This window comes from Cherax quadricarinatus, chromosome 48 (genome assembly GCF_038502225.1).
Source record: "Cherax quadricarinatus isolate ZL_2023a chromosome 48, ASM3850222v1, whole genome shotgun sequence".
In the NCBI taxonomy this organism is placed as follows: Eukaryota; Metazoa; Arthropoda; class Malacostraca; order Decapoda; family Parastacidae; genus Cherax; species Cherax quadricarinatus.
Window position 1 is genome coordinate 30,028,710 of NC_091339.1, and position 138,026 is coordinate 30,166,735.

General features: G+C 43.1%; 1 protein-coding gene across 1 annotated transcript; it reads left to right on the plus strand.

Moving 5' to 3' along the window:
- The first annotated feature begins 52,749 nt into the window (after positions 1–52,749).
- On the plus strand, positions 52,750–121,522 carry LOC128701174 (uncharacterized). The gene is made up of 4 exons (XM_070094804.1): positions 52,750–55,391; positions 69,423–69,598; positions 115,957–116,107; positions 121,327–121,522. Exons 1-4 carry the CDS (start codon positions 52,990–52,992, stop codon positions 121,520–121,522), a joined length of 2,925 nt encoding a protein of 974 aa, XP_069950905.1. The 5' UTR covers positions 52,750–52,989.
- The last annotated feature ends 16,504 nt before the right edge of the window (positions 121,523–138,026 follow it).

Genomic DNA, 138,026 nt, shown 5'->3' on the forward strand with positions numbered 1-138,026 from the left:
GTGACATAGTGTGGTGCCTCACCCAGTGTGCAGTGACATAGTGTGGTGCCTCACCCAGTGTGCAGTGACATAGTGTGGTTTGGTGCCAGTCACCCAGTGTGCAGTGACATAGTGTGGTGCCTCACCCAGTGTGCAGTGACATAGTGTGGTGCCTCACCCAGTGTGCAGTGACATAGTGTGGTGCCTCACCCAGTGTGCAGTGACATAGTGTGGTGCCTCACCCAGTGTGCAGTGACATAGTGTGGTGCCTCACCCAGTGTGCAGTGACATAGTGTGGTGCCTCACCCAGTGTGCAGTGACCAGTGGTGCCTCACCCAGTGTGACATAGTGTGGTGCCTCACCCAGTGTGCAGTGACATAGTGTGGTGCCTCACCCAGTGTGCAGTGACATAGTGTAGTGTGGTGCCTCACCAAGTGTGCAGTGACATAGTGTGGTGCCTCACCCAGTGTGCAGTGACATAGTGTGGTGCCTCACCCAGTGTGCAGTGACATAGTGTGGTGCCTCACCCAGTGTGCAGTGACATAGTGTGGTGCCTCACCCAGTGTGCAGTGACATAGTGTGGTGCCTCACCCAGTGTGCAGTGACATAGTGTGGTGCCTCACCCAGTGTGCAGTGACATAGTGTGGTGCCTCACCCAGTGTGCAGTGACATAGTGTGGTGCCTCACCCAGTGTGCAGTGACATAGTGTGGTGCCTCACCCAGTGTGCAGTGACATAGTGTTTTGCCTCACCCAGTGTGCAGTGACATAGTGTGGTGCCTCACACAGTGTGCAGTGACATAGTGTGGTGCCTCACCCAGTGTGCAGTGACATAGTGTGGTGCCTCACCCAGTGTGCAGTGACATAGTGTGGTGCCTCACCCAGTGTGCAGTGACATAGTGTGGTGCCTCACCCAGTGTGCAGTGACATAGTGTGGTGCCTCACCCAGTGTGCAGTGACATAGTGTGGTGCCTCACCCAGTGTGCAGTGACACAGTGTGGTGCCTCACCCAGTGTGCAGTGACACAGTGTGGTGCCTCACCCAGTGTGCAGTGACACAGTGTGGTGCCTCACCCAGTGTGCAGTGACACAGACTGGTACCTCACCCACTGTACAGTTACATAGTGTGGTGCCTCACCCAGTGTGCAGTGACACAGTGTGGTGCCTCACCCACTGTACAGTTACATAGTGTGGTGCCTCACCCAGTGTGCAGTGACACAGTGTGGTGCCTCACCCACTGTACAGTTACATAGCGTGGTGCCTCACCCAGTGTGCAGTGACACAGTGTGGTGCCTCACCCAGTGTGCAGTGACACAGACTGGTGCCTCACCCACTGTACAGTTACATAGTGTGGTGCCTCACCCACTGTACAGTTACATAGTGTGGTGCCTCACCCAGTGTGCAGTGACACAGACTGGTGCCTCACCCACTGTACAGTTACATAGTGTGGTGCCTCACCCAGTGTGCAGTGACACAGACTGGTGCCTCACCCACTGTACAGTTACATAGTGTGGTGCCTCACCCAGTGTGCAGTGACACAGACTGGTGCCTCACCCACTGTACAGTTACATAGTGTGGTGCCTCACCCAGTGTGCAGTGACACAGACTGGTGCCTCACCCACTGTACAGTTACATAGTGTGGTGCCTCACCCACTGTACAGTTACATAGTGTGGTGCCTCACCCACTGTACAGTTACATAGTGTGGTGCCTCACCCAGTGTGCAGTGACACAGACTGGTGCCTCACCCATTGTACAGTTACATAGTGTGGTGCCTCACCCAGTGTGCAGTGACACAGAATGGTGCCTCACCCACTGTATAGTTACATAGTGTGGTGCTTCACCCAGTGTGCAGTGACACAGACTGGTGCCTCACCCACTCTACAGTTACATAGTGTGGTGCCTCACCCAGTGTGCAGTGACACAGACTGGTGCCTCACCCACTGTACAGTTACATAGTGTGGTGCCTCACCCAGTGTGCAGTGACACAGACTGGTGCCTCACCCACTGTACAGTTACATAGTGTGGTGCCTCACCCAGTGTGCAGTGACACAGACTGGTGCCTCACCCATTGTACAGTTACATAGTGTGGTGCCTCACCCAGTGTGCAGTGACACAGACTGGTGCCTCACCCACTATACAGTTACATAGTGTGGTGCCTAACCCAGTGTGCAGCGACACAGACTGGTGCCTCACCCACTATACAGTTACATAGTGTGGTGCCTCACCCACTGTACAGTTACATAGTGTGGTGCCTCACCCAGTGTGCAGTGACACAGACTGGTGCCTCACCCACTGTACAGTTACATAGTGTGGTGCCTCACCCACTGTACAGTTACATAGTGTGGTGCCTCACCCAGTGTGCAGTGACACAGACTGGTGCTTCACCCACTGTACAGTTACATAGTGTGGTGCCTCACCCAGTGTGCAGTGACACAGACTGGTGCCTCACCCACTGTACAGTTACATAGTGTGGTGCCTCACCCAGTGTGCAGTGACACAGACTGGTGCCTCACCCACTGTACAGTTACATAGTGTGGTGCCTCACCCACTGTACAGTTACATAGTGTGGTGCCTCACCCAGTGTGCAGTGACACAGATTGGTGCCTCACCCACTGTACAGTTACATAGTGTGGTGCCTCGCCCACTGTACAGTTACATAGTGTGGTGCCTCACCCAGTGTGCAGTGACACAGACTGGTGCCTCACCCACTGTACAGTTACATAGTGTTGTGCCTCACCCAGTGTGCAGTGACACAGACTGGTGCCTCACCCACTGTACAGTTACATAGTGTGGTGCCTCACCCACTGTACAGTTACATAGTGTGGTGCCTCACCCAGTGTGCAGTGACACAGACTGGTGCCTCACCCACTGTACAGTTACATAGTGTGGTGCTTCACCCACTGTACAGTTACATAGTGTGGTGCCTCACCCAGTGTGCAGTGACACAGACTGGTGCCTCACCCACTGTACAGTTACATAGTGTGGTGCCTCACCCAGTGTGCAGTGACACAGACTGGTGCCTCACCCACTGTACAGTTACATAGTGTGGTGCCTCACCCAGTGTGCAGTGACACAGACTGGTGCCTCACCCACTGTACAGTTACATAGTGTGGTGCCTCACCCAGTGTGCAGTGACACAGACTGGTGCCTCACCCACTGTACAGTTACATAGTGTGGTGCCTCACCCAGTGTGCAGTGACACAGAGTGGTGCCTCACCCACTGTACAGTTGCATAGTGTGGTGCCTCACCCAGTGTGCAGTTTACCTGGAGTTTACCTGGAGAGAGTTCCGGGGGTCAACGCCCCCGCGGCCCGGTCTGTGACCAGGCCTCCTGGTGGATCAGAGCCTGATCAACCAGGCTGTTGCTGCTGGCTGCACGCAAACCAACGTACGAAGCACAGCCCGGCTGGTAACACAGTGTGTTGTCACAATCTGTGTGTAGTGACACAGTGTGGTTTCCCACCCAGTGTACATTGACACAGTGTGTTGTCCCACTCAATGTGCAGTGACACAGTGTGGTGCCTCACCCACTGTACAGTGATATAGTGTGGTGCCCCACTCAGTGTACAGTGACGCAGTGTGGTGTCCCACCCAGTGTACATTGACACAGTGTGTTGTCCCACCCAGTGTGCAATGACACAGTGTGGTGCCTCACCCAGTGTACAGTGACACAGTGTGTTGTCCCATCCAGTGTGCAGTGACACAGTGTGGTGCCTCACCCAGTGTACAGTGACACAGAGTGTTGCCCCGCCCAGTGTACAGTGACACAGTGTAGCGCCCAACCTAGTGTATAGTGACACAGTGTGGAGTCCCACCCAGAGTACAGTGAAAGAGTGTGGTGCTCAACCCAGTGTATAGTGACACAGTGTGGTGTCCCACCCAGAGTAAAATGACCCAGCGCAGTGCCCCACCCAGTGTCCAGTGACACAGTGTGGTGCCTCACCCAGTTTACAGTAACACAGTGTAGTGCCCCACCCAGTGTACAGTGACACAGTATAGTGCCTCACATAGTGTACAGTGATGCAGCGTAGGGCCTCACTCAGTGTTCAGTGACACAATGTGGCGCCTCAACAGTGTACAGTGACATAGTGTAGTGCCCCACCCAGTGTACAGTAACACAGTGTGGTGCCTCACCCAGTGTACAATTGCACAGTGTGGTGCCCCACCTGGTGTGCAGTGCCACAGTGTTGTGCCTCATTCAGTGTACAGTGACAGTGTGTCTTGTCCCACCCAGTGTGCAGTGACGCAGTGTGGTGTCCCACCCAGTGTACAGTGACACAGTGTGGTGCCCCACCCAGTGTACAGTGACACACTGTGGTATCCCACCCACTGTACAGTGACAGCGCAGTGCCCCACCAAGTGTGCAGTGACAAAGTGTGGTGTCCCACCCACTGTACAGTGACGCAGTGTAGTGCCCCACCCAGTGTGCAGTGACACAGTGTGGTGCCCCACCAAGCGTACATTGACGCAGACTGGTTCCCACCCAGTGTACAGTGATACAGTGTAATTCTCCACCCAGTGTACAGTGAAACAGTGTAGTGTCCCGCCCAGTGTACAGTGACACAGTGTGGTGCCTCACCCAGTGTACAGTAACACAGTGTAGTGACTCACCCAGTATGCAGTGACACAGTGTGGTGCCTCACCCAGTGTACAGTGACAGAGTATAGTTTCCACCCAGTGTACAGTGACAGTGTAGTGCCTCACTCAGTGTACAGTGACACAGTGTGTTGCATCACCCAGTGTACAGTGACAGAGTATAGTTTTCCACCCAGTGTACAGTGACACAGTGTAGTGCCTCACGCAGTGTACAGTGACAGAGCGTGGTGCCTCATTCAGTGCACTGTGTCACAGTGTAGTGCCCCCAGTGTACAGTGACACAGTGTAGTGCCTCACCCAGTTTACAGTGACACAGTGTGTTGCATCACCCAGTGTACAGAGACAGAGTATAGATTCACACCCAGTGTACAGAGACAGAGTATAGTTTCACACCCAGTGTGCAGTGACACAGCGCAGTGCCCCATCCAGTGTGCAGTAACACATTATCATTATAATCAAAAAGAAGCGCTAAACAACAAGGGCTATACAACGTGCAGTGACACACTGTTGTGCATCACCAAGAGAACAGTGACAGACCGTAGTGCCCCACCCAGTGTCCAGTGACACAGTGTGGTGCCTCACCCAGTTTACAGTAACACAGTGTAGTGCCCCACCCAGTGTACAGTGACACAGTATAGTGCCTCATATAGTGTACAGTGATACAGCGAAGGGCCTCACTCAGTGTTCAGTGACACAATGTGGCGCCTCACCAGTGTACAGTAACACAGTGTGGTACCTCACCCAGTGTACAGTTGCACAGTGTGGTGCCCCACTCAGTGTGCAGTGACAGTGTGTCTTGTCCCACCCAGTGTGCAGTGACACAGTGTGGTGCCCCACCCAGTGTACAGTGACACAGTGTGGTGCCCCACCCAGTGTACAGTGTCAAGGTGCAGTACCCCTGTGTACAATGACACAGTGTGGTGCCTCACCCAGTTTTCAGTGACATAGTGTGGTGCCTCACCCAGTGTACAGTGACAGAGTATAGTTTCCCACCTAGTGTACAGTGACAGTGTACATCCTCACCCAGTTTACAGTGACACAGTGTACATCCTCACCCAGTTTACAGTGACACAGTGTGGTGCCTAACCCAGTGTACAATAACACAGTGTGGTGCCTCACCCAGTGTATTGTGACACAGTGTTGGGCCTGAACCAATGTACAGTGACATAGTGTAGTGCCCCATCCAGTGTACAGTGACACAGTGTGGTGCTTCACCTAGTGTACAGTGACATAGTGTGGTGCCTCACGTAGTGTGCAGTGACACAGTGTAGTGCTTCACCCAGTATACAGTGACACAGTGTGGTGCCTCTCCCGGTGTACAGTGACACAGTGTGGTGCCTCACCCAGTGTGCAGTGACACAGTGTGGTGTCCCACCCAGTGTGCAGTGACACAGTGTAGTGCCTTACCCAGTTTACAGTGACACAGTGTGGTGCCTCACCCAGTGTACAGTGACACAGTGTAGTGCATTACCCAGTTTACAGTGACACAGTGTGGTGTCCCACCAAGTGTACAGTGACACAGTGTAGTGCCTTACCCAGTTTACAGTGACACAGTGTGGTGTCCCACCAAGTGCACAGTGACAAAATGTAGTGCCTTACCCAGTTTACAGTGACACAGTGTGGTGCCTCACCCAGTGTACAGTGACAGTGCGGTGCCTCACCCAGTTTACAGTGACACAGTGTGGTGTCCCACCAAGTGTACAGTGACACAGTGTAGTGCCTCACCCAGTGTACAGTGACAAAGTGTGGTGTCCCACCAAGTGTACAGTGACACAGTGTAGTGCCTTACCCAGTTTACAGTGACACAGTGTGGTGCCTCACCCAGTATACAGTGACACAGTGTAGTGCCTCACCCAGTGTACAGTGACACAGTGTAGTGCCTCACCCAGTGTGCAGTGACATAGTGTGGTGCCTCACGCAGTGTGCAGTCACACAGTGTAGTGCTTCACCCAGTATACAGTGACACAGTGTAGTACCTTACCCAGTTTACAGTAACATAGTGTGGTGCCTCACGCAGTGTGCAGTCACACTGTGTAGTGCTTCACCCAGTATACAGTGACACAGTGTAGTGCTTCACCCAGTATACAGTGACACAGTGTAGTGCTTCACCCAGTATACAGTCACACAGTGTAGTGCTTCACCCAGTATACAGTGACACAGTGTAGTGCTTCACCCAGTTTACAGTGACACAGTGTGGTGTCCCACCAAGTGTACAGTGACACAGTGTGGTGCCTCACCCAGTGTGCAGTGACACAGTGTGGTGCCTCACCCAGTGTGCAGTGACACAGTGTAGTGCCTCACCCAGTGTGCAGTGACACAGTGTAGTGCCTCACCCAGTGTACAGTGACACAGTGTAGTGCCTCACCCAGTGTACAGTGACACAGTGTGAGTGAACAAACATAAACAAGTTATGAGACAATGAACAATGTTGTCACATCACTGGGATACTCAACAAGGTAAGACTTATTAAACTTTAATCACTATTGTTGACTGTATTATGTGTAGTCACTCTAGGATAAAACTGGCCTGGTTTAACGTGTATCATTTACTTACAAGTTTCTATCCACATGTGTACCATTAAGTCTTCCTTCATGAGTGTATTAAAGAATGTGGGAAAGTAACATTAAGTCAATAATAGTGTTAGGCAGCAGGTGTGTGTGTACGTCTTTACGACGTAATATTTACCACACAAAATACTATTGACTATTTAGGCATTATAAACTGCCTTAACACTGACCGTTTTCTATACAAAACAGAGGTGTCTCTTAAGTGTATATACACACAAACACATACCATCTCTTGTGTGATTGTTTAATGATGTTCCAAGCTACGTGACGTGGGTCAAAGTGAGGAATGTGCCGTTTGAAGCAACGGAGCATGATGTGGTAACGGTTTTCCGAAATTATGGAAAGATCCACGCAGCGGAATTGGGAGTGTGGAAAGATAGACCGTATGTTGGGTTGCCTGAAGGTTCTTTTACACTGCAGATGACTACGGCAGCCGATTCCTTCGTATGTACAATTGGACAACTTCAGAACCCAGGTCTTCGTGTATTACGCGGGACAGAGGAAGACTTGCAGATTGTGTGGGTCTTTTGATCACATGGCGGCTCAATGCAACAAAAAGGCAGGACGGAGGGAACACATATCATCGCCGGTAATTCAACAGCAAGGCACAGCCGTGTCGGAGGAAGGTGCGGTCGCACGACAGGCACCTAACAGTTGGAGTGCAGAGGCCGACAAGGCAGAGGAGTAAATGGACGCATGTGTCACGTTACCCGTTGGTACGGAATCTGTACAAGCGTCGAAGAGAAAAGAAGATGACGGGTGTGCAGAGAAACAGAATGGATTACTGAAGGAGGTTTTAAACTCCTTTCTAAGTGAGGTGGAGGGCACTCTGGGGGAAGTGGGGAGTGGCCGCACGTCGGAGACATCACACGATGCTTTAGGGCCTGGGGAGACCTTGTGCACTAATGGAACGGTGCACACTGTTGTGGCAGAGGTGCACAGGGAGGGGATGGAAGATGAGGAAGTGTGTGGTGAAGGAGGTTCTCGCAAGAGAACGGCTGGGACATCGGAGATGGACGATGTCCTAACTCCAGGGCAGAGGTCGGGGAAAAAGCCGTGGAAAAAAGAGATGAGCCACGCGGAGAGTGGGGGGAAGGGTAAGGAGGAGATGAGCAGTTCAAATTACACTGGGGGGGGTTTGGTCAGGCAGGGTGCCAAACGAGGAACTATACAACGGTCAGGTATTGTGGGACACCTACCAAGGCGGAGGGAAAAGCCGTCACTATTACAGTAATTTCAAGGTTGTGACAATTAATGCAAATGGATTGAGGGCAGAAGTGAAAAGAGTGTGGATGGAATGGTTCTTAAGGAGGTATGACATAGGTGTGTGTTTTATACAAGAGCATAATTATAAGGTTGGTTGTAATTTCTTGCTGAAAGGATATCAGTTGTATGTAAGTGGGTCTATGAGATTGAAAGGCGGTGTGGCAGTGGCTGTAAGGGAGAACAGTCCCTTACGTATTTTGCGGTGGGAAGAGGGAGGGGGGAGGGTGGTGAGGGTGTACGGGGAGTGGGGAGAGACTAGAGTATGTTTTATAGGTGTTTATATGCCAGCGGAGGGCACTGTTAGAGTTAAAGAGAATTTCATACGAGAAGTTTTGATGTATCATTTCAGGGGTTTACCTTTATTCACTGTCATTGGGGGAGACTGGAACTGTGTCATAAGGGGGAGGGGATGTGGAGCCAAGGGGGGCGGGGTGTGTGTTAGGCACGCCATGCAATGTTTTGCAGGATGTGGGAGTTAGGGATGTTGGGGGGAGGGGTGAATGGAGAATAGAGTTTACGTTTGTCAGGAGGGGTTATTCGGCACGTTTAGATAGGATCTATACAACAGACGCGTTTTTTTTTATTAGAAACCTTACAAAAGTACAAAGGATGCATAATAATAGTACAGGAATACAAAAACATTCTTTTGTGCTGCTAGTACCAGGTTATTCCTGGCGGTAACAAGTATTATAACATCTTGTTATAGCAAACAATACACGCTAAGACAAACCTCACTAAAGTATAACAGTCATTAATAGTTGCCGCCACGCCATTGTACCCACAGCAAACACACCAAAATGAAACTTTACACAGTTTAACAATATAAAATGAATACCTGACATGTCCTATTACAACAAAAACATCATACAAATGTACATCACAAGATTACTAAAGTTGAAAATTTTCACACATGACTAAAACCATAACCACCTTTAACACACACAATATATGTACTACACATATCATGTTAGTAAAGTAAAAGACTCTAACCAAAGCTACCATATTATTATTATTATAATCAAGGGGGAAGCGCTAAACCCGTAGGATCATACAGCGCCTGGGGGGGGGATGTGGAAGGCATTCAGGCTTAATTTGGGGAACTGGAGCACAGATCCAATTCCCTAAATCAAGAGCCCCTCACCAACATCAAGGAACCTTCCTTGAGGGGACAAAGCTACCATAACAACTACAAAACAAGACAAACCCTAACATACCCGCTATGACAGGGTACAGAGTATTGGGTTATGTTACATTATATCCTAACCAATAGGAATTCGGAAGGAACGTATGATTCCTTATGCACAATAACCATAGAGAAACAGTATTTTAATATTATTAATATGTTAAACCCTCAAATACAATAATTCTGATACAGAAAACAGAACAACATACATGTAACATACAATAATAAAATAACCCAAAACAAGTTTTTATAACAAAACCTCGGCACATTAAAGGGTTTAAAACCAAACCCTATACCTAATTAAACCTCCCACATATGTATATAAACCTAAAATCTTGTCCACAAGACTTTTTGGTATAACCCCATAAAAACATGGTATAGACCCAAAACCTATACATACACTTAAATTTTTTCACATAGAACCTTCATCAGACAATAAAGTTAAACATAAGACAAGAGAAGTAATAAGGATAAGGCTGCTGTAATTTGCCAGTCCCAAAAGAACTGACACGTATCTCAGAAAATTTTTGGTTGAAACCAACTTGCCAATCTAATTACTTAAAAACGAGATTCTAAGGGCTCGGTATCCTGGCTATCAAGGAAATTTTAAACACAGTGAACATAACCATCAGGCTTAGAAAATTAACCCTGAAAACCACACTTATATCTCACTATGACAAACATTCTCCTGAAACATTGCGTACCATCCATATCTAATTCTCACTACCTTCCTCTTACACACTACATAAGCTCCAGAGAAAAACAAAAAAAAACCACCCCCCCTTTACATCCCCCAAAAGGAGACCACTCCATTGTTCATCCTCAGGGACCCCGACAAAGGGAACCCACAGTGAGGTTCCAATAACCTTCCGGGAAACTTTTTTCCCAGGACGCCCCATAAACCAGCATATTCCTACACTTCGTCCTATAGAATCTAGCTGCCAATGCTTTTATCCTCGTATTACCCCTTAATCCCCTCATTCCCCATGAGATATCCAGATAATCTACTATGATATACATTATAGCCCTTCCAACATCCCTAGGCACTCCCCTTACATCTAGTAGTAAAGCCCTTAAAAGCGGCAAACGACCCCCCCCAACAGTCTGATAACCCCACCCATCCATGATCTCACCCACTCCAAGGAGGTACAAAAGAAGACCACATGAAACGCCGTTTCAACATCACCACAAAACTGACAAAAAGCCTCTTCCACAAACCCCATACAACGTAACACCTCCTTGGAAGCCAGAATCCCCATGATAAAACGATACACTAATTCTCTTACTCTAGCCGGTATCCGAAGCTTACTAAAATCTTTCCAAATAACCCCCCAATCATACGTTGGATACACGGCTACCCCTTGCATAATTCCCTGACCTTTCACTACTCTCACCAACCTCTTCACTTTGATGTTATTCACCTGTTGCACTGTCAATAAAAATCTCAACATATCTTCACAAAACCTCAATTCCTTCCCACTCCACCATTTACGTGCCTCCTCCATAATTCTTCCTACTTTAGCTCCCCTCACACCCCCTTCCCTTACATACCTCCGCTTGATATATACAGCCATTACTCTCAGTCCTAAAGGCAACAAACCTAAACCCCGTCTTCGAACATCCGTCATAACTACCTCCTTACTTAACCATGCCCTCCCAAATCCCCACACAAACTTCAGCACCCTCCTCTGCATTTCCACAATATCTCGTACCTCTAATGGAAAAACCTCTGCCACACCCCATTCCTTGCTATAGACAAGTGAATTTACCACCACTACCCTCTGATGTAAAGCTAAGTCCCTCGCAATTAAACCTCCTAGTCTACTTAAAACCTTACCCGTGACAGACTCCGAATTTACCCTTCTGCATGCCTGCACTTTGCCATATACCATATCCCACAGACCCTGATTCTGTCAACCACTGTCCATCCTAACCCCATCCCCAAGCCCCCCCCCCTATCCAGTTACCGACCTCTAGTAACCTTGATTTCACCGTATTAACTCTCATTCTGGTATTCATACCAAACATCTGGATCACTCTACCCACCCTCCTTAACTCCTCCTTACCCCATAGCAAAACAGTAGTATCATCCACATACCCAATGATACCCCCTTTGCACCTCGATCTCCTGTTTGTCCATCACCCGCTCAACAGACTCATAAAAAGGATTCTGCACACACGCAAAGAGCAGCTGTGACATCGGACAGCCCTGCCTCACACCTCTCTCCATCGGTTCACTTTCACCCAACCTCCCATTGACCTGTACCCTCACCTCTGCCTCAGCATACAGGGTGTTCACCCACCTCACTACCCCCTCCCGAAACCCCAACCTCTCTAAGCAAACCCCTAAGAAATCTCTGTCCACGCAATCATATGCATTCACCCAATCTAAACCTAGTATTCCCCCTCCCATACATCTCTCTAGAAAATCCCTAATCAAACCATGTCCATCCCTCATCCTTCTCCCCGGAATTCCCAAATGCCCCCTATGTAACATTAAACTCAACACTTTCCTCATTCTGTTGACCAAAACCTTAGCAAAAATCTTGTAATCCGAGCACATTAACGTAATCGCACGGTAATCATTCAAAACTCGGCATTCCTTCTTTATGGGCACTAAAACCATGACACCCATTCTTTGCGATTTTCCCATCTTCCCACTATTTAATATACAATTCAAAACCCCCACCAGACAATGCCATACACTCCCCCAATGACACCTATAAAAATCGTTTGGTATGCCGTCTATGCCTGGGGTTTTACCCTGGCACAGCCCAAAAACTGCCTCCTCCACCTCCTCTACACTAATACTAACCTCGAGTCTGCCACTGTCCTGCTCACTTATAACCCTATTAAACTCTTCATCCCCAAAACGTCCCCCACCCACTCCCCCACCAACCCTCCTCCACTTCTCCCTAAACCAAAAATTTGCATACAAACTAATATTTTCTGTGGTGGATAGGACTTGACCCTCCTCAAAGCCTCCCCCCCCTGTACCTGCCTCAATATACGCCAAGGTGGTTTTCGCCTGCCGTTCCTTAAACCTTAATACAAAACCTGATGGCCTATCCTCCCTTAAAACATCCTCCAACCCCGCCCTAACTCGAATTGCCTCAAATTTTTCATTGTGAATTTCCGCCAACCAATTTCGCAAACGTTCCATGTCCTCACTCCGCCCCACCCGTTCCTCTGCATAACAGTCATTTAACTGACCCTCAAGATAATTTTGTAGACCATAGCTCCACCTCGCCATCTCCTTACCTTGTACTTTAAAAAAATTCGCGATTTCAACTTTAGCCTTCATTTCCCACCAATCCAGCAAATCCATTTCCATATTCCTAGTCTCCCAAAAGGATTTCCACCAATCTTCAAAACCTGAAGGGTCACCCTCGTCCTTAAACAGCCTCACATTTAATTTCCAGTATCCCGCATAAACTCTCACTATGCCATCTACCCTCAAATCTGCTATAACAGCACGATGATCAGAAAAACCCACATCGATAGTCCTCACCCTCTCCACACCTATGCCCTGCCTAACATAAATCCTATCTAACCGTGCCTCATATCCCCTACGAATAAAAGTGTGCTCCACTCCATATCCCCTACTTCCCACCACATCTACCACTCCAACATCTCGCAAAAACATCCCGCAGAACCCCCAAAACACAACCTGCCCCCCTCGGAACCACATCACCATTCCTAATGACACAATTCCAATCCCCACCAATCACTGTAAAAGCAGGTAAACCTCTCAAGTGATATACCAGAAACTCGCGTACAAAATCCACCTTCACTCTAGCGTTACTAGTTGCTGGCATGTACACACCTACAAAACTAACCTTCCTGGCCCCCCAAAACCCATCCACCCTGACAACCCTCCCACCCCCCCCTCTTCCCAACCCAGGATATGCAAAGGACTGGTCTCCTTTACCGCCACAGCCACACCTCCTTTCAACCTCAAAGCATCACTGGTAAACAACCTATAACCTTTCAACAACAAATCACATCCTAACCTATGGTTATGTTCCTGCAAAAAACAGACATCAATACTAAATCTCCTCAAAACCCACTCTAACCATACCCTCTTGACCTCGGTTTTAAGACCGTTTACATTGAAAGTTACACACCTGAATTTTACAAGAATGGCGGCTTACCCCTGTGCCGCTGAGGCTTACTTGGTCCTCCTTTCATAGGTCTCGGTCCTTATCTATCAATCCCTCGTTCCTGCCCTCCAACCCCTCCCTGTCCCTTCCCGCCGAACTTCCCATTGCCCCCCCCCTCCTCCCTGACTTGCCGTTGCTACCACAGCTGCCCACATCTTCTTCCCAGGCCTCTGCGCTGGTGTGAGGACTTCGTCCATGTCTGATGCTCCAGTTTATCTCTTGCAGGAGCTACCCTCTACACACATATCGTCTGCAACCACATCTTCTTGATGGACCTCCACCACCACATTGCTCTCCTTTCGAACCTCACTCAAGTCTTCCTTACCCCGCTTCTGTTCATCCATCACCTTGACATCACCTGACCTTACATCACCTTCCACACCATGCTCCGACTCTTCCAAAAAATCCTTCAGCACAGCCTCCAAAATCCCTTCCTGAGCTGAATCTGTAGTACCTAACGGTCTGACAGCGATATTCCCTCCTCCCCCGTTTCCACTGGTAGTGTAACACACGTCTCCAAAACCACCTCTGCTCTGTCGACCTCCTCACTCCACAGGCCTTTACCCCGGCTTTCCACTTCACCCGTCATAACGTCCACGGCTTCTAATTGCGTATCCTCAGAAGCTATCTCTTGACGCCTAGGGCCCTGTCTCCTGGGGCATTGTGCCGCCATGTGCTCATAAGAGTCACATAAACGGCACGTCTTCCTCTGCCCCACACAGTGTACAAAAACCTGTGTTCTATGGCTATGCAAAGTGACATATGATGGTATCGGCCTCCTCAGGGTCATTTTCAGTGTGAAGGATCCTTCCGGCATCCCCTCGTAAGGGCTGTCCCTCCACATTCCCATGCTCGCCGAGTGTACAGACCCATAACCACTGAACACATCTTGCAGGCTGTATGCTGCTGCCTCAAAAGGTACATTCCTTACCTTCACCCAAGTAAAATACTTAGACACATCATGCAAGCATACTTCCACTGCCGAATTGATACTCATCCTCCTTTCTTGAAATTCGTCGACGATGGTAGAGTAGAAGTCAGCTCTCATGAACTTCACGAAGACCCTTGACATACCATTCAGTGCCACACCATACAGCTCTTCATTGGGTATGCCATAACAGTCCCTGATAATGCTTGGCAGGAGAACGTTCATCGTGGCGCTGCTTAAAGATCCTCTAACCAGCTCAACGCAGACAGTATTTATGCGTCGGTTCATTCGGTCCGCCATCTTGGTGCTAATGCTATGTTTTCCTCACCAGGTGGCGTGCAAGAGAAACTGTAGAAGCTTCCTCTCTCCCCGCAGGTCGAGAGACGAATGCAGACGCGGTTGGTGTGATGGGAGTGAGGACTTTGGACTTGGTGTTTTCTGATCATAGGGCGGTTATAGCAGATCTGGATTGGGAGGGCATGATTAGGATACAATCAGGTTTTTGGAAGTTGAATGCGAGACTTGTGAAGAGTGAGGAGGTGAGTGTGGAGTTTGGAGAATGGTGGCGAAATTTGTGGGGTACTAGCAATGGGGAGTCGAGTCTTTTGGACTGGTGGAAAAGTAGAGCCAAGCCAGGTATAGCGGATTTTTATAAAAGGGATGGGAGGAGGCGATGTGGAGGTATGGATTACAAAATTATTTAGAGTATCAGCTAAATGAGTGTTATGAGGAGGGGGAGGGAAGGCAGTACGGAAACATAGTGCAGCTCAGAGATAGGTTGGCAGAGATTCATAATGAAAGATTTGATGAGATAAGGGTAAGGGCAGGAATGGAGGCAGTGCTGTCGGGGATAAGCCTTTGGGTAGTGTTTTCGAAGTTTTAGGACTAGGAAAAAAGAGTCAACTATTTTAAACTTAGAGGTTAGTGAGGATTAAGGGGCAAAAGCTAAATACCACAGAGGGAATGAGTAATTTTGCTGATTATTGGTTCCAAAAAAAAGTGAAAGAAGGAGGAAGTAGGGAATGATTTTCATGAAGTTGTGGGGGGATGGGGGGCATGATTTAGGGACGTGTGGGGAGGAGATGGCTGGGATGGACGGAGTGATTTGTATGGACGAAGTGGAAGAGGCAGTGGGATAGATGGGATTTCGAATGATTTTTTATAGGGGTCAATGGAATCATATTAAGGACTGTCTAGTAAATGTAATGAATTGTATGTTAAGGGAAGGAAAGTTAGGAATGACATAGAGGACAGGTGTGGTTGTGTTGGTAAGGAAAAAGCAGGAGGGAAGAACATTGAGTGCGTACAGGGCTATATCTTCAATGTGTACAGACTATAAGATTTTTGCGAAGATACTGGGAAATAGGATGAAGAAGGTGGTAGGTGGGGTACTACATAAGGGACAGATGGGGATTCTGGGACAAAGCATGAGAGATGGGCATGGGCACATTAGGGAATTTTTGGAGGGTTGTAATGGTGTTTGTATTTTAGGTATTGACTGGGAGAATGCATATGATTAAGTGAATAGGGATTTTCTGGGGGCTAGTTTGAAACGTCTGGGTTTCGGTGACAGAATAGTAAAGTGGGTTGATATCCTGTATTCTGAGGTGGTGGTAAAGGTGCAAATAAATGGTAGGTTGGGTAGGATTGTGGAAATGGAGAAAGGTCTGAGACAAGGGTGTCCTTTGTCTCAAATTTTATTTGCTTGCATACAGCACCCGTTTTATGATATAGTTGAAGGAGGGGGGGAGTTCAAATGGTGAGGAGGCAGGAGTAAATGAGGTGGTAGGATATGTAGATGATACAACTGTACTGATCACTGGTGTGGAAGGATTGAGAACGATAGGAAGGGTGTTGGAGATGTTCGGGAGGGCGTCAGGAATGCGCGTAAACAGAGCGAAATCGTGCTTACTAGAAATAGGTTCTTGGGTGGGGGTGGATTGGGGTTGGAGTTTGGGTGGGAAGTGGCAGACCGGCTGAAAATTTGTGGAATTATATATATGGCTGATGAGCAGGAGGCTCGACGAGAGAGCTCGGAGTTGGTGGGAGAAAAGGTAGTGAACGGGATACGGAGCCTAAGGGTAGGGGATGTTACCTTAGTACAAAGAGTGATTGTCATCAATACATTGGTCTATAGTAAAGTGTGGAGTGTTGCTGTAGTGTATCCTTTAAGGGTGCAGGAGGTAAATGAGATACAGAGGCGGGTGTTACGTTATGTTTGGGGTTTTGGGAGGGCATGGCTCAATAAAGAGGTGGTAATGTCAAACATACGTAGAGGAGGAGTGGGACTTTTGGCGCTTGAGCCGAGAATAAAGGCACTGTATGCAAAACAGAGGTTTGTGAGGGAGGGGGCGAGGTGAGAGGGGTGAGAGTTGGAAGGGTGATGGAGGATGCGCAAAGGTGGTGGTGTGGAAAGGACTTACATGAATGTGAGAATATACTAAGATTGTTGTTAATGGTTGGACAGGTAACAAAACTTAGGGTCGGACGGTTGGTGGAGATGAGTGGGAAAACGGAAACCATGCAGAGGTTATCGGTGTACCCCTTGTATGATTGAGGAAAAATATGGAAAGATTTCAGAAAGCTTAGGTTAATGCCGAGGATGAGGAAGTTGGTTTATAGATTTATAATGGGAATTTTAGCTTTAAATACTGCATTGCGCATAATGGGATTGGTAAGGGAAGCGACCTGTGATCATTGTGATGAACCAGAAACAGCTTTTCACGCCGTTTATTTCATGGAGAATGAGGGACACTGGAGGGGATTAGAATTAGGGCAATTGCGGCAGGTATATATCGAACGGTCTGCAGGAATAAACTCATTTATGGGGAACAGTGGAAAACACTTTTTCTGGAGTCATACCGCAAAATTACAGTCAATGGACTCCTTATTTTGGCGTGCTAATTATAGGTAAGGGTCTGTTTTCTCTTTAAGAGAGGTCACTTTATTTTTTTTTTTGGGGGGGGGGGGGAGAGAGCTTGATGTAAGGTTTTCGAGGGAGATTGTGTGGATTAGAAGGGTATGTAAAGTGTGGTTGTGTTTGTCATGTATGTTGCGTGTGACAGGTTTTGTAAAGCCAGTTTTTGTATCACTTCAAGCTTTGTACTTAAAAAAGAGTTATTAAAGGAGAGTTCATGTGCAGTATCAGGTCTTAAGATGGGATACAGAAAGTGTTTTGGAATGTATGATTATACCAACTACATTGAGTTCATGTAGCGTGTACCATTCTAGTTAATTTTGTGTACTTCAGAGCATATATTAAGAAAAAAGTGTTGGTTTTAAGAATATTTTTTCGCATATTGCGTCTCACATAATTATAATTTTCCTCAGTGTCATGTGACACTCCATTACATATCTAGGTCAGTATTGTTAAATCTCGTATTCATATCGTCATGGTTTAGTCCTGTGTACTGTGAGACGTAAGTGGTATGATTATAGTTGGGCACCTTTGGGTGGTAGAGTTTTAGGGGATGGTCAGGGTAAGTGTTTAAAGGGGAACTAGTGTTTGCTAAATAAAGGTGACATACGGGGGTTGTGTTCGATGGTTTATAGGAAACTGTGTATTATATGTCTGTAAGGGTTATTGTCTAAGATAGCAGATATGTACTTTTGTATTTTGTTTTATGTATTGTAAATTATGTATTTAAACAGATATGATACAGGTCCGGCTATCAGCTTATATAGTAGTTATCATGAGTAATCAATGTAGGTCTTTAGAATCTGTTGTTAGTGGTAGGAGGACCTTTTGGGTCACAAAGCTCTTATCTCCATTGTCAGTTTTGGAGGTTGTACGGCCTAGGTTGCATGATCATGATCATGAAATATGATGTACTGTGTTTTATGTTTTATTGTTTGGATACCTGTTTGTTAAGGCAGATGTTTTTTCTGTGTTCAATTTTTATATTTAGTAATATGACGTTTTAAATAAAATATAAAAAAGTATGGTGATGTGGCAACAAAACTGTTAAAAAAGTATTGTACTAATTGAAGAATTTTTACTGAAAGAAAGGATATAGACAAACATTGTTTGCTAGGGAAGTGTAAACCTTTCAGATACTAACAGATCAACTGTGAAAGTGTGTATAGCCGATGTTAAGGGTACAAAATGTTTTGTAATAACATGATTCTGTTTTCATATCAAGTATCAGTATATTGGTTTTTGTTACAAACTAAGTTAAGGGGAAGAGGGTTGTGCCACACTTGTGTGGCGGCAAGGGTTTCTCATCCTGCACTTTGCGGGTTTTAATTAAGTGAGTGTTAGCAGAGTGTAGGGGTTTAGCGTTCTTTGGATGGGTGTGGTATAAATTATGTTGATATTGTAAATTGTGAAAGTTTTGACATTGGTTCATTTGTTGGGATTTTTTTTTTTAAGCTAGTGTGCATTTTTGTATTGTAAGTTTTTAAATAAAATATAAAATAAAAGTAGTTATTGTGTTATTACCACAGTAGTCCAGTATAGTAGTTACAGTGCTAGTTCCTCAGTGCTCTAGAATAGTAGCTTCTCTCCCTGTTCCTCAGTACACCAGTGTAGTAGTTACTGTGCTAGTACATCAGTAGTCTACTACAGTAGTCAAAGTTGAGCTGGAGCTGGAGGTATCAGGATTTCCTAGTGTATGTGTTTTGGGGGGTAGTCACATCAAGTGCCATGCCTAGGTAAGGTATGCTACGTTTTTTTATTTGTTGGCTGGGATGCCTCGCCTCTGTTTTATGTTGGTATAGGGACTGTTGGACCTAACGTTTTAGTGAATGTGGTGATGCCCTCCACTGTTTTGGTCATGTCTCTTGATCCAAGGTGTTTTGGTTCTCCTGGGCTCTTTTTAATTTTTCCGTTTTGGATCACCGCTGGGGTGACTCCAGGGTCCTTGGAATGACATGTAGGTGACGGCCTGGGAGGTCCACCTTTTGGGGGTCTTCAGTGATGACTCCAGGGTTTTACGGCCGCAGTCCCACCAACAAGATTTATGTGACTATCCACCCGTTGTTTTTGGGGCTTGATATTTTTCCCCCCTCCTGTGCTCTCCTGATTCTCGCAGAGGTGTGTCATGGGGAACCAGTTTTGTTTACTAAAAATTGTTGTGAGATGGGAGTGATGCATCAACGCCAGCGCCTGGCCAGCGCTGTGTTGTGATGGTGCCTTTTTCTAACACAGTTGTCTAAGAGCGTGACTGTGAGCTCGTTTGGCATAGAACTTGATCACTTTTATGTTCGGCGAGTTTCACGTGTCTGCAATCTAGTACCTCAGTTTGTTAATATTGCATATTTGTAGTACCAAAAGACCGTGATTGTATGGTGGACATTCCCCAGTTATCATTTTGCCCGTTGCCTCAGACCTTAAAGTGGGGTTTATTTTCTTTCTTTTTCCTTTTGCCTAGCGGTGTCCGTAGGGTCCCCGCTAGCAGAGTGAGACCTATGGTCTGGGGGTGGGGGTGTAATGCAGGGTTCTGCATGACATTGTAATGTACATATAGTGGAGAAGTGTGCCATAATAGTATGAATGTTATAATTGTAAATAATAATTTTATAATTCACAATGTGCATTTGGGGGCTCTGTAAAGTACTCTAAATGTAATTATAAAGAAATCCTGCTAGGTAGTTATTTTCCAACTGTGTTTGGGTACGCGGGGAAAGCGTGGCTGGGGAGGTCACGAGGAGTCAGCATGGTGTAGAGGCTGGCGTCGGAGATGCTGTATATTTAAGCTAAGTTTGTAGTTGTGCACTCATTTTGTTTAGCTAACCCAAGCCATAGGCTCTTCAATGGCTTACCTGTATGCCCACCTAGGCTTTGACATGGTTAGGGTGCTGTGGGATGAGTGAGGAAATAAAAAATGGGGTTGGTAGTGGAGTAGTGACGGCCTGGCCATGACTAGACCTAGTGGTTATGGTGGCTGGACCTCCAGCCAGCTGTTTCTTGTGTACCCTCATTTGGGCGTTTAGGATAGATGAAGGTATTTATAGAGTGTGTATATAGTGTTATGTTGAATAAATAGATATATTTTCCTAACTGGGATTTTTGCCTAACCCTCTGTTAACCAACCCATTGAAGTAACATACTGGTTTAGCGCATTCTGTTTTGACTGGGATAGCCCTGGGTGGCCTGTTTATGCTTGACATATGTGCAACTTTTACCTTTGCCCTTAGACAAGGCTCAAGCCCCCAGCTATCCCATCTTTTCTGCGTAACAGCAAGTACCTCAATAGTCCAGTACAGTAGTTACGTTGCTAATACCTCAGTAATCCAGAACAGTAGTTACTGTGGTAGTACCTCAGTAGTCCAGAATTGCAGACATTTTGTCAGTATATTAGAAGTTCATTAGTTACTGTGATAGTACCTCAGTAGTCCAGTATAGTAGTTACTGAATTAGTAACCAAGTAATCAATTAGAGTAGTTACTGTGCTAGTATGTCAGTAGTCCATTATACTAATTACTGTGCTAATAAGACAGTAGTCCAGTATAAGAGTTACTGGGCTAGTTCCATAGTACTCCAGTATAGTAGTTACTGTGCTAGTAAATCAGTATTTCAGTAAATTATTTACTGAGCTATTACCTCAGTAGACCAGTATAGTAGGGACTATGCCAGTACCTTAGTAGTCCAGAACAATAGTCACTGTTTAAGTACTTCAATAGTCAGTATATTACGGTGCTAGAACCTCAGTAGCCCAACATAGTAGTTAATGTGTTTGTACCTCAGAAGTCCAGTATAGTTATTATTGTGCTAGTACCTCACTTGTCTATTATAGAAGTCACTGTGCTAGTACCTCATTAATCTAGTACAGTAGTTACTGTACTAGTACCTCAGAAGTTCAACATAGTAGTCATTGTGAAAGTAACTCACTACTGCAGTATAGTGGTTACGGTGCTAGTACATCAACAGTTCAGTATAGTTGTTGCCGTGCTTGTACGTCCTAAGTCCAGTATAAACCATACCAGTGGCTAACGCGACGGTCTGGAGTTTTGAGACTCTCTAACCGCGGGATCAAACCCCACCCGTGGTATGGTTTGTTTGCAATCGTGCCATTACGATTTCGTGAGTCAAGTCCAGTGTTCCTGTGCTAGTACCTCAGTAATCCAGTATAGTAGTTAATATGCAAGTATCTTACTAGTCCAGTACAGAAGTTACTGTGCTAGTTTCTCAGTAGTCAAGTATAGTAGTTATTGAGCCAGTACCAAAGTAGTTCAGTATAGTGGTTACTGTGCTAGTACCACAGTAGTCCAGTATAGTAGTTCTTTGCTAATACCTTAGCAATCCAGTATAGTAGTTACTGTGTAAGTACCTCAGAAGTCCAGTATAGTACATACTGTGCTATTACCTCAGTACTCAAGAAGAGAAGTCACAGTGCTAGTACCACAATAGTCCAATGTAGTAATTACTCTGCTAGTACCTCAGTAGTCTAGTATAGTAGTTACTGTGCTAACAGTACAGTAATCCAAAATACTGGTCACTGCTAGGACCTCAAGAGTCCAGAATAGAAGTGACTGTGCTAGAACTTTTCAGAAGTCCCGCAAAGTAATAACTGTACTAGTATATTAGAAGGCAAGTATAGTAGTTACTGTGATAGTACCTCAGTTGTCCAGTATTGTAGTTACTGAGAAAGTACCTCAGTAGTCTACTAGAGTAGTTACTTTCCTAATACCACAGTAGCCAAGTAAAGTAGTTACTGTACCACAGTAGTGCAGTATAGTAGTTACTGTGTTATCACCACAGGAGTCCAGTATAATAGTTACTGTGCTATTACGTAAGTAGTCTAGTATAGTAGTTTCTGTGTTACTACCTAAGTAGTTCACTACTTAGGTAGTGTTAGTACCTCAGAAGTCCACATAAGCACTTACTGTGAAGGTACCTCAGTAATGCAGTACAGTAGTTACTGTGACAGTACCTCAGTTGTCCAGTATATTAGTTACTGTGCTAGTACCTCAGGAGTCTAGAATATTAGTTACTGTGCTAGTACCTCAGAAATCCAGAAAAGTAGTAACTGCATTAGTACCTCAGTAGTCCTGTACAGTAGTTTCTGTGCTATTACCTCAGTAGTACTGTATAGAAGTTATTGTGCTAGTATCCCAGTACTCCAATATAGTAGTCACGGCGCTAGTATCTCAGAAGTTCAATATAGTAGCTACTGTGCCAGTGTCTCATTAGTCCCATATAGTAGTTACTGTGCTAGTACTAAGTAATCCAGTAAATAATTTACTGTGCTAGTATCTCAGCAGTCCAGTACAGTTACTGTGCTAGTACCTCAGCAGTCCAGTATAGTAGTTACTGAGCTAGTTCTTCAATAGTCCAGTATAGTAGTCACAGTGCAAGTACCTCACTAGTCCAGCATAGTAGTTACTGTGTTAGTACGTCAGTAGTCCAGTATAGGAATCACTGCGCAAGTACCTCACTAGTCCAATTTAGAAGTTACTGTGCTAGTACCTCAATAGACTAAAATAGTAGTTACTGTGTTAGTGCCTCAGTTGTCTGGAACAGTAGTTTCTTTGCTAGCACCTCAGTAGTCCAGAATACTGGTCAATGCTTGCCCCTCAGCAGTCCAGTATGGTAGTCACTGTGCTAGCACCTCAGTAGTCCAGTACAGTAGTTACTGTGCTAGTACATCAGTAAGCCAGAATAGTAGTCTTTGTCCTAGTGCTTCAGAAGTCCCTTATAGTAATAACTGTACTATTACCTCAGTAGTCCAGTATAATAGTTTCTGTGGTAGTACCTCAGTAGTCCAGTATCGTAGTTACTTTGATAATACCTCAGTACTTTAGAATAGCAGTTACTGTGGTAATACCTCAGTACTCCAGTACATCAGGTACTGTGCTTCTACCTTAGAAGTCTAACATAGGAGTTACTGAGCTAGTACCTCAGTAGTCCAGTACAGTAATTATTGTGCCAGAACCTCAATAGTCCAGTACATTAGTTACTGAGCTTGTACTTAAGTAGTCAAATATATTAGAAACTTTGCTAGTAATTCAGAAGTCCAGTATTGTAGTTACTGTGCTAGTACTCCTAGTCTAGTATACTAGTAAATGCTAGTACCTCAGTATTCCAGTATAGCAGTCACTGTGCTAGAGTCTCAGTAGTCCGGAATAATAGTTACTATGCTAGTGCTTCAATAGTCCGGTATAACAGCTACTGTGCTAGTACCTCAGCAATCCAGAATAGCAATCACAGTGCTAGTACCTCAGTAGTCCAATATAGTAGTTACTGTGCTATTTCCTCAGTAGTCTTGTATAGTAGTTAATGAGCTAATACCTCAATAGTCTAGTACCGCATTTACTGTGCTAGTACCTCAGTCCAGTATCGAAGTTACTATGCTAGTACCTCAGTAGACCAGTAGTAGTCAATGTGTAAGTACATAAGTAGTTCAGTATAGTAGTCACTGTGCTAGTACCTCAGTAGTCCAGTACATCAGTCACTGTCGTTGTGCATCACTAGTATACTATATAGTTATTGTCCTAGTATCTCAGAAGTCCAGTATGCCAGTTACTGTGCAGGTACCTAAGTAATACAGTATAGTTATTATTGTGCTAGTACCTGAGCAGTCCAGTAAAGTAGTTATTGTGCGAGAACCTCAGTTGTCCAGTACTGTAGTGACTGTGCTGGCACCTCAGACGTCTAGTATAGTAGTTAGTGTGCTAGTACATAGGACGTCTATTATAATGGTTAATGTGCTAGTACCTCAATCTAGTATAGTATTTACTATGCTAGTAACTCAGTTATCCAGTATAGTATTTACTCTGGTAGTACCTTAGTTGTCCAGAATAGTCACTGCGCTATTACCTCAGAAGACCAGTATAGTAGTCACTGTGCAAGTATCTCAGTAGCCCAGAATAGGTGTTACTCTTTTGTACGTCAATAGTCCAGTATAGTAGTTACTGTGTTAGTACCCCAGTAATCCAGTACAGTAGTTACTGATCAAGCTAAACAATAGTCCAGTATAGTAGACACTGTGTTAGAATCTAATGTGGACTACCTCTGTAGTCCACATTAGTAGTTACTGTATTAGTATCTCGGTAGTCCAGTAGAGAAGTTACTGTGCTTGTACCTCAGCCTAGTATCGAAGTTCCTGTGCTAGTACCTCAATAGTCCAGCATTGTAGTCACTGTGGTAGTACCTCAGTAATCCAGTAGTAGTTACTATGCTAATAATTCAGTAGTCCAGTATAGTAGTCATTGGGTTAATATATTAGTAGTTCAGTATAGTACTGTGTTAGTACCTCAGTAGTCCAGTATAGTTACTGTGCTAGTACCTAAGAAGTCCAGTAGAGTAGTTACTGTGCTAGTATCACAGTAGTCCAATATAGTTGTTACTGTGATAATACCTCAGTAGTCTATTATAGTACTTACTGTGCTAGTATGAGAGTAGTCCAGTATAGGAGTTACTGAGCTAGTAAAACAGTAGTTCAGTAAAGTAGTTACTGTGCTAGTACCTGAGTAGTCCTGTATAGTAGTCTCTGTGCAAGTACCACACTAGTCCAGTATAGTAGTTATTGTTCTGCTACCTCTACTACCTTGTCTAGTATAGTAGTTACTGTGCAAATAACTCAGTATTCCAGTAAATTATTAATTGTGCCAGTACCTGAGTAGACCAGTATAGTAGATATTCAGCTAGTATATTAGAAGTACAGAACAGTAGTCACTATGTAATTACCTCGGCAGTTCAGTAGAGTAGTTACTGTACTACTACTTCGATAGTTCAGTATAGCAGTCACGGTGGTAGTGCCTCAGAAGTCCAATACAGTAGTTACTGTGCTAGTTCCTCATAAGTCGAGTAAAGTTATTGCTGTGCTAAGACCTCTCTTGTTTAGAATAGAAGTCACTGTGACAGTACCTCAGTAGTCCAGTACAGTAGTTACTGTGTTAGTACCTCAGCTGTCCGGTATGGTAGTCTCGGAGCTAGTACCTTAGTTGTCAAATATAGCAGTTAATGTGCTAGTTCCTCAGCAGTCTAGTACAGTAGTTACTGTGCTATTACCTCAGTAATCTAGTATAGTAGTTACTGTGCTAGTTGCTCGGATGTCCAGTATAATTACTGTGCTACTTACTCACTAGTCCAGTATAATAGTTACTGTACATATACCTCAGTAGTAGAGCATAGTAGTCGTTGGTGAAGTACCTCACTAGTCCAGTACAGTAGTTACAAAGCTAGTACGTAAATAGTCCCGTACAGTAATTACTGTGCTAGTACCACAGCAGTCTAGTATAATATTTGCTGTGCAAGTTCCACCGTAGTCAAGGTTAGAAGTTACTGCTTTAGTACTTCAGTAGTCCAGTATTGTAGTTACTGTGCTAGCATCACAGTAGTCCAGTACAGTTGATACTTTGCTAGTACCTCAGTAGTCCAGAACAGTAGCTTCTGTGCTAGCACCTAAGTAGTCCAGTACAGTTGTTACGGTGCTAGTGCCTAAGTAGTGTACTGTAGTAGTTTCTGTACTAATACCTCAGTAATCCACTAGAGTAGTTACTGTGTCAGTACCTCAGAAGTCCATTACAGCACTTTCTGTGCAAGTACCTCCGTAGTCCATTAGAGTAGTTACTGAGATAGTACCTTAGTTGTCCAGTGTAGTAATTACTGTGCTAGTACCTCACTAACCTATTATATTAGTCACTGTGTTAGTATCTCAGAAATCAAGGGAAAGTAGTTACTGAAACAGTACCTTAGAAGTTCTGTGCAGTAATTTCTGTTCTAGTTCTTCAGTAATCCAATATATTAGTTACTGTGCTAGTACCTCATTAGTCTAGTATAGTAATTACTGTGCTAGTACCTCAACAGTTTTGTATAGCAGTTACTGTGCTACTAACTCAGTAATCCAGTATAGTAGTTACTGTGCTAGTACCTCTACCTCTAGTCTACTATTGTAGTCATTGTGATAGTACCTCAGTGGTTCAATACACTGTGCTAGTACCTTAGCAGTCCAGTATAGTAGTTACTGTGCTAGTACTCCAGTGGTCCATTATAGTAGTCACAGTGCTAGTACCTCACTAGTACAGAATAGTAGTTACTGTGCTAGCACCACAGTAGTCCAGTACAGTAGTTACTGTACAGTACAGTAGTCCTGAGTCTTTGTGCTATTACTTCAGTAGTTTGTTATAGTAATAACTGTACTAATACCTCAGTAGTCAAGTATAGTAGTTACTGTGCTAGTACCTCAGAAGTCCAGTGTAATAGTTCCTGTGCAAGTACTTCAGTAGTACATTATAGTAGTTCAATATAGAAGTAACTTTGTAATACCTCAGTAGTGCAGACTAGTAGTTACTGTGCTAGTACCTCAGAACTCCAATATAGTAGTTACTGTCCTACTACCTCAGTATTCTAGTATAGCAGTTACTGAGCTGGTACCTGAGTAGTCCAGTGCAGAAGTTACTGTATTAGTGCCTCAGTATTCCGGTATAGTAGCCACTGTGCCAGTACCTCAGCACTCCGGTATGGTAGTCACAGTGCTAGAACTTCAGAAGTCCAATATATTAGTTACTGTGGTAGTTCTTCAGTTGTCTTGTATAGTAGTTACTGAGCTAGTACCTCAATAGTCTAGTACAGTATTTACTGTGCTAATACCTCAGTAGTCCTGTATAGTTGTTACTCTGCTATTACCTCATTTGTCCAGTATAGTAGTTACTGTGATAGTACATCAGTAGCTCAGCGTAGTATTCTCTGCTAGTATCTCAATAGTCAATTATAATAGTTACTGTGCTAGTTCATCAGTAGTCCATGAATAGTAGTTACTGTGTTAGTACCTCAGTAATCAAGTATAGTATTTGCTGTGCTAGTACCTCAGTACTCAAGTACAGAAATCACAGTGCTTGTACTTCAGTAGTCCAGTTCAGTAGTTACTGCGCTAATCTCTCAGTAGTTCAGTAAAGTAGCCAATGTGCTAGTACCTGTGTAGTCCTTTATATTAGATACTGTGCTAGTACCTCAGTAGTCCAGTGTAGTAGTTACTGTGCTAGTACCTCATTATCCCAATGTAGTAGTCACTGTGCTAGTACCCCATTAGTGCAAATTAGTAGTTACTATGATTGTACCTCATTACTCCCGAATAGTAGATTCTGTGCTTATACCTGAAGAGGATTTCTGGGGTCAACGCCCCCGCGGCCCGGTCTGAGACCAGGCCTCATGGTGGATCAAGATCTGATCAACCAGGCTGTTACTGCTGGCCGCACACTAGCTGACGTACAAACTACAGCTCGGTTTTTCAAGTACTGACTTTAGGTGCCTGTCCAGTGCCTTCTTGAAGACAGCCAGGGGTCTATTGGTAATCCCCCTTATGTATGCTGGGAGGCAACTGAACAGTCTCGGGCCGCAGACACTTACTGTGTTGTCTCTCAGTGTACTCGTGGCGCCCCTGCTTTTCATCGGGAAATGTTGCATCTCCTGCCGAATCTTTTGCTTTCATATGGAGTGATTTTCGAGTGCACGTTTGGTACAAATCCCTCCAGGACCTTCCAAGTGTATATTATCATGTATTATCTCTCGCCTGCTTTCGAGGGAATACAGATCAAGGACCTTCAACCGTTCCAAGTAATTTAGGTGCCTTATCGCACTTATGTGTGATGTGAAAGTTCTTTGTACACTCTCCATGTCTGCAATGTCGCCAGCCTTGAAGGGGGCCGTTAGTGTACAGCAGTATTCCAGCCTTGAGAGCACAAGAGATTTGAAGAGAATCATCATGGGCTTGGCGTCCCTAGTTTTGAAGGTTCTCATTAGCAATCCTATCATTTTTCTAGCAGATGAGGTAGATACATTGTTGTGGTCTTTGAAGGCGAAATCCTCTGACATTATCACTCCCAGGTCCTTCACATTACTTTACTTTTCCGCGCTATTGTATGGCTAGAATTTGTGGTATACCCTGACACATTTTTAATTTCATCAAGTTTTCCATATTTGAGTAGTTGAAATTTCTCCTCATTGAACTTCATATTGTTTTGAGTGGCCCACTCGAAGATTTGGTTGATGTCCGCTTGGAGTCTCGCGGTGTCTTCGATGGAGGTCACTGCCATGGTGATCCGGGTGTCATCCGCAAAGGAAGACACGGAGCTATGGCTTACATCTCTGTCTATGTCAGAAATGAGGATGAGGAATAGAATAGGAGCGAGTACTGTGCCTTGTGGAACAGAGCTTTTTACCGTGGCTGCCTGGGACTTTACTCTGTTAACTATTACTCTTTGTGTTCTATTTGTCAGGAAGTTGTAGATCCATCTACCAACTTTTGCCGTTATTCCTTTATCATACATTTTGTGTGCTATTACACCACGGTCACACTTGTCAAAAGCTTTAGCAAAGTCTGTGTATACTACATCTGTATTTTGTTTATCCTCTACAGCATCCATGACCTTGTCATAGTAGTCCAGTAGCTGGGACAGGCAGGAGCGACCTGCTCTAAACCCGTGTTGCCCTGGGTTGTGTAACTGATTGGTATCTAGGTAGATGGCTATCTTGCTTATTAAAACCCTCTCAAAGATTTTTATGATATGGGATGTTAGTGCTGTAGGTCTGTAGTTCTTTGCAATTGCTTTACTGCCACCTATGTGGAGTGGGGCTATGTCTGTTGTTTTTAGTGTGTGTGGGATGACCCCTGTGTCCATGCTCCCTCTCCATAAAATGCTGAAGGCACGCGATAGGGACTTCTTGCAGTTCTTGATGAACACGGAGTTCCACGAGTCTGGGCCTGGGGCAGAGTGCATGGGCCTGTCATTAATTGCCTCTTCAAAATCTTGTAGAGTTATAATAATATCCGAGAGTTTTGAGATGACCAAATTTTGGGTTTCGTTCATAAAGAATTCATTTGGATTGTCGGCCCTTAGAGCAGGCAGTGAATCTCTGAACACTGAGTCATATTGGGACTTTAGTATCTCACTCATTTCTTGGCTATCATCTGTGTATGTCCCAGTCTGCCTAAGCAGGGGCCCAATACTGGATGTTGTTTTTCCCTTAGATTTAGCATAAGAGAAGAAGTATTTTTTTTTTTAATTTCCTTTATGGAAATTGATTCTTGTCTCCTATAAGATTCCTTCAGCTTAAGTTCGATATTTGCAATTTCATTGACTGGTGCTTCCCTTTGTATTTCAGATACATTGACCCCACTTAGCAGCTCTGTGACTCGTCGCCTTCGCCTGTATAGTGAATGTGAGGGAAAAGTTCAATAGATAGGAGTAGCAATGGAGTATATAGTAACAATAGTTTCATTGCCGGCTACTTGTTAAGGTAGAGTAAGTCAACAAGCTCCCGCTATTCCCGCCTTTTTTCCTCTCCCCGAAAGTGATAGTTTGATTGCCGGCTACTTGTTAAGGTAGGGTAAGTCAAGCTCCCGCTATTCCCACCTTTATTCCCCCACCCCGAAAGTGATAGTTTGACTGCCGGCTGCTTGTTAAGGTAGGGTCAGTCTAGCTCCCGCTATCCCTTCCCCTCCTTCTTTCCCCCCCCCCCCCCCGAAAGGTGACGTGTGGGGCTCCGGTCTAAACAGTAATCACTAGACTCACAGCTCCCAGCACTACTGTAAGTACATTCCTGCCTTGTATTCTAGTGGATTTATTGGTTGAAAGCTTCACTTTTGACCAGTAATAAACTTAGTCCTTTCAGTTTTGCTCTAAGTTGACTGTTGTAATAATCACCACATCTTTTAGGTATTGTACTTATCATGGAGAGTGATTTCTTAAGCAGTGAGTAACCTGTCTATCTTTCCAGCTTGGATGACAGAGAGGGTCACCTGCCAATCAACGAGTAGAACTGATGGAGATGGACGAACGTCCTGAGACTTCCCCCTTTTTGGATTTAATTACCTGTGCACCTGTATGAAATTGCAGGACGTAACCCCTCATCATTGCAGCGGTAAAGAACCTGCTTTCCTGTCATCGGGATAGAATACTCAAGGCTATACTGTGAAGAACAAGCCAGTGGGTTGTAACCAACACCTGCGACCCCCCCCCATCATCGGCAACGGCTACGATTTCAACAAGCAGTGTCACCAACACCAGACACCCCAAGTTTTATATTAGCGTTGAATTCAGTTATCATTTATATTTTTCATTTTTCATTTTCTTTAATGTAGGATTAATATTTCATATTTAAGTGTTTTATATTTTATATTTTCTATATAATAAAGTGTTTATGTTTGTCTGTTATTATTTCTTTTTCTATTCATTAATTTTCCTGAGGAGGAGCCAGCTTTGGTAATACTGTCTGAAGTTGTTACAGAGCTGAGTAAGCCTTCACAGTGAACATCTCTCTCTTTCTAGTTTACATCTTTTTCTTTTTCTTAATGGAATGGGTCTTGAGCAGATCTCAAGAACCGCAGAATTAATTTTTTCAAGGCAGATGTTCGGGTCCATGTTGTTTAGGATATCTTACCAGCTTGTGTCATTTAGGACATGGTTTACTAGATCCCATTGTATGTTTTTATTATTGAAATTGAATTTTGTGAAGAGACCTTCATGACTGCTCACATTTTGCTGGTCTGGAGCCCTGTGCATTCATGTCTGTACCTCTATTATGTTGTGATCTGAGTGAATTGCCTTTGATACAGTCATAATACGTATCAGATCATCATTGTTAGTGAAGACGAGGTCCAGCATATTTTTTAGTCTTGTAGGCTGTACTATTTGCTGGTTTAAGGTGGATTTGTTGCTGAGATTTAATAGTTCATTTGTGTGTGAATTTTCATCTGAGCTGCCTCCCTAGGTGATCTCTGTTAAAACATTGTTTGCTATACTCCTCCATTTTAGGTGTCTCTGGTTGAAATCTCCTAGTAGTAAGATGTTTGGGGCAGGAGTTGGGAGATTTTCCAGACAGTGGTCAATTTTCACAAGCTGCTCTTGGAATTGCTGGGAAGTTGCATCTGGAGGCTTGTATACTACTGTGAGGGAAAAGTTCAATAGATAGGAGTAGCGAGGGAGTATATAGTAACAATAGTTTCATTGCCGGCTACTTGTTAAGGTAGGGTAAGTCAAGCTCCCACTATTCCCGCCTTTTTTCCCCAAACCCGAAAGTGATAGTTTGACTGCCGGCTGCTTGTTAAGGTAGGGTCAGTCTAGCTCCTGCTATCCCTTCCCATCCTTCTTCCCCCCCCCGAAAGGAGACGTGTGGGGCTCCGGTCCAAACAGTAATCACTAGACTCACAGCTCCCAGCTCTACTGTAAGTACATTCCTGCCTTGTATTCTAGTGGATTTATTGACTGAAAGCTTCACTTTTGACCAATAATAAACTTAGTCCTTTCAGTCTTGCTCTAAGTTGACTGTTGTAATAATCACCACATATTTTAGGTATTGTACTTACCATGGAGAGTGATTTCTTAAGCAGTGGGTAACCAGTCTATCTTTCCAGCTTGGATGACAGAGAGGGTCACCTGCCAATCAACGAGTAGAACTGATGGAGATGGACTAACGTCCTGAGACTTCCCCTTTTTGGATTTAATTACCTGTGCACCTGTATGAAATTGCAGGACGTAACCCCTCATCAACTAGCCAGTGGGTTGTAACCAACACCTGCGACCCCCCCCCCCATCATCGGCAACGGCTACGATTTCAACAAGCAGTGTCACCAACACCAGACACCCAAGTTTTATATTAGTGTTGAATTCAGTTATCATTTATATTTTTCATTTTTCCTTTTCTTTAATGTAGGATTAATATTTCATATTTAAGTGTTTTATATTTTATATTTTCTATATAATAAAGTGTTTATGTTTGTCTGTTATTATTTCTTTTTCTATTCATTAATTTTCCTGAGGAGGAGCCAGCCTTGGTAATACTGTCTGAAGTTATTTCAGGGCTGAGTAAGCCTTCACAACTACCACAATTACAGGGTTTTGGTTTTCGATCTTTACCGTCAAAACTTCAACTACATCATTTGAGGTGTTTAGTAGTACTGTGCAAATGAGCGACTCTGTGACATACAGGCCAATCATCCCTTGTTGGCTGTTTAGTCTGTCACATCGGAATAGGTTTTAACCTGGGATCCATATTTCGTTGTCCTAATGATCCTTTATGTGGGTCTCTGTGAATGCTACAAACATTGCATTTGACCCTGTGAGCAGTTCCTTGGTGTAAGGATTTTTGTTGTTTTTTGACAGCTTTATACCCTGTATGTTTGCAAAGTCAAATGTCGTATTGGTGGAATTTAGGGGGGTTTTATTTGCTGGCTCTAATATCTGTTGTTCTGGGGTAGATGCCAATGTCCGTGCCTCTGCTCCAGAAGTATTTTCAGGTGGTGTAGGATTATTGTTATTTCTTGCCAGGTTTTTTTCCCTTCTGGCCCTAAAAAACCTCTGTCCCTGGAGAGGTTGTGGCTTCTCTCTTTTGTTTCCCGTAATCTGGCTGGTCTGTGTCTTCTAGTGCCCTTTAGATAATGTGCCTGGCAGTATGCATTGTAACATTTTCTTTCATGGATTTATTAGTGACACATTTCTGGGTGAAATAAGTTGTAAGAAGGGAAGTTGCACTCTCCTGATGCCATGTGGGTGCGGCATTTTTTGGGATGGTTAAAAGTGTATGTCCCACCTGTTTTACCAGATATACCGTGCCTGCAGATACCCAAGGCTTAGTATTAACATAGATTGTACTTCTGTTTTCTAGGATTTATTGTAGCAGTGTTCACTGCTGGTGCATTTATTTTTCCTGTTTCCTCAGTATCTTTTACCCCTGTATGGACATCAGTGCTTCCACCAGGTTTTGCTGGTAGTGTGTCGATACTCATGCCTCATCCCATTTTGATCCATCTCCAGCAGTATCTCTATTTTGAGCCTCTGTGGACTGAATAAGGTTGTTTTCAGTGTCCTCCAGGACAACACTAGTACCCACACGAGCTCTGTCTTCTAAGACATCACTAGCACCCTCAGCAGCACTTTCCTCCAGGACAACACTAGCACCATCAACACTGTCCTCCAGGATGGCACTAGCCCCCTCAGAAGCACTGTCCAAGACAGCCCAGTCCCTACCACCCATCTTTTTTACCCAGCTGTCATACCATGCTGACATGTCTTTCAAGAAGGATGTTTTATTGGTGTTCTTGCCTTTTAATATAGATGTCATTTCCTCATACAGGTGTATCTCGTTTGGGCAGACCCAAAAACATCTCTCTGAGTTTATGTCAAGTGTGTTCACTAGTTTAAAATCCCTGCATATACTATGGGACTACTGACCACACAGATGACAAGCAATTCAGACCTGTCTTCGTCCCTTACCTCTTCTGCAGACTACACAGATCTTCATAGTAGTGTTCATCTTACAATACCGGACAATTCTATACTTGAACAATAGTGTTCTTTGAAGAATGTCGCACAACACTCTGTTGGATCGCAACACTCGTTGTTACACTGTTCATCAATAATTGTTCACACCATATCACTAAAGAAGCTGATCACACTTCTCTGTAAGTGTTTATCATGTTTTGTGAGACACTTTGTTCACACTAATGCACGGATCAGTGTTCTTTGTTGGTTATCCTGGCGTCAGTGTGACTCCCAGTAGGGTGAAAAGTCTCACATTGCAACAGCGTCCTACGCTGCTGCAATGCCCCTCGAACATAAAGGAAAAGCTGACCTAGTACTTTTTGCTTCCTTGCCAAACTTCCTCCATGAAGCAAAGCAGATTGCTTGATTCTTGCTGTCTTAAGCATAGACAACAATGTCCACTATCTTTACTATGGTAATAAAGTGGGAGCAGGATTTTCCTTAATTGTCCTGCTAAGGTAAGAGATGGACTGTCTCTTAAGCTACACTTTGCAACACTGGACTCTTGCAAGGAGCGGCGGTTGCTAGACCACGTCACATACTCGTACTGCATCTGGGATCAATTACTTGCTGTAGCAGTAAACAAGATGCTTTCCCCTTCTGAGAGGGCTGGGCCCCTCAGGGCTGAAAGGGGCTGAAGGTGGCTGATACCCCTCTCCTGGAGAAAATTTCTCCACATTATCACTTGTAATATTATCCATGTTACTGTCTAAAACTTGTAATATTATACATGTTGCAGTGTGACACTTGTAACATTATTGAAGGGACAGTCTGTCACTTGCAATATTGTACATGTTACAGTCTGACATTTGTAATAATATTGATGTTACAGTCTGACACTTGTAATATTATATATGTTACAATCTGTCAATTGTAATATTATACATGTTACAATCGGACGCTTGCAATATTATTATAGTTACAGTCTGTCACTTATAATTATATACATGTTACAGTCTACCACTTTTAATATTATATATGTTACAGTCTGTCACTTGCAATATCATTCGTGTTACAGTCACTATTAATAATATTCATGTAATATTATACACGTTATTATATACTCTAATATTATATACTTGTGATATTATATGCTTGTAATATTATAAATGTTTCATTCTGACACTTGTAATATTATACATGTTACAGTCTGACACTTGTAATATTATACACGTTACAGTCTGTCACTTAAAATTATATATATGTTACAGAGTAACACTTGTAATATTACACATGTTACAGTCTGTCACTTGTAATACTATGCATGTTACAGTCTGTCACTTTTAGTATTACATGTGTTACAGTCTGTCACTTGTAATACTGTACATGTTACAGTCAGACACTTGTAATATTATACATGTTACAGTCTCACACTTATAATATTAGTGATGTTACAGTCTGACACTTGTAATATTATATATGTTACGGTCTGACACTTGTAATATTATACATGTTGCAGTTTAACACTTGTAATATTATACATGTTACAATCGGACATGTTGTAAAATTATTTTAGTTACAGTCTGTCACTTAAAATTATGTACATGTTTCAGTCTAACACTTTTAATATTACATATGCTACAGTCTGTCACTTGTAATATTATACATATTACAGTCTGTCACTTGTATTATTGTATATGTTACAGTCTGACACTTGCAATATTATACATGCTGCAGTCTAACACTTGTAAAATTATACATGTTACAATCGAACACATGTAATATTATTTTAGTTACAGTCTGTCACTTAAAATTATATACATGTTTCAGTCTAACACTTTTAATATTATATATGCTACAGTCTGACATTTGTAATAATATTGATGTTACAGTCTGTCACTACTAATAATATTCATGTTACAGTCAAACACTTGTAATATTATACATGTTACAATCTGACACTTGTAATATTATACAAGTTACAGTCTGGCCCTTGTAATATTATACATGTTGCTTACTGTCACTTGTAATATTATACATGTTACTGTGAAGGCTTACTCAGCCCTGTAACAACTTCAGTCAGTATTACCAAGGTTGGCTCCTCCTCAGGAAAATTAATAAATAGAAAAAGAAATAATAACATACAATGATAAACACTTTATTATTTAGAAACAATAAAACATGAATGGGTATCCTAATTGAAAGAAAAATGAAAAATGAAATAAAAAAAATTACATTTGAACTCAATGCTAATATAGGTATATCGTGGTAATGGGGTGTCAGGTGTTGGTGACACTGTGAGTTGTTGAAATCGTAGCCGTTGCTGATGTGGGGGGGGGGGAGTAGGTGTTGGTGACCACCACCGACTCGTTCTTCACAGAGTGTAGCCGTGTATAATTACTTCAGATGACAGGAAAACAGGTTCATTACCACTGCTATGATGAGGGGTTAGGTCCTGTGTTGGCTTACATAACAGGTAAGTAGATTAAACATAGGACGTCTCAGGACGTTAGTCAGCCTCCTTCTATTCTTCTCGTTGGTTGGCAGGTGACCCTCTGTGTCATTTCAAGCTGTAAAGAGAGACAGATTACCCACTGCTTAAGAAACCACTCTCCATGATAAGTACAATACCTAAAAGATGTGGTGATTATTAAAACATTTAACAGATAAAGACTGAAAGGACTAAGTAATTATTGGTCAAAAGTGAAGCTTTCAACCAATAAGTCCACTAAAATATGATCAGGCGTGTACTTACAGTAGTGTTGGGAGCTGTGAGTCGAGTGATTTACTGTTTAACCAGAGCCCCACACGTCACCTTTCGGGGGGGGGGGGGGGAAGAAGGAGGGGAAGGGATAGCGGGAGCTAGACTGGCCCTACCTTAACAAGCAGCCGGCAATCAAACTATCACTTTCGGGGGGGGGGGGGAAAAAGGGGGGGGGAATAGCAGGAGCTGGACTTACCCTACCTTAACAAGTAGCCGGCAATGAAACTATTGTTACTGAACACTCCCTCGCTACTCCTACCTATTGTCATTCGCTGCCTGACCACTGTAGAGTGCGGTTGTGCTCTGCACCCCTCTGCTGTTTTCAGGCGAGCTACCTTGTACCAACATGGCGCTGAGTGTGAGGAGGCACGTAAATACCATTGGTATTGAGCTGCTTCGTGGGGTGATTTCACCCTCTTCAGCGCAGGTATTACTCCCAACAATCATTAGGGAGACCTATGGAATCCAGGACGATGAGGTGTATGGTGTAGCCCTGAATGGGGCTTACAGAATCTTCGTCAAACTGAATTCCACGTCCATGTACTAGTCTTTGGTGACGAGATTCCAAGACGTGAGTCTTGACGCTACTCCAGCTGTGAAGGTGCGTTTGATCGACGTATCTCGCCACTTTACGTGGGTTAAGATTCGTAATGTCCCATTTGAGGCAGATGAGTCTGACATCAGGAATGTTTTTGAGGCATATGGGACCGTACATCTGGCACAACAGGACAAGTGGACGGCAGGTGCTTACATGGGCCGTCTGTAGGAAACCTTTTCCCTGAAGATGACTCTGAGACATCCCATACCGTCTTACGTCGTGTTGGAGGACTTCAGGGGGGGAGGCGGGAATTTTTTCAGCGCTCTCAAGAAAAATTCGAAAAATTATGGAAATGAGTTATTCATACAGAAAAATAGCTTAACTCTTTGGCAATACAATGGTACAAGAATCAATGTTCTACAACGTTTCTACAAGAAATTATAGTCATTTACATCAGGTATGGTGGCGGCAAAGTAGGTAGCGCGTCCGTTCTCAACCCATGTATTTTTTGGAATTTTTTCCTTGTTTTTTATCGCTTTTTCTTTGCATTATTCTTTCTAATATAATAATTGATTTTTTGGCATCATATAAGAGTAGGTGGAGCTTATCAATAGACGTCTAGCCTATCGGGAAGCACCTAGGTACACTCGGCAGTGCTCCCTCTCCATACGGCGCCAGGTGAAATCACTTCATTATTACGCTTATATCAGCTTATGTATTAACTATACGGCTTATTTATCTATCAGAATTGATCTAATATGATATAATAATCACTATAAATAACAAACAAACATGTTATATACTCTAGACTGAATAAAATAGGCCATAATATAGCGAGAGTCCACCAGCAATATCTCGATATAAAAAAGCTACTCCTCGTCTCCATGTTGTATTGTTTGGTCTGTGAGTGAGAGAAAACGATGTTTTGAAGAGGATAACTGCAGTAGAACATCAGTTTACTAAGAAATACACCGAAACAAACACGATTTTCGCGAAAAAAGAAATTTTTTTTTTTGACGGTAGGCCGGCCGGCCTATATCTCGGAAGTAACTTATTCACTTATTTCGCTAACCTGCACCATTATTAATGATTGTATTGAAATGATTTTCACAGACAATATAAAACAAAGTGTGTTTTAAATTTTAATGATAGATTTTTTGGAATATCTCAAATATTTTTGATTTTGTGGGGGGTAAAAGGCAGATATTTTGGTGAATGCCAAAAATTCTGTCAAATGTATTTTTTTTACCATGATAATAAGATATATTAGATGAAATGGCAAAGTAAAAACCTCGTGCAAGTTGTATTCTAACAGTTGGGAATGTCGGAAGTGCCACTCGTAGTGCCAATTTGTCAGGGGATGCTTCCATATATCAAAATTATGTTAATATTTTTTTCCTATGTTGTTTGTTGGCCAATCATACTGAAACTTTGTCACATTAAACTATATATGCACCTCTAAAAGTACACCAAAAATAAAATAAATCGAAAAAAAAAAAAAAAATGTTCGCTTCCCTCCTTCAGAACGCAAGTTACGGTATCGTATGCCGGACAGAGACGTACGTGCAGAATATGTGGGGCGTACGACCGTATGGCGGCAGCATGTGTGAAGCTGAGGAGGGCGCCTGCACAAACTGGTGAAGCACCAGTTAACAGCGTGATAGCTGTTGTTGAGAGCCCCACGCGAAAGCAAGGGCTTGGGCGCTTGTGGAGTGAAGAGGTGGAGGATTCCAAAGAGGAGAATGGCGTGTGTGAGGTAAGCTGTGACGTAAAAGGATCTGTTACTAGGCAAGGGAAAAGTACAGAAGAGCAAGTGCAGGAGGAGGTGCAGGCTCTAGAGGAAGAGTTTCAGGAAGTGTTAAGGACATTGACACTGCCTGCAGAGGATGTTGTTCCTGAGCTGATGAGAGGCACAGCGTTGACTGTAGAGGAATGTAATTATAAAAACCATAGCAGGGTTGACGGGCCAACTAGTAAGAGTGAGTTGTCGCCATGTGCTGTGGAACGAGGCGTGGTGGAGGTTGAGGTACATCGTGAGGGAACCTCATTAGATAACATGGATGTGGAGGGCATCACGAGGAAGAGAGCGGCGGCGTCAGACTCAGATGATGTCCTGACGCCGGCGCAGAGGTCTGGGAGGAAGGAAGAGCACTGTCGAGGTAGTCACGATAAGAGGCATCGCAAAAAAGGGGGGGGGGTTGATGGTGTGAAGCCTTGTGCTGGCTCTGGGGCAGGAGGCCCTAGGATGATTGAAGAGAGGAGGAAGGGTTGGAAACTATAAAGAGGCCTTAGGTGTATGACTGTGAACGTAAATGGACTGTGTAATAGTGTGAAGAGGGAATGGTTTCGAATGTTTCTGTATAAATATAGGGTGGATGTAGTGTTCCTGCAAGAACACAATTTCAAGGAGGGAAGAGTGCTCGAGGTGGAGGGGTTTCGGGTCATGACTCTGCCATCTGTACGTCTGAAAGGTGGTGTGGGTATATTGATCAGGGAGGAGAGCCCATTTGTGTTGCTAAGAAGTGAGGGGGAAGGGGGGAAAGAGTATTGCGCATGGATGGGTGGTGGATGGGGCAGAGGGTATCCTTTGTAAGTGTGCATGCACCAGCAGAAAATGATGTGAGGGTAAAAAGGGATTTTGTATGTGAAGAACTAGTTTTCTTCTTATGTGGTTTACCTGTGGTGGCCGTCGTTGGTGGGGACTGGAACTGCATTATTAGGAGGGCTGACGTGGAACCAAAAGAGGCGGGGCACGTGTCGGCGGCCTTGCGAGATCTTTTGAGGGATATTCAGTTGCGGGATGCGGTTGGAGGAGGGGCGTGAGAGGTAGAGCACACTTTTGTAAGACGGGGTTACGCGGCTAGGTTATATAGGCTGTATGTATCTCAAGGGGTTTGGTTGACATTTTTCCGTACAATAGAAGTAGCTTATTTGGATCATCGGGCGGTAGTAGCAGAGGTGGGGTGGGAGTCACTAGCAGGTATATCTAGGGGTTATTGGAAGTTAAATACAAGTGTGTTAGGTGATGAGGAGGGGATAGAGGGATTTGCAACGCTGTGGGAGGGGTTACATGCAGAGGTAAATGGGGTAGAGGATGTGGTGATGTGGTGGGATGGTGTGGCTAAAGAACGGATTAAGCAATATTACGTAAAGGAAGGGAAACGTATCAGTTCTTTAAAATATGGGCTTGCCAACTATTTGGAGGATAGGTTACGGGGTTGTTATGCGAGGGGGACGGTGGCAGGCACTTATCCAATGGATGATATTATGGCAATTAAAGGGAGGCTGCGTGAGGTACAGGATGAGAGGTTCCAAGTGGTGCGAGTACAGGCGGGGGTGGAAGAGGTGTTATGGGGCGATAGACCTTCATCGTGCGTATTGCGTAGGCAGAAACAAAGACAGCAGGCAATGACTATTCCATGGTTGGAGGTTCATGAGTCGATAGGAGGGTACAGGGAGGGGCAGGTCATACAAGCTATGGAAGGAATGGGGGCGTTTGCTGATAAGTGGTATGAGAAGGACTGGCAACGAGAAGGGGTAGAGGATGGGGTTTTAGAACAGGTGTGTGGGAGTGTGGTATGTCAGTTGCGTAACAGTGATAGGGAAGCACTGGGTGGGGAAATAACTGAGGGGGAAATATGGAGGGCTTTAAGTGGAATGCAAAAGGGCAAAGCACCGGGAATTGATGGACTCCTGGCAGAGTTTTATCAGCAGCATTGGGAATTAATGAGGCATTTTTTGGTTAGGTTATTAAATTGCATGAAGGAGAGAGGTGAGCTGGGTGAGAAGCAGGCAATGACTGTCGTTGTATTGGTACCGAAGGGTAAGGGGCAGCATATGCTTCGGGATTACTGGGCGATCTCGTTGTTATGCGCAGATTACAAATTGTTTGTGAAGATTTTGGGAAATCGGGTCAAGTGTGTGGTGGGGCGGGTAGTATCAAAAACTCAGTTTGGTTTGCCAGGGAGGTCTATGGTGGAGGGGCATGGGTTACTTAGGGATTTCGTGGAGGCAAAAGGGGGGAGGGGGGGGAGGTTTGGTGGCGCTCGATTGGCAAGGGGCATACGATAGAGTGGATCAGAAAGCATTGAAAGCCATCCTCAGGGGTCAGGGGTTTGGGGAAGAAATAGTGGGTTGGGTTGAGGTGTTGTATGGAGGTGCAATGGCGAGGGTACAGATTAATGGTCGATTGGGTGGGAAGATTGTAATGGGTAGGGGACTTAGGCAGGGGTGTCTTATGTCACAATTATTGGTTGCGTGTGTACAGGACCCCTTTTATAGATTGGTGGAGCAGAGTATGTGTCACGTAGAGGGACCAGGGTGTGAGGTTGCGAGGGTTTGGCCAGTTTTAATTGGGTATGTGGATGATATAACTGTTCTGATCAGGGAGGGGATGTCAATGGACACATTAGATGGGGTAGTACGAATGTTCGCAGGGGAAACTGGTATGAGGGTAAATTCAGATAAATCCATGGTCATGGGGTTAGGAGCTTGGGCAGGAAGGGTTGATTGGGGTAGTGCAGTTGTGAGGAGGCAGGTGAATTCGTTAAAAATTTGCGGTCTTATTTATGCAGACGATCTAACTGTGGCACGCATGGAAAACTCGATTAGGATGGTAGAAAGGATTCAGGGACGCTTGGGTGCATTGCGACCTTATCATTTAACCCTTGTGCGGCGTGCCATTGTTATTAATATCTTACTGTATAGCAAAGTATGGCACGTGGCAGCCATGTTCCCATTAACTGGGACAGCAATAACGAACATACTTAGGAAGGTTTTTAAATTCTTGTAGGGTTCGAGCTGTGATTGGATTAAAAGGGACGTGGTAATGTTACCTGTAAGTCGGGGGAGGGGGGATTGCTGGACTTAAAGCGGAGGGTCAAATGTGTCTTCATTAAAAGGGAGATGATGAGGGAAAGTGTGGGTGGGGGATGGTTTGGCCAGGATCCATAACAGATTGCAACGGATGTATACAGGAGTTGAGTTGCATGAGTGTGAAACTGTTTTGAGGGTTATGGCGTGGGATCAAGAGCCAGCAAAGGTTAAAATAGGTAGGTTGTGTAGATTGTTAGCCGGGAGGGTTGTAGCACCTGTAGAGGGAATTTTCCCCATGTATGCATGGGGAAGTATATGGAATAGGTTGAGTAGGATGAGGTTGCGACCTCCTGTTCGGGATGTAATGTATCGTTTTCTGCACGGCATTTTACCGTCGGGTGTGGTTCTACAGGATAGACGAGTCGTTGACGGGGGGGAGTGCGGGACGTGTGGTGGGGAGGAGTCGGCTTTTCATGTAGTATATTTTTGTGACGGACTGAGGAGTGTCAAGGGGTGGTTAAATAGGGTGATAAATAGGATAGGAGGTCAAGGAATTTCTGTATTGAGAGCATTAAGTCTCGACGTGGGGGGTTGGGAGGAAAGTGTAATCAGAGCTGTGGGGTACATTATGGCAGAATATATATATATAGTGTGGGGATTGTGGGGGAAACGGGTTAGTGAGGTGAAGAGGAGGGTGTTAGCGGTAACGTTCTATAAAACGGTATGTAGAAATAAGGAAATTTATGGGAGGAGGTGGGTGAGGGATTTTTCAGAGGGATATAGGTAACTTACATTACAGGTTTTATTAGACTTGTAATATACGAGAGAGGGGAGGGTACGATTGGAAAGTGTTGCTGGGGTAGGGAAGTCATGGGTGAAAACAGGGTCGCCTCCCTGGTAATGGATGACAACAAATGTTTGTGTGTGTGTTGGATGAGTGATGCGTGAGTGAATAATGTATGGACCAAGGGTGCTAGCACCTGTGGAGCTGGCCAGTTTTTTGTGTCATGGACTATACACTATTCATATAGTACTCATGTTCCTTCAAGGTAGTAGTGAATGATGGATAAGGTATTCAAGGGGGGGGTTTGCCTACATCACTGTGCAGAGTGAGGGTAGGGCAGTATATTGATTGGAAGTGACGGACAGTTGCTTGTCCAGTGTGTTATAGTATTATGTGTAGATAATACACATATTATTGTATGTAGCAAGATGGGACTACACGCAAGTTGGACTTGGACTTGTACTATGAGAATTACTCTCTAACGTCTGATATGTGAAGGCTGATTGATCAACTGTGATCCATCCAAATTAGATTTATTATGGTGTTATCTATGTACATAGCAGTCTTAAGCCTTATTATTATGTTGTTATCTATGTACATAGCAGTCTTAAGTCATATTATTATGTTGTTATCTATGTACATAGCAGTCTTAAGTCATATTATTATGTTATCTATGTACATAGCAGTCTTAAGTCATGTGATGTGAGTTGTGTTTAGGTGCAGTTGTCACAAAAATTTTGTTTTATGTGTGTTAGGGAAGTATGTGGAATTTTTTGCGTGTAGCCGCTACATGGCTGGGGTTTATACTTTATACCTTTGTATTCTGTGATGTTTTTCATAATATAAAGTTTTATTTATATATTATGTTGCATGAATAGGGTTTACATGCTAAGATAAATGCACATAAGTTGCCTTTGGGAGTTGACATTTATTGTTGCTGTTGAAGATATTGGCCTTACCAGCTAAGATACAATTTATAAATTTAAATATGAACACTTAGCTGATAAAAGACAGCAAATCGTCTACACAGCCGCCCCTGCAGACGAGGTCTAGAAGATGTCGAAACCATCACAACATGGGCTGTCAAGAAATATAATTTGTAAGTTATAAATTACCCCTAGGGGGTGTTATGTCAGCATATTTCATACACTGGTGGCTGACGATGTACGTACTTGTTTGGACTCAAAAGTCCACACCTTACTGCCGACTATAGGTTGATTACAAACTCCTTGCGACTCAAGAACTGCGCAGTCCCCCGATCTACAAGAAATTCGTAACATACCTTGCTCTTGTAGCGTGAGCTATGGTGTTCTCAACACCTTCGACAGGTATCGGTGACTTGATAGAAGCTGAAGTGTCCTTGGATGTCCACGTCTTCCATTGTCTAGGAAACGCACACTGGTACACTATGTTCCACAAGATTTGTCTTTATTGTTCACAATGTATCACAAGAGAAGCTGATCACACTTCTCTTATGTTTATTGTATTTGAGACACTTTGTTCACACTAACGCACAGATCAGTGTTCTTTGCTAGTTATCCTGGCATCAGTGTCACTCTCCCTAGAGTCAAAGATAGTCTGCAAGACGCCACAGCACTCCATGCCGTCACTGCCCCTGATACACACAAAAAAAAAACGCTGACCTAGTACCTTGCATCCTTGTCACCTCCTCGATGAAGCAAAGCAGAATGTTTGTTTCTTGCTGTCTTAAGCATAGACAACAATGTACACTATCTTTACTATGGTAATAAAGTGGGAGCAGGATTTTCCTTAATTGTCCTGCTAAAGTAAGAATGTACTGTCTCTTATAAAAATACTCTTTGCAACACCGCTGCAAGGAGCAGAGGTCACTTGACTATGTGGCATAGCATCTGTGATCAATTACTCACTCTAGCAGTAAACAAGATGCTCGCCCCTTCTGAGAGGGCTTGGCCCCTCAGGGCTGAAAGGGGCTGAAGGGGCTGAAATGGCTGAAGGGGGCTGATACTCCCCTCCTGGAGAAAATTTCTCCACACTGGGGGGCGGCAGAGGTTCGCTGCAGGTGAACTATTCATCACTTAACATTAATTTGATTTTCTCACTCGCCACCACTGCTGCTTGTCTTTTCTGAACAGCTTTAGTCTGTGTGGTTTCTGGAGAATCACTAATTTTGTTTTCAACACTGTGTAATTCTAACGGCACTAGTTTATTTATTGTCCGCTTATTCACTACACCTTTGCTCAAAACATCAACTGTCCTGATGATTCCATTTGCATCAGGATATATGGTCACAATTTTTCCAAGTGGCCATTGGGACCTCGGACCATCATTGTCGATAATCACTATGTCACCAGGTCTTAAGGACTTATGATTTTCAGGAACACCAGCTCCATAGAAGTGTTCTCTCAATGAGGTGAGATAGTCTTCTCGCCAAATTTTCTCCCAACATTCAATCACTTTATTAAGGTGTTTGAATTTACTTCTGAGTTGCTCAGGTTCGAAATAAGTAGAATCCTCTATGATTTCTTTATCATTCATGGGAGGAACAAGTTCGAGCCTTCTGCCATGGAGTAAATGAGATGGACTTAACACTTCTAAATTGTCCAGATCATCGGTAACATAAGTTAGAGGTCTGTTGTTGACTCTATTTTCTATTTCAGTCACAACTGTACTGAATTCTTCTAAGTCTATTCTCTGACGATGAAGAGTCTTCCTTAAACAACGTTTTACAATGCCGATCATTCTTTCATAAAATCCGCCGTGCCATGGAGATTTAGGAGGAATGTATCTCCAACGACAACTGCGTTGATTCAGCATCTGTTTTACTTCTGGTTGATCAAAGATCTCGCTTATATAAGCAGCACTAACAACAAAGTTCGTTGCATTATCTGAAATCATCAGTCTGGGACATGCCATTCTGGCTGCAAACCTTCTGAATAATTTGATAAAAGTTTCAGCAGACATGTCAGTGGCTACTTCTAGATGTACTGCTCTAGTCGTAGCACAAGTGAACAAACAGATGTACACCTTGATGGGAACTTTGTCAACTGTTTTGGTTAAAATTATTGGTCCAGTGTAATCTACACCTGTCACCTCAAATGGAGTGATATGACAAACTCTTTCAGAGGGATATGGAGGTGGACCTGGATACTGACATACTCGCATATCGTAGTGACGACAAGTAATACAGTCCTTTATTTGTTTTTTCACACTTTGTCGACCTTGAGGTATCCAGTAGGATTGTCGTATATGACAAAGTGTGTCAGCTACCCCACCATGTAACACGTTACTGTGGGCGTTTTGCACAATCAGTTTTGTTAGCCAATGATTCTTGGGGATCAATATTGGATGTATGGCTTCTTTAGGTAGTGAAGAATTATGAATTCTTCCTCGACATCTCATAATCTTTTCTGAGTCGAGATAAAGTCCTAAAGAATTAATCATGACATGTTTCTTTAGGGATTTATCTTGTGTTTCCAGAAATTTATATTCTGTAGAGAAAACATCTTTCTGTATTAGTTTCACCCAGTATTTAATGGGTTCAAGACATTCATAATCAGGTTTTATTCCTTTAATGAATTTATGGACAAGAGCTGTAACTCTTAAGAGTTTACCCAAAGATGAGTATTTAGATCCATCAATGACTATTTCTGTTGTGTCTGCAGTATTTACACAACTTATTTCTGCTGTGTTCAAGCAGACTGTTTCTTCTGGCATAATGTGAGCTTTTTGCTGAGGCCAGTTATTTTCATTAGAGAGCCAGTTCGGTCCGTGGAGCCATAATTTATTATCCACAAATTTCTTGAGTGGGACACCACGTGACAACATGTCAGCTGGATTCTCTTGGGTAGAGACGTGGAGAAAGAGATAATCTCTCTGCATCTCTTTTATTTCTGCTACTCTGTTCTGTACATAGACCAACTTACTCTTATTATTTCTTAACCATTGGAGAACTGCCTCATTATCACTCCAGATCACGGTTTTTTCAATATTAAGATGATCAAGTACTTTGTTGAGATAGACAGCTAATTTTGTGCCTACATAGAGTGCTGTCAGTTCCAATTGTGGTACTGTTCTGACCTTCAAGGGTGCGACCCTGGCCTTTGAAGTAATTAGTGTACTTCCTTCAGCATTACTCATGTAAGCTACAGCGCCATAACCTCTGGTTGACGCATCACAGAACACATGTAATGTGTACTTGTTTCCCTCTTGACCTATTTGTCTGGGAAATGTAATTTGACGAAGTTGCTTAAACTCCCTGGATATTTCATCCCATGCTTGACTCATTTCTAGAGGCACGTTCTCATCCCATCCAATTTTGAGCTTCCATGCATTTTGCATAAGCAGTTTACCCTTTATGGTAATTGGTGAGACGAGTCCTAGAGGATCAAAACATTGTGATACCTCTGACAGTAAACTACGTTTAGTGAGTGTACTGCATGATTTATTATTTATCCTTTTGAGACTCAAAGTATATTCCTGTTTGTTCCAATTAAGTCCCAGCATATTGTTGCAATTAGGAATTTCAGCTTCAGGGAAATCTTCTTTGATAATTTCCCTTAATTGCTTTGAATTTGTATTCCACATCCTTAGAGGCATGTTTGCTTCTTTCATCTCCTTGTTAGCTTCTCTGTATAAGGATTTCAAATCCTCCTCTTTATTCACAGTACCTTGAAGATTGTCTACATAGAAACTTTTCTTTAAGATTTCTTTGAAGGGACTTTCAGATTTCTTCAAATGTGTATTTAGAGTAGCTTCTAGTAAGAATGGAGAGGATGTTGCACCAAATAATACTGATTTGAAACGATAAGTTTTCACAGGACTTTGAGGATCATGTGGATTTTCAGGCCACAAGAATCGAGTATAAACTCTATCTATTTCTTGTAGTCCTACTCTTAAGAAAGCTTTGGAAATATCAGCCGTGTAGGCATATGGGTTTGTGCGAAATTTCATAAGCACGTCTCCAAGCTTCTCAGTTAGTGAGGGTCCGGTCATCAGACAGTCATTAAGACTTGCTACATCTTTATTTGCACGTGCGCTGCAATTATATACAACACGTAGTGGAGTGGTTTCAGAATCTTTTCTGACTCCATGGTGCGGGAGATAATGAGCTTTTGTCTTCAACTTATCTTCGACTATTTCCTCAATGAATTTATTGTCCAACTGTTCTTGTATGATATTATCATAGACAGTCAGTAACTCTGGATTCTTCCTGAGCTCATGTGTTTGTGCTTTCATCTGTCCGAAAGCCATGCGATAATTGCTAGGCAGATGTGGTGGATTTAATTTCCATGGTAACCTAACCCAATACTGTCCATCTTTATATTTGACAGTGTCCAAATATTGGTTATAAGTCTGAGACTCTTGTGGGCTTGGTTTATTTACATCAATACCTATCGCATCTAAATCCCACAACTTATCAACTGGTTCATTCATTTCTTCCAGTAATGATACCTTTTGCTGTGGTACATGATCAGCGGTTATTCTCGTAACTAGTACATTTTCCACTGAATCAATATCAGCTTCTTTCCCACTTTGAGAGGGAATGGGACCACATATCATGTGGCCTCCTGCTGTTTTCAGCAAGTGAACATCATGTTTACTTACTATATTTTGCACAAAACAGTGATAATAATCACTTCCAATGATTAAATCAATTGGACTAATTGTGTCCGTCTGTATGTCAGGACAGGCTAACTTGACCTTAGCTGCTTTCAGTGCTGCAACTGTTTCTTTTAATCCCTGGATCTGCACAGACTTAGGCAAATCATCTACTACCACAGCTTCTACTGTCTTTTTCCTGTTTCCTAGACCAACAGTGATTCTGGCTAGGTCATATGTCTGTTTACCAGAATTGTGGAAAAAACCAGCTATATCTAACTGTATTTTGGCATAGAGTTGTTTATTCAGTTTCTGCAACACTGTTCTTCTTATGAAGGACCTTTGTGAGCCTTGATCAAATAGTGTTAGCACATTGGTTTTGTGTAATTTATTAGATAACTCAACTCGAGCTATCGGGAGAGCAGTTGCTTTAAACTAATCTCTCACACTTAATGCTGTAGCTTGTTGACTTCCTGATTCTGTGGAAGTCTGCTGCTGTTCAGCAAAAGCATTTGGGCATAATGCTGTATGATGCATACCCTTGCATTTAAAACACTTCTTCAGTGAGCATTTACCTCCCTTGTGTTCACCTAAACACTTGATGCATCTTTTCAGCTGATGAACACGTTGTTTACGTGCCTCCATTGATGTGTATTGAATACAATACTGTGCCCAATGTGTTCCATCACAAAGTACACATTTTGGAGTACGTTTATGTATGACAGTCTGTTTACTGTCTATTGTATTCACAGCTTGATAAATGCCTATATGGGATTTCCCATTATGTGGTTTAGTGGGAGTAGGTATACTCTTCTTATACTGAGTTGAAGGTTTATTATCCACAGTAGGATTTGTGGATTTTTCATCTTGTCTCGTTGCTTGCATGCATGAAACTATTGTTTGTAAACCATTGCTAATTTCCTCACAAGTGAAATAGCGTTTATTGAACATAATATTTAATCGTTCAATAGTTTGTGGTGACAACTTATCTTGTACAATACCATTGATAAACCAATCACATTGTCTTAGGTCATATTTAGCATCTAGAGATCTGAGACTATTGTCTAGTGTGATTCTAAATGCCTGTAAGTCTGAAAAACAATGTTTGGGTGGCTTCAAGCTTGATATTAAGACTGCATGTCTAACTCTAGCCTTGTCATCATCAAAGTAATTGTCTGCTAAGACACGTAAGGCTATTTGATAATTGCCTTTAACCACCGGAAATGACTTAATCAGTTCATAGGGTTCTCCCTTCACAAGACATTTAAGGTAATTGAACTTAGCAATCTCATCTATGTCAGTTCGTGAATTTACTATGGATTGAAAACCACTAATGAATTCTTCATAATTATGACCTTGGAAAATAGGTAATGACAATGTAGGTAAGCTTGGTAATGGGACACTTGTTGTTGTTACAGGTGTAACAGGTGGTTGCCCACTAGTTATACGTAGTAGGTCTCTGTGACAGAGTTTTGCGGCAGATAGCCTGTACTCCTGTCCACCTTAATTGTTGATCACTAAAAGTATCCAAAACATTTTTAATTTCATCCTCAGATGGATCTGATTCAAGAAATTTATTTTCATAATGTGTATAGTCTGAATTAATGATTTCCATACGTTGTGTAAATAATTCAAACTTGACCTCAAGATCATCAAAATCTATGTTTGTATCTTGAGTTAATCCTATACAGACTGAAATTAGATTTTCTAATTGTGTAATCTTAGTCTGTAAAGACTGAAACTGAGTTTTCAAACAAGCCATTTTAATGGTATACTGAAAATTCTAGCACCACACTTAGAGTGTTTAAAAAACACTGTACTGCTATAAACAGCTGAGTTTTTGTTATGCTTAAGTCAGCAGTAATCGAGTCAGACACTACTGACCCACTAAGCTTAACCTCAGGGTCAATGACCATGAAGGGTACAGGGTACATGTGTCTGGTGTTCATGGCTTGAGTTTGTTTGCTGTGTCAGCCTGACCACGATGATTAATCGTAAATAACGTTATACACTTCATTCACTATGCACTATAAATGTCACTGTATAACTGTAAATCACACGTGAATATTACTTACACATATATAAATTTCACTGTTAATATATATTTGAAAGCTTACACTTTATATATAAGTTCCTTTAATATAACAGGTATATCTATAAGAAACAAACTTTAACACAATCTTGTCTCTTAATTTCTGTCTATAAACATTATAAACACTATGTGTATATATATACACTCAGACAAACAACATCACTTGGGTTGTTGTGTTAATCAGCAATTTCTGGAGATTGGAGCAGTGGGTGCAGGATGTGGGTGAGTCACCCAGCTCCCGTTTTCTTTGGGTGTCCGCTGGGGGAGCGCCCGTTTTCTTTTGGGTGAACGCTGGGTGAGCGCCCGTTTTCTTTTGGCTGCCCATTCTCTGTGATTGAGTCTGGAGGGACTCATTTATACTGATTTATATTGTAAAACACTAGTTTTACAGCTTTTTTCGAAGGACCTTGGCTCATAGGTTATTTGTACACTGTAGTGCAACATATTTGGACCACAGTGTGGTCTTTATCCGGTTCGAGCACGACCAATTCTGTTGAAGATATTGGCCTTACCAGCTAAGATATAATTTATAAATTTAAATATGAACACTTAGCTGATAAAAGACAGCAAATCGTCTACACAGCCGCCCCTGCAGACGAGGTCTAGAAGTTGTCGAAACCATCACAACATGGGCTGTCAAGAAATATAATTTGTAAGTTATAAATTACCCCTAGGGGGTGTTATGTCAGCATATTTCATACACTGGTGGCTGACGATGTACGTACTTGTTTGGACTCAAAAGTCCACACCTTACTGCCGACTATAGGTTGATTACAAACTCCTTGCGACTCAAGAACTGCGCAGTCCCCCGATCTACAAGAAATTCGTAACATACCTTGCTCTTGTAGCGTGAGCTATGGTGTTCTCAACACCTTCGACAGGTATCGGTGACTTGATAGAAGCTGAAGTGTCCTTGGATGTCCACGTCTTCCATTGTCTAGGAAACGCACACTGGTACACTATGTTCCACAAGATTTGTCTTTATTGTTCACAATGTATCACAAGAGAAGCTGATCACACTTCTCTTATGTTTATTGTGTTTGAGACACTTTGTTCACACTAACGCACAGATCAGTGTTCTTTGCTAGTTATCCTGGCGTCAGTGTCACTCTCCCTAGAGTCAAAGATAGTCTGCAAGACGCCACAGTGCTCCATGCCGCCACTGCCCCTGATACACAAAAAAAAAAAAAAACGCTGACCTAGTACCTTGCATCCTTGTCACCTCCTCGATGAAGCAAAGCAGAATGTTTGTTTCTTGCTGTCTTAAGCATAGACAACAATGTACACTATCTTTACTATGGTAATAAAGTGGGAGCAGGATTTTCCTTAATTGTCCTGCTAAAGTAAGAATGTACTGTCTCTTATAAAAATACTCTTTGCAACACCGCTGCAAGGAGCAGAGGTCACTTGACTACATGGCATAGCATCTGTGATCAATTACTCACTCTAGCAGTAAACAAGATGCTCGCCCCTTCTGAGAGGGCTTGGCCCCTCAGGGCTGAAAGGGGTTGAAGGGGCTGAAAGGGCTGAAGGGGGCTGATACCCCCCTCCTGGAGAAAATTTCTCCACAGTTGCAACCTTCTTAGAAAAATTAAACTTTTGGGGTTCCTTTCACCAGGTTGAGGTGTCATTGTGTTAAGTAATGACATGTATCCCATTTAATTGTTATTAATATTTTTGTGTCTAAGATGTTACTGCATCACTCATGATAGTGTAATTCCTATGTATCCTTTAATGTTAAGTTAAGATGCAATCAGGTTGGTGATGGTTATATTTTGCGGGAGGGAGGGGGGGGGTGAAATTGTGGTAAAAGTTTCAGCCTTCACAGGTATATAACTCTGGTATAACTGGGTGTATATGGTGTGTGGTGTTAGGGCGTCACAACACTTTTGTCTGTTGTAATCATTTTTGTAAGGGTGAATTGGGAATTTGTGATTTAACTCATTTTGTGCACCTTTTAATATAATTTCCACCTTGTATTGTAATGTTTTAAATAAAATATTAAAAAAAAAAACCTTAACAAGTAGCCGGCAATGAAACTATTGTTACTATACACTCCCTAGCTACTCCTATCTATTGAACTCATGGAAGGTTCCTTGATGTTGGTGAGGGGCTCTTGATTTAGGAAATTGGATCTGTGCTCCAGTTCCCCGAATTAAGCCTGAATGCCTTCCACATCCCCCCCCCCAGGCGCTGTATAATCCTCCGGGTTTAGCGCTTCCCCCTTGATTATAATAATAATAATAATACTCCTATCTATTGAACTTTTCCCTCACAGTTACAGTCTGTCACTTGTAGTGTACATGTTACATCACTTATAATACTGTTAAACTTTATTTTATTTCAGATAAGAAGTGCAGGTGTTGCCACCATTAAGTGTTGTGTTGTGACACTCCATCAGTACAAGTGTTGCTACCATCAAGTGTTGTAACACAACATCAGTGCCGCTGTTGCCACCATGAAATGTTGTGTTGTGACACAACATTAGTACAAGTGTTGTAACGCAGCATCAGTGCAAGTCTTCCAACCCTCTAGTGTTGTAACACAACATCAGGTCATCCATCACAATTTTATTCCACACATGTGTTAATACATGATGGGTGATTCATCTAAGGAAGATCTTAATGGATATAGACTTGCCAAGGCTATTACATCTTGTGGCAGAAAAGTCTTGTACAAGACTTTCCTCTGGGGAACCCAGGATAAACCTTCTGACATGACGCTGAAGCATTATTTGATAACCTCACAAGGAGACAATGCAATGAAAATTTTTAACAGCACTCAAAAAAAATTGATTGATGAGAATGCTGATGGATCAAAGTTTGATGTGTCACTACTGTATGTTAGCATCAAAGTAGCGTGTAAAACTGCAGCTCCATACAGTGATCCACTATGGTTTACCACCAGTACACAGATGGAGTACTACATTACTGCTATTAAGAACATGAGAAATGATTGTCTTCATGGTCAACTTACAATTACTAATAAAGTTTATTTTGAAAATATGATGAAACTGCGGGAGTTGTTAACTGGTTGTCTTAAGACATCTGGAGAGAGGTATGGGAGAGACCAGGCTGAAGTGAAGGAAGAGATCCAGCAGATGAATGATGAACTGGACAACATCATGAAGGAAAGTCTTGGAAAACAAGACATACTAACATTTTGTGGTGATGAAATGAAAAGTCTCATGATTAATGACAGTCGTGACAAACTTAATGAGGTCTTTCAAAGTATCAGCTATGTCAACCCAGTGTCTTTTATCACTAGTAACTTGAAACTTAAAGTAGACAAAATCTTTGTAGATATTGAGGTCAAACATGGACAACGTGGAGGTGAAGGTGAACATATAAGTTATCAACACCTTCTTAAACTTGTTCAGACTACAGCAGTACCATCATTTACAAGCACTGTCTCACAACAACAAGGTATATCCTCTCACCCACATATAATATTGCTTGAAGGTCTGGCTGGCAGTGGCAAGTCTACTCTAGTGAAGTTAGTAATTGATGAATGGACTCAGGGTGGTAAAGGTAATATTAGTGGCTTAGATAATTACGATCTTCTATTGTGGGTACAGTGCCGGGACCCAACAATGACCTGCTACCAACAACTACTGGACCGACTGATGCCAGAAGTAGCTATAAAATTCAAGGAAATTCTTCCGAAACTGATGAAGCTTTGCAAGATCTTAATTATAATCGACGGCCTTGATGAAGACAATGAAAGTTCTAGAAGACTAGTCCAGAGTCTATTGCAAGAATTTAAGTACTGTTCTAACATTGTTTTTCTGTGCACTTCACGACCAGAAAGAGTTGAGAACTTTAGGAGAACAATCCCTGCAGAGTATACTGTGCAACATGCAACACTACATGGTATATCTAGGACAAATTTAGCACAATTCGTGCGTATGAACCACCAGGAGATAACCAAACAAACAGGGAATAACAGAAATACTGAAGAGCTAGAAAATAAGGTGATAAAGTTAAAAGAACTTCATGAACACTTAAGACTACCAATGAATTTGATTCTTATGATATATATTTGGGACCACGACCCTGACCAGCTAAACTTAACATCTCTCACTCACACGGAGCTCTATTATAATATTCATAAACTGTGTAAACACAAATTAATAGAGAGACTGACCAACCATGAAGCTACAAAGAATATGGATGACAAGGATTTAACTGACAACATAAACATAATGTTAATGCATATATACAAGACATCACTGGAAACTCTTTCACTTGATCAGTTAAATTTTGAAGTAAACACTGTAGATCAACTGACAACAACCTGTAAGCAATTGTGTTTACCTTATAAAGAAGTGTTGTCAGCGTTCCTTTTTTTAAGACCAACATGGACGGTGCTGGGGATCAAGGAGCGGTACTCAGCTCCTCACAAGGGAATACAAGATTACTTCGCTGCTCTCTATATTGTGAGCAATCTTAATAACCCACAGTATTCTACACTTACACCTACCTCAGCTACACTTGCCTCAGCTACACCTATCAGTATTGAGAGAGTGCTGGAAGAGAGCATCAGGTCAGGTGTGGTAGACATGAACAAGTACCAGAATGTTCTGATACATTTGGTTGGGTTGCTGCACCTGGTACTAGATAAGGTACCTGAAGCACCTGCACGGGAAGTGGTTCATCTCCTACAAGATTCTGGTATGAGACACAACAACCAGTGGCTCGACCTCCTTGACAACACTAAGATGTCTTCAGTAATTCTCAAAGAAATAGCTCACTTATTCAATACTGAAGAAACAATTTACGTAAGTGATGATCGTGTGAGAAGCTGCGCTGCTCTCCTACCACACCTCAGCTCCTGCCAGGTGGAGATTGATATTGATGGTGACCCTGGTGACCTGCCTGACCTACCTGACCTGCTGGCTGCCCTCACCCATCACAACTGTACACACCTGCTACTGTGGCACCACTATAAACATGCTGACACAACCACCACTTCTAACAACCTGCTGCAGCATCGGTGAGTTATTGTTAATGTTAGAAATGTTACTGTATATGATAACATTAACTTTTATCTTAACATTACACGAATAAACATTATTGTTGGTATTAATATTGTTGTAATGTTAACACTGTTATTGATAACAGTGTTGTTGGTGTTAACAACAATGATGGTGTTAGTATCATTCTTGGTGTTAACATTGTAATGCTAACATCGTGGTTGGTGTTAACATTGTTGATGTTGGTGTTAATATTGTTGTTCTAATTAATGTTGTAATGTTAACATTGTTGTTGGGGTTAACGCTGTAGTTAATGTTAACAGTGTCGTTGGAGTAAACATTGTTGTTGGTGTTAACATTGTTGATGTTGTGAGCATCGTTGTTGGTGGTAACATCGTCGTTGGTGTTAATATTGTTGATATCGTTATCATCGTTGTTGATGTTAACATCGTTCATGGTGTTAACATTGTTGCTGGTATTAACATCGTTGTTAGTGTTAACATCACTGTTATTGTTAACATCATTGATTGTATCAATATTGTTCATGTTAACATCGTTGTTGGTGTTAACATTGTTGTTGGTGTTAACATTGTTGTTGTTGCTAATATTGTTGTAATGTTTACATTGTTGTTGGTGTTAACATTGTTGCTGGTGTTAACTTTATTGTTAGTGTTAACATTGCTCTTGTTAACATTGTTGCTGATGTTAACATCGTTGTTGGTGTTAACATTATTGTTGTTGGTGTTAGTATGTATGTTGTTAATAATATTGCTGTAATGTTAACATTGTTGTTGTAAATATTGTTTAATGTTAACATCGTTGTTGTTGATAACATTGTTGTATATTAACATCGTTGTAGGTGTTAGCATTGTTGCTGGTGTTAACATCGTTGCTAGTGTTAACATTGTTGTTATTAACATTTTGTTGTTAACATCGTTGTTGGTGTTAACATCGCTGTTGGTGTTAACACTGTTGTTGTTGTTTCCACTGTTGCTGGTTTTAACATTGTTGTTTGTGTTAACATTGTTCTTAGTGTAAAGATTGTTGAAATGTTAACAATGTTGAAGGTGTTAACATTGTTGCAGGTGTTAACATTGTTCATGGTGTTGACATTCCTGTAATGCTAACACCGTTGTTGGTGTTAACATTGTTACTGGTGTTAACATCGTGGTTGGTGTTAGCATTGTTGTTGTTCTTGTTAATGTTGTAATGTTAACATTGCTGTTGGGGTTAACATTGTTGCTATTGTTAACAGTGTCGTTGGTGTAAACATTGTTGGTGTTAACATTGTTGTTAGTGTTGTTAGGGGCTCTGGTGGCCTGGTGGTTAACGCTCTCGCTTCACACGGTGAGGGCCTGGGTTCGATTCCCAGCCAGAGTAGAAACATTGGACGTGTTTCTTTCCACCTGTTGTCTATGTTCCCCATCAGTAAAATGGGTACCTGGGTGTTAGTCGACTGGTGTGGGTCGCATCCTGGGACACTGACCTAAGGAGGCCTGGTCACAGACCGGGCCGCGGGGGCGTTGACCCCCGGAACTCTCTCCAGATAAACTCCAGTGTTAGTATTGTTGTAATGTTAACAGTATTATTGACAATATTGTTGCTGTTAGCATTGTTGCTGGTGTTAATATCGTGGATGGAGTTAACATTGTCTTCGTTGTCAACATCGTTGGTGTTAGCATTTTTTTGTTGTTAACATTGTTGTTGTTGTTAACATTGTTTTTGTTTCTGTTAACAACGTTGTTGGTATTAACATCGTTGTTGGTGTTAACATTCTTGTTGTTTCCATTGGTGTTGGTGTTAACATTGTTGTACTGTTAACAATGTTGAAGGTCTTCACATTGTTGTTTGTGTTGACATTGTTGTTATTAACATTTTTGTTGTTGGTGCTGACATTGTTTTTGCTGTTAATATTGTTGTAATGTAAACATTGTTAATGGTGTTACATTGTTGGTGCTGTTAACATTATTGTTAACAATGTTGTTGTTGTTGATAACATTGTTGTTGTTAACATTGTTGTAATGTTAACGTCGTTGTCGGTGGTAACATTGTTGCAGGTGTTAACATCGTTGTTAGTGTTAACATCACACAAATAACCCGCAAATAGAAGAGAGGAGATTACGACGACGTTTCGGTCCGACTTGGACCATTTACAAAGTCACACTAACGAGAAGTAGAGCAGAACGGGTATATATAGGCAGGAAGTGGTAGTGGTAGTAGTAGTAGTTGTTGTAGAAGTAGTGGTGGAGGTGGAAGGAAGTAGTAGTGGGGAAGTAAGAAGAAGGAACCAGTCAAATACTAAGAAAGAGGAGAGAGCTAGGTGCCCACAGAGGGTAAGAGCAAGAACACAGAGGGAGAGGGGGGGGAATGAAAAATAAATGAAGGAACAAAAACACAAGGCAGAAGAAAGGCAACCCAGAGGAAAAAGGAAAGAGGAAGAGGGAGAAGAAGAAAAAGGAGGAATCAGGTTAGGTCACGAGTGTTCCGAAGTTTGGAGCATTTTACAATGTAGTGGGAGAGGAAGGCATCTACAGAGACGAAGCCAGGGCTAAGGTTCATACAAGAAAAGTTGTTTATTAGGAAGAATTCAACCAGATGGCAACTGTTAAAGTTGGAAGTAGGGAAGACAGTTTTAGCAGAAGACTAGTCAATAGGATGGCTGTGATTTCTGACGTGACAGAATAAGTAAGTTTATTCAGGTATACACAAATACAGTTACATAGATTATCATACATAGCAGCATATGTGTAGAGAATCTAGGATAACCCAAAAAAGTCAGACAGAGTGACTTATTTCCATTGGGGTCTTTTTACCTTATTATTATAATATAAAGGTTATAATATTTTCTTATTATTCTATAATGAAGATAACGTCTTATTATCATACTAAAAAGACTAGTCTGTTCCATTCCTTTATTGCTGTACAATAAAAGGTGTTTGAAGCCTGGCCACTGACTGTGGGTACTACAAAGTTGTGCTCTCTCCCCCTAGTACAATGATTGCTTTGGTTCCCAACCTTGATAAAATTGGCAGCAAGATATTCTTGACACTGTGAGCAATTTTATAAACATGATTTAGCTTCAGTTGTTTTACTCTGTCTTCAACATTCAGCATATCAAACTGCTGTAATTCATTCTGGCCTACATGCTCTCTTGGACCCAGGCCCAGGATGAATCTTAAAATGGTTTTATTCGTCCAAATCCCCCTCAATTCTATTTATTTATCGGGGGTTGTATCGTGTTGTTGACTCCTGACCTGGTCTGCTGACTCAGCCATTTTTAAAAGCACTGAGTTAAGTGAACACCACCTACAACTTGACTTTTCTTGAGTTTTATAGGTAGATTTGGCGTTTTCTCCTATATTCTCTCACTGTACACTGGTCAGCTGAAAATAGGTCAGCTACTAAAACATTAACCTTGGCTGTTTAACTATTCACTTCTTTCCCACGACTGGCACTGAGGGATAACCGTCCTTTATGATAGTTTCCTTGGAGTTTTGTATTGTAGGTTTGACGATGTCTCCTGTGTTTCTCTCTCGTTAACACTGGTACAGATATGATGGTGGTGCAGATATGATGCTACTGTCAGTACAGATGAACTCAGTATAGATGAGAACTTCACCTCACTAGTTGTACGTCTGGCAGTAGTTGGTGTTTGGATGCCGGTTAGCCATGTTTAAATGCTCAGTTCTTTCCCTCGTTTGGCACTGAGGGGAAAAAAATCCTACAGACCTGTCATTTCCTTGGAGTTTTGTTGTTAGGTTTTCTGCCCTGTTGTCTACCCGTTGAACACTGGTACAGTTGATATGGAGGTCAGTTATTTCATTGTAGTGGAAAACGTCTGATGTCTGGTTCACGTCTGGCAGCAGGTCTGGTACTTGAATGCCGGTCCCTCTTTTGTCATATTTAGTCCATTTCGTTGTCGTCAAAGTCAGTTTTCATGTTACTATAGGTTCCTTGCATTTTGTTGCAATAGTACTTGCAATTTGGCCATCACTGGAGTTCGGATAGGCCCAGGGGACGGCAAGATATAGGAGCAGCCTTATTGCTGCATGCTGCCACTGGGGAGAGGCATTAAATTCTGTGCCGAAAAGAGCATTGTTAGTGTCGGCAAGCCTAACACTACTTTTGTGCTCCCTAAGTCTGTCAGAAAGAGATCGGCCAGTAGGAACAACAAATAGAGTAGACACCAGGAACATCAGTAGAGTGAGGGGAGGTATGAACGAGATTAGTGCGAAGAGTGTTAGTCTGGCGGAAAGTAAGCTTGACGTCTAAGGAACGGAGAGACCTGTTAAGATTAGAAAGACCGAAAATGTAGGGAAGGCAGAGGACAGAAGAGTTTCCAGGAGTAGAGAGTTTGGGATAGAAGAAATTATGTTTATCAAAGTCTATGAAACGGGAAGGGTAGCCAAGACGGGAAAATGAATTATGAAGAGTGGAAATTTCTGAATGAAGGAACTGAGGATTACAAATGCGGAGAGCATGGAGAGATTGGAAGATAAGATCACTTTTCTTGACAGGGGAAGCATGATAAGAAAAGTAGTGAATGTACATGCCACCGTGCATAGGCCTGCGGTAAACATAAGAACATAAGAACATAAGAACGAAGGAACACTGCAGAAGGCCTACTGGCCCATGCGAGGCAGGTCCAAGTCTCCTACCGGCTTAAGCCAATGCACCCAACCTAGTCAGGTCAGGTCACATTGACTTAAGGGAGGAACACGGCAACCGACCTGTTAGCACAAGCTATCAGGTCTAAGTCACACCCACCCACATCTACTCATGTATTTATCCAACCCATTTTTAAAGCTACACAACGTTCTGGCCTCTATAACGGTACTTGGGAGTTTGTTCCACTCATCCACAACTCTATTACCAAACCAGTACTTTCCTATATCCTTCCTGAATCTGAATTTTTCCAACTTAAAACCATTGCTGCGAGTCCTGTCTAGGCTAGATATTTTCAGCACACTATTTACATCCCCTTTATTTATTCCTGTCTTCCATTTATACACCTCAATCATATCCCCCCTAATTCTACGTCTTTCTAGAGAGTGCAGTTTCAGGGCCCTTAGTCTATCCTCATAGGGAAGGTTTCTGATACATGGGATCATCTTTGTCATCCTCCTTTGTACATTTTCCAGAGAATTTATATCCATTCTGTAATACGGTGACCAAAACTGTGCAGCATAATCTAAATGAGGCCTAACCAAGGATGTATAGAGTTGAAGAACAACCTGAGGACTCCTATTATTTATGCTTCTTGATATGAAGCCAAGGATTCTATTAGCTTTATTGCGAACACTTATGCACTGTTGTCTTGGTTTCAGATTACTGCTAACCAGAACTCCTAAATCTTTTTCGCAATCCGTAATATTAAGATCTACATTATTTAGTTTATATGTGGCATGGTTATTGTCCTGTCCAACATTTAGAACTTTGCATTTGTCTATATTAAACTGCATCTGCCACTTCTCCGACCACTGCATCAGTCTATTCAAATCCTCCTGGAGTGCTCGAATGTCCTCGTCAGAATGAATTCGACGGCCTATTTTGGTGTCATCGGCAAACTTGCCGATGTCGCTCTTTATGCCCTCATCTATGTCGTTTATGTAGATTGTGAACAGCAGGGGGCCCAACACTGACCCCTGTGGAACACCGCTCGTGACGCTTCCCCACTCTGATTTCTCCCCATTTATGCAAACTCTCTGCTGCCTATTTGTCAACCATGCCTCTATCCAGGAAAAAATTTCTCCTCCTATTCCATGTGCTTTAATTTTCCTCAATAGTCTCTGATGTGGGACCCTGTCAAAAGCCTTACTGAAGTCCATATACACAATATCATATTCATTACCATGATCTACCTCCTCAAATACCTTAGTGAAAAAAGTTAATAAATTCGTAAGGCAGGAACGCCCCTTTGTAAAACCATGCTGAGATTCGTTGATTAATTTATGCTTTTCAAGATGGCTACGAACTGCCTCGGCAATTATTGATTCCATAAATTTTCCCACTATGGAGGTTAGGCTTATTGGTCTATAGTTCGAAGCTAAGGACCTGTCACCTGTTTTGAAAATAGGTATCACATTTGCCATTTTCCACTTATCTGGCACCATGCCAGTTTGTAGTGATATGTTGAAAAGATTAGCCAAAGGTGTGCTAAGCTCCTCTTTACATTCCTTTAGAACCCTTGCATACAGTTCATCAGGGCCTGGGGATTTGTTAGGTTTTAATTTATCTATTTGCCTAAGGACCATGTCACTTGTGACCCTAATAGTGCACAGTTTATTATCGTCCTGTTCTACATAATTTATCATTACTGGAATATCGCTGGTATCCTCCTGCGTAAAAACTGAGAGGAAGTATGTGTTAAAAATTCTACACATTTCCTTATCACTGTCAGTGAGCTGACCCGAGGAACTTTTGAGTGGGCCTATCTTGTCCCTGTTCTTACTTCTGTATACCTGAAAGAATCCTTTTGGGTTAGTCTTCGATTCTTTTGCAACTTTAACCTCATAATCTCTTTTTGCTTTTCTAATTCCCTTTTTTATTTCTCTCTTTAACTGAATATATCGATTTCTTAATTGCCCCTCTCCTCTTATGATTTGCCTATATATGCCTCTCTTTTGACCAATCAGATATTTTAATCTATTGTTCATCCATTTAGGATCATTTTTGTTTGATCTGATTTCCCTATTTGGAACATAATTTGACTGAGCAGCTAGAACTATGCCCTGGAAAGCTTCATATCGGCAACCATCACCACCTACCTGACCCTTAGTCAGGTCATTCCAGTTCAGCCCACCTAAGTAATTTTTCAGTCCTATGAAATCAGCCAAGCGAAAGTCAGGGACGGAGACTTGATTGTCATTATTAGGGGAATTCCATGATATATTAAAACTGAGTGATTTGTGATCACTCTCCCCAAGCTCATCATTAACCTCAAGATTATTAATTAGTGTTTCCCTACTGGCAAGAACCAAGTCAAGGAGGTTATTTCCCCTAGTTGGCTCTGTCACAAACTGTTTTAAAAAACAATCCTGGATCGTGTCAAGAAAGTCACCCGACTCTAAATTTCCTGTCAAATTGCTCCAGTCAATCTGTCTATAGTTGAAATCTCCCATTAGCACAACATTTTCGTATGTAGATGCCTTACGAATTTCGTCCCATAGAAGTTTACTGCACTCCCTATCAAGATTTGGGGCCCTGTAAATCACACCCAAAATTAGTTTTTCTCGGCCCTCGAGAAGCTGTAACCAAACAGATTCAGTGGCTGACGCTTCTAATTTAATATCTTGTCTAACACAACAATTTAAGTTGTCTCTGACATACATCGCTACTCCACCACCTTTCCTGTTGACCCTGTCAGTGTGGAATAATTTATAGCCTTGTATGTGACATTCAGAGGGCATCTCTCTATCTTTCAGATTGAGCCAGGTCTCTGTTATAGCAATAATATCTATGTTTCCTGCACTTGCAATTAATCTTAGCTCATCTATCTTATTTCTAACACTCCTGCTATTAGTATAGTAAACCTTAAGGGAGCTAGTCCCTTGCTGCCCTCTGCTGTCCCCCTTTGTTTGCTGACCTGTTCTATTGTCTTTATTTATAACTTCATGCTGAATGCCTTTTATACATTTACTGTTTCCAACCCTAGTGTTGCAACCTGCTTGTTTCCCACACACACCCATACCTCTATCTTCCATCAGTTTAAAATCATAGGCATTTCACCAATGGCCTTCTCAATCGAGTCTGCAAGTGCTACCACCCCTGCCCCAGAGAGATGTACCCCATCCCTTGCATACATATCATGTTTGCCATAAAAGTTGTTCCAGTTGTCAATGAATGGGATTGCAAGTTCCTTGCAGTATCTGTCTAGCCAGCAATTTACACCAATTGCCCTAGACAACCATTCATTTCCTACTCCCCTTCTAGGCAAGATGCTACATATGATTGGGATCCCTCCCTTAGACTTAATGAAATCTATAGCTGACCTGTACTTATCTAGCAGCTCTTCTCTCCTACCCTTCCCAATATCATTTCCACCAGCACTGAGACAGATAATGGGCTTGTTCCCATTACCTGACATGATATTATCCAGCCTGTTGACAATGTCCCCAACACCAGCTCCAGGGAAGCACACTCTATCTCTCATCTTCTTATTCCTATTACAAAAAGCACGGTCAATATATCTTACCTGAGAGTCACCAACCACAAGAATGCGCTTACCTTCATTAGCAGGGGCAGTAGTACCCTTACCTTCACTGGCCACTGAAGTACATTCATCCTGAAGAACAGAGAAGCGATTTCCTACCTTCAGATCTTCACTCTTAACTTTCCTTACTCTGATGCGCCTTCCATTACTGTGAACAACTCGCCACTTGTAGCAGGTGCTGGGCTGCACTTCACTGCTGGTAGCCGTTGCTACCTCCCCAACTACAGCCTCATCACAGCGAGAGACAGACTGCACCTCACTGCTAGAAGTCTCATTCCCCACAACTCCAGCCACCTCACACTCTCTCCCAGACCCATTGAGGTGGACCTTCAGCCTCCTAATCTCCTCATGGAGAAGCAAGACCTCCTCCTTCAACTCTCCAACCTCAGTTTTTAAAACACTGCAGAAGCAAGCCATGCTTTGTAACCGTCCACGCTAATCCCCAAAGCAGCTCAGGGTCTGTGACCTCACGTGACGACTGACCACTGACCACTGGAAAACCTGTATCTGAGCGGTGGACATGAACATCAAGGAAAGAAGCAAGGAATTAGATTCCCATTCAACTTTAAGCTTAATAGAAGGGCAAGATTATTAAGAGCATCAAGAAAAGGTTGGAAGAGACAAGAGTCATGAGGCCACAGAACAAAGATGTCATCCTCATAGCGGAGCCAGAGTGAAGGTCGCACATCGATTGTAGGAAGAACAGTCTTGAAGTATTCCATGTAAAGATCAGCAAGGACACGAGAAAGAGGAAAGCCCATAGCGACACCGAAGGTTTGAGAATAATATTTCCCTTGGAGGGAAAAGGTATTAGAGTCCACACAGAGGAGGATAAGGTACAGGTTTTGCCTTTTCCGTTTACTGCATGTACATTTACTACTTTTCTTATCATGCTTCCTCTGTCAAGAAAATGTTCTTATCTTCCTATCTCTCCGTGCTCTCCGCATATGTGATCCTCAGTTCCTTCAGTCAGAAATTTCCATTCTTCCTAATTCATTTTCCCGTCTAGGCTACCCTTCCCATTTCATTGGCTCTGCCTCCTCAGGTGCTAAACGTAATTTCTTCTCTCCCAAACTCTCTACTCCTGGGAACTCTTCTGTCCTCTGCCTTCCCTACATTTCCGGTCTTTCTAATGTCAACAACTCTCTCCGTTCCTTAGACATCAAGCTTACTTTCCGCCAGACTAGCACTCTTTGCACTAATCTCTTTCATACCTCCCCTCCCTCTACTGATGCTCCTGGTGTCTACTCTATTTCTTGTTCCTACTGTCCTCTTCAATACTTTGGAGAAACTGGCCGATCTCTTTCTGACAGACTTAGGGAGCACAAAAGTAGTGTTAGGCTTGCCGACACTAACAATGCCCTTTTTCTGTCACGTCAGAGATCACAGCCATCCTATTGACTAGTCTTCTGCTAAAACTGTCTTCCCTACTTCCAACTTTAACAGTTGCCATCTGGTTGAATTCTTCCTAATACACAACTTTCCTTGTATGAATCTTAGTCCTGGCTTCGTCTCTGTAGATGCCTTCCTCTCCCACTACATTGTAAAATGCTCCAAACTTCGGAACACTCGTGACCTAACCTGATTCCTCCTTTTTCTTCTCCCTCTTCCCCTTTCCTCTTTCCTTTTTCTCCTTTGGGTTGCCTTTCTTCTGCCTTGTGTTTTTGTTCCTTCATTTATTTTTTATTTCCCCCCTCTCCCTTATGTTCTTGCTCTTACCCTCTGTGGGCACCTAGCTCCCTTGCAGTGCTCCTCTTTCTTATTATTTGACTGGCTCTTGCTCCTTACTTTCCCACTACTACTTCCTTCCACCTCCACCACTACTTCTACAACAACTACTACTACTACCACTACCACTACCACTTCCTGCCTATATATACCTTTCCTGCTCTACTTCTCGTTAGTGTGACTTTGTAAATGGTCCAAGTCGGACCGAAACGTCGTCGTAAGCTTCTCTCCTATGTGCGGGTTAGTTGTGTATCGTTCCAGTCACGGTATTGTGCCTTTTTTATTATTTAGTGTTAACATCATTTTTTGTGATAACATTGTTGTTGATGTTAACATTGTTGTTGGCTTTCACGTTGTTGTCAATGTTAATATTGTTGAAATGTTAACAGAGATGAATGTTTTAACATTGTTGCAAGTGTTAACGTTGTTGTTTGGGTTAACTTTGTTGTTACTGTGAACTTTGTTCTTGGTGTTGACATTGCTGTTACTGTTAAAATTTTTGCAATGTTAACTTTGTTGCTGGTGTTAACATTGCTGTTGGTTTTAGCATTGTTGTTGGTTTTATCATTGTGGTTGGTATTAACATTGTTGCTGGTGTTAACATTGCTGTTGGTGTTAACATTGTTTTTGGTGTTAACATTGTTGTTGGTGTTAACATCGTTGTTGGTGCTAACGTTGTTGTTGGTGTTAACATTGTTGTTGGTTCTTTTATTGTTGTTGTTAACTCAGTTGTTGGCGTTTAGACTGTTGTAATGTTAACATTATTGTTGGCGTTAACATCATTGTTGGGGTTAGCAGTGTTGCTCATGTTAACATTGTTATAAGAGTTAATATTTGTTAGATATCAAAGACAGCCAGGGGTTCTTGAAGACAGCCAGGGGTCTTAAAGAGAGCGAGATGTCTTGAAAACAGCTTGAGGTTTTGAAGACAGCTTAGGTTTTGAAGACGACTACGGGGGTCTTGAAGACGGTCATGGGGTCTTGAAGTCAACAGTGATCTTGGAGTCAGCCAGGGGGTCTTGAAGTCAACAGTGGTCATGAAGACAGTTATGGGTCTTGAAGACATCTTGGGGTCTTGAAAAAAAAACAGGGGACTTGAAGACAACGATGGGTCTTGAAAACAGCTAGTGGTCTTGACTACTGCAAGGGGTCTTGAAGTCAGCTAGAAATATTTAAGAGAGACAAAAATCCTTATGAGAGCCAGAGATCTTGAAGACTCTCTAGGGATTTGAAGACAGCCAGCGGTCTTGAAGAGAACAGGTGTGTTGAATCAGCTAGTGGTCTTGAAGACAGAGAGGGGTCTTGAAAACAATAGAGTCTTAAAGATAGCTAGTGGTCTTAAAGACAGCTGGGCATCTTGAAAATAGCCAGGAGTCTTTGAAACAGCTAGGCATCTTGGAGACAACCAGAGGTCATGAAGACTGCCAGTTGTCTTGAAGACAGCTATGGATCATGAACACACTTAGAGGTCTTGAAGACAACTAGAAATCTTGAATACAGCCAGGGGTCATAAAGACAGCCAGGGGTCTAGAAGACAACCAGAGGTCGAGAAGACAACCAGTTGTCTTGAAGACAGCTATGGATCTTGAAGACAGAGGTCTTGAAGACAGCCAGGGATTTCGAGGTGGGGGTTTTGAAGTAGGGGTTTTGAAGTAGGGGTTTTGAAGTAGGGGTTTTGAAGTAGGGGTTTTGAAGTAGAGGTCTTGAAGACAGCCTGGGGTTTGAAAACAGCCAGGGGTCTTGAAGACAACAGGGGTCTTGAAGGCTGCTATGGGTCTTGAGGAGAGCTAAGGGTTGTCAAGACAGCTGTGGGTCTTCAAGACAGCCATGGATCTTTATGACAGCCAGGGGTCTTGAAGACAGATAAGGTCCTGAAAATAACTAGGGGTCTTGAAGACAGATAGAATCCTGAAGATAGCTAAGGGTCTTGAACACATCTATGGGGCTTGAAGACAGCTAAGGATCTTGAGGATAGCCAGGAGTTTTGATGACAGCCTGGGGTCGTGATGATAGGGTTTTTGAAGGCAGCTACTGGTCTTGAAGACATCTAGGAAACTGAAGAAGCTAGAGGTATTGAACACAGCTAGGTATCTTAAAGAAAGCTTGTGTCTAGAAGACAGCCTGGGGGCTTGAAGACAGCAAGGAGTCTTGAAGACAGCACGCGGTTTTGGAGAGAGCTAGAAGACTTGAAGACAGCCAGTCGGTCTTGAAAACAAGTATAGGTCTTGAAGACAGCTAGGAGGCTTAAAGACAGCCAATCGATCTTGAAGAGAAGTATAGGTCTTGAAGCTAGCTGGGGGTCTTGAAGACAGCTAAAGTCCTTGACATAGGTCTTGAAAACAGCTAGAGTATTGAAGACATCCAGTGATCTTGAATTCACAAAGGTGTCTACTAGACAGCTATGGGTTTCTGAGATACAGAGGGGAAAACAGTCAGGAGTCTTGAAGACAGCCAGGGTTCTTGAAGACAGCCAGGAGTCTTCAAGACAGCCAGGGGTCTATGGGTAAACCCCCCTTATGTATGCTGGGAGGTAGTTGAACATTCTTGGGCCACTGACACTTGTGTTGTCTCTTAGTGTACTCGTGGTGCCCCTGCTGTTCATTGTGGGAATGTTGCACAACTTGCACAGGCTTGTGCTGCTCATTGTGGAGATGTTGCACCACCTGCACAGTCCTGTACTAGTCATTGTGGGGATGTTGCACCACCTGCCCAGTCCTGTACTGGTCATTGTGCGGATGTTGCACCACTTACCCAGTCTTGTTCTGATCATTGTGGGGATGTTGCACCACCTGCACTGTCTTGTGCTGGTCATTGTGTGGATGTTGCACCACCTACACAGTTTTGTGCTGGTCATTGTGTGGATGTTGCACCACCTGCACAGTCTTGTGCTGGTCATTGTGGGAATGTTGCACCACCTACACAGTCTTGGTCTTTCGTAGGCAGTCATTTCTGTGTGTACATTTGGCACCAGTTCCTCTAGGATCTTCCACGTGTAAATTTTGATGTATCTTTCTGTGGTGAAGCAAGTCATCAATGTTATACCGATGTATGATCACTTATATTTATGTAAACAATTATTATATTATATATACAATGCAGATTTGTTCACTACCACTTGGTGTAATGTATAGTATAACATTGTTCATCCCTCTTGGTGTAATGTACAGTGTAACATTGTTCACTACCACTTGGTGTAATGTATAGTATAACATTGTTCATCCCTCTTGGTGTAATACACAGTATAACATTGTTCACTACCACTTGGTGTAATATACAGTTGGTGTAATATACAGTGTAACACTGTGCACTACCACTTGGTGTAATATACAGTGTAACACTGTGCACTACCACTTGGTGTAATATACAGTGTAACACTGTGCACTACCACTTCATGTAATATACAGTGTAACTTTGTTCACAACCACTTGGTGTAATATACAGTGTAACACTGTGCACTACCACTTGGTGTAATATACAGTGTAACACTGTGCACTACCACTTGGTGTAATATACAGTGTAACACTGTGCACTACCACTTGGTGTAATATACAGTGTAACACTGTGCACTACCACTTGGTGTATAACATTGTTCATCCACTCTTGGTGTAATGTACAGTGTAACATTGTTCACTACCACTTGGTGTAATGTAAGTATAACACAGTGTACACACAGTGTAATTGTGCACTACCACTTTGTACCACTTCATGTAATATACAGTGTAACTTTGTTCACAACCACTTGGTGTAATATACAGTGTAACACTGTGCACTACCACTTGGTGTAATATACAGTGTAACACTGTGCACTACCACTTCATGTAATATACAGTGTAACATTGCATAACATACAGTGTTCACTACCACTTGTGTGTAAGTGTATAACACAGTGTAACACTGTGCCTCTTGGTGTAATATAACACTGTGTAATATACAGTGTAACTTGGTGTTTGTTCACACTACCACTTGGTGTAATATACAGTGTAACACTGTGCACTACCACTTCATGTAATATACAGTGTAACTTTGTTCACAACCACTTGGTGTAATATACAGTGTAACATTGTGGTGGTGAGTAAGAGTGAAGTGTTCATCAGTGTTTTATATTGGTACAGGAGTCACCTGGTGAAGTTCTCTGGTTGTCTTACTGGTGGAGGTGTGAGACTCCTACAAGACTGTCACCAACTGAGGTGGCTCCATCTGGCTGTGGTGAGTGACAACCATGCTCGCTGTCTCCTGCCACTACTACACCACACTGTCACCTCCACACTACATCAACTTGACTACCTTAGTGAGTGTTACACTGTGTTCTGTGCCTTACTGTGTGTGACGGTGCTAGTAGTGTACAGTACTCACCTAGTTGTACTCACCAGGCCCCGCTTCTTCACTGGTCGCTACTATGTCAATCTTCCTGCTCCATCAGCTGCATCATACCCCTTTGTGTGGAGAAGCAAGGCTTCCACATTATACCCATGTAACATCAGTTATAGTTATGTGTGTAATGTGGCTAGTTCTGTACTGTGTACACTAACAACACTGAACATCCTGACAACACTGTACACAACGACAATACTGTCTACCCAGACAACACTGTTAACCCAGACAACACTGTCCACACAGAAAATACTCTCCACCCAGACGACACTTTACACACTGACAACATTGTCCTTCCTGACAACACTATGCAACACGGTGCACCAAAACAAAACTTTACACTTTGACAACAATTTCCACATTGACAACACTGTTCTTCATCACAATACTGTTAACCCAGAAGACCCCGACAACACTGTCCACCCTGACACCACTGTCCACCATCACAACGATGTCCACCGTGACAACACTGTCCAACCTGGCAACACTGTCCACTCTGACAACACTGTCCACCCTCACAACACTGTCCACCCTCACAACACTGTCCACCCTGACAACACTGTCCACACTGACAACCATGTCCACACTGTCAACACTGTCTACCCTGACAGCACTGTCCACCTTGACAACACTGTCCACTCTCACAACATTGTCCACTCTGACAACACTGTCCGTGTGAAGGCTTACTCAGCCCTGTAACAACTTCAGACAGTATTTCCAAGGCTGGCTCCTCCTCAGGAAAATTAATGAATAGAAAAAGAAATAACAGACAAACATAAACACTTTATTATATACAAAATATACAATATAAAACACTTAAATATGAAATATTAATCCTACATTAAAGAAAATGAAAAATGAAAAATATAAATCATAACTGAATTCAACGCTAATATAAAACTTGGGTGTCTGGTGTTGGTGACACTGTGTTGTTGAAATCGTAGCCTTTGCTGATGATGGGGGGGAGGGGGTCGCAGGTGTTGGTTACAACCCACCGGTTCGTTCTTCACAGTATAGCCGTATTATATCCCGATGACAGGAAAGCAGGTTCTTTACCACTGCAATGATGAGGGGTTACGTCCTGCAATTTCATACAGGTGCACAGGTAATTAAATCCAAAAAGGTGAAGTCTCAGGACGTTAGTCCATCTCCATCAGTTCTACTCGTTGATTGGCAGGTGACCCACTCTGTCATCCAAGCTGGAAAGATAGACAGGTTACCCACTGCTTAAGAAATCACTCTCCATGAAAAGTACAATACCTAAAAGATGTGGTGATTATTACAACAGTCAACTTAGAGCAAGACTGAAAGGACTAAGTTTATTATTGGTCAAAAGTGAAGCTTTCAACCAATAAATCCACTAGAATACAAGGCAGGCATGTACTTACAGTAGTGCTGGGAGCTGTGAGTCTAGTGATTACTGTTTGGACCAGAGCCCCACACGTCACCTTTCGAGGGGGGGGGGAAGTAGGAGGGGAAGGCATAGCGGGAGCTGGACTTACCCTACATTAACAAGTAGCCGGCAATGAAACTATTGTTACTATATACTCCCTCGCTACTCCTATCTATTGAACTTTCCCTCACAGTCCACCTTGACAACTCTGTCAACTCTGACAACGCTCTCCACCTTGACAACAATGTCCACTCTGGCAGCACTGTCCACCTTGAAGACACTGTCCACACTGACAACACTATCCACCCTGAAAACACTGTCCACCTTGAGAAGACTGTCCACTTTGACAACACTGTCCACTCTCACAACACTGTTAACTATGACAACACTGTCCACCCTGGCAACACTGTCCACACTGACAACACTGTCCACCCTGACAACACTGTCTGCCCTGACAACACTGTCCACCCAGACAACACAGTCCACCCCGACGACATTGTCCACCATGACAACACTGCCCACCCTGACAACACTGTCCACCCAGACAACACTGTCCACCTTGAGAAGACTGTCCACTTTGACAACACTGTCCACTCTCACAACACTGTCCACTCTCACAGCACTGTCCACTCTCACAACACTGTTAACTATGACAACACTGTCCACCCTGGCAACACTGTCCACACTGACAACACTGTCCACCCTGACAACACTGTCCACACTGACAACCATGTCCATGCTGTCAACACTGTCTACCCTGACAACACTGTCCACCTTGACAACACTGTCCACTCACACAACACTGTCAACTCTCACAACACTGTCCACTCTCACAACATTGTCCACTCTGACAACACTGTCCACCTTGACGACACTGTCCACTCTGAGAACACTGTCCACCCTTACAACACTATCCACCCTGACAACACTGTCCACCCTGACAACACTGTTAACCCAGACAAAACTGTCCACACAGAAAATACTCTCCACCCAGACGACACTTTACACACTGACAACATTGTCCTTCCTGACAACACTATGCAACACGGTGCACCAAAACAAAACTTTACACGTTGACAACAATTTCCACATTGACAACACTGTTCTTCATCACAATACTGTTAACCCTGAAGACCCCGACAACACTGTCCACCCTGACACCACTGTCCACCATCACAACGATGTCCACCGTGACAACACTGTCCAACCTGCCAACACTGACCACTCTGCCAACACTGTCCACCCTCACAACACTGTCCACCCTCACAACACTGTCCACCCTGACAACACTGTCCACACTGACAACTATGTCCACACTGTCAACACTGTCTACCCTGACAGCACTGTCCACCTTGACAACATTGTCCACTCTCACAACACTGTCCACTCTCACAACACTGTCCACTCTCACAACACTGTCCACTCTCACAACACTGTCCACTCTGACAACACTGTCCATGTGAAGGCTTACTCAGCCCTGTAACAACTTCAGACAGTATTACCAAGGCTGGCTCCTCCTCTGGAAAATTAATGAATAGAAAAAGAAATAATAACAGACAAACATAAACACTTTATTATATACAAAATATAAAATATAAAACACTTAAATATGAAATATTAATCCTACATTAAAGAAAATGAAAAATGAAAAATATAAATCATAACTGAATTCAAAGCTAATATAAAACTTGGGTGTCTGGTGTTGGTGACACTGTGTTGTTGAAATCGTAGCCTTTGCTGATGATGGGGGGGAGGGGGTCGCAGGTGTTGGTTACAACCCACCGGTTCGTTCTTCACAGTATAGCCGTATTATATCCCGATGACAGGAAAGCAGGTTCTTTACCACTGCAATGATGAGGGGTTACGTCCTGCAATTTCATACAGGTGCACAGGTAATTAAATCCAAAAAGGTGAAGTCTCAGGACGTTAGTCCATCTCCATCAGTTCTACTCGTTGATTGGCAGGTGACCCACTCTGTCATCCAAGCTGGAAAGACAGACAGGTTACCCACTGCTTAAGAAATCACTCTCCATGATAAGTACAATACCTAAAAGATGTGGTGATTATTACATCAGTCAACTTAGAGCAAAACTGAAAGGACTAAGTTTATTATTGGTCAAAAGTGAAGCTTTCAACCAATAAATCCACTAGAATACAAGGCAGGTATGTACTTACAGTAGTGCTGGGAGCACTACTGTAAATACATACCTCTCCCCCCCACACGTCACCTTTCGGGGGGGGGAAGTAGGAGGGGAAGGGATAGCGGGAGCTAGACTGACCCTACCTTAACAAGCAGCCGACAATGAAACTATTGTTACTATATACTCCCTCGCTACTCCTATCTATTGAACTTTCCCTCACAGTCTACCTTGACAACACTGTCCACTCTGACAACTCTGTCAACTCTGACAACGCTCTCCACCTTGACAACAATGTCCACTCTGGCAGGACTGTTCACCATGACGACACTGTCCACTCTGATTACACTGTCCACCCTGACAACACTATCCACCCTGACAACACTGTCCACCCTGACAACACTGTTCACCCTGACAACACTGTCTGCCCTGACAACACTGTCCACCCAGACAACACAGTCCACCCCGACGACATTGTCCACCCTGACAACACTGCCCACCCTGACAACACTGTCCACCCAGACAACACTGTCCACCTTGAGAAGACTGTCCACTTTGACAACACTGTCCACACTGACAACACTGTCCACCCTGACAACACTGTCCACACTGACAACCATGCCCATGCTGTCAACACTGTCTACCCTGACAACACTGTCCACCTTGACAACACTGTCCACTCTCACAACACTGTCAACTCTCTCAACACTGTCCACTCTCACAACATTTTCCACTCTGAAAACACTGTCCACCTTGACGACACTGTCCACTCTGAGAACACTGTCCACCCTGACAACACTATCCACCCTGACAACACTGTCCACCCTGACAACACTGTTCACCCTGACAACACTGTCCACCCTGACAACACTCTCCACCCTGACAACACTGTCCACCCTGACAACACTGTCCACCCAGACAACACTGTCTGCCCTGACAACACTGTCCACCCTGACAACAATGTCCACCCTGACAACACTGTTCACCCTGACAACACTGTCTGCCCTGACAACACTGTCCACCCTGACAACACTGCCTACCCTGACAACACTGTCCATCCAGACAACACTGTCCACCTTGAGAAGACTGTCCACTCTCACAACACTGTGCACTCTCACAACACTGTCCACTCTCACAACACTGTTCACTCTGACAACGCTATCCACCCTGACAACACTGTACACCCTGACAACACTGTACACCATGACAACACTGTTCACACTGTCAGCTCTGTCCACGCAAGCAGCACTGTCCACGCTGACAACATTGTCAACCCTGAAAACACTGTCCACCCTGACAACACTGTCCACTCTGACAATATTGTGCAACCTGACAACACTGTTCACTCTGACAGCACTGTCCACTCCGACAACACTGTCCACCCTGTCAACACTATCCTCCCTGACAACACTGTCCACCCTGACAACACTATTGTTACAAAAGACGCGATATCTAATAAGCATAGAGATCTCCAGTGAATACTAGAAAGTACTGCCCTACTAGCATCCAGCCTGTTACTGGGTTTTTGTGACAAGTAGTCAGTATCCTGGTCCAATTATCCATTAGAATTTAGTAAGATTCAATAGTGCTTCAGGATTACAACTGGTAGGCTGCTAACTAAAGAAATTAAAATTTAATAAGTTTATTAATAAAAAGGTTGTCTAGGCGTATATTATGAAAATAAATTAAAGTAAACAAAATAATCAAAACAATCACTTCTCTCGTGTACAGTAGTATTGTGCTGAAGGCACATATCACATCTTTATGGCTTTTAAGTACCGTCTGGTACATTGTTAACATTTAATAACATAATACAAATAAATACAAGTAAGTTTGTGTGTATGTGTGTGTAAGTGCTCTAAGTAGTTAGCTATGTCTCAAGACTCGACTAGACTTAACCAGTGACTGACTAAAAGTCCTCACATAAACTAACTTCTTGACCAACCTGGCAATCAGAACAGCTTGCTTGAACAATAAAACGACTGACAAGCCGAACAGCAATATAACAAGCAACAGTGACACAGAATCAGGAACAAGGAGATAATATAACGACACTAAATAGGGACCATCAGCAGATTCTCCACAAAAGTCACAAAACTCCGATACTACTGAATCTAAGTTCAGCATTAGAAAATCCCCGACTGTGACAGTACACAGATACCAGTACAAGTTAGATCAGAAGCTAAAGCTCAGGACCTGAGTTTCTCAGAGTGTCTAAGAGTCACAACCTCATTACAACGTCGAAAACCCCTAAGTCTAGACTATGTTCTGTGAATAGAGTTACATAGAACCAACAACAAGAAAGCGACAGAGACGATCTTCCAACAAGGGCCCACAAGGTAGAGCTGGTGTGGGACCTCTTGTTAGAAGCAGCGTCCAACTGACAATAGGCAGCGCAGCCCAGGCAGACTACTCCAGGTGAGGTGTGATCACCCCCCCAATCACGTGACTCTCCGTGGACTGCTGCTGCCCAGCAACATAGAGAAGCCAGCAGCATAATGAGCATAGAGAAACCACAGTAGTTAGACAATGTTGTCAGGAACTTAACACAGGAACTATGAGCACTGCATAATATATAAATGTTACATCCTACCTAATAATATAACTAAGTCAAATAATGTAGAGCAATATATTTGCGATTTAGCTAATGTCGCAAATATAAGCAGTATAAAGTTATATGAACAGGTAATACACATTATATACATTGTGACCAATTCAGGGGTCAGAACACCCCCCCCCCTCCAGCATGACAAACGATCACATTAAGAGTTGCATTAATGTGTTTACTGTGTTTACTGTGTTTACATGGGGTCACTTTAATAACACAATTTAATATAAAAAATTTAGAGTCACTCTTGTGCCAACACTACTTACATTTCACAATGTCTATTTCACTATAAGTTATGCCCCTCATACTAGGGCAGTACACAGTATTGTATCTCTGCATACTCGTGGTTATGTACATCAGTGTAGAGACAGGATAGAGTAGACAAGCATAAAGGCTCGATCATAGTAGTGGAGACTGAATATGAATAGCAGTCTTGTGCATTCCACTCTTAAGTAGTGGTACTGGAATGCAAGGCAGTATGGACATCTGCATATGAGAGAGCTTGAGTGCAGTAACTTAAGGTGTGTAGTGAGGGGTGGTCTGCGGCAGGACTGTGTTTTGCCACTCAGTAACTAACATCGCCCACACAACTCGACACACTCAACACTCAGCTTCTGTCTCCAACTGTCTCCTCCTCACACCAACATATATCACCACTACGGTGAATATATAAATAGAATAATTAGACATGAGTATACATAGTTAACATGGGCTGGATAGAATATGTTACTTTACTGAATTTGACATAGAAAGTAACAAACGGTATTTGGGCATAAAATTATGTTAATTTAAATGTAACAATGATAATTAAGGATGTGACAGAGCATCAGTAATTACATTACAATGACCACTGATATGTTGTATACTAATAGAGTATGGCTGGATTCTGAGGGCCCTCCTCATGATCCTAGCATTTTTACTCTTCATTGTGTTTATGTAGGTGAGTGGATTGTGGTCTGAAAAAAACATTAATTTTAAATGGGGAAGCACCCAAATACATGTCAAAATATTCCAAGGACACCACAAGAGCTAGAGCCTCTTTCTCAATAGTGGCATAATTGTTCTGGTGTCATTTGAGCTTAGATGAATAGTAACATATAGGATGGAAAATGTCAGTGGATGTTGACTGTTGGAGCAGCACAGCACCCACTGCATAACCACTCACATCTATATGTAAAAAGAAGGGAAGATTGAAATTAGGACTCCTCAATACAGGAGAAGATGAAAGGAGACACTTCAACCTTGTAAACGAGTCTGAACAATCACTAGTCCAGATGAACTGAACTTTGCTACTAGTAAGCTCAGTGAGAGGTGTAGGTGAAGGTGCGTGTACTGGTTTGCCTGTCACTTGACAGACGTGGCAACGTCGTACATGATCAGCTACTGTTTCCTTCATTTTTGGCCAAGTAAAAGGTTTTGCCAGTTTACCCAGTGTCTTCTTGACACCCAAATGTCCTCCTATGGGACTATTGTGAGCAAAATCAATGGCTTGTTCACGAAATGTAACTGGTAACACTACGAGATGCTTGACTGTGGTGGAAACACTATCAGCTGACAACTTACATGTATTTTTCTCCGTCAGTACACTGTTACTATAATAGTAACAATTATCGAGATCCTTTGTTTCACTCCCAGTAACTGCTATATCTCTCAGTCTTTCCAGTGACTGATCAACAAACTGATCCTTGATTAAATCATCATGAGTTAGAAATTTAATGTCAGTAGTGTCCTGACTAGGTTGATGACAGGGGGTATTCAGTATTAATGATCCTGGGTGCAGAGCATCACTAAACAACATATTCAACCCCAAATCATTGTCATCCACTAACTCAACAGGAGAGAAGGATGGTTGTTGTATCTTTGACATAGCTCTAGTAATTGCTCTGAGAGGAAATAAAATAGGCATAATTATCATCAGTGGTATTATCAATCACAAGTGGTTCCTTACATATACCAGCATGAAGGATATCGTTCCCTATCAACAAGTCCACTGACCTGATGAGAAATACACCACTGGATATACCCACTGAAATATAACTAGTATAATAGCTTGTTTCAATGTAAACTTTGTGTAGAGGCACTTTTATAACAGCCCCTCCATAGGCTTCTAACAATACATCTATCATGCAATAGGTATCATCATTTATGGGCAGTACATCTTCTCTTAATAACGTGAGATAACTGCCAGTGTCTCTGAAAGTAATTATCTCAGGTATGATTCTTCAAGTCCTACTTTGCCTCACAATAAGTAAGGACTCATCACTGAACAAATCTTTTTGTCAGATACACTTTCTGACGCTCGTTATCTATCCTGAGTGATATTATCTAAAACAGTGGAATCAGAGGTATTACTAGGATTTTGGTGCCTTTGTTGCATGAAAGAAGATACAACTTGTGTGGGGGCGCAAGCCGCACGACCGCTTCTCATATCTCTTTCTAACTTACAGCAATACTCTCTAGCATGTCCTTTTCTGTTACAATAGGTACATTTAACTTTCTTCTTCTCGGTATCAGACTTCTGTCTAACCACAGAGACAGATTCAGGTTTGCGAGTTTTCCTGGTAAAGGTCCGAGAAGTTACAGTAGCAGGTACATCAGGCCTGCACTGATCAGCTGATTTAGGTTGCCAAATTCTAGGACAATTTTTAGTTACCTTGTTTCTCTGTGTTTTAGTACGTACAAGTTTTGAGAAATCTCGTAATTGTCTGCTAATGCTGCAGTTTCCAGAATATCCGAGGCAGTATGATCGATCAAATATTCTTGTATGTCTGCAGACATACAGTTGTTAAACTCTTCGTGAAGCAACAACTGAACCAGACTGTCATAATTATTGCACTTAGTGGCTCTGCACCACCTCTCAAATGCAACTTTTTTCTCGTGAGCAAACTCTACACAAGTTTGGTCTTATTTTCATAACATACAAAATGCACGTTGATAACTTACAGATGACAAGTTATGTGTCTCTAGAATAGTTTCCTTGACAGTGTCATAACTAATGTACTTGGCAAATGGTAAAGCAGCAGTACAAGTTTGAGCTCTTAGTGTCAAAGCTGTGTGCAACAAGGTAGCCCAGTGCTTACGTGGCCAGTTCATAGCACATGCCTGGTTCTCAAATACATCAAAATAGGTGTCTAAGTCACTCTCAAAAAACTTAGGAACCATTGAGGCAGCTTTCTGCACATTAAATGTGTCCTGTGTTGTACTAACAGGTTTATCAACTTTGTCAGATCTATTAGTCTGTTGTCTTCTGAGATGAAAATTTTCTTCTGGAAATCTTCTTTGTTCAATTTCCTCTGTGCCTCTGTTTGTGCAGTCTGCAACATAATGAGGTGTTCCAATCTCTCAAATTGTTCCTCAGAGGTAGGACCAGTAGGTAATGGAAGAGTGGGAAAATTAACAAATAAGTCTGGACGGTCCTTAGGTCGGACTTCTTGTCCAGCCATCCCTAGAGAGTCTAGATCTGGTCTAGGATAAGTAGATACAGGTGTAACATACACGGTACTAGTATGAGGCTGAGTCATACTACCAGCTACAATCTGTACTATTGTATTAGTCAGGCGGGAAGGTGTGAGCATGAATGGATTTACACTAGGCTCTGACACCTCTGCCGAGTTGCTCTCTCTTCTATGTCATCAAATAGAGTCATATTTCCTAATTGTGACACTAAGCTCTGTGTATCTGAATCATAATCAGACATCTCTGCATGAGCAGGAAACAATACATCTTTAATTAAAACTCTGACAGCTTCTGCGGTGTAATTTCCATTATACATCACACCAAGATATTTGGCAACTCGCCAACACATCTGAAGTTTTAAGGTACTCAACTCCAACAAAGTCAGAGTATTAGTTAATTGTTTCACTTTGACATACACTCCAAAAATAAGTGCACTACGAGAGAGTGATTATGGGAAACTATAATCCTAATAGGAATTTTAGTGTTGATTGTCTTAGAGTTAGAGCTCATAAACAGTATTTCCATCTCCTTGAATCAAGAGACTCAGTCAAGTAAATACATCCACCTATTATGTTGTAAAAGACTAAACTCAAAGTCCTAAGATTAGGAAAGTACTCACAGTGTTTGACCATAGAGTTACTAGTGTGTCAAACTGGACAATTTCTCCAACACCTTGGATCAAGGGCCTCCCGGACAGGCCTCCATTTGTTACAAAATATGTGATATCTAATAAGAATAGAGATTTCCAGTGAATACTAGAAAAGACTGTCCTTTTAGCATCCAGCCTGTTACTAGGTTTTTGTAACAAGTAGTCAGTATCCTGGTCCAATTATCCATTAGAATTTACCAAGATTCAATAGTGCTTCAGGATTACAACTGGTAGGCTGCTAACTAGAGAAATTAAAATTTAATTAAATTAAAGTAATCAAAATAATCAAAGTAATCACTTCTCTCGTGTACAGTAGTATTGTGCTGAAGGCACATATCACATCTTTATGGCTTTTAAGTACCGTCTGGTACACTGTCAGCATTTAATAACATAATACAAATATATACAAGTAAGTTTGTGTGTATGTGTGTGTAAGTGCTCTAAGTAGTTAGCTATGTCTCAAGACTCGACTAGACTTAACCAGTAACTGACTAAAAGTCCTCACATAAACTAACTTCTTGACCAACCTGGCAATCAGAACAGTTTGCTTGAACAATAAAACGACTGATAAGCCGAACAGCAATATAACAAGTAACAGTGACACAGAATCAGGAACAAGGAGATAATATAATGACACTAAATAGGGACCATCAGCAGATCCTCCACAAAAGTCACAAAACTCCCATACTACTAAATCTATGTTCAGCATTAGAAAATCCCCGACTGTGACAGTACACAGATACCAGTACAAATTAGGTCAGAAGCTACAGCTCAGGACCTGAGTTTCTCAGAGTGTCTAAGAGACACACAACCTCAGTACAACGTCGAAAATCAGTCTAGGCTATGTTCTGTGAACAGAGTTACACAGAACCAACAACAAAAAAGTGGCAGAGACGATCTTCCAACAAGGGCCCACAAGGCAGAGCTGGTGTCGGACCTCTTGTTAGAAGCAACATCCAACTGACAATAGGCAGCGCAGCCCAGGCAGACTACTCCAGGTGAAGTGTGATCACCCCCCCTGATCAAGTGACTCTCCATTGACTGCTGCTGCCCAGCAACATAGAGAAGCTGGCAGCATAACGAGAGGAGAGAAACCACAGTAGTTAGACAATGTTGTCAGCTACTTAACACTCAAACTATGAGCACTGAATAATATAACAAACTTTCGTCTCTCAACCTTTGAGTGGTGAGGACGTGCACTGCTGCTGCCCCTAGTGTTGGTTTGTGGCAACTTTATTTTCTCCAACATGGCGCTGAACAGCCAGTGACACATCAATACTGTTTGTGTTGAGCTGACCCATGGGGCTGTTACAGGATCTTCAATGGATTTGTTGCTACCAGCAATCATCCGCGATACACACAGTATTGCAAATGAAGAGATTAGTGGTGTGGCACTAAACAACGAGGATCTTCATAAAATTAACATCTGCACATGTCTACGAGGCAGTGGTAGACAAGTATCCGGAGATCACCATACTGGTCAACTCAGCTGTGTCAGTATATCTCCATGATGTATCTAGGTACTACACATGGGTCAAAATAAGAAATGTGCCTTTCGAGGCGAATGACTTTGACATCCACAGTGAACTAAGTAATTATGGGACGGTTTATATGACCACTGCGGGGCGGTGGGCTATGGGACCATATGCAGGAATGCTTGAGGGAACGTATTCTGACACTACGACACCCCATACCATCTTATGTGGTGTTACAGGATTTTAGAACTCCAGTTTATGTAACATACGTGGGGCAACGATGAACGTGTCGCTTGTGTGGGTCATATGACCACATTGCAGCTCAGTGTGGAAAGCAAGTTGGATACCCGGTACAACAGCAACGGCAGGCAATGGACGAGGGTGGTGAGGAGCGAGAGCAGACTTTTGCAACACTGCTTAAACAAGGGCTGTCATGGAGTGAGGAGGTGGATAAAGTAAAGGAGATGGAATCAGCAGATGTATCACAGTGGGGAGACTCTTCATCATTGGACATACATCACATATTCGAAGAGAACATACCGGATTTGGGTGAAGAAGTGGAAGCGTTGTTAGTAAAGGAGTTGGACGTCTTGTTAGATAACAAGATCATCGGACATGTGGGGGACTCAGGCTTAGTTATGAGGTCGGTTGAGGATGACGGCATGGTGGACAAAGAAGGTATACAGTAGAGTGAGGCAAATGGCTTGATGGTGCAGGCAGTGGAGGTGGAGGTGCACCAGGATGCTGCAACAGACGTTACAATGCAGGTGGAGGGTAGGACACGAAAATGCACTGCTGCCCTATCCGACTCAGATGACGTGCTCACTCCTGCCCAGCGCCCTGGGAAAAAGTCTTGGGCGGAGGTCTAGCAGAGAGGATCCAGTGACCCCAAGGATCAGGGGTTTGCAAAGATGGTTCCCAAAAGGGGGGAGGGAAATGGGTGTTGGAAAACGTACTGGAGATAAGTCAATACCAGGGACAAAAGGAAAACCCATTAGTAGATTTTAAGTGTTTGACAATAAATATTGACGGATTGAGAACTGAGAGAAAGCGTAAGTGGTTTAACGAGTATTTGGTGAGACTTGGTGTGGATCTAGTGTTCATACAGGAGCACAATTACAGAGCAGGGTACAAGTTGAAAATGAGTGGATATAATATGCACATGGAGCATGTGACAAGGTTAAAAGGAGGAGCTGCCATTCTGGTGAGGGAAACTAGCCCTTTTAGAGTAAAGCGTTGTGAAGGGGGGGAGGGGAGGGTGATTAGAGTGGATGGATTATGGGGTTGGGTACAAATCAGTTTAGAGTGTGTATATGGTCCAGCAGAGGGAGATGTGTGTACTAAAACTAAATTTGTTCAAGAAATCCTAGTATATTATATGTGTGAGGGAAAAGTTCAATAGATAGGAGTAGCGAGGGAATATATAGTAACAATAGTTTCATTGCCGGCTACTTGTTAAGGTAGGGTTAGTCCAGCTCCCGCTATTCCCGCCTTTTCTCCCCCACCCCTAAGGTGATAGTTTGATTGCCAGCTGCTTGTTAAAGTAGGGTCAGTCTAGCTCCCACTATCCCTTCCCCTCCCTCTTTCCCCCCCCCCCGAAAGGTGACGTGTGGGGCTCTGGTCAAACAGTAAATCACTTGACTCACAGCTCCCAACACTACTGTAAGTACATGCCTGCCTTGTATTCTAGTGGATTTATTGGTTGAAAGCTTCACTTTGGACCAATAATAAACTTAGTCTTTTCAGCCTTGCTCTAAGTTGACTGTTGTAATAATCACCACGTCTTTTAGGTATTGTACTCATCATAGAGAGTGATTATTTAAGCAGTGGGTAACCTGTCTATCTTTTCAGCTTGGATGACAGAGAGGGTCACTTGTCAATCAATGAGGAAAACTGACAGAGACGGACTAACGTCCTGGAGACGTCCCATATTGGATTTAATTTCCTGTGCACCTGTATGAAATTGCAGGATGTAACCCCACATCATTGCAGCGGTAAAGAACCTGCTTTCCTGTCATCGGGATAGAATACTCACGGCGATACTCTGTGAAGAACTAGCCGGTGGTGGTCACCAACACCTGCGGCCCCCCCCACATCAGCAACGGCTAAGATTTCAACAATACGAAGTATCATCAACACCAGACACCCCAATATATATATTAGCGTTGAGTTCAAATGTTATTTTATTTATTTCATTTTTCATTTTTCTTTCAAATAGGATATACCTGTCATGTTTTATTGTTTTATGTTTGCTTTAATAAATAATAAAGTGTTTATCTTTGTTAATTATTATTTCGTTTTCTATTCATTAATTTTCCTGAGGAGGAGCCAGCTTTGGTAATACTGTCTGAAGTTATTACAGAGCTGAGTAAGCCTTCACAAGTGGCGACCTTGCCAGGATCAACTCTACTGAATCAAGATTCAACTCCATCTCGAATCTACCATTGGAACTTCAACGCCGCATACCACAGACGGTTACCACCAGCCATGAGTAATCATTCTCTATGGTAGGACTACGGTACAGGTATTTAAAAGATTTGGTGATTGTTATAGTCTCAATTTATTGTAAGTCAAGTCAGGCAGGATATAATAGTTAATTCTGCCACCTTTCTTGTGAGCTTGAAACACTTTGGAGGATTACACTCTAGGGACCCGAGATTTTCCAGGGACAATTTGTTTCATTGAGCTCTTTATTATATCAAGGGAACTGTCATAGGGCACTCTTGATTTGTTGGTGAGAAGATTGGATGGTCAAGTGACCCCATTCTACTTACTGTTTGCTCAGAGCCGGCATAGAACCCTTCGTTTTCATTAATACATAGTGTTTAATTGAAGTACGGATCGAGCCCTCTGATTTATTTAAGGTTTGAGCGGAGCAGGAATTGAACCCTCCGTTTTCTTTAATACCCGTTTCATTTTCCCCTGGTAGTTTAAGTTATTCTTGCAAATATGGAGGAATACCAGTTTTGGATGAACGCTGGAAGTAAGTTAGGAATAACAGGGAAAAATTTAGAATCTTTCATTAGTGCTAAGATCCAGGAAAGACTTGAAAGAGAGAGAATTGAGAGAGAAGAAAGACAGTTAGAAAGGGAAAGAAAAGAAGAAAAGGAGTGAGAGAGAATCGAAAGAGAAGAGAAAAAGGAGAGAGAGAGAATTGAGAGAGAAATCCAAGAAAGACAGTTAGAAAGAGAGAGAGAAGACAAAAAGGAGCGTGATAGACTTGATCGTGAGGAGAGAGCTAGAGTACGTGAGGAACAAGCTAAGATACGTGAGGAACAGGTTAAATTAAGGGAACTTGAGGAAAGAGCAAAGGACAGAGAATATGAGTTAAGGGAGAGAGAAAAGGATCGCGAGCTCGAACAAACCTGCCTTGAATTAGAGAATAAGAAGTTAACTTTCTCACAACAGCAATTAGATGAAGGAGTAATGGAACAACGTGCAGCTAGTGCACATATTCCAACACCTAATTTACCTCCCTTCACAGAGGGGAAAGACATAACTTCATACATTATCAGGTTTGAAAATACCGCTACCCTCTGTGAATGGCCTGCTGACACCTGGGCTACCAGGTTAGGAATGTTATTTTCTGGTACAGCTTTGAATATCTATGCAACTTTGCTGCACAATATCATATGTAATTATAACCTACTGAAGAAGGCAATCCTTAAAGCATAACAAAAAACCACTAATTCTTACAGGAAAGATTTCAGGTATGCCACCTTACAGCCTGGCCAGAACTTTCAGCAGTTACAGGCTCTTTCGTTTGTTCGACTTTTGGATAGAGAGTTCAGGAATTGATCACAGTTATGAATCTCTTCGAGACTTCATGGTTGCTGACCAGTTCCTGACAGCTCTTCCTCACCAGATACGAACATTAATTAGAGAACGTAACCTGATTAAAGCTGAGGAAGTTGCTGAGGCTGCTGACCTGTATGCTGAGGCTCACAATTCCTATAAAGACCTAAAGGGATCGAACCCTAAGGGCAAGGGTTCATCAGACCTTAAGAAATCAAAGCCTCTAGTGGAAAGTAAAATGACTTCTTTTATTACTGTTTGTCATTTGGGTGGTGTTAAGGGACATAAACGTCCAGATTGTCCTTCTAAGAAGGTCCAAAAAGTTGGAAGATGTTTTAAAGACTGTAATGACCAAGCACCCTTCTGCTCAGGAACAGTTAATGGACTTAATGTATCTACCATTTTACGAGACACTGGATGCACATGTAGTCATTTCTGATAAGCTGTTCCCTAATCTTAAAGAAACTCATTCCTCTGCTATACTTTCAGACTACTTGGGCCGTACAGACACTTTTCCTACCATCCATTGTTACATTAGGTCTAAATGGTTCACAGGTTGGTCTCGAGCCGTACTAGCTCCTATCACTTCTTGCTCCGTACTAATAGGTAATGTAAAAGGTGCCATTCTTCCTTCTGAGGTTGACCTTTCATCGCCAAAGATGGACATAAGTGTTTCAGATCCTCTTCCTGTAAAGTCAGAGAAGCCCCTCGAAAGCTCAGATGAGACAATGTCTCGTGAGATTCATGTGGGATTAAAAACCAGTGATGCTACTCTCGAAAGCGAGGTAGTAGGATCACCGGTTCACTTGTTAGATGAAAGTGAAGATATCACCTCCGATACCATAAATGTCTTGACTAGGGCTCAGACTAAAGCCCAGGCTTCTCCTACTGTCCATCCTTTGATTTTCCCTGACTTTAAGCCTTTAGATATATCAAAGGACTCTTTTGTCAATTTACAACGTAATTGCCCTTCTCTTCAGAATTGCCATAATGCCGCTAAACAAAATCAAGTTATCCAAAGGAAAAACTTTTCATATAAATTTGAATATATAAAAGGTATCTTGTACAAGTCAGTATTCAAATTAAATTCAGATGAGACAGATTATTCCATCTTAGTTGTTCCAAGTCAATGCAGAGAGACTGTTCTTAAAATGGCTCATGACCTGCCAGTGGCCGGACATTTCTCGCATCGTAAAACCTTAAATAAAATTAGGGAAACCTATTTTTGGCCCAAAATGTCCTCAGATGTCACTACCTATTGTAGATCGTGTAACGTTTGCCAAATGTCATCCTCCCGAGGTACCAGGCGAGTACCTATGGTCAAAATGCCTATCTTTACGGTACCATTTGAGAGAGTAGCTATTGACATCGTTGGTCCTTTATCTCCACTTTCATCTGGGGGACATAGATATATATTAACATTAGTTGATTATGCTTCGAGTTTCCCTGAAGCCATACCCTTAAAGACCATAACTACTACAGAGGTGGCTGAATCCCTTTTGTCCATCTTCCCCAGAGTGGGCATCTCTAGAGAAATTTTGTCTGACCGTGGGACACAATTCACATCTGACTTAATGCAACATCTCTACCAACTTCTAGGAGTGAAGCCTCTCTTCACAACACCCTATCATCCCAGCTGTAATGGGAGGATTGAGCACCAGCATTCGATTCTCAAGTCCTCCCTTAAACCTAAGGAGTGGCATCGTTACCTACCCTGTACTTTGTTTGCCATGAGGGAAGTTCCCAGTGACTCTTTAGGGTTTTCACCTCTTGAACTTCTCTATGGTAGACAGGCCAGAGGCCCATTGTCCATCCTTCATGACTTATGGACTAATGAGAAGGTAAATGCTGAGGTTCAGTCTTCTTATCAGTTTCTCCTTGACCTTAGATCCAAACTTGAGGAGACCTCTGACATAGTTTCGAAAAACTTAAGCTTGTCAATGGACCAATACAAAACCTATTTTGATTCCAAAAGTCAGAGGAGAAGTTTTAAAGTAGGGGATGAAGTTCTTGTACTTTTGCCTATCCAGTCAAATAAATTATTAGTAGCATGGAAAGGTCCATATAAAGTATTAAAATTTTTTGGGAAAGTTGACTACCTCATAGAAGTCAAGGGGAAACCTAAGCTTTATCGTATCAACATCCTTAAGAAATATTACCGAAGAAATTCGGTTAACTGCCTTAATAACTTTGACTTAGTTTTTCCACACGAACTTGATACGACAACTAAAGAATGTAAGGTGTGCGTAACTGACACCTCTAACTTAGACTATGATAAAGAACTACATGACTTGGTGACTTTTGACCACTCGGACGCAACAAACATTAATATTATTGAATCTTTGGATGACCATAAGAGACATGAACTACTTCAATGTGTGAGTAACTTTTCAGACGTCTTTACTGATATTCCAGGTGTTACCTCCACGGTAGTCCATAAGATTGACTTAGTGACGGACAATCCTATCAAACGAAAATTATACCCAGTTCCAGTTCACCTTAGGGATATATTTGACTGAGAGGTAGACAAATTATTAAAACTAAAGATCACTGAACCTTCAGTATCTTCATATTGTTCACCAGTAGTCATGGTTAAGAAGGAAGATAATTCATATAGACTTGCTATTGACTTCAGGGGCCTTAATGCTAAAACTCGGTGGGATGCTGAGCCTATGCCCTTAATAGATAGCGATCTACACAAATTTTATGACTCTTCCTTCTTTTCAGAGATTGATATTGCACAGGCATATCATCAAGTAATGTTAGATCCTTCTTCTAAGCAGTACATCGCTTTTCCTACACACCAAGGACTGATGCAATATAGAAATATGCCCTTCGGTTTGGTAACTGCCTGTGCTACCTACGTGAGACTGATGAGAAAGGTCTTGGGTAATATGCCAAATGTTTCATTTTATTTTTAATAACATTTACGTAATGACATCTACGTGGGGCGAACATATCCAAACATTAACATCAGTTTTGCGTAGGTTGCGCTCACATGGCCTCACTGCCAAGCCGAAGAAATGCTTCCTTGGGTATAACAAGATTAGATATCTTGGACTGATACTTTCTAATAACTCTCTGCAGCCTCTCCCCAGTAAGATCAAAGCTTTATTAGAATTTAAATTCCCCAAAACCAAGAAGCTCATGCGTAGCTTTCTTGGTTCTGTAAATTTTTATGCCCGGTTTATCCTGAACCTTACTGATCTTACAGGCATCTTATCCGACTTCCTTAAAAAGTCTGTGAAGGAACCTCTTGAACTTTCCGACGTAGCTTGGGAAAAGTTTAATGAGATTAAAAGCATCTTTTCGAAAGACCCTATACTTAAGATTCTAGATATTAATAAAACATTTTGTTTAAGAACTGATGCCTCCAATACTGGCTTAGGTGCGGTGTTACTACAATACCATGATGGTACTCCCTTCCCTGTATGCTTCCTAAGCCGGAAACTCCTTCCCGCAGAAACGAGATACTCCACAATAGAAAAGGAATGTTTAGCCCTTGTGTGGGGTATCTCCAAACTTAAATTTTATTTGCTGGGAAAAGAATTCATTTTAGAAACGGACCACAAACCTTTGATATACCTAGAAACTTTTAAGGGAACAAACAGTCGCCTCTTGAGGTGGACATTGGCACTCCAGGCTTTTAAGTTCCATATTGTGTATATCAATGGTTCATCCAATTATTTCTCTGACTGGTTAAGTCTTGACAGTCAGTAGAAGATTTCTTGCCATACGTGAATTCCACATGTTAGAACTTTTTCCTTGCCTATTCTTCTTATACTCCTTGACTATAAGTCTTGGTATGGGGTAGTGTGAGGGAAAAGTTCAATAGATAGGAGTAGCGAGGGAATATACAGTAACAATAGTTTCATTGCCGGCTACTTTTTAAGGTAGGGTTAGTCCAGCTCCCACTATTCCCGCCTTTTCTCCCCCACCCCTAAAGTGATATTTGATTGCCGGCTGCTTGTTAACGTAGGGTCAGTCTAGCTCCCACTATCCCTTCCCCTCCCTCTTTCCCCCCCCCCCCCCGAAAGGTGACGTGTGGGGCTCTGGTCAAACAGTAAATCACTCGACTCACAGCTCCCAACACTACTGTTAGTACATGCCTGCCTTGTATTCTAGTGGATTTATTGGTTGAAAGCTTCACTTTGGACCAATAATAAACTTAGTCTTTTCAGCCTTGCTCTAAGTTGACTGTTGTAATAATCACCACGTGTTTTAGGTATTGTACTTATCATGGAGAGTGATTATTTAAGCAGTGGGTAACCTGTCTATCTTTTCAGCTTGGATGACAGAGAGGGTCACCTGTCAATCAACGAGGAAAACTGACGGAGATGGACTAACGTCCTGGAGACGTCCCATATTGGATTTAATTACCTGTGCACCTGTATGAAATTGCAGGACGTAACCCCACATCATTGCAGCGGTAAAGAACCTGCTTTCCTGTCATCGGGATAGAATACTCTCGGCGATACTCTGTGAAGAACTAGCCGGTGGTGGTCACCAACACCTGCGACCCCCCCCCTTCCACATCAGCAACGGCTAAGATTTCAACAACACGAAGTGTCACCAACACCAGACACCCCAATATATATATTAGCGTTGAGTTCAAATGTTATTTTATTCATTTTTCTTTCAAATAGGATATACCTGTCATGTTTTATTGTTTTATGTTTGCTTTAATAAATAATAAAGTGTTTATCTTTGCTAATTATTATTTCGTTTTCTATTCATTAATTTTCCTGAGGAGGAGCCAGCTTTGGTAATACTGTCTGAAGTTAATACAGAGCTGAGTAAGCCTTCACAATTTGCATGCCTTACCAAATGTAGCAATAATTGGTGGAGATTGGAATTGTGTGATACGACGTAAGGATGTGGAGCCTAGAGGAGCGGGGTGTTGTTTGGGGATTTGAGGGGATTTGTTAATGAGGGGTGGCGTTAAAGGATGTATGTGAGGGGGGGGGTAGTAGAGCATACTTTTGCTAGACATGATTATGCTGTGATACTGGATCGTATGTATGTGCCCCGTGCAGTAAACGTGCGAAGTGTGCTAGTGGTGGATGTGGTTTATTCAGACCATAGGGGTGTAGTGATGGATGCAGATTGGGAGGGAGCGCCTTGTAGGGGTCAAAATTATTGGAAATTTAAATGTAAAGTTACTACAGGGTGAGGAAAGTCGTCTGTCTTTTGGACAACTGCGGGAACGTTTAGTAGTGGAAGCTCCTGGGAATAATGCCTTGGTAACTTGGTGGGAATCGGTAGCCAAACAGTGTATTAAAGAATATTATATTAGTAGAGGGAAGAGATATAATCAGTTAAAGTACGGTTTACAAAGATACCTTGAGGGGCAGCTGCGCGAATGCTATGCAAGAGGCAGTGCAAATTATCCTGTAATCGAAATTGAGAGTTCAAAGGAAAATATTAGGAGTTTGCAAAATGAGAGGTTTGATGGGGAGAGAATTAGGGGCGGACTAGAAGAGGTAAACCATACCCCCGGCCGGGATTGAACCCGCGGTCATAGAGTCTCAAAACTCCAGCCCGTCGCGCTAGCCACTAGACCAGCTAGCCACAATAAGATTCATCCAACTAGGTATATTTCTACACCATAGGAAAGTTAGCACAGGCACCTCTGTGACCACAAATGCAAGTTTTTACAGACGAATCTCCAGCTAGCGTGGCCGTGACGAACTCTAGCTCAAGTCCCTTGGGGGTATGGTTTATTTGCAATCGTGTCATTACGATTTCTTAAGTCATGTTGACGGCAGTGAAGGGACTTGAGCTAGAGTTCGTCACGGCCACGCTAGCTGGAGATTCGTCTGTAAAAACTTGCATTTGTGGTCACAGAGGTGCCTGTGCTAACTTTCCTATGGTGTAGAAATATACCTAGTTGGATGAATCTTATTGTGGCTAGCTGGTCTAGTGGCTAGCGCGACGGGCTGGAGTTTTGCGACTCTATGACCGCGGGTTCAATCCCGGCCGGGGGTATGGTTTATTTGCAATCGTGTCATTACGATTTCTTAAGTCATTAGAAGAGGTACTGTGGGGAGCTCGGCCGTCGGCTTGTGTGTTGAGAAGTCAACATAGGAGGGGAAAGGCAATGGAGATAATGGGGTTGAATGTTCAGGTTGGTATGGAAGGTCAAGTTTTGACAATGAAGGAAGGTATAAGTGGATATATTGATGCTTGCGTTAAGTCAAATATGAAAAGTGGAATGGCATTACAAACAATGGGAGGGTTTGTGCAGTGCGAGCTGGAGGGGCAAGATCGATTGGCTTTGGGAGGGCCGATAACGGAGTGTGAGATTTGGGAGTCTTTATTTGGGGTGAACTTAGCTAAGGCACCGGGTATAGACAGGATATCAAAATATGTTTAAGTTAAAAATTGGGGCATTCTAAAGGGGTTTTTAGTAAGATTGTTCAACACACTTAAGAGGGGTTGGGTTTTGGGGGTACAGCAAAGGACGGCAGTGGTGGTTTTAGTACCTAAGGGTGAGCTATTAACAGTAAGGAATTATCGGGCAATTTCGCTCTTGTGTGGAGATTACAAGCTTTTTGCAACGATATTAGCTAACAGAATTAAGAAGGTAATTGGTAAAGTAATAGATAAGGACAATATGGAGTGCCGGGAACGTCTATATGAAGGGCATGGTTTAATTAGAGTGTTATTGAGGAACGGGGCGAATTGGGAGGGGGGGGGGTATTGGCTCTAGATTGGGAGGCAGCTGTAGAACGGGAAGCATTATGGATGTTTATGCATTGGCAGGGGTTCAGGGAAGAAATCATATCTTGGGCTAAATTATTGCATCATGGTGCTTCAATGAGGGTACAGGTGAATGGGAGGTTAAGTGTTAAAATTCAGATGGGTAGAGGTCTGCGTCAAGGGTGTCCCCTTTCGCAAATTTTGTTTGCGTATTTACAAGATTCCTTTTGTGGAGGAATTCGGAGGTTATTTGCAGATGGGGTAGGTAATGAATGAGGGAGGGGGCTGGCATTGTAGGATATGTAGATGACACGACGGTTTTGGTGAGTGGAAGTATGGATTTGCTTAGGGTGGAAAAGTTGGTAAATGCTTTTGGGGAAGCTTCTGGGATGAAAATTAATGCTGAGAAGACCAAATATATGGATCTCGGGGATCGGTTACATAGGGATGGGGAAGTAGTAGACAGGTGGAAAAGGGTGGATCAATTATTGATATGTGGGATAGTTTATGTGCGAGATATAAAGTTGGCACAAGAAGTAAACTCAGTGCGTATTGTGGAAGGTGTGATGAAAAGAATTAGCGGTTTAAGGGCAGCACAACTAACAATATATCAAAGGGTAATAGTAACTAATGTGCTGTTGTACAGTAAGCTATGGCATGTTGCAGTGATGTATCCGATAATACATGAGATAAAACGGTTGCAACAGAGAGTTTTTAGATTCATTTGGGGTACAGGATGTGAATGGTTAAGTAGAGTGGTGGTCACACTCCTGGTACGCCGAGGAGGGCTGGGGCTTATATTGGTCGAAAAAAGGATCATGAGTGTGTATTTAAAACGTAGTTATATGCGGGAGGGGGGCCAGGGAAGATGGACTTAATAGGATACGTAAGGATATGCAACGGTGGTGAGGGGTAGGGAGTTATTGCTAGGTGAGGCAATGTTGAAGGTCCTAATAACATTGAGAGAACCGTCACATATTAATTTCTTTTTTTATATTTTATTTAGAAACTTCATGTACAATAGAACAGGAACATAAAATCATAATTACTCCAGGAGTAATACAAAAGTTTTCAGCATACATTCCAAGAGGTAAGTACATATTTATGACATGGAATCAATTGTAAGTTGCTAACCACGTACAATCATTATTAATACCCATATGTGTGAGCCATAAGGTCGAAAGTGGGATTACTTCGACTTACCCCCCGTCCTGTCGAGATACTGTTCCCCTTCACACCATACACGTTACCATATCATTTATCCATTGAAAGCTTTAAATAGGAGTATATTAACATCTTTTGAACTCTTTCTATATATTCCAGTATGCAAACCTTACTAGTATAGAACCCATGTGTGAATGTTATAATGTACGTATAACATTTACATCAATCAAAAACCACCATCTATCTAATTTTAAAGTCAGCCTTTTATTTTGTGTGCGTGTGTTAATTGTAGCCAAAATGCAAAAGGGAGTACAAAACAAAACAGCACATACAACATGATAAAACACCCGGTACCCATAACCAACTCGCAAACCAATTATGAACCCAGCGATACAGCGATTGATAAACAAGGGTTGAGGCTCGACCGTTCGTCACTGTAGGAGCTGCCAGAAATCACCGGCTCTTCAACACGCAAGTTATACTTTTGTATCAATCAAATCACATATTACTCGGGTAGATAATTTCAAGTAGATCCTTCATGTGTTAGCCCAAATCACCGACTAGTATGTTTTAAATAAGTGACCCACTGATCAGATCAGATCGACTGGTCCGAACCCTCGACTGGTCCGAACCCTTGATGGTCCGAACCCTTGACTGGTTTCAAACGGATTCGTTGGACAATAAAGCAGACTGTAAATGGATGCGGTTGTAGGCGCCCTTATCAAGCACAAACAATAAATATAAATCAGGAACGTACACGGTAAGCTGTCCAATATACAAGTACAGTTAGAAATAGAAATACAAATAGCTAGAGCTTCATTTAAGGAGGTTATTAATAGAGTATTCAAGAGGTTGCTAGTAGAATTACAGTAAATCAACCATTCAAATCATTATGAAGCTCTGTGTAGTCTGCAGTCAATCAAACAAACAGGCTTCCACATGGATAAATTGTCATTTTTGTGGAAATTGGTGTCACGCCCCCTGTGCAGATATCCAAGAACTAGCTACAAGCAGTATTAAAACAGGGAAGTGTTTTTGGGTATGCCCAAATGAGGAAAATATGTGGACTAAAATCACAAGGGTATTAAAAGAGGATAACATCAAAGCTGCTTTCATAGACAACCTGGAAGCTTTCTACAACAGATGGGAACATAAAAAGTCTAGGGTTGAATGGTACTGCCCTTGATACTGGCCATGTAGTCAGAAACTGATGTCCTGGTAGTCAGTAAATGTGGGGCTGATAGTGCTGTCCTGGGAGACAGTAATGGTGAATCTGAAGGTGCTGTCCTGGGAGACAGTAATGGTGAAGCTGGAGGTGCTGTCCTGGGAGACAGTAATGGTGAAGCTGGAGGTGCTGTCCTGGGAGACAGTTATGGTGAAGCTGGAGGTGCTGTCCTGGGAGACAGTAATGGTGAAGCTGGAGATTTTGTCCAGGTAGTCGGGAATTATACGCAGGAAGGAATACATATAAATGACCTCATAGGGGACAGGAGCCGTAGTGGGGAAACAAGTGCAGTCAAAGATAAGATAAAACCAATATTGCAAACTAGAAATACCACAGGAAATAGCAAACAAGAGAACTCCACTAGCTATAGTGAGGATATATTACCAAAAACAACTGGTGGGAGCTCCATTGTTGGTGCTAGGGAGGATAGGAATAAGCCTACTAGACTGGAGAATACACTAGACCTCATCTTCACTAACAATGATGATCTGATAAGAAATGTCACCATATCAAAAACAATATACTCAGATCACAACATAATTGAGGTTCAGACATGTATGCGTGGAGCCCCAGACCGACATAATGAGATTAGTCACGAGGGAGCATTCACCAAATTCAACTTCAATAACAAGAACATAAAGTGGGACCAAGTAAACCAAGTCCTAACCGATATAAGCTGGGAAGATATACTAAGCAACACAGACCCCAACTTATGCTTAAAACAGATTAACTTGGTGGCACTCGATGTATGCACAAGGCTTATTCCTCTAAGAAAAAGGAGGAGTAGATGTAAAATAGAAAGAGACAGGCGCTCCCTTTACAGGCGACAGAAAAGAATAACAGAGCGGCTAAAAGAGGTCAATATATCTGAAATGCGTAGGGAGACACTTGTCAGAGAAATAGGAGTCAGGAATCGCGGGAAGAACTAAAAGCCATAAATGAAATCGAAAGAAACCCAAAGTATTTCTTCTCCTATGCCAAATCAAAGTCGAGAACAACGTCCAGTATTTGACCCCTACTTAAACAAGATGGGTCCTACACAGATGACAGCAAGGAAATGAGTGAGCTACTCAAGTCCTAATATGACTCAGTTTTTAGCAAGCCGCTAACCAGACTGAGAGTCGAAGATCAAAATGAATTTTTTATGACAGAGCCACAAAATTTGGTTAACACAAGCCTATCCGATGTTATCCTGACGCCAAATGACTTCGAACAGGCGATAAATGACATGCCCATGCACTCTGCCCCAGGGCCAGACTCATGGAACTCCGTGTTCATAAAGAACTGCAAGAAGCCCCTATCACGAGCCTTTTCCATCCTATTGAGAGGGAGCATGGACACGGGGGTCGTCCCACAGTTACTAAAAACAACAGACATAGCCCCACTCCACAAAGGGGGCAGTAAAGCAACAGCAAAGAACTAAAGACCGATAGCACTAACATCCCATATCATAAAAATCTTTGAAAGGGTCCTAAGAAGCAAGATCACCACCCATCTAGAAACCCATCAGTTACACAACCCAGGGCAACATGGGTTTAGAACAGGTCTCTCCTGTCTGTCTCAACTATTGGATCACTACGACAAGGTCCTAAATGCACTAGAAGATAAAAAGAATGCAGATGTAATATATACAGACTTTGCAAAAGCCTTCGACAAGTGTGACCATGGCGTAATAGCGCACAAAATGCGTGCTAAAGGAATAACAGGAAAAGTCGGTCGATGGATGTATAATTTCCTCACTAACAGAACACAGAGAGTAGTCGTCAACAGAGTAAAGTCCGAGGCAGCTAGAGTGAAAAGCTCTGTTCCACAAGGCACAGTACTCGCTCCCATCTTGTTCCTCATCCTCATATCCGACATAGACAAGGATGTCAGCCACAGCACCGTGTCTTCCTTTGCAGATGACACCCGAATCTGCATGACAGTGTCTTCCATTGCAGACACTGCAAGGCTCCAGGCGGACATCAACCGAATCTTTCAGTGGGCTGCAGAAAACAATATGAAGTTCAACGATGAGAAATTTCAATTACTCAGATATGGTAAACACGAGGAAATTAAATCTTCATCAGAGTACAAAACAAATTCTGGCCACAAAATAGAGCGAAACACCAACGTCAAAGACCTGGGAGTGATCATGTCGGAGGATCTCACCTTCAAGGATCATAACATTGTACCAATCGCATCTGCTAGAAAAATGACAGGATGGATAATGAGAACCTTCAAAACTAGGGAGGCCAAGCCCATGATGACACTCTTCAGGTCACTTGTTCCATCTAGGCTGGAATATTGCTGCACACTAACAGCACCTTTCAAGGCAGGTGAAATTGCTGACCTAGAAAATGTACAGAGAACCTTCACGGCGCGCATAACGGAGATAAAACACCTCAATTACTGGAAGCGCTTGAGGTTCCTAAAACTGTATTCCCTGGAACGCAGGCGGGAGAGATACTTGATTATATACACCTGGAAAATCCTAGAGGGACTAGTACCGAACTTGCACACGAAAATCACTCACTACGAAAGCAAAAGACTTGGCAGACGATGCAACATCCCCCCCCCAATGAAAAGCAGGGGTGTCACTAGCACGTTAAGAGACCATACAATAAGTGTCAGGGGCCCGAGACTGTTCAACTGCCTCCCAGCATACATAAGAGGGATTACCAACAGACCCCTGGCAGTCTTCAAGCTGGCACTGGACAAGCACCTAAAGTCGGTTCCTGACCAGCCGGGCTGTGGCTCGTACGTTGGTTTGCGTGCAGCCAGCAACAACAGCCTGGTTGATCAGGCTCTGATCCACCAGGAGGCCTGGTCACAGACCGGGCCGCGGGGGCGTTGACCCCCAGAACTCTCTCCAGGTAAACTCCAGGTATGATAAAATAACTATAAATCAGAAGACCTTGGCTTCCGCCTACCCCAGTTGTATACCCTTGCCTGGTGGTCCAACCCAAAAGGTGTAAGCATGAGTAAAAAAAACTCATTTGACCAGCATAGCCTATATACATTCAAAAGTGTACAATTATATGTAATAAAACCCCTGGTGAAGAGCTACATATTACTCCGCAAAAGCGTGCAGGACAATGGACCTGATAAGGGTTCAAAGATGACAAAAAAGGACACACTTCTACGTTCCCAGAACAATAAGGTGTGTTCTTTCATGTAGTGACAAAATAGTAGAAACCCCTAGAGATAACTACTTAACATGATAAAATCGTAGGTAGTTGAAACATTTTGTCATTCTTCAGAAAAATTAATGACAAACCTCATGGGGTGGTCGTTTTACAAAAGGGTAACCAAAAGACAATATTTCTCTTACACACCAATTAGAATGCTTGAAATAAACCCCTAAAAAAGCAATTAAATAACTATACTATTGATGCTGACATCAGCACGACGTCTGTGTGCTACATGTCAGGAACAATACCTACGAGGACACTGGGAAAGACCCACATAGACTTCACTACGTCACCAAAAAACATCGGCAAAAAAATACAAACTCGGCCATGGTCTGCAACTGATCCAGTTTCACAAAAGGAAAAGTATTTACCGAAAAAAATGTTTTGTCCGTCTTGCTAGATGTAATGACCAGAAATCAGAAAAAAATCAAGATCTCAGTCGCATAACGCATCACATCCATACATCCTCAAGCACACGTAACTTACCATAACTATAAACATGCAACTCATTAATCCCTCTTCCAACCTAAATATCCTAATACACCTTAAGGTGTTACCACAGGATGAGTCCAACCCCTCGCTGCCTTACCCCCCTCTCAGTTGCAGTAACAGCTGTACTGTAAGACTCTTATAGCTTGCAGGGAAAACGGTACCCCACCTCCCACCGTAAAGGAGTCTATTCCTACAAGATGTTCTATAAATACCTGCAGCAATCGCCCTAACCCTAACTGCTTCCTCGGTTTCCCTCATACCCCATGAGATATATAGGTAATCAGCCACCACGTACAGTATTGCTCTTCTTACCTCCCTTGGAACTCCACTAACTTCCAAGGTTAAGGCCCATAGAGTTGAGATACTTTCCCCACTAAGAAACCCTAAAACCCTCCCTAACCACGTACAAACTTCTTCCAGTGTTTCACAAAAATAAACCACATGATACGCAGTTTCTTCCAGACCACAACTTAAACAATTCGCCTCCCTTACCAAACCTATTCTGCTTAAAACTGATTTCGATGCTAAAATACCCATGATGAATCTGTACACTAATTCGCAAACCCTCGGTGCCAACTTAAGGTTACAAAAACCATCCCATATTTCCCCCAATTATACAGCGGAAAAACAGATACCCCCTGCACAATTTCCCTATGACAACATCTCTGCACCATCTGCCCCGCCCTAATCCTTTGAACATTTTTCAACTTCAACAACAAACGCAATATGTCCTCACACTCTATTAATCCTCTGCCACTCCACCATTTGCGTATATCTACCATTACCCGACCAATCCGGGCTCCCCTCTCCCAGCCCTCCCTAAGGAACCACTGCTTTACATATAGGGCCTTCGCCCATGGCCCCAATGCCAAGAGACCTAAACCCCCAAGATGTACGTGTGTCATGACAACCTCCCTACTCAACCAAGCTCTCCCGTAACCCCATACGTAACGTAAGACCCTTCTCTGCAGCTCCTGAATATTCACGTCTCGTAATGGGTATACCTCAGCAACTCCCCATACCTTGCTGTAAACAAGAGAGTTTACCACCACTGCCCTTTGTCGCAAGGAGACATCCCCAGCTCTTAAACCTCTGAGATGGTCTAAAGCCTTTTTTACCACCAATTCAGAATTTACCCTTAGACCCTCCATCTCTTCTGCAATGTACACGATCCCACATATTTTAAGTTGCTCCACTACTGACCACCCATACCTTTCACCCAAAACCCCCCCACCCACGTACCCACCTGGAATAATTTTGATTTTCCTCTGTTGATGCACGTCCCAGTTACTGCCCCAAAAAACTCAACAACCCTGCCTACAATCTGCAAGTCCTCCTCCCCCTTTAACAAAATTGTTGTATCATTCACATAACCGACTACACACGCTGCACGATTGTTACCCAGTACCCCACATCCCAAACCGCCATCCACCAGCTCATAAAATGGCTTTTGCTCACAGGCAAAAAGCAGCTGAGAGAGGGGGGTACCCTTGCTTCAAACCCCATTCCATGCATACAGGCTGCCCAAACTTACCATTCACCTGTACTCTTACCATTGCTGAGGCATACAAAGTGTCAACCCATCATACTATCCCCTCCCCAAAACCCTGCTTCAATAAAATAAGCCTTAATACATCTCTGTCAACACAGTCGTAAGCATTTTGCCAGTCAAGCCCGAGGACACCCCCCACTTGACATTCCCCCCAAAACTCCCTAATACGCCCATGTTCCTCCCTCATGCTCCTACCTGGTATGCCTAGCTGTCCCCTATGAATAACCGATTCCATGACTTTTCTCATCCTGTTACCTAGGACCTTTGTGAATATTTTATATTCTGAACACATAAGAGAGATAGCCCCATATGCGCTCAGACCCCTCCCCCCTCCCTTTTTGGACACCAACACTACTACCCCTGTACTCTGTGATGTACCCAACCTCCCCTCCATGAGCATGCAATTCAGTACCTCAACCAAGCATTGTTTAATGCTTCCCCAATGCATCTTATAAAATTCATTCAATATGCCATCTATACCTGATGCTTATGACCTTTCTGAATACCCCCCCCCCAATCAGACCACCCTCATGAACCCCCCCTGCTCTCCGCTGGAGCTTTTCCTGAAACCAAAGATAAGTATAAAAACTCATGCTGTCCGTATGAGAGAGCAACTGACCAGGTAGGTATCTACCCAAACTGGTGCATACTTCCAAACGTGGGAGGGTTGTTGCCTGTTGTCTAACCCTAAATTTCTGCAGGACACAACCCGAAGGTTTGTCACCCCATAGCACCTCTTCCATGCCCACTCTGATTCTAACCGCATTGAAACGCTCATTGTGAAATTCGGCAAGTTGATTGCGAAGATGTTCAATGTCTTCATACCTACTACTTCTGCCCCCAGCATAATAATCATTCAGTTGCCCCTCCAGGTAATTTTGTAGCCCATACCTCCACCTCGCTTCTTCCTTACCCAGATTCCTATAATAACTCACTATCCCAGGTTTGGCACATGTTTCCCACCAATCCGAGTTTCCCAGAGATTCTTCCACCAAACCTGAAAAGTAGACCAATCCCCCTCCCCCTCCAAAAGCCGCACGTTTAGTTTCCAATAACCTGGATAAATCCGTATCATTCCATCCCAGTCCAAATTTGCTAGCACTGTACGGTCTGAAAACCCCATATCAAAGGTCTGTACACGCTCAACTCGAATTCCTTGTGTTACGCAAAGTCTATCCAGACGGGCCGCATAGCCTCTGCGGACAAACTTGTGTTCCACCCCCACCCACCCCACCCTACCACATCATAAACCCCTGCATCCCCCAGCAAATTTCTTAGGACAGGTAAAACGCACTCCGCCCCCCTCGGCTCAACATCACCATGGCGGATAACACAATTCCAATCCCCACCCAAGACCGAAATTAGAGGCAAACCCCGAGTGTGAAATGTTAAAACCTCCCTCACAAAATCTATTTTAACTTTAGAGTTGCTGTCCACAGGCATATAAACTCCAATAAAACAAACTCTAACCCCACCCCAATACCCATCCACCCTTACCACCCTTCCACCTCCCCAGTCCTCCAATCCCAAAACACGCCAAGGGCTGGACTCCTTCACTGCTATAGCCACCCCGCCCTTGAATTTTAAAGAATTACTCACATACATTCGGTAGCCTTTCAACCATAACTCTCTACCAAACCTGTAATTGTGTTCTTGCATAAAACATACATCCACATCGTAACATCGCAAAAACCACTCCATCCACACTTTTTTAACTTCCATCCTCAGGCCATTGGCATTGATGGTGACACACTTGAATTTACAAAAAAGGTGGTTTTCCTCTATGTTTGTGGGCCTTTCCCGTTCCCACACGTACATTAGACTGTCCTTCTTTGTCATTCGGCTTCTCGAGACCCCCCTCCACTGCGCTCTACCCGTATGCTATGACCTTGCAACTACCCCTTCTGTGAGAGGCGCCTCAGCCACTTTCGCCCACAATTTCTTCCCCAGGCACTGTCCTGGTGTCAAGACCTCGTCCATGTTCGACGCTCCCACCGATCGTTTGCAGAAGCTGCCATCCACATACATCTCCTCGCCAGATGAAGCCTCCTGGTGGACCTCTACCACCACCCCATGTGTCCGTACCAACATGGTTTTGTCCTGCACCTCCACGTTAGGTGATTCCTCCGTCGTTAACTCACGACACATCGATGAAACAACAGGACCACACTCTGTTCCATCCAGGAGGCCATGCAGCACGTCCTCCAGCAACCTATCCTGTGTCAAATCCCCAGGCCTCACAGGATCCACAGAAAACATGGGCACAGTCGTGGCATTCACTGACAGGGTGACACACATCGTAGACTGCGTGTCTTCTTGTTGCATCTCTTCACTCCAAAGCTTGGAACCTTGCCCAGCTGAGGGACCAGACTCAGGCACTAAGGCCTCAGCTTGTTGGCCCACAGGTGAAGGGTCCCGGGAGCAGACAACCAGTAGACGGGAGCACTGGGCAGCCATATGATCATAAGAGTTGCATAATCTGCATGTCTTCCATTGGCCAGCGTAATGAACAAACACCTTGGTCCTATATGTCTCCAGACGTATGCAAGAGGGAATCGGCTGGCGTAACATCATCTTGATGGTGAAGGAGCCCTCCGGGAGCCCCTTGTATGGGCCCTCTCTCCACACTCCCTTGGTCGCTGCATGCACCTCTCCGTATCTGCCAAAAACTTTCCACAGATCGTACTCCTCATCCTTGAAAGGCACGTTTCTCACCCTGACCCAGGTGATATACATAGACACGTCATGTAGACAAACCTCCACAGCAGAATTTACCACCATTCTTCTTTCTTGAAAAGTTTGCACAATCTTGGTGTAAAAGCCGGCATTCACGAATTTCACAAATATCCTCGACATCCCATTTAGAGCTATGCCATATAATTCTTCATTGGGGATGCTGTAGACATCGCGAATAATGCACGGCATTAATGCATGCATTGTAGAACCACTGAGGGAGCCTCGGGTGAATTCAACACAGACCGTGTTTACTCTTCGACCTTGACAGTCCGCCATCTTGTGGATTGTAGTACACGGGCCGCCACCAGGTGTAAGCCGGAGCAAGCTCTGAGTGCGTCCTCCCAGCCCGCAGGTTGAGAGACGAATGCCAGGATGTGAATGGTTAAGTGGAGTGGTGGTCACACTCCCTGTAGGCCAAGGAGGGCTGGGGCTTATACCGGTCGAAAAAAGAATCATGAGTGTGTATTTAAAACGTAGTTATATGCTGGAGGGGGGATGGCAAGGGAAGGTGGACTTAATAGGATACATAAGGATATGCAACAGTGGTGTGGGGGTAGGGAGTTATTGCTAGGTGAGGCAATGTTGAGGGTCCTAATAACAGTGAGAGAACCATCACATATTAAATTGCAAATCCTTGAAGGAGTTGATGGCAAGTCAGTACTAGCGGCGGTAGAAGGGGCATATCCAATGTATGCTTGGAGTGATATCTGGAGGCGTCTGAACAAATTACACGTGAAACCCAGAGTACAAGAAGTAATGTTTAGATTTTTACATGGGGTCTTGGCGTCTGGAATGGTCTTATTCAATAGGAGGATACGGGAGGTTGGGGAATGCAAGGCGTGTGGCTGCATGGAGACTATTTTCCACGTGGTGTATTTTTGCGATCGTATTGAAGGAGTACGGGGGGAAGGGTTACAGGTGTTGAGGGCTTTAAGTTTAGACATAGGTGGGGTGAATCAAATGGTAGAGAATGTGGTAGGGTATATAGTTACGGATTTTATATATATGTCTTGGGCTATGAGGGAGGTGGGAGTGAGTAAAAGAATTAACATGTTAGCAGCGACTTTTATAGAACGAAGTGCCGGAATAAGAAAGTGTTTGGGGGGAGATGAGAGAGGGCATTTAGTGAGGGCTGTAGGAGTTTCAAATTACGGGATTTATGGGATTTAAAAACAAGGTAACGGGAAGCAATGGGCTGGTTTCCCGGAACAGGTGGTAGCATGATGTGTGTTAGTGGACTGAGAATGAAGTGTGTTAAGGTGGAAAACACGAGTCATGTTCTTAGGGTATATGTTAACAAACACAGAAGTTAAAGGCATAAGTTCAATTATGAGCATATATATTTTACTTTGTATGTATTTTTAATTTTGGTGTTTAGCATGAAAACTTCAATTATATTGATAAATACGTTCTATTAGATTTTGTGGAACCTTGATTGAACTGTGATTGTCGTAGTGGACGAAAGAACGGTTCCAATAGCTGAATTGAAAGTTAATTATGTTTTTTGTATTCTTTTATTTGCTTGTTGAAGGAGGTAATATGAAGTATGTAGTTATGGTTCGTTTATGTACGAATGCGTAGTGATTGGAGTTGTTAGGAGGATAGAAATTATTTTGTGTGTAGATGTATTTTTCTATTGTCACTGGATGTGAATGTGTTAATTTTTTTGTCAGTGTGATTATTAATAATTTTTTAATAATATTGATGTACCAGAACGGTGGAACTCAGTATAACAAGCACAGAAGGCGAGGAAATTATTATTATTATTATAATCAAGGGGAAGCGCTAAACCCGGAGGATTATACAGCGCCTGGGGGGGGATGTGGAAGGCATTCAGGCTTAATTCGGGGAACTGGTGCACAGATCCAATTCCCTAAATCAAGAGCCCCTCACCAACATCAAGGAACCTTCCTTGAGGGGAAGGCGAGGAAAGGGTTTTCCTTTTGATACTTAAAGTGTATTATATGTTGTAAGTTGTATAACACGGAACTTTGTATTAGGATGGCGTATAATTGGTAAAAGTTCGTGTTGATAGCATGATGTCATCAGTTTAAGAAGGTGGGAAAGGGGTAGGTTACTGTACTATACATTTTGTTATACGTTTCAGTTTTGTGAAATGTACCTGAAATTGGAGAAGTAGTACAGACGATAATATATAAACACGTTGTAGGATTGATATGTAATGAGATTAGATAATATTCTTGACATGTAATCTATTAGTAGGTTCTAATGTACATAGTATGTTGTTAGTTATTCAGCAACAGTATGGAATGTGATATTAAGTTGGTGTAATAATGAAATTATTATTTATTTTTTCTTCTGTATCCTTTGCTGTGCCAGAAGTGTGGCACTCAGTCAGTCAAGCAAAGGTGGCACTCAGTCAGTCAAGCAAGTGTGGCACTCAGTCAGTCAAGCAAAGGTGGCACTCAGTCAGTCAAGCAAAGGTGGCACTCAGTCAGTCAAGCAAAGGTGGCACTCAGTCAGTCAAGCAAAGGAGGTGGGTAGGGATTGCTATGTAAAATTCAAAGTGTATAATAGGATGTAAGAAGTATAACTCGGGGATAGTATTATTATTATTATTATTAAAGATTCGCCGGTATTCTCCCGGCCCGGGCCTCTTCCAAGTGGTGGCCCGGCCTTGGCTCCCTCTTTAGGGAGTGTCTGAGACCTAAGTCTCCCATGGGAGGAAGCACAAGTACCTCCTCATCTTTGGGACAACTGTCCCCAGGCCTAGCCACAAGCTAGGCCTCTCTGGTCTGCCATCCCCGCCCCAAGGGAGCTAATGGGAATGACAGTCTTGTGAGCTACAAGCTCGGGCTCAGGCACCTATCCTACCCTAAAAGGACTGGTCATGGTGTCGATGTCTGGGATAGTAATATTGGGACGGGGGTTAAGTTTGTTAAATTCCGTGTGGTAAGCATGTTGAAAATATTATACGAATGTAGGAGATATTAAAGGTTTACTGTATAGCAAAGTTGGTTATCAGTATATTGTAATGTGATTGCAATAAAAGAAATACTGTTAAAAATGTGAAGGAACATGTTTGTTTAAGAATATAATGTTTGAATTTAGGTAATATTCTTGATCTGTAATCTGTTGGTTTTAAATAAAATATAAGAAAATATAACAAAGTCAAATAATAATATAAAGCAATATATGTACGGTTTAGCTAATATCGCAAATATAAGCAATATAAAATTATATGAACAGGTAATATACATTATATATATTGTGACCCATTCAGGGGTCGCAACAACTGTCCATCCTGACAACACTGCCCGCCCTGACAACACTGTCCACTCTGACAACACTGTCCACTCTGACAATATTGTCCACCCTGACAACACTGTTCACCCTGACAACACTGTCCACTCCGACAACACTGTCCATCCTGACAACACTATCCACCCTGACAACACTGTCCACCCTGACAACACTATCCACCCCGACAACACTGTCCAACCCGACAGCACTGTTCACTCTCACAACACTGTCCACCCTGACAACACTGTTCACCCTGACAACACTGTCCATCCTGACAACACTATCCACCCTGACAACTGTTATGCAGGGTTCTGCGTAACATCGTAATGTACATATAGTGGAGAAGTGTGCCATAATAGTTTGAATGTTATAATTGTAGAGAATAATTTTATAATTCATAATGTGCATTTGAGGGCACTGTAAAGTACTCTAACTGTAATTATAAAGAAATCCTGCTAGGGATTTATTTTCCAAGGGTGTTTGGGTACGCGGGATAAGAGTGGCTTGGGGGAGTCACGTGGGGTCAGCATGGTGTGGAGGCTGGCGTCGGAGATCCTGTGTATTTATGCTAAGTTTGTAGTTGTGTGCTCCTTTTGTTTAGCTAACCCAAGCCATAGGCTCTTCTATGGCTTACCTGTATGTTCACCCAGGCTCTGACATGGTCAGGGTGCTGTGGGAGGAGTGAGGAAATAAGAAATGGGGTTTGCAGTGGAGTAGTGACGCCTGGCCTGACTAGGCCTAGTGGTTATGGTGCCTGGACCTCCAGCCAGCTGTTTCTTGTGTACCCTCATTTGGGCGTTTAGGATTAAGGTGTTTCTAGAGTGTGTTTATAGTGTTATGTTGAATAAATAGATATATTTCCTAACTGGGATTTTTGCCTAACCCTCTGTTAACCAACCAATTGAAGTAACACATACTGGTTTAGCGCTTTCTGTTTTGACTGGAATAGCCCTGGGTGGCCTGTTTATGCTTGTGATGTGTGTAACTTTTACCTTGGCCCTTAGCCAAGGCACTAGCCCCCAGCTATCCCACATTTCTGCATAACAACAACACTGTCCAACCCGACAGCACTGTTCACTCTCACAACACTGTCCACCCTGACAACACTGTCCACCCTGACAACACTGTCCAACCCGACAGCACTGTTCACTCTCACAACACTGTCCACCCTGACAACACTGTCCACCCTGACAACACTGTCCAACCTGACAACACTGTCCAACCTGACAACACTGTCCACCCTGAAAACACTGTCCACCCTGACAACAATGTCCACTCTGACAACACTGTCCGCCCTGACAACACTGTCCACCCTGACAACACTGTCCACCCTGACAACACTGTCCACTCTGACAACACTGTCCGCCCTGACAACACTGTCCACCCTGACAACACTGTCCACCCTGACAACACTGTCCACCCTGAAAACACTGTCCACCCTGACAACACTGTCCACTATGACAACACTGTCCACCCTGACAACACTGTCCACCCTGACAACACTGTCCACCCTGACAACACTGTCCACTCTGACAACACTGTCCGCCCTGAGAACACTATTCACCCTGATAACACTATCCACCCTGACAACACTGTCCACCCAGACAACACTGTCCACCCCGGCAACACTGTCCACCCTGACAACACTGTTCACCCCGGCAACACTGTCCACCCTGACAACACTGTCCACCCCGACAATACTGTCAAACCTGACAACATTATCCACCCTGACAACACTGTCCACTCTGACGCCACTGTCCACCCTGACAACACTGTCCACCCTGACAACAGTAACCACCCTGTCACCACTGTCCGCCTTGGCAATACTGTCCACTCTGACAATATTGAGCATCATGACAACACTGTTCAGCCTGACAACACTGTCCATTCCGACAGCACTGTCCACCCTGACAACATTATCCACCCTGACAGCACTGTCCACCCTGAAAACACTCTCCACCCTGACAACACTGTTCACTCTGACAACACTGTCCGCCCTGACAACACTGTCCACCCTGACAACACAGTCCACCCCGACAACATTCTCCTCCCTGACAACACTTTCCACCCTGACAACACTGCCCACCCTGACAACACTGTTCACCCAGACAACACTGTCCACTTTGACAAGATTGTCCACTTTGACAACACTGTCCACTCTCACAACACTGTCCACTCTCACAACACTGTCCACCCTGACAACACTATCCACTCTGACAACGCTATCCACCCTGACAACACTGTCCACCCTGAAAACATTATCCACCCTGAAAACACCGTCCACACTGACAACACTGTCCACACAGACATCCTTATCCACCCTGACAACACTGTACACCCTGACAACACTGTCTACTCTGACAACACTGTCCACACTGACATCCTGTCCACGCAAGCAACACTGTCCACGCTAACAACATTGTCAACCCTGAAAACACTATCCACCCTGACAACACTGTCCACTCTGACAACACTGTCCACTCTGACAATATTGTGCAACCTGACAACACTGTTCACCCTGATAACACTGCCCACCCAGACAACACTGTCCATCCTGACAAGATTGTCCACTTTGACAACACTGTCCACTCTCAGAACACTGTCCACTCTCACAACACTGTTCACTCTGACAACACTGTCCACCCTGACAACACTATCCACTCTGACAACGCTATCCACCCTGACAACACTTTCTATCCTGACAACATTATCCACCCTCAAAACACCGTCCACACTGACAACACTGTCCTCACTGACATCCTTATCCACCCTGACAACACTGTACACCCTGACAACATTGTCCACCCTGAAAACGCTATCCACCCTGACAACACTGTCCACCCTGACAAAACTGTCCACCCTGACAACACTATCCACCCTGACAACACTGCCCGCTCTGACAACACTGTCCACTCTGACAATGTTGTCCACCCTGACAACACTGCTCACCCTGACAACACTGTCCACTCCGACAACACTGTCCACCCTGACAACACTGTCCACCCTGACAACACTGTCCACCCTGACAACACTATCCACCCTGACAACACTGATACATCATAAAGTCCTCATCACCACTGTATTGCTACACTAAACTGTCACAATCGCAACTGCAATGATACATCAAACTGTTACTCTCACCGCTGTAGTGATTCATTGTACTGTGACTATCACCACTGTAGTGATACACCATACTATCACCATCACCACTATAGTGATGCACCATACATTCACCATCACCACTGTAGAGGTTCATCATACTGTCACCATCACTTCTGAAGAGATACACTGTAGAATCGCAGTCACCGATGTAGTGATATACCACACTGTCACCATCTCCACTGTAATGATACACATTACTGTCGCCATCACTACTGTAGTGATTCACCATTTTGTCACCATCAACAATATAGTTGTACACCGTAGTCACCATCTCCACTGTACTGATACACCATACTGTCAATATCACCGCTGTATTGTTACACCATACAGTCACCATCACCACTGTGTATCACTACTGTGGTGATGGTGACATCATTGGCAATGGTGTATCACTACATTGGTAATGGTGACAGTATTGCGTATCACTACAGTAGAGATGGAGAAAATATTGTGTATCACTACAGTGATGATGACAGTATGGTGTATCACTACAGTGATGATGACAGTATGGTGTATCACTACAGATGTGAGGGTGACAGTATAGTCCATCACTTCAGTGGTGATGATGACAGTATGGTGTATCACTACAGTGATGATGACAGTATGGTGTATCACTACAGATGTGAGAGTGACAGTATAGTCCATCACTTCAGTGGTGATGATGACAGTATGGTGTATCACTACAGTGGTGAGGGTGACAGTATGATGTATAACAAGAGCAGTGATGGTGAAGGAATGAATCATCACTAAAGTAGTGATGGTGACAGTGGTGATGGTGACAGTATTGTGTATCACTAGAGTAGTGATGGTGACAGTATTGTGTATCATTCCTCTCTCAACCCTTGAGTGGAGAGGACGTGTGCTGCTGCTGCCCCCTGGAGTTGTCTGGTGGCAGTATTATTTTCACAACATGGCGCAGGCTAGCCGGCATGGTATCAACACAGTCTGCATTGAATTAACCAGTGGAGCTGTAACAGGGCCATCAATGGAGTTACTTCTTCCTACAATAATCAGTGATACCTACGGAATAGCCAATGAGGAGATTTGTGGACTTGCACTGATCGGTACGAAGAGGACTTTTGTAAAATTCAGCTCGGCGAATGTGCATGAGGCAGTGGTGAATAAGTTTCAGGAAGTGGTCATACCAGTTAATCATGCTGTGACGGTGAGGTTGCATGATGTATCAAGCTATAACACATGGGTTAAGATCAGGAATGTGCAGTTCGAGGCGGATGCATCTGACATCCGGTTCGCTATGTGTAAATACGGCAGAATACATACGGTCACTGCAGGAAGGTGGTCAGCCGGCCCATATATGGGGATACCTGAGGGTATGTACTCTGTCAAGATGACGCTCAGACATCCTATTCCATCGTACGTGGTGATGGAAGATTCAGAACTCAGGTATTTGTGACATACGCTGGGCAGCGACGCACATGTCATTTGTGCAGGTCGTATGATCACCTGGCTGCACAATTTGATAGACGACATGGTGATAAGGACCAGCAGCAATGACGTGATGTGGAGGAAAGGAGAGAGGATCAAGATCAGCCATATTCGACACTGCCTCAGCAGAGTTTGACATGGAGTGAGGAGGTTGAGAGGGCCGAAGAAAAGGAGACAGCAGGGGCTACGCAGGGGGATGACATCACTTCCTTGGACGTTGTACAAGTGCTGGATGAGGTTATCGTGGAAGTGAATGGCAGCGATGCGGAAACGTCGATAGTGTCGACGTTTGGGAACATTTTGGGCAATGAGCGTCCTTGCCAGGATGTTGGTACAGACCTGGATCTTGGGTCTGCAGTTGAGGAGGGCGTCGTGATGCCAGCTCGGCCTGAAGTGTGTGCTAAGGATGCCCTGTTGGTGAGAACTGTGGAGGTGGAGGTTCATCATGGCACTGCGCTGGATGACTTGATGCAGGTCGAGGGTATGACGCAAAAGCGCACTGCAATGCTTTCTGATTCAGACGACGTGCTTACACCCGCACAACGGCCAGGGAAGAAAACATGGGCAGATGCCATGCAGAGACGTTCAAGTGGCACTCAGGGGCAGGGGTTGGGTAAGTGTGCCCGGAAAGGGGGGGAGGGAAAAGGGTGCAACGAAACGATCAGGTGATAAGTCGGTAGTGTAAAGAGGGAAACCCTCTTTGTCGGTTTTAAGTGCCTGACATTAAACATCAATGGCTTGAGGACACTGAGAAAGTGTGAGTGGTTTAGGGAATATTTGGTGCGTCATGGTGTTGACATAGTGTTCTTGCAGGATTACAATTATAGACAGGATTATGAGTTGAAGGTGGATGGATATAATGTGCATGTTGGGCATGCAGTCAGATTGAAAGGAGGTGTGGCCATTTTGGTGAAAGAAACTAGCCCATTGGTTGTCAGGCATTGTGAGGGGGGGGGAAGGAGAGGGTGATTCGTGTGGATGGGTTATGGGGTCAGGTACAGATGACGTTGGTGTATGTGTATGGCCCGGCTGAGGGTGGTGTACAGGTAAAGAATAAATTCGTGAGGGACGTTCTGGTATATTATTTGCGTGGATTGCCGGGGGTTGCTGTGATAGGAGGTCAATAGAACTGTGTAATAAGGAGTAAGGATGTTGAACCGAGGGGGGCTGGGCATTGTTTGAGAATATTGGGAGAATTGTTATCCGGGGTAGGATTGATCGATGTTGGGGGAGGCGGGGTGGTGGAGCACACATTTATTAAGCATGGGTATGCGGACTGGCTCGATCGATTGTACGTGCCCAGGACAGTAGTAACACATAGTGTGAGAGTAATGGATGTGGTATTTTCTGATCACAGGGGTGTTTTGGTGGATATTGGTTGGGAGGGGTTGCCAAGAAGGTGTAAGGGGTATTGGAAGCTGAATGTAAAGTTACTGCAGGAAGAAGAGGCTCGACAGTCATTTGTTCAATTGTGGGAGGAGTTGGTGGCGTAGGCTCCTGGGAATAGTGATCTGGTTAGTTGGTGGGACTCTGTGGTGAAATCTCGTATTAGGGAATTTTATATTCGTAGTGGGAGTGAATATACCAGGTTGAAGTATGGGTACCAATCTTATCTTGATGGGCAGTTGAGAGCTTGCTACGAGCGTGGGAGTGCTAGTTATCCAGTGGACGATATTGAGGGATTAAAGGAGCATATTAGGGATTTGCAAAATGAAAGATTTGATGGTGCGTGAGTTTTGGGTGGGCTGGAAGAGGTGTTATGGGGTGACAGGCCTGTTGAGGCGACAGCGTAAGAGAAGAGTGGCGACAGAGATGATGGGATTAACTGTTCATGTGGGGATGGAAGGGTATAGGGAGGGGCAGGTATTAGTGACGACTGAGGGTATGAGTGGATATCTAAATGCATGGTTTAGGTAACATACACAAAACGTAGGTATTCGAGATGCAGCTTTAAAGGAAATGGGAGGCTTTGTGCAATGTGAGATTGACGGTACAGATAGGGTAACATTAGAAGGGCCGATCATGGAAAGTGAGATTTTTTGTCTGGTGCAAGTTTAGGCAAGGCGTTGGGTGTAGATGGGTTGCCTAATGATTTTTACTTTAGGAATTGGGAAGTATTGAGAGGGTTTTTAGTTAGGTTATTCAGTGTAATGAAGGATGATGGGGAAATGGGTGAGCAGCAAAGGACTGCTGTCGTGGTATTAGTTCCAAAAGGTGGACAGACTACGGTAGAGGATTACCGAGCAATATCGCTTATGTGTGGTGATTATAAGTTATTTGCAAGGATATGAGGGAATAGAGTCAAACAGGTGATAGGTAAAGTAATTGACAGAGGACAATATGGGGTACTGGGTAGGTCGATGTATGAAGGGCATGGAGTTATTAGAAGTTTTATAGAGCAGAGGGGGAGTTGGGGGGTGGGGGTGTTTTGGCATTGGAGTGCGGCTTAAGATAGCGTAGAGAGGGATGTGTTATGGAGGTTCATGCGTTGGCAGGGATTCGGGAGGGAAATTATATCTTGGGCGAAAACATTGTTTCAAGGAGCATCTATGAGAGTACAGGTTAATGAAAGGCTAGGTGTTAACATTCATATGGGAAGGGGTTTGTGACAGGGATGCCCTCTGATGCAAATATTGTTTGCGTGCCTCCAGAATCCCTTTTATAGGGCATTTAGGTGGAGTATCACAAGTGGAGGGGTTAGTACTGAACAAGAGGGAGGGGCGGGTATTGTGGGTTATGTGGATGACATGACTGTTTTTGTGAGGGATGAGAGGGATTTACACATGGTAGGAAAGGTGGTAGATGTGTTTGGTGAGGCTACTGGGATGGAAATTAATGTGGCAAAGGTGGGACTGTAGAGGGCGGGACTGTAGAGGGCGGGTAGAGTGTGGTGGCTCAGCTATTGATTTGAGGGATAGTGTACGCTAGGAATGATAGGGTCATGCAAGAGGCAAATTCGATGCACATCAGGGATGGGGTTTTGAAAAGATTGGGCAGTTTGAGGACCGCGCAGAACGTTGCATCAGAGGGCTATTGTGACGAACGTCCTGTTGTATAGCAAGCTATGGCACGTGGTGGCAATATACCCGTTGAGGCGGCGAGAGGTGTAACGGTTGCAACATTAGATTTTCAGATTTATATGGGGATCGGGTTGTGATTGGCCAAGTAGAGGGGTGGTGATGCTTCCCGTTAGCCGGGGGCGGCTGGGGCTTATACCTTTAGAAAAGCATATGATGAGTGTGTATCTAAAATGCGGCTATTTGAGAGAGGGGGGGCGAGAAGAGGGGTGCTAGAAAGACTGCATATGGATATGCAACGATGGTGGGGGGTAGGGATTTAATGATTGGTGAGGCCATGTTGCGGGTTTTAATGGTGGTGAGGGATCCGGCTCGCTTCAAATTGAGGGTTCTTGAGAGAGTGGGGGTGGGTCTGTGGTGGCGGCAGTTGAGGGGGCATACCCATTGTATGCGTGGGGAAATATCTGGAAATGTTTGCGGCAATTGCGTGTTAAACCAGGTGTAAGGGAGGTAATGTTTAGGTTTTCACATGGAATCTTGCCGTCTGGTGTTGTGTTATTTAATAGGAGACTAAGGGAGGATGGGGAGTGCAAAGCGTGTGGATGTTTGGAGACTATTTTTCATGTCGTGTATTTTTGTAATTGTTTAGAAGCTGTGAGGGTATGGTTAGGTAGTGTAGTTAGGTTAGTGGGTGGGGAAGGGTTACAGGTGTTAAGGGTGTTAAGTTTAGATATAGGTGGGATGAGTCAGATGGTGGTGAATGCGGTTGCGTATGTGGTCACAGATTTTATTTATACGTCTTGGGCCATGAGGGAGGTGGATGTGGATGAAAGAATAAAGGCGTTAGCGGCCACCATTTATAGAACTAAGTGTCACAATAGGGATCTTTATAGGGAAAGGTGGGAGACAGCATTTATTTGTGTTTCCTTTATGTTGTGAAGGTTTTGGATAGTACATGTATGTAGTGTATTGGAGCACTACGTCATTTTGTGTATATAAGGTGAGTGGAAAGGTAGATTCTTACAGTATTTGTGTGTGAGAGAATGACTGTTCCTTATTGTGAGTGTCTTCAGAGATGTTATAGAAAGCACATACTACGTGGTGTTACTAAGGTCTGCCATGTGATTGTTTAGAATATACTGTGATACAAAGTCCGGGGTTTCCCTTCTTGTAGGAAGCATTCTGTAGGGCACAATATCTGTATATTGGAAAGCTCGGAAGTGTAAATAGCTGTAATGAGCAACGTGGCACAGTATTTAATATTATGGTAGATTGTATTTTGGCACATAAGGCCTAACATATAATGTTTCAGAAGCCTGGTTAAGATCATATAGTACATGTCGTGTGACACTGTAGGTGCAGGGCAGTGTTGTATATTTTAAGTACACGCTGTTTGTTTGCTTTACCTTTGCTATTTTAATGTTTCAAGTCACATGTAAGAGTATTCTGTAAAGTAATATAAAAATGTATATTGATTTTGTGTAAATACAAAATTTTAGATAGACTTTGTTGGAGCAGGTATGCATATGAGTTCAAGTAGCGGTGTATGTCATGTATTAATACTGCTATAGGGTATATAGTGTATGAAGAAGTCTTGGGTGGATTGCACCCGTGTTGAGATATAGAGTATATTATCCTTGTATGCTAGGCAAAGTTTTCATAATTATTACTTAGAGCAAGTAGTATCCTGCGCTCTTATAGTATGTCATTGTTTTGTTGGTATTTGATGAGGGGGGGGGAGGTACCTTTTTACTTCCAGAGCACATATGTACGACTTTATAAATGTACCTTTGGTGGGGGAGGATGTATAGGTTTTAATGGTATGTCGTGAGGTTTTTACCTCACGACATAAGATGTATAAGTGTGCTGAAGTAGATTATCTGGATATGTTGTTGGTACACCTGTGTGAAGTGTTCCTTTTTCTTTTTTGGATTGTGTATACGTATGTTGTACTTTAATTTTGTTGTTACATGTTGATTGGTTTAGTGACATATGTTTGCTTCCATGTATAATGTATACTGTATTTTAAATAAAAAAAAACTAAAGTAGTGATGGTGACAGTGTTGTGTATCACTACAAAGGTGATGGTGACAGTATGGTGTATCACTAGAGTAGTGATGGTGACAGTATTGTGTATCACTACAGAGGTGATGGTGACAGTAATTTGTATCACTACAGTTGTGACTGTAACGACATGGTGCATCACTAAAGTAGTTGTGACAGTATGGTGTATCGCTAGAGTGGTGATGGTGCCAGGATGGTGTATCACTACAGTAGTGATGGTGACAGTATTGTGTAACACTAAAGTGGTGATGATGACAGTATGGTGTATCACTACCGTAGTGATGGTGACAGAATTGTGTATCACTACAGTGGTGATGGTGACAGTATGGTGTATCACTACAGTGTTGGTGATAGTACGGTGAACCACTGAAGTGTTGATGGGGAGTTCCTGCTGTATTAATACAGTAGTGATGGTGACTGTATGATATACTCTTCACTGGTAATGGTGACTGCATGGTGTATCATTACATTAGTGGTGACAGTATGGTGTATCTCTACAGAGGTGATGGTGACAGTATGGTATATTACTATAGTGGTGATGGTGAATTTTTAATGTATCACTACAGTGGTGATGGTGAGAGTATTGTGTACCACCACAGTGGTGATGGTGACAGTATGGTGCATCACTACAGTGTTGATGGTGACCATATGGTGTACCACTATAGTGGTTATGGTGTCAGTTTGGTGTATTACTACATTTTTTATGGTAACAGTATGGTGTATCACTACGGTGGGGATTGTAACAGTATGATGTATTACTGCAGGTGTGAGAGTGTCAGCAGCAGCAGTGTCAGCAGCAGCAGTAACGTCACTACCCAGCACACAGGAGAGGGTGGAGCTGGAGTTGACTGACGTGAGTGATGATATAGTGAGTCATGCATGTGACCTGGCCCGGGAGCTACAACCACCAGGAGGGTGAGTCCTTCACTCTTGTTGATGTGTTGTGAGTGAGGTGTCCAAGAAACTACAACCTCCTGGAGGGTGAGTCCTTCACTCTTGTTTTTGTGTTGTGAGTGAGGTGGATGGTGAGTCCTTCACATGTGAGGTGGTCCAGGAGCTACAACCACCAGGAGGGTGAGTCCATCACTGTTTTTTCTTATGTTGTGAGTGATTTGGTCCAGGGGCTACAACCACCAGGATGGTGAGTTCATAACTGTTGTTCTTGTGTTGTGAGTGAGGTGATCCAGGAGCTAGAACCACCAGAAGGGTAAGTCCCTTACTATTGTTTTAGTGTTGTGAGGTTGTCCAGGAGCTACAACTGTTATTGCTGTTATCACTGTACAGCGGTTTAGTGCCTGCTTATTTGAATGTTACTAGAAGGGGTAGTGTGGAAGGGTTGCAAGAAACGGCCTTGGACTTGACACGTGTTTATTAATCAACACGTGGATACTCAGCGGGAAGAGTGAGGGGGGGGGGCGAAAGCCAGACCATAGGCGGGAAGGATGTTGATCCTTGGCATGTAGGCCGTGATGTGAGGGCATCTGATCATCGCGCCTGACTGACCTGGGCAGGTATAGTCATTTCACTGTATAAGTCATTTCACTGTATAAGTCATTTCACTGTTGTTCTGGTCTTATTTTCAATGTTAATGATGAGATTTCTGATTGATGGTGTTGGTGGTGATGGTGGTGGTAGTAGTAGTGGTAGTAGTGGTGGTGGTGATGATGGTAAGTATGTAAGTTTATTCAGGAGTACACAATTACAGATACATAGATTATCATTCATAGCAGCATATGTATAGAGTACCTAGGATAACCCAAAAAGTCAGGTAGTTACCATGATGGTAGCTATTATGCACACAGGTAATTATTGGCCTGTTGACCTGGTTATAATGGGTTTGAACTGAAAATAAACACAGCAGTAGTAATAATGAACTTGTATTTTCCTTCACCAAGTATTTATAGAATATACACTTATGTACACATGTACAAGAATGGAATATAAGCGTACCACACCGTAATCAGTTTAAAGACTACAGCCAACGAGAGAGCAAGAGAGAACCATAAGCAACCAGCGTCTGTATGAGTCTGGCAAGAGCTGACCGTGAGTGATACCACACCACCTCAGCAATTGTCAGACCCACCTTATGATTGGTAATGAACCAAGGTACTGATTTAGCGATGGGGCCCCATAAGATTGTTAAACTCTTAGCACCTGGTTTGCTGGTTGGGAGGCAGCCTGCATGGGAGTGTGTACATATGCCGAACATACTCTTTGCATGTCACATCCCCACCCCAAAAGGGCTCTAATGGCCAGGACTAGGCTTCCACTTCCATGGGTAGAGTGCCACCATGGCAAGGTATAATAATGGAACAACCTTTCCTCTCAACCAGCCAACTCATTAGATAGTGCTCAACTTTTCTCGAGGCATAAAGTCAAACTCTGAACTTAGAGCAAGACATTGGACAGTAGGACTAACAAAGGTTCAAGATACCTGCGGACGATAGCAGAATATCTCTTCTAAAAACAAACTCCACACCAATTTATGTAGACAAAGGGGGAAAAAAAGATCTATTCTACCCATAGTCCATAACACATCCTAACCTAACATTTTAATTTTAAATTCTTGAATGAGAATCAGCCAGCTTATTATCTTTGAAGACAACATGTACAATGTGTATTTTGTGAGGTTGCAGCCTGAGATTCCAGTGCCTGAGATGGGTGGTGTGGTTCTTCAGGGTTGTGATCACTGTAGACTGTGACCACTTGAGACAACTGACCCACAAAGACCTCAAAGTGCTCTAATGCCAGTAGCAGAGCGAGGGCTTCTTTTTCAATTGTGGAGTAGGCCCTCTGGTGAGAATGATATTTGGTGGAGAAATGGGCCACAGGCTGCATCTTCTCCAGATTGTCGAAGTACTACCCACACCCCTGACTCAAAAGCATCAACCTGTAATGTAAAGGGTTTTGAGAAATTAAGAGACAAGAGAATGGGTGCAGTACAAAATAGACATTGTAATGATGCTTTTTAGCATCATTACAATCTGAGGTCCACTGTACCTGGGATTTTTGACTGGTAAGTGAGGTTAGGGGGCTACATCTGCGAAATTCTTACAAAATCGTCTATAAAACCCTACCACACCTAAAAAACGTTGGAGGGATTTCCTATCATGAGGTACTGGATAATTTGTAATGGCAAGAATTTTAGCAAATTTAGGGGCCACTTTGTCACTACCTACTTCATGGCCCAAAAATACTAACAGTAGATTGGCCATTGGAAATTCTGAAATGTCTCGAAGAGAACTTTAAGTCTAGACATATGTTGGTCCCAAGTATCCGTCACAGCAGCAATGTCATCTAGGTAAGCAGCCATGCCTTCAAGTTCTTTAATAGCCTGATGGATCAGCTTTTGGAATGATGCCGGTGAGTTTTTCATTCCGAAGGGGGGTTATTGTATGCTGATAATGACTTCCTGGAATTATGAAGGCAGAGATTTTCTTTGCTTTATCTGAAAGTAACCTTTAAGGAGGTCTAATTTGAACACAAAAGTAGCCTTACCCACGAAGTCTATTATGTTATCCAAGCATGGCAGAGGGTAAGCATCTGGAATATTGACCTCATTCACCTTATGGTAGTCTGTACACATTCGAAAACCTCCCTCACACCTCCTAACAAGGATACACGGTGAAGCTCACAGACTAGATAACTCCTCCACTAACCCAAGTCTTGTAGAAATGCTACCTCCTGCTGAAGTAGTCTTTGTTTTTTAGGATTAGCTCTGCAGGGGAGAGTTTAATAAGTTTAGAATTTCCAACATTTACATGATATCTTAGTGTACATTATGTTGGAACTTCCGAAAAGATATCAGGGTAAGATTGTAGGAGCGCAGTTAACTTTGTTATTTGATTCTTAGACAGCTCTACCATTAAAGAGAGGACAGAATTGGGAAGCTTTTCTTAAATTTCAGGAATAGGGTGCATTGAGTCAGGGTCATCTACAGAGGTAAAGGCTTTCGACTGCTGCCTTACAAAGTCGACATGAAACTGACCCGGCTGTCATTTGCCTAGTTTAAATTCCCTCCTGTACTTGGCGGGAATACAATGATAAACCCGAAGAACCATGGTTTTCATCACCCGATAACTGATGTAGTCGTCATTGTTCAACACAGATATACGGCCTCGGCTTCAACAAAACGAGGAACTAGCTGCACTGCAATTTAAGCAAATGGTGGATGACTTTAGTCATCCACCGCTTGTTTAAAATGCCTCCTCTCCTTCTCTCTATCAAACTCCTCCTTAGCAAATGCTTGCTGCTTCCATGTTGTTTCAAGATTGAGTTTGGCTAACTCAAGCGCCAATTAAGCAGACTCGCCCTTAGACAAACCTGATGCATTTGCTGCTTCACAAGACTGCTGGTCTGAGTGTTCTGGTGTTATGTTTCTCCCATTACAAAGGAACCTGACCGGAGATTTGCGATTAGAGGGCTCCTGTAATGGGAGATAAGAATATAAGAAAGGAGGAACACTGCAGTAGGCCTGTTGGCCTATACTAAGCAGGTCCTTGATAAATTAGACACATGTGCAATTCTTGGGTATCTTTATTGAGGAAACGTTTCGCCACACAGTGGCTTCATCAGTCCATACAAAAGAGAATCTTGAAGAACAGGAGGAGAATGAGGTAATCAGTCCCTCAACCTTGAGTCGATGTGGTCAGTCCATCAATCAGATTGATGGACTGACCACATCGACTCAAGGTTGAGGGACTGATTACCTCATTCTCCTCCTGTTCTTCAAGATTCTCTTTTGTATGGACTGATGAAGCCACTGTGTGGCGAAACGTTTCCTCAATAAAGATACCCAAGAATTGCACATGTGTCTAATTTATCAACATGTCGGTTCTCTGAACCATTCATCTATAAGCAGGTCCTTCACAAATTAAACCCACTAACAGAATGAACGCTACCTCAGTTTGGTACACCACAGTTGCTTCAGCTCTCAACTTTGTACAAATAATGTCACGAAGCTGCTCAGCAGTGAGAGTGTTTTGATACTTTTATACCAATAGAAGGAGCAATTTGCCAACAACGCTGTAGAGAGAGTTTGAGTAGATATAATAGAGTGAATTCAGACACCAATCACCTGACTCGTGTAGGTGGCATTAACCCCAGACTAACATGCTGTTTGCAATACATACAACAAAAACTTCACAGTACAACTGTTGGATAAACATACACTCAATAGCAAGGCTGACACACAATAGCAAAGCGACTGCAAGGCTGACATGCAATTACAGTAGCGATGACAAAGCTGACACGCAGTGCTGTGTGATAGAAAGGCTATCTGAACGATATAAGACTAGCTCCAGCTCCAGCTCCAGCTCCAGCTCCTGAACAGGGTTTCCCATATTACACACACACAGGTAATGATTGGACTGTTGACCTGGTCGTAATGGGTTTGGACTGAAAATAAACACAGTAGTAGTAATAATGAACTTGTATTTTCCTTCACCAAGTATTGATAGAATATACGCTTATGTACACTATGTGCAAAAATGAATTACAAGTGTGTCACATGGTTATCAAGGCAAAGACAAAAGCCAGAGAGCAAGAGAGACCTGTGAGCAACCAGCAGCTGTATTAGTCTGGCAAGAGCTGATCGTGAGTGATACCACATCACCTCAGCAATTGTCAGACCGACCTTATGATTGATTAATGAAACAAGGTACTGATTTAACGATGGGGCCCCGTAAGATCGTTAAATCTTTAGCACCCGGTTTGCTGGTTAGGAGGAAGCCTATATGGAAGTGTGTACATAAGATGAATAAAGTGTAACGAACTCTTTGCATGCCACAGTAGCTATGATGAATGTATCGGCTATCATAAAGTTAGTTACCATGACTCTTAGGAATATAGCAGCTACCATTAATATAGCAGCTACCATGAAAGTATTTATCATGATGGCAGCCAGCCATCATGAATAAAAGAGTTACCATAATTATGGTAGTTTCCTTCATGGTAGCTATAATATTCATGAATGCTACATGGTGACAACTTTCATGGTAGTGGTGGCTGTGGTGCTTGCAAGGGTGATGGTGGTTGCAGCAGCGATGGTGGTTCCGGTGGTTGTGATGGTTTTAACAGTGAATGTGGTAGTGTTGTAGATCAACAGACAACAACAGTTGTGTCATCATCAACAGGTACTGGAGGATCGAGTGTGAGAGCAGCACAGTAACAGTGGTGGGCATCCAAGACATGATCCATCGCCTGCATCACCACAGTGTTAAGATGAAGACTGTGTTTGAAGTTATCACCAGCGGCAGCATCACACAATACCAGTGGGACCAGCTGGTCACCCTGGCTAAGACAACACTCAACTGTCGCTTATACTTGTGAGTGTCTGTTACTTGTGTCCTTATCCTCTTAATGGTAGCAGCTATATTCATCATAGCTCCCATCATCACAACTATCATTATGGTAGCTGCCATATTCACGATAGCTAATATCACTATAACAAAATTCATGGTATCTCCTATAACTTTATGGTAGCAGCTATTCATTGTAACTATCTACATAGTATCTCTTATATTCACGATAACTACCTTCATGGTAGCTTCTATATTCCTGATCACAACCCTCATGGTAATTAACTTTATGGTAGTTACCATATTCACGATAACTACCACCATGGTAACTACCTTCTCGGTAGCAGCTTTATCAATGATAGCTACAATCATTGTTGCTACCTTCATGGTAGCCGGCTTATTCATGATGGCTTTCATCATTGTAACTACCTTCATAGTAGCTCTAATATTCATTACTGCTACAATCATTATAACAACTTTCATGGTAGCTGCTATAATCATGATACCTATCTACATGGAAAAATCTATCATGGTAGATGCGATAGTCCTGATAACTTCAACCTTCATGGTAACTACTTTCATGGTAGCTGCTATATTCATGATAACTACCATCGTGATAACTACCTTCAGGGTAGCTGTTATATTCATTATACGGACCACCATGGTAACTGGCTTCCAGGTTGCTGTTATATTGTTATCGCCATCTTAGCGACATTCATGGTAGCTGCTATATTCATGAGAGCTACCATCATTGTAATTACCTTCATGGTAGCTACCTTCATCATACCTGGTATTTTCACGATTCTGTCATGGTAACCATAATTATGGTAGCTCTTTTATTCATGATGGCTGGCTACCATCATGATAACTACCTTTATGGTAGCTGCTATATTTATTAGAGCTACCGTCATGGTAACTAATTTTATGGTAGCCGATATATTCATGATAGCTACCATCATGGTAACTACCTTCGTGGTACCTGATACATTATATCTAACAACTTGGTAACAACGTTCATTGTGCCTGTCATATTAATGATAACCAGCATCATGGTAACTACATTCATTGTAGCTCCTATACTGAAGATTGCTATCATCATGATAACTACCTTCATAATGGATTCTGTATTCGTGATAGTTACCATGATGATGGCTACTGTCATGGTAGCTGTTACATTTATGATAGTCACTATCATGGTAACTACCTTCATAAAATTCCCTTTATTCTTTATAGCTACCATCATTTTAACTGACTTCATGGTAGCTGTTAAATTCATGAAAGCCATCATCATGGAGATTACTTTAACAGTAGCTACTATATTTGATAGATATCATCTTGGTATCTAACTTCATGGTAGCTGCTAGATTCATAATAGCTACTGTGGATGCATCAACAACAATGGCGACTGGTTTTTGCCGGAGAGTTAATACTGTTTGTATTGAACTAATACGGGGCACAATCACCAGCGCATCGATTACTGTGTTAGTGCCAGCAATCATTCGTGATACATATGGCATCCAGCGTGAATCCCTGTGTCGCGTCGCCTTGAATGGACTTTCCCGGATTTTCGTCAAGTTTTGTGATACTCAGACCTATGAGAAGATTGTCAACCAGTACCAGGATGATGATAAATTAGAGCTGCACATGTGTCTAATTTATCAACATGTCGGTTCTCTGAACCATTCATCTACAGTACCAGGATGTAAGTAAGCAAGTCACCCCAGCAGTCACTGTTCAGTTGCACGACGTTTCACGATACTATACATGGGCACGTGTGCGAAACGTGCCTTTTGAGGCCAATGAAGTCGACATACGTGACGCTTTTGAACGTTATGGGAAGATCCACCAGATTACTATGGGTCGATGGTCTGACGGCCTCTATGCTGGTCTTCAAGAGGGGTCCTTCACTTTGAAAATGTCCCTACGCCAGCCAATTCCTTCGTACGTACACCTGGAGGATTTTAGTTCCCAGGTGTACGTTACGTATCCTGGACAGAGACGAACTTGCCACCTCTGCGGCGCTTTGGATCACATCACGGCACAATGTGTTCAGTGCCAGCCGCCCTCGGGACGTGGTCGTCGTCCGGACGGCGAGGTTCCCTGTCAGACTCCGGAAAACGAAGTCGTAGGGGACTTGCCGCGCCTGACATCGTGGAGTGCTGAGGTTGATCGGGCCATGCTAGTAAAGTCATCTTGTGTGACTCTACCTGGGATTGTCTCCCATGATGAGGTGGAACACATGAGAAGTGAGATCCCTCTATCAAGAGAGGTGGATGACATAGAGGCTAATATTGTATCTACATTGAGCAACCTTTTAGCGTCGCATGAGTATGATTCTGTGCCATGTTTGCCTTTGTTGAAGTGTTCAGGTGAGGAGAGAGTACGTTTGGATGATGTTGATCAGTTAGTTAACGTGGGAGAGAGTACGTTTGGATGATGTTGATCAGTTAGTTAGCGTGCGAGATGTGGAGGGTCCGAGAGTTCATACTGTTGAGGTAGATATTCACAAGGAGAACATCCCAGGTACCGACATAACTGAGGATGCTGTTTCTAGGAAACGTGCAGCTACCCCGTCCGACTCCGACGACGTCTTGACCCCTGGACAACGTTCAGGGAAGAAGACGTGGTCGGAAATCATGGGTGGGGGGTCGCGCAGATCCGGGACAGCAGGTAATATCACAGAGAATGCCAAAGGTACAGGCGGTGCCTTAGGTGCTTGCCGATGCAAAGAGAAAAAGGGTGTGGTGGCCCCTAGAGGAAAGCCTCCTTTGGAAAAGTTATGTGTGTAACTATTAATGTTAATGGTTTGAAAACTCTCAGAAAGTGTGTGCAGGTATGTGAGTGGTTGAATCGCTTTGCAGTGGATGTGTGTTTTTTGCAAGAACATAATCATAAAGTAGGAAGTTTGTTTGAGATAGATGGTTGTGAAGGCTTACTCAGCCCTGTAACAACTTCAGACAGTATTACCAAGGCTAGCTCCTCCTCAGGAAAATTAGTGAATAGAAAAAGAAATAATAACAGACAAACATAAACACTTTATTATATAGAAAATATAAAACACTTAAATATGAAATATTAATCCTACATTAAGAAAATGAAAAATGAAAAATATAAATAACTGAATTCAACGCTAATATATATAGGGGTGTCTGGTGTTGGTGACACTGTGTTGAAATCGTAGCCGTTGCTGATGATGGGGGGGGGTCGCAGGTGTTGGTTACGACCCACTGGCTAGTTCTTCACAGTAGATAGGGCCTTGAGTATTATATCCCGATGACAGGAAAGCAGGTTCTTTACCACTGCAATGATGAGGGGTTACGTCCTGCAATTTCATACAGGTGCACAGGTAAATAAATCCAAAAAGGGGACGTCTCAGGACGTTAGTCCATCTCCATTCGTTCTTCTCGTTGATTGACAGGTGACCCTCTCTGTCATCCAAGCTGAAAAGATAGACAGGTTACCCACTGCTTAAATAATCACACTCCATAAGTACAATACCTAAAAGACGTGGTGATTATTACAACAGTCAATTTAGAGCAAGGCTGAAAAGACAAAGTTTATTATTGGTCAAAAGTGAAGCTTTCAACCAATAAATCCACTAGAATACAAGGCAGGCATGTACTTACAGTAGTGTTGGGAGCTGTGAGCCGAGTGATTTACCGTTTGACCAGAGCCCCACACGTCACCTTTGGGGGGGGAAGAAGGAGGGGAAGGGATAGCGGGAGCTAGACTGACCCTACCTTAACAAGTAGCCGGCAATGAAATTATTGTTAATATATACTCCCTCGCTAATCCTATCTATTGAACTTTTCCCTCACACTCCCCTATACCAAGACTTATAGTCAAGGAGTATAAGAAGAATAGGTGAGGAAAAAGTGCTAACATGTGGAAGTCGCGTAAGGCAAGAAATCTTTTACTGACTGTCACGACTTAACCAGTCAGAGAAATAATTGGATGAACCATTGATATACACAATATGGAACTTAAAAGCCTGGAGTGCCAATGTCCACCTCAAGAGGCGACTGTTGGTTCCCTTAAAAGTTTCTAGGTATATCAAAGGTTTGTGGTCCGTTTCTAAAATGAATTCTTTTCCCAGCAAATAAAATTTAAGTTTGGAGATACCCCACACAAGGGCTAAACATTCCTTTTCTATTGTGGAGTATCTTGTTTCGGCGGGAAGGAGTTTCCGGCTTAGGAAGCATACAGGGAAGGGAGTACCATCATGGTATTGTAGTAACACCGCACCTAAGCCAGTATTGGAGGCATCAGTTCTCAAACAAAATGTTTTATTAATATCTGGAATCTTAAGTATAGGGTCTTTCGAAAAGATGCTTTTAATCTCATTAAACTTTTCCCGAGCTACGTCGGAAAGTTCAAGAGGTTCCTTCACAGACTTTTTAAGGAAGTCTGATAAGATGGCTGTAAGATCAGTAAGGTTCGGGATAAAACATGCATAAAAATTTACAGAACCAAGAAAGCTTCACATGAGCTTCTTGGTTTTGGGGAATTTAAATTCTAATAAAGCTTTGATCTTACTGGGGAGAGGCTGCAGAGTGTTATTAGAAAGTATCAGTCCAAGATGTCTAATCTTGTTATACCCAAGGAAGCATTTCTTCGGCTTGGCGGTGAGGCCATGCGAGCGTAACCTACGCAAAACTGATGTTAATGTTTGGATATGTTCGCCCCACGTGGATGTCATTACGTAAATGTTATCAAAATAAACTGAAACATTTGGCATATTACCCAAGACCTTTCTCATCAGTCTCACGTAGGTAGCACAGGCAGTTACCAAACCGAAGGGCATAGTTCTATATTGCATCAGTCCTTGGTGTGTAGGAAAAGCGGTGTACTGCTTAGAAGAAGGGTCTAACATTACTTGATGATATGCCTGCCCAATATCAATCTCTGAAAAGAAGGAAGAGTCATGAAATTTGTGTAGATCGCTATCTATTAAGGGCATAGGCTCAGCATCCCACCGATTTATAGCATTAAGGCCTGTGAAGTCAATAGCAAGTCTATATGAATTATCCTCCTTCTTAACCATGACTACTGGTGAGCAATATGCAGATACTGAAGGTTCAATGATCTTTAGTTTTAATAATTTGTCTACCTCTCGGTCAAATGCATCCCTAAGGTGAACTGGAACTGGGTATAATTTCCGTTTGATAGGACTGTCAGTCACTAAGTCAATCTTATGGACTACCGTGGAGGTAACACCTGGAATATCAGTAAAGACGTCTGAAAAGTTACTCACACATTGAAGTAGTTCATGTCTCTTATGGTCATCCAAAGATTCATTAATATTAATTTTGGTTGTGCCCGAGTGGTCAAGAGTCACCAAGTCATGTTGTTCTTCATCATAGTCTAAGTTAGAGGTGTCAATTACGAACACCTTACATTCTTCAGTTGTCGTATCAAGTTCGTGTGGAAAAACTAAGTCAAAGTTATTTAGGCAGTTAACCGAATTTCTTCGGTAATATTTCTTAAGGATGTTGATATGATAAAGCTTAGGTTTCCCATTGACTTCTATGAGGTAGTCAACTTTCCCACAAATTTTTAACACTTTATATGGACCTTTCCATGCTACTAATAATTTATTTGACTTGATAGGTAAAAGTACCAGAACTTCATCCCCTACTTTAAAACTTCTCCTCTGACTTTTGGAGTCAAAATAGGTTTTGTACTGGTCCATTGACAAGCTTAGGTTTTTCGAAACTATGTCAGAGGTCTCCTCAAGTTTGGATCTAAGGTCAAGGAGAAACTGGTAAGAAGACTGAACCTCAGCCTTTACGTCCTCATTAGTCTATAAGTCATGAAGGATGGACAATGGGCCTCTGGCCTGTCTACCATAGAGAAGTTCAAAAGTTGAAAACCCCAAAGAGTCACTGGGAACTTCCCTCATGGCAAACAAAGCACAGGGTAGGTAACGATGCCACTCCTTAGGTTTAAGGGAGCAAAGTTTCCTTAAAATGGACTTTAGAATCGAATGCTGGCGCTCAATCCTCCCATTACAGCTGGGATGATAGGGTGTGGTGAAGAGAGGCTTCACTCCTAGAAGTTTTTAGAGATATTGCTTTAAGTCAGATGTGAATTGTGTCCCACGGTCTGACAAAATTTCTCTAGGGATGCCCACTCTTGAGAAGATGGACAAAAGGGCTTCAGCCACCTCTGTAGTAGTTATGGTCTTTAAGGGAACGGCTTCAGGGAAACTCGAAGCATAATCAACTAATGTTAATATATATCTATGTCCCCCAGATGAAAGTGGAGATAAAGGACCAACGATGTCAATAGCTACTCTTTCAAACGGTACCGTAAAGATAGGCATTTTGACCATAGGTACTCGCCTGGTACCTCGGGAGGATGACAGTTGGCAAACTTTACACGATCTACAATAGGTAGTGACATCTGAGGACATTTTTGGCCAAACATAGGTTTCCCTAATTTTATTTAAGGTTTTACGATGCGAGAAATGTCCGGCCACTGGCAGGTCATGAGCCATTTTAAGAACAGTCTCTCTGCATTGACTTGGAACAACTAAGATGGAATAGTCTATCTCATCTGAATTTAATTTGAATACTGACTTGTACAAGATATCTTTTATATATTCAAATTTATATGAAAAGTTTTTCCTTTGGATAACTTGATTTTGTTTAGCAGCATTATGGCAATTCTGAAGAGAAGGGCAATTACGTTGTAAATTGACAAAGGAATCCTTCGATATATCTAAAGGCTTACAGTCAGGGAAAATCAAAGGATGGACAGTAGGAGAAGCCTGGGCTTTGGTCTGAGCCCTAGTCAAGACATTTATGGTATCGGAGGTGATATCTTCACTTTCATCTAACAAGTGAACCGGTGATCCTACTACCTCGCTTTCGAGAGTAGCATCACTGGTTTTTAATCCCACGTGAATCTCGCGAGACATTGTCTCATCTGAACTTTCGAGGGGCTTCTCTGACTCTACAGGAGGAGGATCTGAAACACTTATGTCCTTCTTTGGTGCTGAAAGATCAACCTCAGAAGGAAGAATGGCACCTTTTACATTACCTATTAGTACGGAGCAAGAAGTGATGGGAGCTAGCACGGCTTCAGACCAACCTGTGAACCATTTAGACCTAATGTAACAACGGATGGTAGGAAAAGTGTCCGTACGGCCCAAGTAGTCTGAAAGTATAGCAGAGGAATGAGTTTCTTTAAGGTTAGGGAACAGATTATCAGAAATGACTATACATGTGCATCCAGTGTCTCGTAAAACGGTAGATACATTAAGTCCATTAACTGTTCCTGAACAGAAGGGTGCTTGGTCATTACAGTCTTTAAAACATCTTCCAACTTTTTGGACCTTCTTAGAAGGACAATCTGGACGTGTATGTCCCTTAACACCACACAAATGACAAACAGGAATAAAAGTTATTTTACTTTCCATTAGAGGCTTTGATTTCTTAAGGTCTGATGAACCCTTGCCCTTAGGGTTCGATCCCTTTAGGTCTTTATAGGAATTGTGAGCCTCAGCATACAGGTCAGCAGCCTCAGCAACTTCCTCAGCTTTAATCAGGTTGATAAATTAGACACATGTGCAACTCTTGGGTATCTTTATTGAGGAAACGTTTCGCCACACAGTGGCGATGAAAGTTCATATTTGATGGGGAAGAACTGTCAGGAACTGGTCAGCAACCATGAAGTCTCTAAGAGATTCATAATTGTGATCAATTCCTGAACTCTCTATCCAAAAGTCGAACAAACGAAAGAGTGTTACCTGTAACTGCTGAAAGTTCTGGCCAGGCTGTAAGGTGGCATACCTGAAATCTTTCCTGTAAGAATTTGTGTTTTTTTGATATGCTTTAAGGATTGCCTTCTTCAGTAGGTTATAATTACATATGATATCCTGCGACAAAGTTGCATAGATATTCAAAGCAGTACCAGAAAATAACATACCCAACCTAGTAGCCCAGGTGTCAGCAGGCCATTCACAGAGGGTAGCGGTATTTTCAAACCTGATAATGTATGAAGTAATGTCTTCACCTTCTGTGAAGGGAGGTAAATTAGGTGTTGGAATATGTGCACTAGCTGCATGATGTTCAATTACTCCTTCCTCTAATTGTTGTTGTGTAAAAGTTAACTTTTTATTCTCTAATTCAAGGCGAGATTTTTCTAGCTCGCGATCCTTTTCTCTCTATTAACTCATGTTCTCTATCCTTTGCTCTTTCCTCAGGTTCTCTTAATTTAACTCGTTCCTCACGTATCTTAGCTTGTTCCTCACGTATCTTAGCCTGTTCCTCACGTTCCCTAGCTCTTTCTTCACGATCAAGTCTATCACGCTCTTTTTGGTCTTCTCGCTCTCGTTCTAACTGTCTTTCTCGGATTTCTCTCTCAATTCTCTCTCTCTCCTTTTTCTCTTCTCTTTCGATCCTCTCTCTCTCCTTATTCTCTTCTCTTTCCCTTTCTAGCTGTCTTTCTTCTCTCTCAATTCTCTCTCTTTCAAGTCTTTCCTGGATCTTAGCACTAATGAAAGATTCTAAATTTTTCCCTGTTATTCCTAACTTGCTTCCAGCATTCATCCAAAACTGGTATTCCTCCATGCTTGCAAGAATAACTTAAACTATCAGGGGAAATGAAATGGGTTTTAAAGAAAACGGAGGGTTCAATTCCTGCTCCGCTCAAACTGTAAATAAATCAGAGGACTCGATCCCTACTTCAATTAAACAATATGTATTAATGAAAACGAAGGGTTCTATGCCGGCTCCGAGCAAACAGTAAGTAGAATGGGGTCACTTGACCATCCAATCTTCTCACCAACAAATCAAGAGTGTCCTACGACAGTTCCCTTGATATAATAAAGAGCTCAATGAAACAAATTGTCACTGGAAAATCTCGGGTCTCTAAAGTCTAATCCTCCAAAGTGTTTCAAGCTCTAAAAGGTGGCAGAATTAAATATTATATCCGGCCTGACTTGACTTACAATAAATGGAGACTATAACAATCACCAAATCTTTTAAATACCTGTACCGTAGTCCTACCATAGAGAATGATTACTCATGGCTGGTGGTAACCGTCTGTGGTATGCAGCATTGAAGTTCCAGTGGTAGATTCGAGATGGAGTTTAATCTTGATTCAGTCGAGTTGATCCTGGCAAGGTCGCCACTTGTGAAGGCTTACTCAGCCCTGTAACAACTTCAGACAGTATTACCAAGACTGGCTCCTCCTAAGGAAAATTAGTGAATAGAAAAAGAAATAACAGACAAACATAAACACTTTATTATATAGAAAATATAAAATATAAAACACTTAAATATGAAATATTAATCCTACATTAAAGAAAATGAAAAATGAAAAATATAAATGATAACTGAATTCAACGCTAATATATATAGGCGTGTCTGGTGTTGGTGATACTGTTTTGAAATCGTAGCCGTTGCTGATGATGGTGGGGGAGGGGGGTCGCAGGTGTTGGTTATGACCTACTGGCTAGTTCTTCACAGTAGATAGGGCCTTGAGTATTATATCCCGATGACAGGAAAGCAGGTTCTTTACCACTGCAATGATGAGGGGTTACGTCCTGCAATTTCATACAGGTGCACAGATAATTAAATCCAAAAGGGGGACGTCTCAGGACGTTAGTCCATCTCCATTTGTTCTTCTCGTTGATTGACAGGTGACCCTCTCTGCCATCCAAGCTGGAAAGATAGACAGGTTACCCACTGCTTAAATAATCACTCTCCATAAGTACAATACCTAAAAGACCTGGTGATTATTACAACAGTCAATTTAGAGCAAGGCTGAAAAGACTAAGTTTATTATTGGTGAAAAGTGAAGCTTTCAACCAATAAATCCACTAGAATACAAGGCAGGCATGTACTTACAGTAGTGTTGGGAGCTGTGAGCCGAGTGATTTACTGTTTGACCAGAGCCCCACACGTCACCTTTGGGGGGGGGAAGAAGGAGGGGAAGGGATAGCAAGAGCTAGACTGACCCTACCTTAACAAGCAGCCGGCAATGAAACTATTGTTAATATATACTCCCTTGCTACTCCTATCTATTGAAATTTTCCCTCACAATGGTTATGATGTTTATATGACTCACTCGAGACATCTGAAAGTTGGAGTGGCTGTGTTGGTAACAGCAACCAGCCTGTTTGTGATGAAACATTGGGAGGAATGGGGGGAGGGTCGGGTGGTGCGATTCATGGGAGATTGGGGTAACAGAAGGGTTGGTTTTGTAGGAGTATATGGGCCGGCCGAACATGATGTTAATATTAAAAATACTTTTGTTGAAGATGTCCTAGTGCACTATTTGAGGTTCCTGCTGGATATTACAGTGGTCAGTGGTGACTGGAACTGTGTGGTGCGCCGTAAAGAAGTTGAGCCGAGGGGGGGTTTGTTCGCTTATTTTGGGTGATTTGTTGTCTGGGCTAGGGTTAGTGGATGTAAGTGGAAGATGTGACTTGGGGATTGAGCATACATTCATGCATAGGGGCTATGCAGCATGCTTAGATAGGGTGTATGTGTCTCGGCGGGTGGTCGTAATCAATGTGTGCATGTTAAACGTGTGTTAAACATCTATTTCTCTGACCATCGGGGAGTTCTTGTGGAGCTTGACTGGGGGGGTCTCCCGAACCGTTTTAAGGGATATTGGAAGTTAAATATGCGACTGCTACAAAGTGCAGATGATAGGACACTATTCACGAACTTATGGGAATCTATGGAAGTAGACTCCTAGGATGGGTGGGATTTAGTGCAACAATGGGATAAGGTTGTGAAGCCTCGAATTAAGGATTTTTACGTGCATTGGGGTAAGGAAGCCTCTCGCTTGGGGTATGGTTTTCTGAGGTACCTGGAGGGCTCTTCACAGCATTGTTATGCACAGGGAGAGGTGTCTGGAATTTACCCAGTGGACGAGATTGACGATCTTAAGGAACAAATCCAGGTACTGAAAAATAAAGTTTTTGATGGGGTGCATATTTCGAGTAGGGTGGAGGAGGCTGTGTGGGGTGATAAGCCGTCTACTTGTGTCTTACGTAGACAGGCACAAAGGTGAAAGGCAACTGAAATTGTGAGTTTAGTGGTGCAGGATGGAGTTGATGGGTATAGTGAGGGACAGGTCTTAACAACAACTGAAGGAATAAGTTTTTATGTCGATACATGGTGTAAGCTCCAAATGCAAAGTAAAGAAGTGAGTGATCATGCGATACAGGAATTGGGGTGGGGTGTACGATGCGGGTTGAATGATCATGATCGCTTTCTCATGGGTGGGCCTATAACTGAGGCGGAGGTGTGGGAGGCATTGCAGGGAGTGAGCAAGGGTAAGGCGCCAGGCATTGACAGCATCCATTGTGAATTTTATATCCAACATTGGGAGGTAATACAGAATTTTATGGTTCATTTACTCAGTGCGACGAAGGAGGGGGGTGTTAGGCTTGTCTCAGTGTATGGCGGTTTTGGTGTTAATTAGAAAATGTGACATACCCGTAGCGATTAAGGATTATCGACTCATATCGTTAATGTGTAGTGACTATAAATTATATGCAAAAGTTTTAATGAATAGGATTAAGAAAGTGTTTGATAAGGTAATCCATAAGGGTCAGTTTGGCGTGCCAGGTCGATGTATGATGGTCATGGAAATATCAGGGAGTTTGTCGAGGAATGCAGAACGAGGGGCGGGGGAGGTGTTTTGGCTTTAGACTGGCAAGCTGCTTTTGATAGTGTAGAAAGGGAGGTGCTGTGGAAGTTCATGAGATGGCAGGGTTTTGGAAATGAGGTCGTCATGTGGGCTCATTCTTTGTATAATGGTGCTGGTTTTAAAATACAAATTAATGGGAAGTTAGGTGTCTTTGTCCACTTGAACAGGGGCATTCGACAGGGATGTCCCATGTCTCAAATGCTTTTTGCTTGTATGCAGGACCCTTTATACTGGGCTGTTTGTGGGTGGGGAGTAGATTCGTTGTGGGGTTCGAGTAGTGGTCGACCGGCTCTTGTAGGTTATGTAGATGATACTACTCTACTATTACGTACGAGGGAGCAGTTGAGTTTTGTTGGGAGACTTGTTGATGTATTCGGTAAGGCTACGGGGATGTGTGTTAATAGAGAAAATTCGAAGATTATGGAGTTGGGAGAGTGGGTGGGTACAGAGACGTGGACGGTGGTTGATCGTATCACTATATGTGGTATTCAGTATATGCAAGAGGTTGATCAGACGAGGGCATGTAATTCGGGGAGGGTGGTACATAGTTTAAATAGTCTTCGACCACGACATTTAACCCTGCACCAGAGGGCGGTGGTCATTAATATTCTGCTTTATAGTAAAGTATGGCATGTTGCTGCGCTGTATCCTCTGTTGCATGGGGATGTCAAACGTTTTTTGCATAGAGTTTATAGATTTTTGTGGGGCTCGGGGTGCGATTGGCTCACAAGAGCAGTAGTAGAGACACCAATGCATCAGGGAGGGTTAGGTCTCATTCCTCTAGGGGCTCGCGTCATAGCATGTTACGTGAAGCGTCATTTTCTCCGACTGGGTGGGATGCATGGTGGGTTAACTGAAATATATCGCAACCTGCGCAGGTGGTAGGAGGGAGATATTTAATTAGGTGTGAGACGATGCTCTGCATGTTATTGCGCATGCAGGACGTGCTGAGTGCTAAATTATGTACTTTGGAAAGGGCAGGTATGGAGAAAGTCATGGCGCAAGTTGAAGGAATGTACCCCATGTACAAGTGGAGTGATATATGGAGGCGGGTTCAACAGTTGTGTCTCCTTCCTCAAGTACGGGAAGTGGTTTTTAAATTTTTGCATGGAATCCTGCCGTCCGGGGTGGTGTTGTATAATAAGTGTTTGGAGGAGGACCGTGGTTGTTCGGCTTGTGGGGCGGAGGAATCCGCTTTTCACGTTGTGTATTTCTGCGAGACTTTAGGTATGGTACGAGAGTGGTTCAGTAGGGTTTTGTGCTTGTTGGGGGGGATGTTTGTTGGCGCTCCGAGCATTGAGTTTTGATGTAGGTGGGGTTGACATGCGTGTACAACGTGCAGTGTCGTACGTTGTGGCCGATTATATTTATGTGTCATGGGCAATGAGGCACACTGAAGGAAATAGTAGAATTTGGGTTTTAGCAGGAATGATTTATAGGACAAAGTGTCGAAATAAGTTGGTATATGAGGGGAGATGGGAGAAAGATTTCCCGTCTGAATATAAAACCTTTGGAGTTAAGAGATTTGACATAGTTTGTGAGTATTCAGTGGGTGATCTAAGGGCTGGTCAGCTGTGACTAATTGTGTATAATAGTTAGGTAGATTTGTCTCTCAACCTGCGGGCTGAGAGGACGCTTTCTGAGCCTTATCCTGCTTACACCTGGTGGCGAATCGTGTACTACAATACGCAAGTTGGCGGATCGTCAGGGTAGAAGAGTAAACACGGTCTGTGTTGAATTCATTCGTGGCTCTCTCAGTGGTGCAACGATGCATGTCTTGTTGTCTACCATTATTCGCGACATATACGGTATCCCCAACGAGGAATTATATATGGTGTAGCTCTCAATGGGATGTCGAGGATTTCTGTGAAATTCGCAAATGTCGGCTTTTACTCCAGGATTGTGAAAGCTTTTCAAGAGAGAAGAATGGTGGTGAATTCAGCTGTGGAAGTATGTCTGCATGATGTCTCCACATACGTCACCTGGGTCAAAGTAAGGAACGTGCCCTTCGAGGCAGAGGAGTATGATCTATAGAAAGTTTTTGGTAGATACGGCATGGTACATGCAGCGACCAAGGAAGTGTGTAAGGACGGCCCATACGAGGGGCTCCCAGAGGGCTCCTTCACCCTCAAGATGACATTAAAACAGCCAATTCCATCTTACGTTCATCTGGAAAACTACAAGACCCAAGTTTTTGTTCACTATGCAGGCCAAAGGAAGACATGCAGGTTATGCAACTATATGGCTGCTCAGTGCTCCAGATGCCTGGTTGTCCACATCCGGAAAACTTCTGTGGTCCTAAGAACCGAGGCCTTCGATCTGGGGACTGGTCCCTCGACTGGACAGGGAACTAGGCTTTGGAGTGAGGAGGCACAACAAGAGGAAATGCGGTCTATGGCGTGTGCCACCCTGTCAGTGGACACTACAAATGTACCCACGCCATCTGTGGGGCCTGCAGAGCCTATGGAGTTGTCACAGGAAAGTTTGCTGGAGAACGTGCTTCACGATCTCCTGGATGGGGCAGAGCATGGCCCTAATGCTCCACTGGAGTGTCAAGAGGTGGTGAAGGAAGATTTGCTGAATGACAGGGACTGGGACGAAACTACAATGACATGGTTGCATGGGGTGGTGGTGGAAGTCCACCAGGAAGCTTCGTCTGGTGAGGAGATGTGTGTTGAAGGTGGTTCCCACAAACGGACGGCGGGAGTGTCGGATATGGACGAGGTCCTGACACCGGGACAGTGTCCAGGGAAGAAATTATGGTCGAAAGTGGCTGAGGCACCTCTTGCGGAAGGGGTTGTGGTAAGCACCCAGCATTCGGGTAGGGCACGGGGGGATGAGGGGGGCCTTGGGAAGTCAAAGGTCAGAGAAGGTCAGTGTAATATACGTGTGGGAACGGGAAAGACCCACAAACATAGAGGAAAACCTCCTTTTGTGAATTCAAGTGTGTTACCATCAATGTAAATGGTCTGCGGGAGGAGGTTAAGTGTGTATGGATGGAGTGATTTTTGCGCAGGTACGCTGTGGATGTATGTTTCATACAAGAACACAATTATAAGTTTGGGCGAGAGTTACGGTTAAAAGGCTACCGAATGTATGTTAGCAGTTCTTTAAAATTTAAGGGTGGGGTAGCTATAGCGGTGAAGGAGTCCAGCCCTTGGAGTGTCTTGAGATGGGAGGAGGGGGGAGGTGGGAGGGTGGTGAGGGTAGATGGGTACTGGGATGAGGTGAGGGTTTGTTTTATTGGAGTTTACATGCCTGCAGAAAGCAACTCTAAAGTTAAAATAGATTTCGTGAGGAAGGTTTTAACGTTTTACACTCGGGGTTTGCCTTTAATTACAGTCATGGGTGGGGATTGGAATTGCGTTGTATGCCATGGCGATGTTGATCCGAGGTGGGACGGGATGCGTTTTACCTGTCTTAAGGAATCTGCTGGGGGATGCAGGGGTTTATGACATGGTGGGGCTTAGCACACATTCGTCCACAGGGGCTATACGCGGCCCATCTGGATAGACTCTATGTAACACAAGGAATTCGAGTTGGGTGCATACAGACCTTTGATATCGGGTTTTCAGACCACCGTGCAGTGCTAGCAGACTTGGACTGGGATGGAATGATCTGGGTTTGTCCAGGGTATTGGAAACTGAATGTGCAGCTATTGGAGGGGGAGGAGGATGGGTCCGCTTTTCAGGATTGGTGGAAGAATCTCTCGGAAACACGACGGGCATGTGAATGTTTGTTGGAATGGTGGGAAACGCGTGCCAAACCCAGAATAGTGAGTTATTATAGGAATCGGGGGAAGGAGGAGGTGAGGTGGAGGTATGGGCTCCAAAACTGTCTGGAGGGGCAGCTAAATGATTACTATGTGGGGGGGGGCAGGAGTAGTAGGTATGACGACATAGAACATCTCCGTAGTCGGCTTGCAGAAATTCACAATGAATGGTTCAGTGATGTTAGAGTCAGAGCAAGTATGGAAGAGGTGCTATGGGGTGACAAACCTTCGGGTTGTGTCTTACGCAAATTCAGGGTCAGACAACAGGCGACGTCCCTCTTGCAATTGGAAGCATGCATGGGTCAGGGTGGTTACCTGCCGGGTCAAGTACTCTGCACCACGGACAGCATGAGTTTTTATGTTGATCTTTGGTTTGGGGAAAAGCTACGGCAATGAGTAGGGGGAAGTCCATGCAGGTGGCCTGGTGGGGAGGGATTTCTGAAAAGTAATAAGTGACAAGGATAAGATGGTACTAGAAGGTAGATTTCGAGTGGAGGAGGTAGAGGAGGCGATTTTTAGTATGAGTAAAGGAAAGGTGCCAGGTATAGATGGCATTTCGAATGATTTTTATAGGGCACATTGGGGAAGTATTAAGCATTGTTTGGTTGATGTATTGAATTGCATGCTCACAGAGGAGAGGTTAGGTATTTATTTATTTATTTATTTATTATAAATTTGTGCACACATACAGAGGTACAAAAAAATACAGATAAGAGCAGTATGCCAAAGCCACTTATACTATGCATAGCATTACGGGCTGGCTTAAAATTAACTTAAGATTAATTAAGCAATGATGAAGTCAGTGATAAAACATTAATGTAAACAGATTACTATAAAGCACAAGTGAGTATTACAAAGACAGGTCATATGAAGGATTCTGTTAGGTAGTGTATTTAAAAAATAATAAAGTTAGATTGGGTTTTAGGTTTAACATTTATGTGATATAATTGTGAGAAACATTTAAGATATACAATTTATAAGGTTCAGTTATTCAGTATTTATTTGGTTTTGGGTGAGTAAGTGATCTTTGAGTAGAGACTTGAATTTATAAACAGGTAGTGTTTCTTTTATATTTACAGGTAATGAATTC

Bases quoted from the DNA above. Each gene is read 5' to 3' on its own strand.
- LOC128701174 (XM_070094804.1), top strand. From the start codon at position 52,990: ATGATGGGTGATTCATCTAAGGAAGATCTTAATGGATATAGACTTGCC. The intron at 55,392-69,422 runs GTGAGTTATTGT...ATATTGGTACAG, and splicing joins AACAACCTGCTGCAGCATCG to GAGTCACCTGGTGAAGTTCT. The intron at 116,108-121,326 runs GTGAGTCCTTCA...CATCATCAACAG, and splicing joins GAGCTACAACCACCAGGAGG to GTACTGGAGGATCGAGTGTG.